Source organism: Watersipora subatra, chromosome 3, assembly GCF_963576615.1.
Source record: "Watersipora subatra chromosome 3, tzWatSuba1.1, whole genome shotgun sequence".
NCBI classification, from domain to species: Eukaryota; Metazoa; Bryozoa; class Gymnolaemata; order Cheilostomatida; family Watersiporidae; genus Watersipora; species Watersipora subatra.
In genome coordinates, this window is record NC_088710.1 from 43,068,378 (window position 1) to 43,193,395 (window position 125,018).

At 35.9% G+C, this 125,018-nt stretch overlaps 3 protein-coding genes across 3 annotated transcripts; all 3 read right to left on the bottom strand.

The window, feature by feature from the left end:
- Positions 1 to 3,470: 3,470 nt before the first annotated feature.
- Positions 3,471 to 57,379, bottom strand: LOC137391452 (uncharacterized). The gene is made up of 16 exons (XM_068077933.1): positions 57,232 to 57,379; positions 50,691 to 50,779; positions 50,471 to 50,605; positions 43,475 to 43,596; positions 40,604 to 40,789; positions 40,302 to 40,402; positions 36,970 to 37,019; positions 35,081 to 35,216; positions 33,955 to 34,081; positions 31,673 to 31,716; positions 26,901 to 26,980; positions 19,792 to 19,891; positions 19,264 to 19,345; positions 13,211 to 13,369; positions 11,005 to 11,315; positions 3,471 to 3,958 (listed from the first exon to the last, which is right to left on the bottom strand). The coding sequence occupies exons 1-15, from the start codon at positions 57,301 to 57,303 to the stop codon at positions 11,023 to 11,025; spliced, it is 1,776 nt and encodes a 591-aa protein (XP_067934034.1). The 5' UTR covers positions 57,304 to 57,379; the 3' UTR covers positions 3,471 to 3,958; positions 11,005 to 11,022.
- A 4,790-nt stretch (positions 57,380 to 62,169) lies between these two features.
- Positions 62,170 to 101,512, bottom strand: LOC137390614 (mucin-21-like). Its single transcript, XM_068076940.1, has 7 exons — positions 101,442 to 101,512; positions 99,239 to 99,298; positions 98,087 to 98,210; positions 97,162 to 97,315; positions 89,721 to 89,771; positions 66,098 to 66,921; positions 62,170 to 62,289 (listed from the first exon to the last, which is right to left on the bottom strand). The coding sequence occupies exons 1-7, from the start codon at positions 101,510 to 101,512 to the stop codon at positions 62,170 to 62,172; spliced, it is 1,404 nt and encodes a 467-aa protein (XP_067933041.1).
- Positions 101,513 to 109,149: 7,637 nt separating this feature from the next.
- LOC137391623 (uncharacterized) lies at positions 109,150 to 116,796 on the bottom strand. Its single transcript, XM_068078141.1, has 6 exons — positions 116,722 to 116,796; positions 115,666 to 115,734; positions 115,001 to 115,124; positions 113,846 to 113,933; positions 111,717 to 112,670; positions 109,150 to 109,501 (listed from the first exon to the last, which is right to left on the bottom strand). Exons 2-6 carry the CDS (start codon positions 115,701 to 115,703, stop codon positions 109,362 to 109,364), a joined length of 1,344 nt encoding a protein of 447 aa, XP_067934242.1. The 5' UTR covers positions 115,704 to 115,734; positions 116,722 to 116,796; the 3' UTR covers positions 109,150 to 109,361.
- Between the last annotated feature and the right edge of the window lie 8,222 nt (positions 116,797 to 125,018).

Sequence of the window (125,018 nt, forward strand, 5' to 3'; positions counted from 1 at the left end):
AGCTGTCCGGACTGAATGCATGCACAATCAGTTAAACATAAAAAAATTAGCTAGCCAGTGAGCTACTACTAAAGCCAGCAGCTAAAATTGCCTGAAACTGATGAAAATAATGCATTGCTATCATTGTTAAAGCCAGCACAAGTGAAGACAAACATCGCTGTCCCACACGACTAGAATATATATATATGTATATATATATATATATATATATATATATATATATATACTGTATACGCGAATATACAAAATACAAGAAATAAATTCGCAGCTTAGCGTCCGCCACAATATAACATTAACATAGCAAGTTACTACCATTTAATTTACTGACAAAAAGAATTATGACTGGCAACACTTTTTACCGATTAGATACAACCACAATTATTTTGCCCTCAACTATGAAAATATGAAGTGACTCACTAACATAAAACTTGCTTATACAATACAAAGACACAAGCGCGTGTCAAGGTTCTTAGCTGTTTGAACATGGTTCTAGGTAATAGCAGCAAAAGTGATTTCAATATTTTTTAATTTCTGACAGCCCATTTTTTGTTTATACTTGAAAACTTTTTATAGCGGATTATACATGCATCTTCATTTTTCAAAAAAATCACTATCGTATTTCACCTTTAGAATGATAGTAATTTAAGATGGACTCTTTTTTGGAACATGAAAGCAGAAAAATGTTTTCCGTACTAGGTAGAACATTTTCATGTTGTTGGAAGCATAACAAGAAAGGGAAGGGCAGTATATGCCAGAAAGATTTTGCCTACCACCACACCAGTTCATTATTAAAATATCATTCAACTAATTCCCATTTTACCGCTCAGAAATCATCACCAGCTGTCGTCGACAATAACTATTACTACTGTATGTAGATAGAGAGCATCTCTTCATTCCAATAATGTGAATAAACTGCGCTGCCTTAACTCTTTGCTTAATTATAGACTTTAATAGACTATTTTCATACTCATAATAATTATTACATTGTAACTTATGTACATTGTACATAACATGTAATCCTGTTAACAATAATTGTCTTAAATATACATGTAATTAATTTATATATAGCTGTATTATTTGTTTTCAAATATGCAGGTTTTTGCTAGATTAATTCTAAGATTAATCACAGACTAATTGGTTCAGGCCAGTTATTAATCGCGATATATTTCTATTATTGTTGTGCAGCTCTAATATTTATGTTTAAGATTTTTGAAAATAAAATCTGCAAACATAGAAACTAATTGGAGAAACCATATTGTTACAACATATTGTTTTGAATGTCACCAAAGACACACGTATGCTTGACTCCTTATGCTTAAAAGTGATTCATCAAGAAGCTTTCTGTGATGTTGACTTGCAACTATTTGTGACATTTCTGGAAGATCTGACCACTAAGTTTTAAAAAAGGTTCAAAGAATTTTATGCAATCCGTTCTGTCATGGACCTTGTGTTATATCCACTGTTCATGGATGTTCACGGTACTTTAAAAATACAACTTACAGTTGAGTAGTACACAACAGTACACAACTGGTACTTCAAACACAGATAGAGCTGTGTAATCTTAAAGGAGATAAGAATTCTATCACCAATTTAAATACATTTTGGTCATCACCCATAAGCTGGGAAAGGTACCCAATAACTTTAAGGTTAGCTACATGTAGAAGACTACTGATCTTGCTTTGCCTCCACTTACCTGTGTGAATCTTTGTTCGCAGTAATGAATTTTGTGAAAAAACAATCATAGAACACAATATACAAATACTCATTTTTATGAACTTATAGGAGCATCTGTCTGTAATTATTATGAAGTAGTATTATGAAGTCAAAGCCCACTTTTTATTTTTTCTCCCTGATACTAGACGTGTTTGTGACAGCATATCAAATTTTTAGTCAAATCATGTATTTAAACTAGAATTCTTTTGTCATGCAGCTCACAACCAAAGTGATAATGGAAAAAAAGAAAGAGTACCGCTGGTTGATGAAAAAGTTGTTAAAAAAGGTCAGAATTCTACAAAAGTAGAGTTTTTTAGTTAGATGTTGTAGTCTTCACCTACATCTACTAAAGAATTCTCTGAATCAGATGAGTTGTTGTTATTATTCTGAGTAGCGTGTTGTTGAACATGAGCATTTGATGTTGATGGTTGCTGTGATGATCTTCTATTTCTCTTCCTCCGTAATAATTGGGAGACAAGTGGACGGCCAGTGCGATGACGTGGTGTTCTGGGAGGTTGTATATCCATGGTAGTTGTCATGTGGTTTTGAAATGAAATTCCAAAGGTCAATTATGCAAAAAAAGGTTGTATAAAAATCAGATCTAATCTACTACTATCTCAAACCTATGCTTTACAACAAGAAAATAAATATTAATTCAAGCTGTAGGCCTATTCTCCTGTACGTAATTTTAATTACCAACAGCAATAATGAAATATGTTTATTATATCTCTGAAATGCAATATTAAAAGTAAAATGGCAAGCTGCCGTGTAATATACACAATTTGAAAGTTGTGTTAGAAAGTTGAAAGTTGGTTGTGATGAATGTAGAATGGTTTTGACAGCGATATGTAACAGAAAGCAAGCATTAGGACTAACGCGTCTGGAAGTTTTCTGCAAACTGGAGTAAAATAAAGAAATATTCTTGTCACAAAGAGGCATTGTAGTTCGGCCCTAGCTTGTAGATAAGATGTAAAGAAATCTGGCTAATGTTCTAGATAATTTAATAAAACCTTCGGTAATTGGACAAAAACAGGCTGATCAACTGCGTACCACATTTCGTACCTGTAAATCGGTCTACGCCTCAAACGGTCTACATTAATTAAAAAAACCTTCGGCAATTAGACAATGCAATCATTATATACTTTGATAATGTAAATTCTAAAGATTATTTTTATAATTAAATATTACAACAATTTTTTTGTAAAATCAAATAATTAATTTGAATAATAAAATCGACAAAAAAGAAGCGATAACTTTTCAGTAATTTACGTTAATTACAGAAACCCTAGGCAATTAGACAATGCTTTAGACTGGTGAAATGTGTACGTTTTTTTTCGTAAAATGCGCACGACTTAATAGTTCTATTATTTGTCGCACGGTCTTATTGGCGTTTTGTTGGTCGGTTTTAATTTTGATTAGAAAAATGTTGTCAAGTTTTTATCGCGCTTTTTGGCAAATTAATCTGTCTATTTATGTATAATCCGATCAGATGGATTAGTTTTAGGGTCTTGCGATAACCTTTCAAAGACTTGGTAACATATTTAAATAGGTGCATATGTGTTTTGTATCGTTATTATATTTAAACGACTCTACACAAAAGTGGTTAAATTTGTTGATGAGATTTTGGTACAAGGGTTTGCGACGGCCGTTAATGAATAATTTTCGTGACTTGTGTGCACATGTGCATTTATCATTGATCATTCATCATCGTGTTTGATCGTTGGATAAAGTTTATTTTAAATTGTATTTGACGCCATGCTCTAAAATGTACACAAATAAATGCATGTTTATGTGTAGGTAGAAAAAAATGCACTCCTTCAGCTCATTTTGGGTCTTCAAGTTGTTAGATTTGGTTGTTATGGTGTTAATCATTTGGTCATCCTTGCTTTATAGCATACTAAACCAACCTGCTTATAGCTTCCAAAATTTAGGTGTGACATATGCCAAGGATGTTGATGAATTTGCTAAAAAAATTGAAAAACCACAATTTAACCACACATTATACAACAACATTTCATTTTTGAATAAAGTTTTGACACCATAGAAATTTTGGTGTTAAGTCTACAAAGTGTTTACAGACATGCTAACAATTTGGGAATGTCAGAATGTATTAACATAGTGTACAAAAAGAAAATATTATATTAATCAAATTGTTGGCATAGTTATCAAATATAATGTTCATTTCATACTTAGTCATAGCATCACTTCCTTGGTGCTTGTCAACAGCACATGCCAATCACCATTCCTAAAAATAACCATAGAATTAGTACTAACTCATTTTGAATACATTGTTATAAACTGTTTAATGTATATAATAATTATGGAACCAATTGTTTATGATATAAATTAGGTAATGCCAAAATAAGCTAAATTTTATGAGCTAAATGACTTTCAGTCATATATTGTTTAAGTTTGGAGTCAGCAGAAACTGAACTAGACTGTAAAATGGACAATCAACGCACAGCTACTTCTAAAAATCTATCAGTAAATTCAAATACTGTAAAAAAAAGTAGGTAACTAAAATCCACTGTAAGAAAATCAATTAATTCAAACCAGTAGTTACTGTTGGAGACAGAATTAATAGAAGTAACAGAAGTAATAGAAGTAACAGAAGTAATAGAAGTAACAGAAGTAATAGAAGTAACAGAAGTAATAGAAGTAACAGAAGTAATAGAAGTAACAGAAGTAATAGAAGTAACAGAAGTAATAGAAGTAACAGAAGTAACAGAAGTAACAGAAGTAATAGAAGTAATAGAAGTAACAGAAGTAACAGAAGTAATAGAAGTGACAGAAGTAATAGAAGTAACAGAAGTAACAGAAGTAATAGAAGTGACAGAAGTAATAGAAGTAACAGAAGTAACAGAAGTAACAGAAGTAACAGAAGTAACAGAAGTAATAGAAGTGACAGAAGTAATAAAAGTAACAGAAGTAACAGAAGTAATAAAAGTAACAGAAGTAACAGAAGTAATAGAAGTAACAGAAGTAATAGAAGTAACAGAAGTAATAGAAGTGACAGAAGTAATAAAAGTAACAGAAGTAACAGAAGTAATAGAAGTAACAGAAGTAACAGAAGTAATAGAAGTAATAGAAGTAATAGAAGTAATAGAAGTAACAGAAGTAACAGAAGTAACAGAAGTAATAGAAGTGACAGAAGTAATAGAAGTAACAGAAGTAACAGAAGTAACAGAAGTAACAGAAGTAACAGAAGTAACAGAAGTAATAGAAGTGACAGAAGTAATAAAAGTAACAGAAGTAACAGAAGTAATAGAAGTGACAGAAGTATTAGAAGTAACAGAAGTATTAGAAGTAACAGAAGTAATAGAAGTAACAGAAGTAATAGAAGTAACAGAAGTAATAGAAGTAACAGAAGTAATAGAAGTAATAGAAGTAATAGAAGTAATAGAAGTAACAGAAGTAATAGAAGTAACAGAAGTAACAGAAGTAATAGAAGTAACAGAAGTATTAGAAGTAACAGAAGTAATAGAAGTAACAGAAGTAATAGAAGTAACAGAAGTAATAGAAGTAACAGAAGTATTAGAAGTAACAGAAGTAATAGAAGTAACAGAAGTAATAGAAGTAACAGAAGCAATAGAAGTAACAGAAGTAATAGAATTAATAGAAGTAACAGAAGTAATAGAAGTAACAGAAGTAACAGAAGTAATAGAAGTAACAGAAGCAATAGAAGTAACAGAAGTAATAGAAGTAACAGAAGTAATAGAAGTAATAGAAGTAATAGAAGTAATAGAAGTAACAGAAGTAACAGAAGTAATAAAAGTAACAGAAGTAACAGAAGTAATAGAAGTAACAGAAGTAATAGAAGTAACAGAAGTAATAGAAGTAACAGAAGTAATAGAAGTAACAGAAGTAATAGAAGTAACAGAAGTAATAGAAGTAACAGAAGTAATAGAAGTAACAGAAGTAACAGAAGTAACAGAAGTAATAGAAGTAATAGAAGTAACAGAAGTAACAGAAGTAATAGAAGTGACAGAAGTAACAGAAGTAACAGAAGTAATAGAAGTGACAGAAGTAATAGAAGTAACAGAAGTAACAGAAGTAACAGAAGTAACAGAAGTAATAGAAGTGACAGAAGTAATAAAAGTAACAGAAGTAACAGAAGTAATAAAAGTAACAGAAGTAACAGAAGTAATAGAAGTAACAGAAGTAATAGAAGTAACAGAAGTAATAGAAGTGACAGAAGTAATAAAAGTAACAGAAGTAACAGAAGTAATAGAAGTAACAGAAGTAACAGAAGTAATAGAAGTAATAGAAGTAATAGAAGTAATAGAAGTAACAGAAGTAACAGAAGTAATAGAAGTGACAGAAGTAATAGAAGTAACAGAAGTAACAGAAGTAACAGAAGTAACAGAAGTAACAGAAGTAATAGAAGTGACAGAAGTAATAAAAGTAACAGAAGTAACAGAAGTAATAGAAGTGACAGAAGTATTAGAAGTAACAGAAGTATTAGAAGTAACAGAAGTAATAGAAGTAACAGAAGTAATAGAAGTAACAGAAGTAATAGAAGTAACAGAAGTAATAGAAGTAATAGAAGTAATAGAAGTAATAGAAGTAACAGAAGTAATAGAAGTAACAGAAGTAACAGAAGTAATAGAAGTAACAGAAGTATTAGAAGTAACAGAAGTAATAGAAGTAACAGAAGTAATAGAAGTAACAGAAGTAATAGAAGTAACAGAAGTATTAGAAGTAACAGAAGTAATAGAAGTAACAGAAGTAATAGAAGTAACAGAAGCAATAGAAGTAACAGAAGTAATAGAATTAATAGAAGTAACAGAAGTAATAGAAGTAACAGAAGTAACAGAAGTAATAGAAGTAACAGAAGCAATAGAAGTAACAGAAGTAATAGAAGTAACAGAAGTAATAGAAGTAATAGAAGTAATAGAAGTAATAGAAGTAATAGAAGTAACAGAAGTAATAGAAGTATTCAGTCAAAGTATTAACTAGTTTAAGCTGATTACTGTAAAAAGCAGCCAATTAAAACAGTCGCTTCGAGGGCACCTATCAATTAACCACAACCAGGAGATAGTTTGTTAAAACCAGCTACTAAAATACTGCATACTACCAATTAAAGTTGGCTTATGCACAAAATGCAATAAATCAAACCTACTTACTCCCAAGAGAACTGTGGGTCGAACCCAAGTGCAATGATGAGCTATAGCAATAAACTAAATTAAACTACTAAAAAATAGCATTTGAATGTGAACAATTATGACATCACAAGCAATCAATAGAATCTGAACCAATGAATTTATGAAAACAGGAGATAAAGTTGGAGGGTATTGAATAATTTTCATTAACAAAATAAGCTTTCATGAATAGATTAAAGGATCATTACTGTATTGCAATGATTAAAAATGCTAGCAAAATTAGTTTGAAGTCACACTGATGAAACATGAGCAATTAACAAATAAAAAAAGAACAAATTTATTAGTTGTTTAAACATAGACATATATACTGTATAAGTCATGTATCATAGACATGTATAATGTATAAGTACTGTATCATACACATATATACTGTACAAGTACTGTATCATAGACATACATGTATATACTGTATAAGTACTGTGTCATAGACATGTATAATGTACAAGTACTGTATCATAGACATATACACTGTATAAGTACTGTATCATAGACATGTATAATGTATAAGTACTGTATCATAGACATGTATACTGTATAAGTACTGTATCATAGACATATATACTGTATAAGTACTGTATCATAGACATGTATAATGTATAAGTACTGTATCATACACATATATACTGTACAAGTACTGTATCATAGACATATATACTGTATAAGCACTGTATCAAAGAGATATATACTGTATAAGTACTGTATCATAGACATATATACTGTATAAGTTCTGTATCATAGACATGTATACTGTATAAGTGCTGTATCATAGACATATATACTGTATAAGTACTGTATCATAGACATGTATAATGTATAAGTACTGTATCATACACATATATACTGTACAAGTACTGTATCATACACATATATACTGTACAAGTACTGTATCATAGACATGTATAATGTATAAGTACTGTATCATACACATATATACTGTACAAGTACTGCATCATAGACATATATACTGTATAAGTACTGTATCATAGACATATATACTGTATAAGTACTGTATCATAGACATATATACTGTATAAGTACTGTATCATAGAGATGTATAATGTATAAGTACTGTATCATACACATATATACTGTACAAGTACTGTATCATAGACATATACACTGTATAAGTACTGTATCATAGACATGTATAATGTATAAGTACTGTATCATAGACATATATACCGTATAAGTACTGTATCATAGACATGTATAATGTATAAGTTCTGTATCATAGACATATATACTGTACAAGTACTGCATCATAGACATATATACTGTATAAGTACTGTATCATAGACATGTATAATGTATAAGTTCTGTATCATAGACATATATACTGTACAAGTACTGCATCATAGACATATATACTGTATAAGTACTGTATCATAGACATGTATACTGTATAAGTACTGTATCATAGACATATATACTGTATAAGTACTGTATCATAGACATGTATAATGTATAAGTACTGTATCATACACATATATACTGTACAAGTACTGTATAATAGACATATATACTGTATAAGCACTGTATCAAAGAGATATATACTGTATAAGTACTGTATCATAGACATATATACTGTATAAGTTCTGTATCATAGACATGTATACTGTATAAGTGCTGTATCATAGACATATATACTGTATAAGTACTGTATCATAGACATGTATAATGTATAAGTACTGTATCATACACATATATACTGTACAAGTACTGTATCATAGACATATATACTGTACAAGTACTGTATCATAGACATGTATAATGTATAAGTACTGTATCATACACATATATACTGTACAAGTACTGCATCATAGACATATATACTGTATAAGTACTGTATCATAGACATATATACTGTATAAGTACTGTATCATAGACATATATACTGTATAAGTACTGTATCATAGAGATGTATAATGTATAAGTACTGTATCATACACATATATACTGTACAAGTACTGTATCATAGACATATACACTGTATAAGTACTGTATCATAGACATGTATAATGTATAAGTACTGTATCATACACATATATACTGTACAAGTACTGTATCATAGACATATATACTGTATAAGTACTGTATCATAGACATATATACTGTATAAGTACTGTATCATAGACATATATACTGTATAAGTACTGTATCATAGACATGTATAATGTATAAGTTCTGTATCATAGACATATATACTGTACAAGTACTGTATCATAGACATATATACTGTATAAGTACTGTATCATACACAAATATACTGTATAAGTACTGTACCATAGACATATATACTGTATAAGTACTGTATCATAGACATATATACCGTATAAGTACTGTATCATAAGCATATATATTGTATATGTACTGCATCATAGACATATATACCATATAAGTGCTGTATCATAGACATATATACTGTATAAGTACTGCATCATAGACATATATACTGTATAAGTACTGTGTCATAGACATATATACTGTATAAGCACTGTATCATAGACATATATACTGTATAAGTACTGTATCATACACATATATACTGTATAAGTACTGTACCATAGACATATATACTGTATAAGTACTGTATCATAGACATATATACCGTATAAGTACTGTATCATAAGCATATATACTGTATATGTACTGCATCATAGACATATATACCATATAAGTGCTGTATCATAGACATATATACTGTATAAGTACTGCATCATAGACATATATACTGTATAAGTACTGTATCATAGACATATATACCGTATAAGTACTGTATCATAAGCATATATACTGTATATGTACTGCATCATAGACATATATACCATATAAGTGCTGTATCATAGACATATATACTGTATAAGTACTGCATCATAGACATATATACTGTATAAGTACTGTATCATAGACATATATACTGTATAAGTACTGTATCATAGACATGTATAATGTATAAGTTCTGTATCATAGACATATATACTGTATAAGTACTGTACCATAGACATATATACTGTATAAGTACTGTATCATAGACATATATACCGTATAAGTACTGTATCATAAGCATATATACTGTATATGTACTGCATCATAGACATATATACCATATAAGTGCTGTATCATAGACATATATACTGTATAAGTACTGCATCATAGACATATATACCGTATAAGTACTGTATCATAAGCATATATACTGTATATGTACTGCATCATAGACATATATACCATATAAGTACTGTATCATAGACATGTATAATGTATAAGTTCTGTATCATAGACATATATACTGTACAAGTACTGTATCATAGACATATATACTGTATAAGTACTGTATCATACACATATATACTGTATAAGTACTGTACCATAGACATATATACTGTATAAGTACTGTATCATAGACATATATACCGTATAAGTACTGTATCATAAGCATATATACTGTATATGTACTGCATCATAGACATATATACCATATAAGTGCTGTATCATAGACATATATACTGTATAAGTACTGCATCATAGACATATATACTGTATAAGTACTGTGTCATAGACATATATACTGTATAAGTACTGCATCATAGACATATATACTGTATAAGTACTGTGTCATAGACATATATACTGTATAAGCACTGTATCATAGACATATATACTGTATAAGTACTGTGTCATAGACATATATACTGTATAAGCACTGTATCATAGACATATATACTGTATAAGTACTGTGTCATAGACATATATACTGTATAAGCACTGTATCATAGACACTTATACCCTATGAGTACAAATTTTTGTGATGTAGCATGTTTCGTTTGACAAGTCAATATTACATTTCATCGATAAAAAAATTGAAACGGCAGCCGTAGAAGAAAAGTTAATTGCAACTTTGACCACTTCATACTCAAAGTAGAAATTTAACAATAATACAAATTACTTTCTATTGATAGTTGCGCAGAAAGCAGAAAATAGAAGGGTTGATAAAGGACTAATTATGCTATACAGCCACAGTTATTTAGCAGTAAAACATGCATTATGATTTTTAGTACACTATCTTGTTGAAGATTAATTCTAAGCTGTATGATTTATTTATTTTTGTATATGACATGCTATTACTCACGGCAGTCTTTAAATGTTTTTAGAAACCCCAGTCAAGGTCATCATAGCCATCCAAATAGCCATATTCATAATTGTCAGAATAGTCATCATAGTCGTCGAGTTCTCCGTATCCGTATCCATATCGGTATTCGTAATCGTATCCGTAGTTGTCACTATCAGAGTCATAAAGATCCTCGTACGTAGGGTCTCCAAAAATAAACCCAGTTGAGTATGATGGTTTTCTGTAGGTCTTTACCTTTTGCCACTTGGGGTTGTAAATGACAAACCGTCCATATTTCCATCTGATTTTTTCTCCCCTGTCCAAACCACATTCTGTAATACCAACAATCAAGATTATTTACTTAAAAATTAACAGAAAAGCATAGGAGGTAACAAATACACAAAATCATTTACTAGAATTGCTTGTTAACACTACTAGGATGCTGGCAGTCCCAAGCCCTATAATAAATTATCATGAGTAACAACTATTAGTCAACCATTGTTAGATGTGGGTAGGTGATCAAGTGGCAGTGGATGTGGGTAGATGGTCGAGATGTGGGTAGATGGTCGAGATGTGGGTAGGTGGTCGAGTGGGCAGTGGATGTGGGTAGGTGGTCGAGTGGGTAGTGGATTTGGGTAGGTGGTCGAGTGGGTAGTGGATGTGGGCTTAGTGGAGAAGCTGAATATTTTGTTTTGATTGCCATGCGGTGTAATATTTTTCATCACATTCTCAATGTGGCTTCAGGCAGACGAACATGCAAACAAACAAAAATCTTAACAGAGTAAAGACTGCTCTTATTATCCTGACAAAACATCCACCCTCTAAACTGTTGTCTCGTACTATTTCTAGCGTATTTATACATTAGTACAGAATTTATATTCTGCTCACTCAATACAATCTACATGTAACTCAGTTTTTGCAAGCAAGTTTTTACATGTAATTCCACTTTTGCAAGCTGAGCCTCTCTGGTATCATCTATTCAATCAATTTTATTTATAGTTGGATGAGCTTTAGGTGAAGAGATATGTTCAGTGTTACCCCACTCATTATTGAAACAAATAAGGAATGTAATAGAAGTTGCTCAGGGATGAGCTAGAAAAATATGTGAAAAGTGAAAAGAGCTTTTGTTGGGACCCAAAATGTGGGCTGGCTATAGAGTACTTTCCCAAACAAATATCAAAAAATGTTAATATCTGGCTTTGAAAAAACAGTTTTTAATTTGCAGATGCTGAAAGAGTTATAATTCACTAAAGACATTTTTCCATAAAAAAGGAAACAAAAGTTGTCGTCAATGAACTATAAGCTCCAACTAAGTATTTTGCCGCCAGTTTAAGAAAATAATTGCATTACGAATTCTAATAAGCAGATTAGACATTATCGATGTATTTCAGCATTATCAAGTTTTGCTCAAGTGTTTTGAACATGTTCCGGTTCACAATAATGTTTACTCAACTTCAAAGGCAATCAACTTAAGAAATAGCCTTCAACCGTAATCATTAGTTGCTAAAGAATTTGTACACTGGCACAGTGACCACATACACAGTGTAATACAAGTAATTTTATTTCATTTAAATTGTTTCTCATTTGTACAAGAAAATAATAGTGTAAGAATTTCCAAGCTTGTTGAATAATTTCTGTTTTGAATTACTGATAAACGGGGTGTTTTAACCAGAACTTTAGATTCTAATAAAATGTAGACATTCTTCTTTATAACATGACCTGAATAAGATTTTGTCATGTTTAAATAGTCAAATTTGATAATTTAACAGCAAGTGTGTACAATGAAACCATAAATAAAGTAACTCTAAATTATTATTATATCGTCAAATATATTTTGGGAATGTGTATATTCCAAAAAATTTTGGAGTTTGCACAATTCCAATGGAAGTTTTTGCACATTGAATCCTTTAGTTATTTTTGTATTGATTTAATATATTTTTAAAAGTTATCAGAATTTATGAAACTGTTTTTTTTCAAAATTGATAGATTTCTCCAAAATCTTGATAGTTTTCAGATTCTGCAAATTGATGAAGTCTAATAGATGAAATTAGCTTAGTTACAAGAGCCACCCGTTGTATTATTCTAAGTATATTCTAGGTATATTCTACATGTAGGTATATTCTAGGTATTTTCTAGGTATATTCTAGGTATTATTCTAGGTATATTCAGGTTGTAATTTGATCCTGTTTATGATATTTTATGTATAGACAGAAATGTGACTACTCACTTGCAATGACTAGCTCTAGTGTCGGTCTGCCTTCCGACTGACACGCTGCTAACAGTGACTCTATTTCAGATATCTTCTCTCCATTGTCCTCCAATATCTCGACTCCACTAACATCCAGGTACTTGAGTTCAGGCAACCCATCAATAAGCCTTATCATATCTGCATGTTTGGAATAAAACATGTACAAATCATTTATTTTCATTCCCTGAAATTTTAATGAAAATTTAAAACAACCTCTTCGTACGCCCCACTATGCTAGATATTTTACACAATTATAGATAATGTTATTTTTAACATGCCATATTTTCTAATTGTATTTGTTGACTAGTAATTAAATGAATTAGATAAATGTATGCACAAACCTTTGTAGGTAATACTAGTTTATGCCATTTAAAGGCTTAACGCCGCCATGGTTTTAGTATTAAATATTTTACCTTGATTTATATCTAAATCCATGACTAAAAATAATTATTAATAATTTGTGTCAAAAACAGGTTGTTTGTAGAAGCAAAAGATTGTCTGGCATAGTTAGTGCTGGAGTTGATGTACACGCTCATCATATCTTCTATAGGTGAGTCAATGTTCTCACTGTATTCACATACTGTTGGTGCATTTACTTAACCTGATATGACATCAGCTTTTATGAATAAACACCAGACCTACATGTAGTACTGAGCCGCAAGCCTTACAAATCATGATCAAATATTTCAAATAGAAGCATCTACATGTATAATGTAATATGTAATATTATATATATATTAATATATATTTTGTGAGAAAAATTAGTGCATTAAAATTTTAAAGGTAAACAAAATAGATTAATGTGACACTGTTGCTCGCTATGGAGAGTATAACCGGAAACACCATTTAAACCGGTTAAATCCTTTCAGATTAGATATTGAATGATGAATCTTATGTTTCCAGCTCTCAAATCGCGAGAATGAGTAAAAGAAAGGAAACCCTCAAACAGCTGAGTCGATTGAGCAGTTTTAATTACCCTTGGTAAGATTGATGTTGGGAAAATAAACATACAGGAAAATAGCAGAACATGAGCAAGAAGAGTTCACTCTTCCCACTGAGGTTACAAGTGATCCACTTCTTAGTACGAGGTGAGATACACGTGTACATACAAATATACATGTATACACATATACAAGTAAATAAGAGCAAAGAGAGAATTGGGACATTGAGGAATGATCTATCTATAGCTATTCTTATCCAGTAATATATTGTTCTTTAGCTCTATTAGCACTTACACATTATTGTTTCCATAGATACAGTAGAAAATGTAGATATGCATAAATTTATTGACTCTTGGTTCTATGATTCATAAATGGATGGTGGGACTACTGTTTTATGCTGCTAAAAAAAGGTATTGTTTTTTTCCAATAAAGTTCAATAGATTTTCATGCTCAAGAGATCAATAGCTATTGATGCTCAACAGTATTACAAACCATCTGCTTTGATGCTCTACAGTACAAATTAGCCTGTATTACAAGAGATTATAACAGTTTCTTATACATGTAATCTGCTTAAAAACATATTTGAGCATCAAACATAATTTTCACATTGATAGCTACTCATATCTGTTCATTTTTGATAAAAACCATAATAAAACTATTTTCAACATTTGTCTTGGGTGTTAAACATAGTTGTTTTAACAAATGGACTCGGCTGTGTAAGTATAAGGTTTACAAAAAAGCTGTTCTGACACGCAAATAGTTATTATTGCACTTGATAAAATTGTGAAAATGATTAGGAAGCTGAAAAATGAACTATAAGAATAATTGAGATAGTTTTATACAACATGATAAAAAAATCCCTTTGTTTTTCTATATAAACCAATATTGCAAATACCAATCAAAAAGCGTTGGGCAATTCTACTATCAATGTCCGTTTCAGTAAGGCTTATACAAAACCTGGTACAACCGTGAATCTGATCATTTCTTCAAAGGTGATGAAACACTTCTAAAATAATGTAAATAACTTCCAAGGTAGTTTCAAGGAAGCAAAACATTGCCAACAATTTCCTCAATGGCCACTTTGTAATTAAATGACGGAATACTATATTATTCAATATATGGTCTTTAAATACTCATTTAATTTCAATTTGCTTCAGAGATGTCTGTGCTATTTTATTACATTTTAGTTTTGAAGTATTAACTAATTGCTATGCAACAGTTAGTACAAATTATCATAAACTCAAATTCTTTACTGAAATAATAATAATAAAAGTGCAACAAGCTGTTACACTAACCAGACAACTCTAACCAGACAACGCTAACCAGACAACGCTAACCAGACAACTCTTACCAGACAACTCTAACCAGACAACTCTAACCAGACAACTCTAACCAGACAACTCTAACTAGACAACTCTAACCAGACAACTCTAACCAGACAACTCTAACCAGACAACTCTAACTAGACAACTCTAACCAGACAACTCCAACTAGACAACTCTAACCAGACAACTCTAACCAGACAACTCTAATCAGACAACTCTAACCAGACAACTCTAACCAAACAACTCTAACCAGACAACTCTAACCAGACAACTCTAACCAGACAACTCTAACTAGACAACTCTAACCAGACAACTCCAACTAGACAACTCTAACCAGACAACTCTAACCAGACAACTCTAACCAAACAACTCTTACCAGACAACTCCAACTAGACAACTCTAACCAGACAACTCCAACTAGACAACTCTAATCAGACAACTCTAACCAGACAACTCTAACCAAACAACTCTTACCAGACAACTCCAACTAGACAACTCTAACCAGACAACTCTAACCAGACAACTCTAACCAGAAAACTCTAACCAGACAACTCTAACGGAACAACTTTTACCAGACAACTCTAACCAGACAACTCTAACCAGACAACTCTAACCAAACAACTCTAACCAAACAACTCTTACCAGACAACTCTAACTAGACAACTCTAACCAGACAACTCTAACCAGACAACTCTAACCAGAAAACTCTAACCAGACAACTCTAACGGAACAACTTTTACCAGACAACTCTAACCAGACAACTCTAACCAGAAAACTCTAACCAGACAACTCTAACGGAACAACTTTTACCAGACAACTCTAACCAGAAAACTCTAACCAGACAACTCTAACAGAACAACTTTTACCAGACAACTCTAACCAGACAACTCTAACCAAACAACTCTTACCAGACAACTCCAACTAGACAACTCTAACCAGACAACTCTAACCAGACAACTCTAACCAGAAAACTCTAACCAGACAACTCTAACGGAACAACTTTTACCAGACAACTCTAACCAGACAACTCTAACCAGACAACTCTAACCAGAAAACTCTAACCAGACAACTCTAACGGAACAACTTTTACCAGACAACTCTAACCAGACAACTCTAACCAGAAAACTCTAACCAGACAACTCTAACGGAACAACTTTTACCAGACAACTCTAACCAGACAACTCTAACCAAACAACTCTTACCAGACAACTCCAACTAGACAACTCTAACCAGACAACTCTAACCAGACAACTCTAACCAGACAACTCTAACCAGACAACTCTAACCAAACAACTCTAATCAGACAACTCTAACCAGACAACTCTTACCAGACAACTCTAACCAGACAACTCTAACCAGACAACTCTAACCAAACAACTCTTACCAGACAACTCCAACTAGACAACTCTAACCAGACAACTCTAACCAGACAACTCTAACCAGACAACTCTAACCAGACAACTCTAACCAAACAACTCTTACCAGACAACTCCAACTAGACAACTCTAATTAGACAACTCTAACCAGACAACTCTAACCAGACAACTCTAACCAGACAACTCTAACCAAACAACTCTTACCAGACAACTCCAACTAGACAACTCTAACCAGACAACTCTAACCAGACAACTCTAACCAGAAAACTCTAACCAGACAACTCTAACGGAACAACTTTTACCAGACAACTCTAACCAGACAACTCTAACCAGACAACTCTAACCAAACAACTCTTACCAGACAACTCCAACTAGACAACTCTAACCAGACAACTCTAACCAGACAACTCTAACCAAACAACTCTCACCAGACAACTCTAACCAGACAACTCTAACCAGAAAACTCTAACCAGACAACTCTAACGGAACAACTCTAACCAGACAACTCTAACCAGACAACTCTAACCAGAAAACTCTAACCAGACAACTCTAACGGAACAACTTTTACCAGACAACTCTAACCAGACAACTCTAACCAGACAACTCTTACCAGACAACTCTAACCAGACAACTCTAACCAGACAACTCTAACCAGACAACTCTAACGGAACAACTCTTACCAGACAACTCTAACCAGACAACTCTAACCAGACAACTCTAACCAAACAACTCTTACCAGACACCTCCAACTAGACAACTCTAACCAGACAACTCTAACCAGACAACTCTAACCAAACAACTCTTACCAGACAACTCTAACCAGACAACTCTAACCAGAAAACTCTAACCAGACAACTCTAACGGAACAACTCTTACTAGACAACTCTAACCAGACAACTCTAACCAGACAACTCTAACCAGACAACTCTAACGGAACAACTCTTACCAGACAACTCTAACCAGACAACTCTAACCAGACAACTCTAACCAAACAACTCTTACCAGACAACTCCAACTAGACAACTCTAACCAGACAACTCTAACCAGACAACTCTAACCAAACAACTCTTACCAGACAACTCTAACCAGACAACTCTAACCAGAAAACTCTAACCAGACAACTCTAACGGAACAACTCTTACCAGACAACTCTAACCAGACAACTCTAACCAGACAACTCTAACCAGACAACTCTAACGGAACAACTCTTACCAGACAACTCTAACCAGACAACTCTAACCAGACAACTCTAACCAAACAACTCTTACCAGACAACTCTAACTAGACAACTCTAACCAGACAACTCTAACCAGACAACTCTAACCAAACAACTCTTACCAGACAACTCTAACCAGACAACTCTAACCAGAAAACTCTAACCAGACAACTCTAACGGAACAACTCTTACCAGACAACTCTAACCAGACAACTCTAACCAGACAACTCTAACCAGACAACTCTAACGGAACAACTCTTACCAGACAACTCTAACCAGACAACTCTAACCAGACAACTCTAACCAAACAACTCTTACCAGACAACTCTAACCAGACAACTCTAACCAGACAACTCTAACTAGACAACTCTAACCAGACAACTCTAACTAGACAACTCTAACTAGACAACTCTTACCAGACAACTCTACATTGGTTTTCGTTAGGTTTGCAGCTTACGAGTGTCAATAAGGTAGAGTTGAATTATTGATTTGAGGAATGATTTATTACAGTTGTATTGAATCAACACTGAATCTGTAAAATCTACAATTGAATGGCACATGTATGTCAGTTGCTACTACTGCAATGCAAAAAATGAAAATTTCATGAAAAATTACTGAAAACATTTGGACATCTTTAAAAAGCACTTACAGAGCTTATTAAAATAGTTCAATGCAACCAACTAACAGAATACACGTTAAACATGTTCTAATTATCTGATCAGAAAAAGATTTATTAGTTTTAATTGATGTGCTGCTTGTTAGTATTCAGAAGAAAGACTGGCATGTTTGCATAGAACATTAATACCCAAAATAGCATACCGTAAAACCTCAAATTGAGTGCCACCTCTATTTGAATTTTACTAAGAAAGAAAGGTTCAAAAATAGAGCGCCATGACGTTCAATTTGAGGTTTTACTGCAAGCGTTGAGACACAGCCATGGCTCTAATTTTTATTCCTTTTCCTACAGTGGCAGTCAAGGAGAGTTGGCATTAAAATACAGGTTTTACGGTATTTAGAAGCTGTCACTAGCTGAAATTCCCTAATAAGCTAATATACTATGCATCCAAAGTGTTTCAGAATGTCACTATTTTAATACCAAAGTTTGCTTTAATCATCTTTTTCTATACCGTTATCTTTTTAATGTTAATCTGATAAGATGCAGTCTTAAAGCTACCTTGTTGAGAAACTGGTTTTGTTCCTCTCATGCTCAGCTTCTCCAGCTTCTTCAGCTTTACAACTGCATCGATTACGTCTGGCTAAACATATTATATTGTAGGATAATGCAGTATCAGATACAACAAAATTTAATCAGCACTTTTTTTTCAAGACGTACATCATGTCCATACCTTGACCATTGAAACTACTATTAGACAGGCATGAAGAATTATTGTTGCTTTACTGAAAGAAGAGTTTATAGGAGACTGGAAGTTAAGCATGTGATTTGTAGGGTGTCACAAAGAAATAAATTCAATCTAGCCAACCACTTAGATTTTTAAACATTTAACACTCTAAACGCCCTCCTTGCATGTTCTATTTGAATTGTCAAGTATTTTAGGCTACTATGATCTACCAAAAATGCTTATGCAAACTTAAATTATTCATAGTTAATGGTTAAAAAACTCAATATAAATATTAAAAACTTATAACTAGCAATTGTTTATTGATTGACTACTAGAGGCAGCATAACAATTTAAAAACTCACCTGAAGTAAGTTGTCAATAGCTAGATGCCTGAGAGAAGGGAGTTTCTGCAGATCTTCTAAGCTCACATCAATGTCATCGATTGAAATCAGTTTAAATGTCCTAAAATATAATGAATCAAGCGTGCAAATTATTTCTGTAAACTAAGTGTTTACATTAGGCTAAGCTTTAACCAAATAACTAAAATGTGTTAATGGAAATAGAGTTGGCTTTGAAATAGTATATACAATATAGTATACATTATATAATAATATAATAGTATGATCATTGGATTTCCACACCCATTATATATGACATTCTAGCCTGACGATGCCAACACTGAGACAAATTACAATCATATGGCGAGGGTCCATACATGTGTTAATTAATATTACCCTTCGCATTGTTTTTTTAAATTTTTAAAAGCCTTTTTTTCACCTGTGCATCTTATTTTTTAAGTTGTAATTTCTAAATGTGCCATTTTAATTTCAAATGTGCCATCACACTCCTGTTTTAGGTTTCAGTGAATCGGTAAAAGCTAAATGCCTTTCACATGGGCCATGGTACTCTCTGTAGTAAGATAAGCCTTCATATTACTTCTCCATTCAGTCAGTCATAGTGTCACACAAAGAACGTCTGACAGCTCAATTTTATGTTTGTACCATTACCGAAAGGTACCAGTATAGTCGTATTCAGAGTTTTGATGGATAGCTTCTGGTGGAACAGTAACTTCTTTATACACAAACCTCTATGAAAGAATTGTTATTACTAATTCAACATATTCGGAATTTTATTTTATTTTCTCAGTTCGTATTAATTACATATTCATTACCGAATATTGTAATCGTAGCAAAAAAGACTCTGTTTAGCTATTGCTTGCTAATTATTTCATTTTTACATCAAAACCCTTTTAGAGTCGTTTTATTTTATCAATTTATTTGACCTGCACAAAATATTTTACTCATGATATCAAATTTAAAAATTATTTGACAAAGTTTGAAAACCTTTACAGTTGTTTTTATTTTCTCTTTTAATTTATTTCAATTACACAAAACAATTTCCTCATGAAATGTAGTTTGAAGGTTAGAATGACAAATGTTGTTATATGTCGAATGCAAATCAATATTCTGTCCAAAGACTTTTTTATTCCCCGGGCAACACTTAGTTGTACAGGTAGTATATATACATATATATATACCTATATATATATATCTACTATATAAACGACAATCGTTGTCTGTGTGTGTGAGTGATTGATTGATTGTCCGCCTTATAGAGTACCGTACTTTTCCAACTATTAGCCGCTACTAGGTATCTAGGGCGCGTTAACGGGATTCTCCGGTTAGTACACGCCTCTCCGGTTAGTACACGTGGTCTTTTCTTTTATCGTCGTACGAATTTCGGTCGTACGAAGCGAACTGAATTAATATGTGTAGTAACGGTAAATAAATTATAGAGCGGTCTTTCTTATTTTCATTCGGTCGAACGAAGCCAACCGAAATAATATGAGTACTAATTATCGTAATTTCGTATTATCGTAATTTCGTAATATGGACTATTAGCCGCTACTTTTTTCTGACGATTTGAGCCAAGCGGCTTATATAAAAGTGTGGCGATTCTGTTGTTTTTCTTTCACCGCTCGAGTGCATTAACCAAAATCCCCGGTTAGCACGCTTTTTAAACGGCAAATTTTCTGCCGTATTAAAAAACACCTTTCCTGAGTTCTGCGGCCTATACAAAGGTGTCTATACAGCTATACAAATGTACTATTCATTAAATAAAATAAATTAACGAGTAGTTATTTACATGCAATTAATATTTACTGCCAACGTGTACCGAGAAGGTCACGTAAACGTTTGTTTCTTGGAGCCACTGGAAAAACGCATTTCTCACCTACTAAATTTCTACATCAAAAAGGTAAGTGTTTCTTATACGATGTTGTATTGTCTATGAATTGCCACATCTCCACTACTTAATAATGTTGGATTTGCCGCTGTTCGTGATAGTGGGTCATGTTCATTTCCCTCAGCAGCCGAGTTACTAATTTTTTCCAGCTACGAGTAGGCCTACTGTAACTTACTATTACAGAACTTTCACGAGTACTTCGAGGGTTGCGATACGCTATTGTGAAAAGAAAGAGAGCAGCTGCTATCGACTTTCTGCCACCCTGCATTAGCGATGACCAGCTATACGTCGCCTGCTCATAAGTAGGCACACGCCAAAAACTGTTTCTTCATGCGCCCGACAGAAAAACCAAAAATGTTGTCTATCCGCATGTGTTGCGTTGAACTAAGGGAGAGAGAGGGAGAGAGGGAGAGAAAGGGAGAAAGAGAGAGGGAGAGCGAGGAGGAGAGGGGGGAGTGAGGGAGAGAGAAGGGGAGAGAGAGGGAGAGCGAGGAAGAGAGAGAGAAAGAGGGAGAGAGAGGGGGAGACGGAGAGAGAGGAAGGAGGGAGAGAGGGGAAAGAGGGAGAGAGGGAGAGAAGGAGAGAGAGGGGAGAGAGGGAGAGAGAGGGAGAGAAAGAGGGAGAAGAGAGAGGGAGAGAGGAAGAGAAGGGGAGAGAGAGGGAGAGCGAGGAGGAGAGGGGGGAGAGAGGGAGAGAGAGTGAGAGGGGGAAGAGGGAGGGAGAGAGAGGGAGAGAGAGGGGAGAGACGGAGAGAGGGGAAAGAGGGAGAGAGAGGGGAAAGAGGGAAAGAGAGGGGAAAGAGGGAGAGAGGGAGAGAAGGAGAGAGAGGGGAGAGAGGGAGAGAGAGGGGAGAGACGGAGAGAGGGGAGAGAGGGAGCAAGGGAGAGAGAGAGGGAGAGCGAGGAAGAGAGGGGGAGGGAGAGAGAGAGAGGGAGAGAAAAAGGGAGAGGGAGAGATGGAGAGAAGGAGATGTAACTGCATATTTGGAGTTGTTTTACCGTATGAAAGACAACTCTCAATAAATCTTATGCTGCCCGTGAATCTGCTCCTGTAGACGGGTAATGCAGCTAGTATATATATATATTTCTTAAAGTGTGTGTGTGTGTGTGCGTGTGCGTGCGTGCGCGTGTGTGTGTGTCCAGCTATAACTGATAAAATATTGAAATTAAATTTTCACATTCATATTGATTTAAACTCACAGGGATTGCAACCACCAGTTTGAAATCTATGCCTTCTGTCACTGAGCTATACAAGGCATGTTAATCAAAGTCATTATTATATACCATTTAGTGTATGCACACGCTAAAGGATGTATTATTTGAATCGCTATGAATTCTGTTAACTGCATGAAACACGATGCTTTTTTGTGTTTTTTTGAACTTTTATTGTCGATTTTTCAAAAGCTTCAATTGCTATATCTGCGGGCGAGGCCAACTCTTTTCACGTAGACAATTGTATTATCTCTCTAGAAAGAGCCTCTACTTCTTCTCTCTGTTTGGTCAAACAAAGACAAGATGATATCTCATTTTTACATCTGTACCAAAATTGTCGTATTTAAAGTTTTGATGGATAGCTTCTGGTGGAACAGTTACCTTTTTCCTTTTTCACACACTTCTATGCAAGAATTTATATTATTAATTCAACATATTCAGGATTTTTACTTTTTTCTCTCAGTTCAAATTAATTGTATCGTTAGCGAATCATATTGGTTGCAATTGTAGCAAAACAGACTTAGTTTAGCTATTACTTGCTAATTATTTCCCATTTTCAATTCTTTTATAGTAGTTTTTTTTAATTTATTTGACCTGCACAAAACATTTTTTTCATGATATGAAGTTTGAAAGTTAGAATGGAAAATGCTGTTATATATGATGGCTGATTGCGGCCATTTAGAAATTTTGTAATCTTGACCTGAGATGTTCATAATCTCGGGTCGAGAATTTACCGAGGAGGGGTTGGGCTTAATCCAGAAGTGCAAAGGTTTAGTTGGTGAGAAATTCAATCAGTGATATTTTTGTTTTCTTTAACAAAATAAAACATACATTTTCAAGGCAAATCTTTAATTAAGGATATGAGATGTTTGCTGTTGCTTTCTTTTTCACAATCAATGTCTCACGAGACGCAAACATAAATAATTACAGTGAAATGAAATAGAACATTCTTAAGCTCTCAGAATGCTAATGAAGTGGACAATTGTTTTAATGTGCATTTTATTTGTTCAGATCATAATTGTAACGAGTCAATATTTTATGTAATACCGCGTCACAAAAGTGCAATCATACTACAACGTATGTAGGATATTTATCATATATAAACTAATACAGAAAAATTAATGGTGTATTTTTGAGAAGACTTTTTTCCGTTTCATGAGCATGTTACCATTTCTTCTTAACACGAAAAAACTATGATCAACAACTATTGTATGTAAATACATTACGTTATTTTGATGAAAGATCTCAAATTTTTAAGTAAAGATTTGCCTCAAAAAAATGCATATGTATTATTTTGTTAAACAAAACAAAAAGATTACTTACTCAATTTCTCACCAACTAAACCTTTGCACTTCCGAATTAAACTCCACCCCTCCTCAGTAAAGACCCGAGATTATGAACATCTAGGGTCGAGATTACGAAATTTCTAAATGACCGCGATCAGCCACCATAGTTATACTAAAAATTCCCCTGTCATACAGCTTACGATCAAAGTGATTTTGGAAAAAAGAAAGGGTACTGATGGTTGAGAAATGTAATATTAGCAGTCAAATGGCACTGCAGTGCAATAGGATAACTGCAATGATAGCAGTAATGTACTGGGTGTTATTATGTACAACAAATAGCAATAATGAAAGAAAAAGATTATATGTTTATATCTCTCCCCTGCAATAGGAGAAATGCAATATTAGAAGTAAAATGGCAAGCTGCTGTGTAATATACACAGTTTGAAAGTTGGTTGTATTGAATGTAGAATGGTTTTGACAGTATCTGTAACAGAAAACAAGCATTAGCATTCACGTGTCTGAAAGTTTTTTGCAAGCTGGAGCAAAATAATGAGATGGACTATGTCACAAAAACCATGGTTAAGTCGAGTGTGTGAGATTTAGCATTATCTACACTAGCAGAAGGAGAAAATGCTCATTTATTTAAAAAAAATTTGATTCCAGCTTAATTACAGCAGATTTTATGGTCAATAAACTGAATGAGTGTTTACAATCAAAACGTTATACATGTAGCAACAAATAACAAAAAGTTTTGATACTTATCTAGGTTTTTGTATTTATATGCAAAACGTTATGCTGAATTTAAAAATCTAATCAGATTTTAATTGGTTTTCATAAGAATAGCTGTATATCTATAAGAAAATGTAGGCCTACAGTGTATTACTTAATTTTGCAATTTTTAAAAACGGCTTGGCTGTACCGTGATATTGCGCACAGCCGTAGTATCATCAACAAAATCTTTAAAAAAATAATAACAGTAACATATTGCACATCATCGGTCACTATATACTTTGATCTTATAAATTCGAATTTTTATTCTTATAATTAAATCTTACAATAATCTTATAAAATCGAATAATTATTCTTACAATTAAATATTGTAATAATCTTATAAGAATCATTAGAAAAAGATCATTATCATTTCCTTTACTTTCACTGCTTTGGACACCAGATGGAATACCAAAGTACTCATTATAAGTGTTCAAAATGTCAGAGTCCGGCTGAATCGGCGAAAAAGAAACAATTGCTTTTCAGTACATCCACATTAACTACAGAAACTTTCGGCAATTGGACAATCCCATAGACTGGTGAAACGTGCACGTTTTTCTTGTGGAATGCACACGGCTTTATGGTTCTACCTTCTGTCACACGGCTTCATGGGCATTTTGTTTGCCGGTCTTAATTTTAATTAAAAAAGGCCTGTCAACTTTTAATGGTGATTTTAGGCCGAATTAATCTTTCTATTTATGTATAATCCAATCAGATGGGTAAGTTTTAGGATATTTTCTACAATTTTCAAATACTTGGTAACATCTTTAAACAGGTTTATATGTGTTTTTTATCATTATTATACTTGAGCGACTCCAAAGAAAACTAGTTAAACTTTTGGATGAGATTTCGGTAGAAGGGTTTGGGTACGGTCGGATGATGAATAATTTTGTGAGTTGTGTGCACATATGCATTTCTCATGAAACTACCAAACAATCGCTTTGCTCGTGTTTAGTCGTGGGATGATAAATACAAATAAATGTTTTGTTCAAAACTTTTTTTACACATGTTACACAGAGCATTCATCTAGTATACATATATATACTAAATGAATTCCTGACGTTTTCTGGCTAGCATTCTTCTAGTAAAGTCCACTACTTAAAGTTAGTAACTTCGTTCACAGCTATGTACCACATTTTAAAAATGTCATAAATAAAGAGTTCAAAATGCGGAAATCGATTTTTCTTCATGGCAGGTTTGAAAATTGCCTTTTTGCACAAGTTTTAGTTCATTATAACAATCTTAGTTAAAACCATCGAACCTGGCGACCCTTGTCAATGTGTCAGCATCCTTGAGCTATTTGTGTAATGATCATAAGTTTTTAAACCTAATCAAATCTATCAAAATATGCTCATAATCTAATGATATTTGGTAAGACACTGGTAAAAAGGTCTGCAACACACAGCAAATACCATTAAATAAAAAAAATGTTTCACAGTTCTTCAGGCTAAAACTGTACAAGTTCGTATGATTATAAAAACTTGCAAATATCTTTACAGTAGCATCCTACCCATTGAGCACATGTTCATCATCATTTCATGACTCAAAATATTTTGGAAAATTGTAGTTAGTCTCATTTAATTCTTCATTTGCACCCATTCATCCATGACATACCAACAAACGAGCTGTATAAGGTTTTTCCGGGAAGTCGTTCAAATAAAATTTGTTATTATAACAAAGGAAGTGGGTAAAGATATTCGAAAAAGATTAAAAATGGAAATGAAATTTCTGGTCTAACGCCCTGTGCAAAAATTAATTTGATTGGTTCACACTGTTATTTAAACACAGCACTTGTAAACAGTGCCATACAAATGATGGTATTCTAGGTGTTAGGGTTTCCGTCACACCTTACGCAGTACCGGAATATCGGCCTTAGGTTTCAAAGGGTTAAAGAAGTTTTCACAATGAGAGGTTGTATTTTCCATCGCGAAAATTTTATTTTCCAATGACCATATTTCTCACTTTAGTGCTGAGCAGTTTTGCAGCAAACTCTCTCTGGTAGCCTCAGACTGCATCGTCCAACCAGTTATTGATAGCTCCACCTGTGAATATATTTAATATTTTCGGTTAGTGTCTAGTCACCATATACTGAAAAATTGAGCTAAATATTTGTTAAGTTATACAATGAATTGGATGTTATTTGAATACATTGCGAGAGACTTGTTTTGTGTGTTTTAAAAGTTGCCTAAATCTGAAACCATCAAAGTAGATTATGAGAATATGTGGCAAAAGTATTCCAAATTGAATCAAATTATAATCTAAATTTATTCTAGCACTAAATTGTAGTAAAGCATGAACTGACGAAATTTGCATTAAGTGGTCAATGCATCTAATCTATGGCTATATATCAATCACATTATAAAACATTTTTGATTGAACAGCAAACACTAAAAAAGATTTAATACTAGTACAATTATTTCACAAGCTATAAGCTATCATAGGGTTCAATTTAGAGCGTAGCTTGCACTTGACCAGCGAGAAAGCCTTCAATTGTAATCTAGTCTTCAACTGGTGAGGTTGTGTCCTATTAACTCATACCTTATAAAAGCTAAGTGCTTAGTTAAATTTTGTATTGAGTTTTGTGGATGAGTTATTTGTAGACCGCCTAAACCTGTATGGAAAAAAATCCTGGCACATCAAGATACCCTAGACTCTCCGAGCTAGGTGAGGACGTAAATGAGCCATGGCATTGCATGGGGCCATGATTATGCATTTACAGTATAACACATGGACACCCGTCCTTGTTGGCAAAACTATACAAAAAATAATTAGCCAGGTCGGGTACCGCTCTAATATAATGAAGAAGCTGTTATGAAACATATTGACAAAAACTGGTGTACCGACGATAAGGAAACAAATAGCCCAGAGGTGGCAGAATCTATAGCTCTATATGTAGGTAGCCAAATGACAAAACAAATCTCTAAAGATAAACTCAAACAAAAGGTAGATCACCTTAAAGCACCAGCAAACACAAAATATATAAGATAAGTTACCATAAACAGCTGCCTTGCTCACAAGTTTCCTAACTACGTGATTAGGAGAGATGTCAAACTACACTACATAGAAAAGATCATAGCAAAGATCTGCATTGCAAACGTCTGAACAGCCGAATTCATATTCAATCTATACAAGGAAGACGAGAATATGGAAGAGATTAAAGGGACATATGATTCAGTTTTCGATGCCATAACGATGAGTGGCCAAGCTTCCTTTCATCTTAATCTAGCCCGGGTGAGTTGAATACACCTTATTTTGGAGTTTGTTGAAAATGAGCAAAAATACTATCAATATCAAAGCTTTGGGTTAAAACTGGTCAACAGGTTTATATAATGATTATGAGTGTTTATTGTATAGAGACCGCAAGTGAAAAGAGATATAGCCGTTGTTTTCTAATCATTGTGTGGGGATGAACTAAATATCACTAATCAGTTATTTGGAGAAGAGAAAGAGTTCAAAACTGCTATGAAGCAGGCTGAACCTGGAGACAAGCTTGACTCAAAAGGATCAAAAAACTGGAGAGGTCAGTTTTAAAAGCCAATGCAGAATAATCAATAATGGGTATAACAGCATAATGACAATTACTCATGGCTTGTTTGGTAGTTTATAGGCTTTATTAGGGGTGGCCAAAGTTAGGTACAGCTTAAATAATGTTGTAGGCCAGTTTCACAGAGACAAGCAACCAAGGTTCCGCAGTTACAACAGCAACAACAAAGGATCACTTAGGGGATCATCCCGTTCCAGTTGTTACCCCAAGTTCAGCAAACAGAACAAAAAAAAACATAATGAAACAAAGCCATAATGTAAGGACAAAGTTTATACATGGAACTCACACAAATGTTTAAGGTTTACCATCAAAGAGGTAATTTTTGAGCATTAGGCATTACCAAATAGACTTTCATCAGCTCCAAAATTGATTACTAGAATAATGAAGGTGCTATTTAGTGACTTGAGGTCAAAAAGTTTCACATCTATTGGCTATCTTGATGATAGCCTTTTGGATTGAGAACGTACAAGCAACTCTTCAGTTGTTTTAATGTGCTGGGTTTTTCATTAACTGGGAAAAATCTGTTATTGTTCAAGTGCAAAAGAGAGCATTTTTGAGTTTGAGTTTCGGTTAGATATGGACATATTAAAATTACCAGCAAAAAAGTATGAGAAGTTGCTGACTGTTGTAGCTGAAGTTGAAAAGAAGGTTGTTGTTACCGGAGAGTTGGCTAAATTGATAGATGGTATTATATCTGTCATGCTTGCAATTACATATGGCAAGGCCCATTATCGCGGTTTAGAAGCCTGTAAAATATCTGCCCAAAAAAAAAATAAAGGCAATTGCAACAAGCCATGCTGGTTGAGAGATGGAGCAATCACCAACTTACAATATTGGTCATGTCCCATGCTTCACAGTGATCATGGAGTAAAAATATTTGATCCTTCAGTCTTGATATAGAGTGCTAGAGTGATGCAAGCTTGTCTGGGTTTGAATTTGTTTATGGATCTGATGTTTTTGGTGGTCAATGGAATCAGGAGGAAATTGCTAAATATGCAACAAATAACAATGTTTTGGAGATGGTAGCAATATGGAAAAGTCTATTAGCCCTTGAGCATTGTATAATGAACAGAAAAGTGTTAGTTTGTTGTGATAATTGAACTGCTGTCCATTACGTCAACAACATGGGTGGCCTATGTTCAGAACAATGCAACCAGGTGGACAAAGAGTTTTGGCATTGGCGTAAGGCCCGAGATGTCATTATGGTTGTGTCATTTATTGCTGGGAAAGTCAATGTTCATGCTGATTGCTTAAGTAGGCTTGAGAGTGAACAAAACAAAGAGTTATCACCTTTCGATGAGGCTTTCTTTAGAATAATAAAACAGTTTGGTCATGCTGATACTGAAATTTTTGCCAATGCTAAATGTGACAAGTTTGTGACCTGGAAAACTTTTAAGCAAGCAATGGCCATAGATTAATTTACTTTGGGTTGGTCAAAGTTTGGAGTACTTTATGCTTTTCTACCTTTTAGTATGATACTAAAGCCTCTACAAAAGGCCAAATAAACCAAAGACAAACTCATACTGGTATACCCGGATTGGAAAGCTCAACCTTGGTACCCAGCTTTGCAACATCTACTGATCATGGGACCATTCAAACTCCCTAAACCTGATGTTTGGAATGATTTGATGGATGAGTTTATTTCCAAGAAGTCTTCAAATAAAGAAGTGTGTTCTCTGGTATTCAAGTCTATAAGAAATTCAACCAGGAAACAGTATGGTTGCTACCTAATATCATATCAGGTTTTTACTAAAGTTCCAATTAGGGAGTGTACTTTGGAAATATTATTGGATTTTCTGAACTCACTTCATCAGAAACGGGTAGGTTATAATGCTATGACTTTAGGCAAGCCTGCTGTTTCCACAGTGAATAGTTTTTTTACAGGTTATGCTTTAGGTACACATCCTTTGATGACTCGTTTCATGAACGGCGTTTTCAATTAGAGGCTTTCTTTGCCTCGATATACTGACACTTGGGATCCTGATGTTGTCCTTAAGTCTCATGAGACTGGAACTCAGTTGTTAGATTTGAACGGGAAGTTACTGGTTTTGCTTCTGTTGTTATCAGGCCAAAGGCTAGCTATGATTGCAGAGGTTAAAATATCAGATATCAGATTTAAGTCTAATGGTATGACTATAACTATCAGCTCTTAGCGTAAAAAACTATACCTAAAGCACATCAGTTACCACTGGTTTTTTCTTGGTTTTATGAAAACCAAGAAAAACTGTATGTCTCATACAGTTTTGTGTCTATAGTGTCTCAACTTACTTATAAACCCTTCAGTTTGTATTGTTACTGCCATGAAATGTTATTTAAAAAAGACTGAGTCATTGAAACAAATAGACTGAAAATATTTTTATCCTTTCAATACCCCCTTACAGAAAAGCCAAAAAAGACACTATGGCTAATTGGGCACGCTTTGTACTAAAGAAGGCTGGCATGGATGCCAGTTATGGTGTACACAGTATAAGTAGTACATCTATGTCGCAATGTATAAGAAAAGAAATTCCTACTGATTCTGTGCTTAAAGCTGGTGGGTAGTCATCAGAATCAGTTTTTAGAAAACACTACTGTTCGCGTGTCAAGTCTTATGAAGGGATTGATGTTACCGTTTTGAGCAAGTGATACTATCATTGATGTTATATTTTGCACATATGTTGAAGCAAATATAATGGAATAATACATTATTGTATTCGCTTCATGACTGCAGTGTTGAAGTCTCAATTGATCCCTATGATAGCTTAAAGCTTGAGAAATAATTTGAAAATTTAATGAGATGCAGTCGAAATTAAAGTGTAACTATTTTGATTGCATAAGCTATCATAGGGATCAATTTTCCATCCTGTATCTACCCTGTGAACATTATTACTGAATTGGTTGTTTCTAGTTTAGTGTTCAGAGGACTTTATGTTCAAAAGTCATGAAGTTCTTTGAATACCAAACCATGCTGCATCCACAAAGCTCATACAATGTTGAATCTTGAAGGCTTTCTCGCTAGTCAAGTACAAGCTACGCTCTCAATTGATCCTATGATAGCTTATGCTATCGGAATACTCACAATTAAATTTCGATTGCATCTCATTTAATTTTTAAATTTTACTTAAAGCTTTAGACTATTGAAATTAAGTTGCATGAGAAGTTCATTAATAAAGATGATAGAATTTTAATTGGTAAAAATGGAACAACTCACAAGTTTGAAGAGTCCTGAGAAATTCAGTTCAGGGGTTTCATAACCTGCAATTGTATACCACACTTACATGTACAATTAGTCAATAACAAATATTTCCATTTTAATATTTTTACATACAGCTAATTTATCAATTCAACTAGCAATCATACTTTGAATTTAGACACTATCACATAGTGATTTCAGCTGATTACCAATAATACTTTCACATCCTAGACCAAAGTCAAAAAATGTGAAACATACATGTAGGTAACTGTTACAGCGGCTCCACAGAAATTATGCTAGTTAATAATAACCAGCCACACTTGGCATTCTCAGAATGTGCAAAGACAATCACTTTAGTGTTGCTGCAATTGAATGAGGTTTGTTTGCACAAATAACCTTTCTATTTGCTTACACATCAGCTGTTAGGAAAAAACTGCAGCTAGATTGTACTAGAAGTTGCTTTTCTGATTTGAGCTTTAAGACTTTCTGGCTATTACCTCAAAGCGTTTACAGTGCTCCACCGTTTCCTCGTATCTAAAGAAAAAATTGATCCGTCTCCACTTTAAATTCTTTCTAATACCTTACAAGGATTTTTACAATAAATTTCACTTTTTCTAATTATTTTCAATCAAATGTTTTGAAAAAAAGAGCTTTGATCAATCAAACGCATGCTAGAGTTTTAAATTTTCTGAATGAATGCAAAGCAAACAATATTTGCAGGCTTTAAACTTAACACCGTGCCACCCTAAAGTACAGTTGTATACAGTACAGTACACTTGCTGACTTGTGGTTAATTTGGTTGTACAGTTGCCGACTTGTGGTTGATTTGGTTTGACTGTGCCTCAAAACATGTATGGTTGAAAAATGACATGCGGTAAGTTCTTATGATGAACATGATACATATGATTTGTATATCAGATAAATTAGGAATATTAATGATAAATGATTAATGACTTATGATAAATGAAAGTCACTATCAGAATAACTACTTTGGTAGATCAATGGTTGATTGTCATGAGCAATTCCAGAAGACCTATATTTTTAGCAAGTGAAGCAACACTAGATTTTACAACAATATATAGTTTCTCCTAAAAAACCATTTATTTCTAAAATTACATTCTCTACTTTCTACACAGCGTAAAATCTAATAGTCCTATTGCATTTTTACTGTTTAATGCAGTAAACAGGTGCAGTCAATAGCATGTCACATTGCATAGAAATATGTTTGATCATTAAACTAAAACAAATTGTGGATTGAAAAGTTTATTTTAATGGTATTGCCAAGTTTGAAACTACAATATTAAAATTTAAATTTTTTGGTATAATATAGCTGTTGAAAGCATGAATTGGGATAATTTTGTCTGTGCTTGGGTCCGGGATTTTGACAAATATCTCTGAGCTTTTTCACAGAGTCATTTGACGTAACAAATGCATCTTTTTTTCTAGAGGATAATCATACAGCATTTGTGTGAAATGTCAGCATATTTGACAACCCTTTTTCTTTTACATTTAATAATTTGTATTTTTCTTACGCAATTTATTTATTTAATGCCATTTTTAAAAATCAGTCATAGTTAATCCACATTGCTAATGGTGATGATTTAGTCATTATTTTTACTTTGGTTGCTACATTTGGGAGGTCCACATGTATCTGTGACAAAACTTTTCGAATGTTTTAAAAAAAGTTAAAAAGTTGTAATTTATATAACATTTAAAATTTTTAAATTTTATCACTTTTTACAAGAACCTTTCCAAGTTAAAAAATGAGTAGAGATTTATTTTTAAAGTCAAATGCGTGTTTCAGTTTTGATAGACTTTCCGAAGATCAACTAGCAGAACAATTTGCGCAAGTAAACACTAGCTAGGTTGGCCAAAATGCGTTATTGTTGTTGAGAATAGTTTTTTGCATGTTTAATACATAGATATGTCAATAAAAAATGTACTCTGAAACATATCATACATGTATGTAAAACGGCTTAATTCATTTTGCACTAATTTTTAATCTTGCTTCTCCTTCTTAATAGTTGCTCTCAAAAACAGCGTTCTTACTTTCTTGTGTCAATTGTTGGAAACGCGTGGCGAAAAACATACTTCAAATTTCTGCCGATACAAATGACACCATAATATTTTTATATAGCTAACCTTTTTTTAACAGATTACGGCACCGCCTATGACCAAGTGAACATGTTTCATTTGCTGAATCAGCAAAAATTATTAAACTTAAAGCGTAAAATTCCAATCAAATTTATAACTTATTAAAAATATTTCTGACATTTAAACATACAGAGGTGATTACTTACTGTCTTCATTTATGATACTCAGCACTTTCAGTTCAGGACATTTCAGCCGAATCACTGTGACATTTGATGAGAAGGTCAAGCTCAATTCTTGAAGGTTGCCATTTTCTAACTGAATCTCTTTTTCAGTCTGTAAGGAATAAAAAGTTGCTATATATATTCTGCACAATGTGACAGTCAAATACTTTGAAAAAATTCCATTCTATTTATTACAAGCTGTATGGGCGGATTTTGGTATAGTGAGTGACAACACTTTGTGTACATTTGCTTGTGTTTCCATGTTCTACATTCTGTTTTTGCTCTCATGGTAATTACATGTATTTCAATTTACCTACAGCGACAATCAAATACAATTTGTTTGGAAACACGCTTTCAATTCTGTAATTGGCAGTAACAAACTTGGCATCCTTCGATCCAAAATTATTTTCTATGACACAATGTTTTTTTATTTGAATGCTTTACTTAGTTGCATTCTATGATTTGCATTATTCAATTTTTATAATACTATATGATAAAAGATTTGCATTATTCAATTTTTATAATACTATATGATAAAACTATTTGTAGAAAAGTGTTTTACAGCAGCCTTTCCAACTTTTCAAAATTTTACCTTGACTAAGGCTCATCAGCTCTGTTTTAACCATCAATTTATTATCAAAGTTTTATATCTGAACCATTAGAATGACCGAAAGGGCATTAATGTTTTCTATGAACTTTGCTAAGAATCAGTATTTTTTATAATGCATAAAGATCACACCTCCTTGTACATTACAAATTGAGCAGTTTTTCCACATGCTTAATTAGTTTGTAGAGTGTATAATATGTGTATGACAACAGTCATCTGGAGCATTTAATATTAAAAAGCAAATTGATTTATAATTTTCTTGGCAAGTTTATTATTTATTTTGTTGCAAAAATAAATAAATTATTTTCAAGATAAAATAATGTAATATTATTACTGATTTAACCTTGAATTTTTATGGATTGGTGCCTATGAACACTGCATCTCTAGTTTGTAATTTATTTAAATGTACCTGTTGACAATGCATAACAAACTACAAATTCATCATACAAATGGTTAGGAAACAAGTTCTTTCATTGCAACTATATTCTATTTATTGTAACTTACCACATCAAAAGAATAATAAATTAAAGCAACTTTCTCTAGAGTCGCAGCATTTTGCAACATCTTTTGACAGTTCCTTGGGTTACTATTGAGTGTAACTTGTTTGACTTGAGGAAAGCTTTCCATAAGCTTAGGCAACCTGACAGCATAAAACAACTTAGTTACATTATGTTTTGCGTTTCCTTATACTACCGAGTAGAATTAAGATTTTTCAGCAACAAGAAACTATTTTTCATTGATACTCAGAAACTGTCTATTTAAATATTTGAAACTGATTCAAACTCAAATTTAATTAAGGAAACATCTAGAAATTATGTACTCAAGGTGTATTTAATTAGACCAATTTATATTAAGATACAAAATTTGACTTTGATGCATGTAAAAACATATAAAAACTCCTAAGTAACATTAGTAAAATACCAAACGAGTTACACTCGAAAAACTTTGCAAGTATTTGCTTTTTGTTATTAAAATTAAAGATAGTGAATACTTATTGACCAGGTGACTATGAATCTGGGCTTAGTAATATCAAGTCTCATCAGAAAACATTTAATTTTTTTAGAACTGTATTACTAAACCAACAAAACTTTCAGTTTTAAAGTGATAGCTTTCTTTTAATAATAATGCATTTTTCTGAAAAAGGCGTAAAGTAATTTATTAAACTCTTCAAAATTTATTTTTTCATTTGATTTAATCGACTTAACTACCAAGCACAGAATAAAACTGGTGTTAAAATAGCTATGAAGTAGATCATCAGCTCATAATTGTATAGCAGTTATCAAAAGAAAGCTGGATGTAAGCGTAATTACATAAAAAAAACAATATATTTTACGATGTCAGTGATAACACAGACATCAAATATTGTGTTGCCCTTTAAAATGATTATATTTTTTGTGACTTTGGTATACTCTCAACTAACAATAAACTCTTCAGTGCATCATTTTTCTGCTTTTCAACAACCAAAATAGTTTTGTTCACGGCATTTATAAGTGTCAGGCTATCATAATGTTACGGGAGAGCGCTGTCACTTGGAGGCCTATTGCTACGACCCTAAATGGAGCGCTCTGTCGTTGCTGGCAAAATGGCAAGGGGTTGTGACAGTAATGCCCCACTACTGGTTTAACTAAAGCTCAAACCCGTATTCCCTGGCAAAAGGCAACCAGTAAAGCCCGTTTCAGAGGCCCGTCATAACCGGCCGGCCCAACCAGGCCCCGACTGAGGAGATCCAACCAGGGTTGGTTCCAGCCCGGAAGCGGTGGTGCCAAAACTGGGAGCCAAAAAAGAGGAGGTTCTCTCTGCCAGGCTGACAATAGGAGAGACTCCTGACGTAGCTCTCTAGAATTATTATCATAGCCTAACAAGTTTGGACCGCAATATCATGAAGGCGGGCTCGAAATGTTGGCATGCTCAGTCGGCTGCACCCAATTTCCTAGCCAGGGGCATGCCCTAGATCAGGGAAAAGACCCATTTTGCTTTGTTGAGCATACAACAAAGCAAAATGGGTGGAGCCTAAAATGAAAGTAAAAGTATGAAGGAAAAGGATTTGATCATTTTGGCAACGTTTTGGCAGCGTGGTACGTGCATCTTCTCTGCATACTTTAAATTTATTTATTGTCTGTCATGTATGTAAACATATATATTTATTTAGTAAAAACATGTAAATGTTTCACCGTAACTTAACACTCAGTGTTGTTGTTTGACTGCCTTGCCGCAAAAAATCTCTATTCATTAGATTTAACCAATCTAGATTAACAGTAAACATTAACGTTTGCCTAAATGCTTGCAGAGCACTAAAATCTATTGTCACATGTAGACATTCTAGCAAAAAGTTCAAATAATGACGACAATAAAAGTATGAAAAACTTGAAGTAAATGTTAAAATGGTTACATACCAATCGTTTTCAGGTCTCACAGACATGTAATCATCCTTGATGGTGACAGTCTGAAGATATAAAACCAACTTCAAGTCATTATTAATATTATAATAACAGTAAAGTGTTATGTTAAAATACAACAGTTTCATGTTGTGTATTGATAAAAGGTAATCTTTATCTAAAGTTTAAAATAATAGTGAGTGTGAATAATTAACGCTATTTGGACAATTGTCATCTGCTTTTCTTTCTTGATTTATACCAAAAACTTATGTCTACATTACAATGTGAAAGGTATGTCTACATTACAAAGGTGAAAGAATACTAACTCTATATAGGAAAATTATAAAAATAGTATTATATATATTATATTATATAAGTATTATTATATAATAATAATAAAATAATAATAATAATAAAAATAATATTATAAAAGATATTATAGATATGATTTGCAGCATTTTAAAATTTGATTAAAGAAAAACATTTTGAACTATTGAATGCCGTATTTGACTGTAAGACTGATTCTCATGTATTTTGCTAACTAATGCTTCGTCAATACTTGCAGTGACAGTATCTTAAAGACTTTTTGTGTTGGTCATCAGACAAGCAGAGCATTTGTTCTACAACCTTTCTAAGAGTCATTTTATATCAAAAGTCTTCAATTCATTTATAGAAACAATGACAAACAGTGCCACAACTTGCCAACAGCTTGATCACTACTTGCAAATCACGTCTTAAAAACAAAGCAGCCATTATTTAATGAGCAACACAAGTAATAACCATGATGCATCGCTCAACTACACCTTCTGTGGGGGTATATATAGCTTCATGCAATCATTCTACAGGTTAAAGATTGAGGGAAATGGTTAATCAAATGGAATGAATTGTAGGTTATGTTGAGAGCTACCACAGCAACCTGTTAAGGAATGATATCCACAAAATATAAAATCAGTTTGTATAATTATCTATGAATAAAACAACAGAGAGCAGCATGAAACTGTACATGAGATATTAAGAGTGAGTTATAGAAAAGTTATAGGACGATTTTTGGCATGGTTAATATTGATCATCACGTTTCCTGACTAACAAACCGGTTAGATAGCAAACATTCGATCTAACCAGTGATTGTTGTTTTTTCATTGCCATGACATCCAAGTTTGAGTTAGAACAGACAAGATGTTTTGGACTAAATAAATAGTTATAAAATTCATGGTGTAGGAACCAATATATAAGTTCAACAAGTCACTATAATTAATGTTGCTGCACTTTTAGCTATACAGTGCACCCTCGAGATAGGATGTTGATCCGTTCCAAGGTTGGCATCATATAGTGAAAAAATCGTATGTAGGGGTATAGAAACTATTGTAATTACACAATGCAAAAGAAAGTGGTAAAAATCGTCCAAAATTTTATAAAAAATGTTGTACATATTGATAATTAGTAACAAAATAGTATGTTAACTTTAGTAACTATAGTTACCTACAGTAGCTGCAATGTATTCAGTGCACCTAATGATTATGATCTGCAAACTGTCAAATGCAACATCATGTGTGTACGAAATGCAGTACACACAACAGTAAGCAACATACAACGGTACAACATAAGCTTTTAATTCACTTCAATTATGTTTAGCTTACTAAACACACATTCAAAGCTAGTTAAAGCTGAGTTTCAGTATGTATTTTAACTATTTCACTAAATTTTAACTTTTCATCGCTAAAATCTTTTCGCTTCCCAGCTTTTACTATAGCCTTTAGCGAGTCTGGTTAAAACCTTTTTAAACCTAACTCGACCACAAAAGCCGTGCGTTGTAATTCTTAAAGGTGGCCTCTCGTACACTTGACCATATAATGGCCATCAAAAAATGAAATGTTATTTACTATACAGCAGTGTACGCACATACCTTTGGAGTAACGGGACTTGAGCTGTTGATCTAGTTTACTATTTTTGGGTCGTGAAAATCAGAAATTGCCAGGAAGACACAGCTTTGCTGCTGGTACAGAGAGTGCTCAAAGAAAATAAGCTAAATTAGTGCAGATTATATTTTATTGATGATGACGCTTGCTCGTGCACTGTAAATGCTGGTGAGGTGCTTGTAAAAAGATTCAGAGAAGGTTTTACAGTAGTTTGTCTTGTATGAAATGTGCACAAAAATCAATGTGCCCATACATACAGAGGTTTGTACGTATTTATACCCTGAAGGGCATGGTTATACATGTAGCATATTCTATAAAGTAATATGGATGCGTCAACTATCTTGAGTAGCTAGTTATATATGAGTTACATACATACAATGATTTGTATTTACGTAGTAAAAAACAGGCCCATCTGCAAAGACATGATTAAACAAGAAAATAAAACATAAAATCAAAATGAAATAAATAAAACATAAATGTATTGAATATAGTACGAAAAAAATGCCACACAAAGGAGATAAATAATGATATGCATTGTACAGTAATGTTTTTATGTTCCAGTTCACAGTAAATTAACACTTAACACTTTCTACCGATGTAGGTTTTTATGTCTCTTCTACATCCTGTGTATTGCTTTCAACTCCTTCAGGTTATCAGTCGCAAGCTCCTCCTTGTGCTTGCTTTAACGAATTTATTATTTTTAATAATTGCAAGTGTTGATTGGTTGCGAACATTCCTTAGCAATATTAACAATACGAGCACCTTCTTCCTATTTATTTATGACCTCTAACTCTGTTGTCATAGAAATCATTTTTCCTTTGTCTTGTAGAAGAATTATAACGTTAAAAATGAATACTCGCTCTCGATTATGTGCTTTTCACAAAATTTCCCACGTGGAACGCTGGCCTGAGAGAAGTAGGTCATCGTGTCTCTTCTACACGTGAAATATTTCGAGGTGCGTTATGAGCACACCGAGCGCCAAATTTTAACTCGGGCAAAACTTTTCTCAAATTCGTTTAGGGAAATAAAAGTCGTATAGCGAGGTCAAGATCGCACGATGTTCAACTTTGCAAGGTGAAAAAATCGTATATCCGATGTAATCGCATCTCGAGGGTGCACTGTACCAGAATTTCCTTCATGTAAGATTACTGGTTAAAGTTGATAATGAACTAAGTATAGTCTAGTATTTAATTAAAGCTTATTGATAGCTGAAACTCTACACTAGAACTCAGTACATCTTAAGTATACTGAATCATCAATATCATTGTGGATACCTTTGATTGTACAAAACAATTAAAAGCAACTTGTCTTAAGCTAAGCTACTGAAACAAGCTTAATCTATTTAAGATTAATAAAAACAGGGTGAGTTTCTACATAAAGAGCAATAAACAGTAGACCTTTCCGTTTTTCTTTTAGCGTTTAAAAATAGCTAACCTTTAGCATTGGTAGTTTTAATGCAGATTTCGCAAGAACTTCCTGGCATAATATTAAATTTCTAGGAAATGTGAACTCTGTGACGCTGGGTGGAACAAAATCTGAAACATCATAACATCTTTAAAAGCAGGAAGCAGAGAATTATCTTGAGTATAAACGATAAAGATGAAAAACATAAGAAAACTAACAATTCAGTTTTGTAAACTTGTGTATTTATTCAAATGCAAGTAGATAAAAATCTATGCAACATACTGCACGATAAGTAATCAATATTGCATACATACAAATTTTAAAAAACTTACCTAGAAAATCAAGTAGTTTGATATTATCCCCCAGTGTCCCGATGTGCAAACTTTTTAAAGCACTTGTTGTTCTTTGTAGATACTCTATCTTTGTTGTAGGGCTTAAGTCTTGACGAAATGAGTCAAATGACAACTGAGTCAAGGTACTCCATGTTTGAAGACTAAGCTCCTCCCACCTTTGACATACTAAATATATAAAATGGTTACACTAATCTCGTAAATAAACTGTAAGCTATGGTAAGGATAACTCTAACGTTTGGCATTGGCGCAGAAGTCGCCACTGCTTATTGTCACTGTTTATAACATCTACTACAGTAGACGCTCCTGTAATGTGTACCTCCTATAACATAAATTCTAGGTAATGCAAAAAATTGATTTGAAGTTGTTGCTTTCTATTACATGAATTAAATATCAAACTTCCATGATATTCTAGTTCGTCATGATAGATGGATAATGTGTTGACGACACAGAGATTAGGCAGCTGCGCAACTGTTCATAAATAAAAAGGCAAATGATTGATGCAGGTGTTACAGAGTCGGTTTATCAACTTGAATGTCACGAGTTGGAGTATCATCAAAAATTCTCTTTTATCCTAACCTTGACTCCTGGGTATTAATACACAATGGACAAGTCGTACCATTTTTTTCTAGTCACAATATTTTGTTGTTTTCTATTTGTGTAGATGTATAAAATATTTGTTATGAATTTTACTTTGCAGAATAGACTGCTGCGGTTTAGAAAAAAATAAGCAAAGCAATGTAAAAGAACGTCGAAGTTGTGCGCTCCCCATCAATTTATTGTGAACATTACGCAATCATGGTCTATAAAACCGGTGAGATTGATCATAAAAAGTAGAAAAGTTGTCGATGCAAACCGATAATAATGCAGGTATGGTACATCCACCTAATTAAAAAAGTTAAGCCAAGTTTTTCCTTTTTGTATGACCAAAGAGTTGAGTTTAGAAAGATCTTGGAACGGATTAGGCAATTTACATGTATTTCACTGTCTGTATAACATAAAGTCCCTATAATAAAATGAAAATGTTTCAGGAACAGATGATTTAGGAGCATCTACTGTATTTATTACTTGCTACTCTAACAATTCTAAGAATCAATTCTGTAAATACAGTAGACCCTTGCCATAAGACTTGAATCTGTTTCAGGGTTGGTATTACAAGGCGACAATTTTGTATAGAGGGGTATAGAAACCCTTAACAATTATCTAATACAACCCCCTCCTGGTAAAAATCATCAAAAATGTATATATGTACTGTACATATTAAAAACTAATAACAAAATCATTTGTTAACCATAGTAACTATAATTACCTACAGTAACTTTTGTGTACATGGTGGTTATGATCTGCAATAAAATGTAACATTACACTGTAATATTTACAGTACATACTGTAGGGAGCTCAAACCTTCGAGGCAGGCATATATTGTAACTTAATCGTTGAATTTAGCTTAAACGAATATAGTTTACTAAACACACACCTAAAGCTAGGTTTTAAAATGTATTGTTAACTATAGTACAAAACTTAAATTTTTTCATAGCTAAAATTTATCACCTGTCTGTTTCTGGTTTCATTTTTACAAAAACTAATAATAAATCCTGCCGACCTGAGCGAGATTGAGCTTCGCAACTCTTGTATTTGCCGTTAGAGGGTTTATGGGTAATAGCATATCACCATCTTTGTAATTCCAACATAATCAGCACACTGACTGCCAAATTTGAATCTTTGAGAAAAATTTTTTACTGGTTTTGTATGGCGAAAAATATTTCGTATGGAAAGCGCAAAAAATCTATGTGTTCTACATAGAAGGACAAAATAATTGTATAACAAGGTCATATCTTAATAAGCTTGTTTATGATGTTAGTTTAGGAATTTACAACTTCTCTGTACAAGTGTAGAATGTATATTGTAAAGGGTGCTGACTAGTTGATACCAACTGGATTTTAAGAAAGAGGTAAATTGGGGCAGCTGCAGGGTATTCCTCTTCAAGGGAGTTACCAGCGCAGATGATACTTGGCTGCTACACAGACTAGTCTTAATATTATCAGGTTTCTACTCAGTATAGTATTATATATACAGGCAATCATAATAGAGGCAATCATCATAATAATGTAGTAGTGTGATGGAAATGTGACAATATCAACAATGACAAGTTATCAGTCAATACTTAATACTTAATCAATCCGTATTAATAAGTCAATATGTAATACTTAAACCGTATACCTATTCAGCCACAATATCCTTTTAGATAGATAATCCACCATTAAATAAGTTTATTATTGACTTAAGAAGAATCAGAAAGTTCCCGAATATCTCATAGAATATGAGATGTTGTATATTCATAATGTTTTACCATAGTAAATGTTATTTGTAAATAAACAAAACAAATTTTCAATTCAGTGGAGTGTACTAGTGTTTTCTTTCAATTAATTGCTTTAAGATTCTCTTAGCTTGTTGCTTGTATCATAATCTAAAAACGAGAATCCACGTTTTTTATTTTTTATCTCAAACTTATTGCTTTTAATAATTGCAAGATTATCTTATATTCAAATGTTTGGCTAATTTCAGACATCCTGTGGCGCTCTATAGTAAAAAAGATCAATCAGTTTAGTTATATTTTGCATGTATCTGTATTTAAAAGTGCAGTTGAATATTCCATTTGATTGGATATAGCACTGTCATCAATTTTGGTGGATACAACTGCCCAGTACATAAAAAAGCTAAATAGAGCTTTTGTGACCATTCTACTATTAGTGCTCGAGTCCAATGTATTTGCTGGTCTAAAAGGGGAAGGAATGTTCAGTTGGTAAAACCAGGACTCACTTGTGCAGCTACGAATTTCATTCTTATACCTACCTTTTTCACATGTTATTCGTTCTTCTAAGGTGAGGTAGTCAAAGATTTGGAGCATGCAAAACTGGTCTAACATATCTATCAAAGAAGGTCCTTGGCAGTGCTGCAACTCTTGTTCTGAAACTCTAAATAACAACATTGAAAGTTTCAAGTGGTTTCCTGTATTAGTTATAAATAATACAACAAAAACTATCTTCTACAAATGTGTTTGCTAAAAAGTGAGAAAAGAATGTGATGAAAGTACATCAAACCTGCAAAACCAAAATTGAGCAATTTTTTATAATAAATAATAAAGGCCTTCAAAAAAGCCTTCTCCCATAACTTAATATTCAAAAATAGACTAAATGATTCTTTGGGCCTAATTGTGATAGGTGATTAAACAGTTTGATAATAAAAACTATACATGGATTAATTGAGTTACCGCTATTGAAGCGTAGATTTGCCTATTGGCTCAAGGTTAAAAATGTGAGCATTTACCAAAACGCAATCATATTTGACTTAAATTTTACTGTACTCACTTCAAAGCGTGGTGTTAGTGTAAATATTTTATCACTACTACGTATATTGGCACTTACATCAGTCAAGCTACACTTGACTGATGCATGTGCCAAAGAGATATTAAAAATGAAATATTTTCAAAGGGAAAATCCAATAGCTGTAACAGGGTCTGTTACATTTATTGGATTTTTAGATTTGTACTTTTCTTCTCTGACCGACCGTGCCGGCTGACTTTTGCAGTGTCAGCAAACCAGAGTCGGCGAGCCAAAGTCGGCGAGCCAGAGTCGACGAGTTGGGGTCAGCGAGCCGCAGTCAACGAGCTGCAGTCAGCAAGCCGCAGTCAGCAAGCCGCAGTCAGCGAGTAGCAGACAGCGAGTTGGAGTCAAAGAGCTGGAGTCAGCAAACTGGAGTCAGCCAGCAGGAGTCAGCCAGCCGGAGTCAGCCAGTCAGAGTCAGCCAGTCAGAGTCAGCGAGCCAGAGTCAGCGAGCCAGAGTCAGCCAGCTAGAGTCAAGAGATGGTACACAACTTCATATGTAGGCTGGAACGGCAGTCTCAGGCACACAGAAATATACTCCATTACTCCGTGTTTCTGTAGTACACCATGTTTCCGCATCAGTCACATTTGTGTCTCCATTTGTGCTGCATAACCTGGTCTCTCTACTTGTGTATTCATGGGCAAGCACACATGAAGACCTGTATTTTTTATGAAGACATGGTTGGAAGATTTTGAGTTCGACTTCTAAGGGTTTTGGACCTCCAATTTTGAAAAGTGCATTTCCACCACCTTTTTTAGCTAGAGTCCTAGTTCCCTTTGTGCTGGCTTGCCCTTTCGCAGTTGGCTAGGTTTTGGCTGTATGGTAGCAGGAGCTTGTCTCAGTTCTTTGGGGCAGACATAATAGGGCTTCAGCCAATTCTCACCCTACATAGAAGACTGTTTGTACATCTACAATATATATGGGTAGTTAAGGCAAGCCTTCATTATCTGGGAGGGCTCCGTGAGTTTGACTCACAATGTCAAGTGTTTTACTTTTCAGCGTTTTTTGTTCACTGTCCAGACTCGGATCTTTAGGGCATAAAAGAGTGGTTTCTCCAATTCCTTTTGCTAGATCTGTATCTGCTTTTGGAGAAGTGTGCCATGAGCTTCCTCCAGTCTTTTCTGCATATTCACTGCATATTTTTGCATAGAGCAAAACTCTGTGGGAAGAGGCTGGTATTCCAGCAGGTCTAGTTGTCGCAGTTGGAATGTGGCAGTGTGCGAATTTACTCACGTCACAGTTGACGCGGTTCAGATATTAGCTGACTTTTGAACTCTGCTTCCTGGTTTGTATAGATCTGTTTTAGCAAGCCAACAAAACGAAACATTCGTTCATCTCAAAAGCTGCCCACCATGGGCGCAGTGACTTCTCGGAAAGCTTCGGCATTCTGTCACCGGCGACGTGGTTGGTCAGAGCCACAATCTATCTTTTGCCTTTCAATGTCATTGGCAAAAGGCCTTCTAAGCCCACCTCCATCTTCTACTAAAATTGGCTAACATACAGCGTCTGCCTTTCCCAGACTATCTTAATCTCACCACGTTCTGCATTTTTGAGCAAGTCTTTTATGGCCAGCATCATACCTGACCAGTCCAAATCAGGCAAAGAAGATCGCTCGTCTTGCTTGCCCAAAATGTGCCTAGGCGCATGTTTGCCACTTGACAGTCTTCCAGAAAGATGGTGGGCAAACAACACATGAGCTGAGGTAGCCATGGGAAAAAGTACTGACTTCTAACACGTTGCTTGCACCTGTGACAGTTACTTATGTATGGCACCTCGAGTTTTTACCCAAATCACATCAAAAAGTGTCAGGGTAGCCATGATTGGCCATGGGTCAACCCCTGGGCTGCCATTTTTAAAACAGCAGATTAACCCAATTGGCTGACTGTTTCGTATGTGGTCCTAGAGCCAATTGACACAACTTCAGAGCTTCCTTCAAGCGTGCATACTAAAGATTGTTACTTCCTCGCTAGCTTTTTCCTGATAGGTCTATTCCATCCATTCCATCAAGTAGGTCCATCCCTCAGCTCGATGAGATTGTATTGCCAGCATTCCCACAGGTCTGCCAGTTCAGGCCATCAACACTGTTGCGGCCTAGCCGAGCTTAGCACTCACGGGTGTAGCTAAACTGCCAGGTTTTTCAGCTAGCGAGCTATCTGGTTGGATGGCTCCTTCCTTTTAAACCGTCAATGAAGTGAAGCATAGTCAGTTCAGAGCAAACAGTGCCGGCCATGTAGGTAGGGTCAGAAACATTAAGTGACTTTGACCACCGGCAACTTCTAACCACATGACACAGTGGTTTCTCTCAACAGGTGCCCAAGCTTTGCTAAAGGAGGAAATTTACCTTTTCTTCCTGTCCTGCATTAGAAACATTATTGCCAGTACCCAACATTTGCTAGCATTCTGATCTAGTATCTTATCTAGGCTGGTTCGGGGTGTTTTAGTGGGCTGATCGACTGGATCTTCGGCCAAGCTCGGTATTAGCTGGCATTCTGTACAACACTTGCAATGTTGTATTACCAAGTTATTTAAGCTAAAAGTTTTACGTAGATGCTTAAAAGACTTTGAAAAAAATCTTGTAAATTCTACGCATTGAGAAAGTTGCAACATTTCTGTCTCTTTAGCTAAAATTCCAACAGTATACTTTCAATATCACTGTGTATCAACTCAGTCTTGTAGCCATACTGTAATGTGGTGGATGGCGTCCCCTTACATTCAGCCAAGCCAAGCCAAGCCCAAAGCCAAGCCAAGCCAAGCTAGAGCTGTGCCGAGTCAAGACCAAGCCGGGCCGGGCCGAGCCGTGTCAAGCCAAGTAGAACGGAGGCAGAGCTTACTAGCTATATAAGCTTGAACATTTGTGTGGAAGAGCAGAACTGTTCTGGGCCTGTTCATTACCTGTTACTTGAGCATTCTTGTACAACTTATGAACTAAGCAAAAAATATATGTATAAACTTATGCACCGAGTCTTGTACTAGTGGAGGAAAGTGAAGGCTGCACAAAATCTTTAGTTGAGACCGAGGTCCGTTTGAGACCGAGGTCCGACTCGACCCGTTTGGTCGAGATCGATCCTGGGCAACATTGCATACCCTGGAGGGCTGGCCTGCAACTCACACGGGACTTCCACCCCTAAAGTGGCGGGATTGAGCACGGTGTAGCAAACGCACGCCCTGGCTCACTCTAAAGTGGGAAGAACGATAAGCCGCCTCCAGCTGACTTGCTACTGGCTCTCGGACTGACGGCCACAGCCAAACAGCTCATCAAGAGTTTTGAGGTGTGCCAGGCTGCAAAGCATGGAAGGACAAAGGTTGTCAAAGGGAAAAGAAGGCTTCATGCCGGACCACCCTGGCAGAAAGTGGTCGTGGACCTAGTGGGGCCATTTCCGGTCACGCCTACAGGGAACAAGTGGGCGCTGGTCTTCACCGACTACTTCACCCAATGGCAGGATGCACTTGCACTACCTGATGCCATGGCCCCTTCTGCTACCTGGGAATACTCAAACAGATCCACACGGACCAGGGGGCGCAGTTTGAGAGCCAGCTGATGGCTGAACTGGGCCAACTCTGAAACGTGGGAAAACCCATACAACTCCTTATCACTGACGAGCCAACGGAATCGTTGAACGGAACAATCGGGGACTTGGAGACTCCTTGAGGGCACTATTCCTGGCCCAGGGACAGAATGAGTGAGACCTGCTGCTTTCCCTATCTAGCTGATGAAGGCATACCGAGGCACCCCCCCTCCTCCGCAACCAAAGAGTCATCCAACATGTTGATGTTGGGACGGGAGCTGAGGTTGCCGGACCAGCTGGAAAGCCACCTACCACCGACCGAGTTCTTTCTTGCCCACGAGCACGCCCTTAAGGTGCAGCGGAGGCTGCAGACGTTGCACGAGGCGCTACGACAAAGCCATATAAAGGTGAGACAGGAAGACCAGGAGGAGCCACCGCTGTATGCCCCAGGCGACTGGGTATGACTCACGAATAAACGCTGGAGACGGAGAGAAAATTCCAAGCTGCAGGTGAAGTTCGTCGGACCATACCAAATCCTGAAAGCCTGAGGGAACCACACATATCTGGTGGAACAACAGGGCCAGTCTTCCATTCAGAGCGAAGGAAGGCTGAAACCTTATGATGCTTGCCCAGAAAGGTTGGGGCAAGCCCTGGCCACCCTGGAGCCAAAGAGGGGTCCTAACATAAAAAGAGGTCGACCCAGCATGCTGGAGTGGAGGCAGGAGGAGGTCAGAATAGACCCTGTACTAATAATGCCACCTCCCAGCTGGTAAAAGTTGCTACTAGAAGCTGCCAAAAAACGAGGGCAGGAAATAACTCTGAAAGAAAATCTGGCCAAACTGGAGGAAGGAGAAAGCCAAAGACACTCTCCGACTTCCGAGGAAATAAATCCGGCCACACAGAAAAAGGTTCCAGGAGAACCTAAAAAAACCCGGTGGAGACCAAAGAGACCACAACACCAGATCCCATCAACCCTGCAATCTAATCAACTTCGGTCTGGCACAATCCGAGGCCAGACCGGACAACTAGGAAGCCGGAATGATACGGAGATGGTGTATGTTATTCTATTGAATTGCCAGTAAAACAGTCCGGAGGTCGCGCAGGAAAGTTGTAAAACGGTTCTCACGGACTCAACCAAAGTTTTCCTTTTAAAGCATTCATTTTCTCTGGATGACATCGGAGCGATGAAAAAGATGGATAGCGAAGGCAACAAATCACTACAGAACTTACTGACTTCGGTCACAATTAGCTTGAAAGGAGCTGGAGTACAAATGGAGAGGCCAACACCGGCAAATGAGGTGGTCTACAAGGGGACAACACAGAGCTGGATATTACATGACAACCGGACTCTGCCGTATTAGAAATTACCGAAGAAGCAGAGGCGTTGTTAGATGCAACCCTAACCGAGGAGAGAGTGGAGGATCTGCTCAGCGAGGCCATGCCAGAAGAAGTTGAAGAGGAGTGCCGAGTGGCTGCTGTGCGCACTAAGAGGAGACAAGTCAGCCTCTCCTCACCAAAGTTGTCCTCTTCTCCGCCGGCTGTTACTGTCAGAGAAAGCACGCCCGTAACAGAGCCAGAGGAAACCAGGCCATGGAAGAAGATGATAGTAAGGGCTATCAAATACCTATCTTCCCAGACTGTCTCACGAGCAGAAGAACAAGTGAAGGACAGGAGTTGCCGGATCTGGCAGTTTACAACCAGCACCCGGCAGATCCACTTTCATGTCCTACAACACTACGCTGTGTTTGTGTGCCCCTGTACTCTGGCAGCACGTGTCGAGAGACCAAATGCTATTACACCACACTACTCACCAACAGGGAGGAGTGGAGCCGGTGGTGTATCTGGTCAAACACGACTCCTGGGAGCAGTTCTGTCAGGAGAGCAGGCGGGGATCTCTGACGATGGCTGCCTGCACTCCCACTACTAGAGGAAGGAGGCGCCGTAGCCCGCAAAGAGGAGTCCAGCAGGCCAGGACTCAGCTGTGCCCCCCAGCCCTGGTCCGTCCAGCCTCGACCACAAGGAGCCGGTTGGCCTTGGATCCTGCCGGTTCACGCACGCTGGCCGAGACAGTGAGACAAACTGCAGCTAGCCAGACCCTCCTGCAGACGCAGCGCAGCTAGACCCGGTTATTGGCATTAGACGCCCAGGATTGGATGAGAGCTGCCGAAACAATGCAGACGGTCTTACGGCAAGGACACTTGGAGGGCCGGAAGCGCCAGCTACTGCTGGAGGAGGTGGAGCACCTCCGCTATGTAGCCCGCCAACATGAGGCCCTGGCCCAACTAGTGCTCCCTCAGGACATAAATTGGGGACCTTAGTCGCCAATGGAGGAGATTGTGTGGTGGATGGCGTCCCCTTACATTCAGCCAAGCCAAGCTCAAAGCAAAGCCAAGCCAGAGCCATGCCGAGTCAAAACCGAGCCGGGCCAAGCCGGGCCGAGCCGAGTCCAGCCAAGTAGAACGGAGGCAGAGCTTATTAGCTATATAAGCTCGAACATTTGTGTAGAAAAGCAGAGCTGTTCTGGGCTTGTTCATTGCCTGTCACTTGAGCATTCGTGTACAGCTTATGAACTAAGCAGAAAATATATGTATAAACTCATGCACCGACTCTTGTACTAGTAAAGGAAAGTGAAGGTTGCACAAAACCTTTACAATATGTTGGCGCAGAAACCTACCTTTTTTGTGAGAGTAGTAAAAAAGCAGTGCTTCTTTAAATTTCTGGCTATTAAAACTAGGTTGGAATGGTAATACTTGCGATGATTTATTCTCGTCTTACCTATGTTGCATGTGTCAGACAAAAGCATGAAACACTCTGAAAAATAACTTCATAAGTTCTGCGCTCATAGACATTTGTGGCTGCTTTTGCAGATTTGGCTAAAATGTTAACTACACGTATATAATCATACAGCGCATTAACTCAGTTTAGTAGCCCTACTGTAGGTGAGTGCCAACAACCTTACCCTTCTTTTATTCTTTTTAACCTCTTTGGAGAAACATACAATCTGCGGCCATGATAGTAAATCCCATCCTTTGATTTAGCAACTTGAAAGGCTCTTCGAGCCGATGCCGCAGATGAAAAGGTGACAAAAGCAAATCTACAACAAAGTAAACTTGAACATTAAGACAATGGCCTATATGATAATAATAATAATATTAATAATATGATTGGACTGTATTTACCTGCTGTTGGTTCTTGTTTGAATGTATTGAGTATTCGTTACAGCACCAAACTGTTCAAATAATGACTGAAGAGTTTCTTTCCAGGGAGCCTAAAAAAGCTGCAAACGTTATTTTCAAGTTTGCACATTTGAAATTAGCATTACAGTAGAACCTCAGCAAACAATCTATTTAATAGTGCAAAACTAGTATAATTCTAGTAACATGGTTCATGTTTTGTGGTTTAGTATGTAACTAAATATTTGTCATGCGTCATTGTTGATTACCAAAAAGAACAACTACGAAAAATGCAGCATCTTGCTTTTTGGTTTCATTCAAAGAAGTACTAGTTCATGTTTTACACCTTGAAGAAATCATGTTGGATTATAAAGGCACCTTTGTCTTGAATTAACCACAAAATTACCGAAATTGATCGAAATTGACTGTAAGACATAAAAGAGGCTTACATCAAGCTTATAACTAGTGTAGTAACACATCATTTACTTTGATTCGATAATTAAAGATAACTTCCATACATATTTAAATAATAATTATTGTTAAACATGCATAAATGTGTGTAGCTGTGTTCTTTTAAGCGTTGTCTTCAGGCAGTATCTTTGCAATAACTTTGAGGTTATACATGTTTAGAGACCATGTTAAAATGGCTATCCTTGTCATTCTTGTTAGGCAAGGATTTAGTTCAAGCGACATTTATAAAGAAACTATAGGCAAATGCTTGGCGTTGCCCTGGTAATAAAAGTCCTTGCACAGAAATTGTATTTTTATTAAACATAACAACATTTACCATTCTAACTTGTAAACTTCATATCATGAACATTGTTTTGTGCAGTGAAAACAAATTAGGAGAAAAAATACAACAACTGTAAAGGTTGTCAAACTTTGTCAAACAGCTGTAACTTTCAAACTCCATATCATGAGAAAATGTGTGCAGATCGAATAAATCAAGAAACAAAATAAAACAACTATAAAAGTGTCTAAATGTAAATGTGCAATAATTAGCAAGTAATACCTAAGTTAAGTCTGTTTTAATAGAATTACAATAAAAAATGATTTAGTAATAATACAATTAATTTGAACTGAGAAAACAAAATAAAATTTTGAATATGTTGAATTAATAACAATTCATGCAAAGAAGTATGTGTGTATAAAAAAGGTTTCTGTTCCAGCAGATGCTATCCATCAATGATTTGCATACGGCGATACTGCATTGTACCTCTCGATACTGGTAAAAATGTGAAGATGAGATATCGTACTGTCTTTGTCTGATGCTTTGTCTGACCGAATGAAGAGAGAATGTAGAGGTTATTACTAATTGAAATAACACTGTTCTTCGCGGGAAAAGTATTAGCCTTTACCAATTTAGAAATCAAACCTAACAAAAAACCAGAAATGGAAGTGTAAAGGCACATTTGAAATTGAAATGGCACATTTAAAAATTGTGAAATAAAACAATGGGTAATGGTAGCAAAGGTTTGTTGTTAAACAATTTCAGAAAATAATAAATGCATAAGGCACTATTAAGTAATAATCAAAAGAGCACATTTTGCGAGTGCATACGGTATACGGTATATGAGAGAAGTGAATTAAATATGATAAGATAAGTAAAATTGTAAGGGCTGTATAGCTCAGTGATTAAATGCAAGGTTTGAAAATAGTGGTTGCAATCTCCGTAAGTTCAAATTATTCAAATTATTAAAGTCCGTGAATAATTAGTTCTATTTTTACTCACAAGAGAACATGAGAGAACAAGAGAACTACGGCATCAAATTGAAAACTAGTCGCTAGCCTAGTTTTTAATATAAATACTAAACGTAATTGAGTTTCAAACATTTTTAAAATCATTACCTGAGCTCTGAGCTAACACCATTGCCAATGCATCACATTTATTTACAAAATTATTCGAGGTTGTCACAAGATATGCAGAATGGCGTCATCGCGAAAATAGCCGCTAGGCAGAAGTACTAAACGTAGCCGAGTTCCAAAACTTCTTGAAAATCATCGCCAGGCTTCGAGCTTTATTACCATTGCGTCAGACTTTACAAAATTATTCAAGGTTGTCACAAGTTATTCAGCATGGCTTAAGCATCGCAAAAAATCTCTCCTAGTCTTTTTACATTAAAATCAACTACATAAACTTCAAATACCGAAGTCGAGGACAATCATGATTCTGATCTGGACATTATGGTAAATATTTGATTTGCAGCGCAGACACGCTTTTCCATAATCAACTGCATTACTTAATTCTTCTGTTTAAAAACTGATCGCTTTCATTAAATACTTCAGCTATTGTTTTTGTACTTACTTAACACTCGTTAATATTTTTTCTTTTTTGTGTTTACTGCAGATTGAGAATGAAACAACCTACTCCGATTACGAAAACTAGAGACAAGTAGTAATATTCATCAAGGCAGGAATATTGGCAGAGAAGCAACCAGTCAACCTAGACCCCTTCATCGACAACAACTCCTTAATATCGTTGCAGCAAACATGATTAAATTATATATTTTATTTCATGTATAGATATACTATAATTTATTACAAACATGAGTGTACAAATACAATATTTCAAATACAAATAAAATTTTACAAACGATGAACGGAGTAAATATAAACAGTTTAGTCCATATGGCGGTTGTTTAGCAATAAAATTAAACTGATACTCTTGATAAGTGAATACTAGCGTGTAATGGTGCTCTCTGACTAGTTATTTTGGTAATAGCAGCACTATATCGCTGTCACTGTCTTGGGTAGATGTTAAAGGCGATTCTCTCACTACTACACGGCTGGTAAGGAAGTTATCATCAAAACTCTCCTTGTGGCTTACTATTGCAAAGTTCTGCCGGTTGGCCAAAGATTTGTACTCTTAAAGGCGTTTTTGTTCCTTTTTTAAAAACATATATTCTCCTCGTAAGTAGCTGCGGTCACTTCAACCTCAATTTCCAGACCTCTCTAAATGATTGATGATCTTCTAAGAATGACATCTACCACCCTTGCAATCATTGTTCTTCGGGGTATGATGAAAAATCTCTCTCTCACACTAAAACAAATAATGAAGCGGTAGGGATGGAAAAAATAAGTATTGCGTTTTACCGAAGAACCAAAGTAAAATTCAACTGATTTAGTAAATGTGAAAAACTCATTACTTACCACAAGTTGTTGGCTTATCAAAGGCCTCCAAAGCGATGAATATTCGTGAAAACCTCTGGACGCAGCAAAAATTGTTTACCATAGCTTAGCATGATCACCTTGCAGTTGTAAGATAAATATAACCCGGAACACGCGGTGTGCGCATGCGTAGGAATAACGCTATTACTAGCCGCAATAGAGTTAACTTTTCCTAGAGAGTGCATGGCAGTTTTCAGCCGCGAATAAATTCATCCGCGAATATGCATGAAAAGACAATTTTCGCGAAATATAACTCCGCGAATAAATTCATCCTGCAGTAGGGTAGTTATAACTGGACAGGCAGGCATCTGAACAAACAACAAAAAACTTTGATACATATTTCTCAAGGTTGGTCATATGTCTTCTGCAGGTGCGCCCAGCTATTAATAGCGCACACTGATTATTTTACTGATGTGACTACGCGTTACGATGCCCCTGCCAAGAAATATTTTTTGTAACGCTCGATTATTATATCTTGGGTGAAGGCCAATTATTTTCAAGCGGACAATTATATTGTCACTGTATCTATTATCTATCACCATATATATATATTAAAAGATATACGTTGCTGAACTCCGTTATCCAATATCTGGTATCCGTGTTATAATAAAAACAATTCGTGAAATTTTTGTTAAAACTTTGAAGTTTACTAAAATACATACTAAAACTTTCTTCAAGAGTGTGTTTAGTAAGCTAAATTAATTTAAGACAGATTCAGTGTTTAAGTTACAAGTCCGTCTCAAAGGTAAGAACTATCTACGTAGTACATTGTAATGTTATATTATCTTGCAGATCATAGCCACAAAATGCACTAAAGTCATTGTAAGTACATATAGTTACTAAGGTTAACATAGTATTCTAGTACTATTTTCAATGATGATGATTTTTACCAGAATGTAATTGCATTGGATAATGACTACGGGTTTCTATACCATTCTATGTTTGTCTATTATAGATTACAATAATTTTGCATGCCAATACTGGCATGCAAAATTTGACATACCAACTTTTGCATGCCAACACTGAAAGGAACTAAAATCATATAATTGTATACCAAATAATTTTTTATTTTAATCGTAGAAAAATAGACTATATTTGGTCATTAATTGCTAATGATTTCACATTTACATTTAAATACCTTTAAATTTTTATTTTCCCTTCCAATTTATTTTAACGGAACACTTCTTTTAAGTTATGAAAGTATCAACTTACAGTTGTTTCTAAACCTTTACAATTGTTTTATTTATTTTTAATTAAGCTGCACAAAACCTATTCCTAATGATACGAAGTTCAAAAGTTACAGTTGTTTAATAAACTTTGAAAACCTTTACAGTGGTTTTTATTTTCTCTCCTAATTTATTTCAACTACACAAAACCTTTCTCTCATGATATGTAGTTTGAAAGTTAAAATGTTTAGAACTTTTATTACTCGCGCAACGCTGGGTAGCACAGCTAGTTTATTAATATAGGTTGAAAGTTTTAAATGTTGACAGTTGTTTTAACTGAAACAAAGTTTTCAAATAGGCTAACAACTTGAAGTAAGGGCTCAGCTCTATTGAGAGGCAGCCACACCAGCCACTTTAGCAGCTGTGGACAATCTTGTCATGGCAGACATGAGGTTACTAGTAAAAAAAATTGCTGAATCATTGAGCATCTTTATTGAAATGATATATTTCACTGTTCATGAAGATCTTGGGTACTAAAAGGCGTGCTGCAGGTGGTTACCCAAAAATCTTAATGATGGTAACAACGCTAAGTTATTGGAAACATCTAGGAAGAATCTGGACCGGGTTAAAAAAGACGAAGATTCTTTTTTAAACAGACTTGTAATGACACCTAGTTGGTACACCATAAGCCAGAGTCAAAGCGGCAGTCATCGAGGTAGAAACACCCATTATCTCTTTTCACAAATAAGTAAAGAGCACCGATAATTGTCAAGAAAATAATGATTACAGTGTTTTAGGGTGTGAGAGGCCTCATTACCATAAAAGTTTTTGAGCAGGGAATCACAGTAAACAGGAAAACTTACTGGAACTACTACACAAAGTCAAGAAGAACATTAGGAACAGGAGTATAGATATGCAATTTTGTAACACCATTCTCTACAAAGACAATGCAAGCCCCCACACTGTCACTCAAACCATTGAGACAATCAAATGACGGTTGGTGGTCGTCAATTGACTGAAAGTTAGGAGTTTTTGGACCACAAACCTTACAGTCCGGATCCTGCACTTTCCGACTATCACCTCTTTGGTGTTATAAAGTTCTATATCAAACGCATTCATATAAAAACCTATGACAAGGTCAAAGCTACTGTCAGCAAATGGTTACAAAGGCAATCTACAAAGCTTGATGCTAGTACCAAAATGGCAAAAGTGTGTTGAATTGTCTGGCAATTGCGTTAAGTCAACTCTGATTTGACTTATAATAAAATTATCTTCACTTATCCAGTCATATATTATTCTGTTTCATTTAAGCAGTAGGTGGGACTGCCATGTTTTACTAAAACTGGAACTGTTTTAAAATATTACTGTGCAAGTAGATAGGCCTATACTTAAATATACCTGTACACATGGTAAAAAAGTACAGTACAAAGTAAATGGTAATGGTAAAGCACAAAAATAATGGTATAACAGCGAAACTCGACTAGGGCAACAATCAAAGAGGTAGTAAACGATAAATGTTTTTGATCCGATCAGTGTTAGGATAGAAAAACGAAATAAAGTGCTCAGCAACAAATTTTATAGATCAATGAAGGTAAAGATCAGTGAAGCTAATTATCAAAATCTTTCTACTGATTGAAAAGCGGTCTTGAACTAATCTTGGTAGAGATTCAACTTTTATTGCTGACATAAACCAGGTCAATGTCAGGAAACTTTCATATTAACATAAAACTTCATCCTCATATGTGTCTTAGCAATCAGAATGTCAGTGTTGCTAGATATACACAAAAGAAGGCCAGCAAAATGGGTAATTGTGTAAACATGTGATGGCTGAAGTCAAAAGTACGATGAATTACTATCATGCCACATTTCTTTTGATCCTGAAAAAGTGACAACAACAAGCTTAGCCTGTCTAAAAATCTTTTGAAGACAAGCTCGTATTAAGCTGAAGGAATGTGCCCATAAGACACAAGCAATGCATTACTTTCTGATTAAACACCAGCTTTCTAAAACACTTTCTGTTGCTGAGCAAATAACGTCAGCAAGAATTGATTAATGTGAACTGCACTCTTAGCAATACTAGTTAATATTCTGTTTTACAATAGCAGAGACTGCGTATGAACTATTTACTGATACAATGTTGCAATCATCATATCAACACAATCATATAGAGCAATTATTAGCTCAAATCAATTGCAATTGTAAGCTAAATTTACCTCTCTCGAGACATTTCCAACATAGACTGTCCTTGCCAGCTCATCATAGTCTTCTGTATATCGAGCTGCCATTGCTTCAGACAAGAAACAATCAAATCACTTCCATATGAAATAAATCAGCCACTAGCCAGCAGTGCTGAAGTAGACCTTTATTTCCTACACTCTTCTAACAATGTATTGTAGCTGCAAAGGTTCCAGCTTATCCTGCTAAGTAGCAGCGCGTTCTGACAAGCTAGTTAAGCCAATGCATTGCTAGTTTTATGCTTGAGAGACAGTGAGTCATGTGAACAAAAGCCAATCATTGACACAAGATAAGGATTCAATTGCTTCATCAGTAGTTACTATTGGTAGATTCATTTGAAGTATAAATTCCCCTACATGTAAATTCTATGACGCAAAATTGCTTGTAAACTGGAAATTCCGATTTTCATAATATGTAAGTTGATTGAGAGTATAAAGAAACTGCTGTTTGCAAAAGGCTTTTTCACGGAGGCGCCATGCTAGTGTTAGTGATTAGTACGTAAGCTATTAAACAAATATTCAAATATATAGTCCTACAAGCACAGATATTAACTGATTCTTAGAGAAAACTGAGAATCGAAACAGCCTCTTGGATAACTAATGAGGCTGAACTATAGATGTAAAATGACTCTTACCCATCCTCTGGTAGTTTACAGTATCGTGCTAGAAGCTAGCCAGAAGAGTCGTTGTGATAATTGACCGCTGGCCAGCTTACTGAGCTGTTCCAGACTGAATGCATGCACAATCAGTTAAACATGAAGAAATTAGCCAGCCAGTGAGCTACTACTAAAGCCAACAGCTAAAACTGACTCGGGGTCAAGGACAAAACCAGCTCAGCTGACAAGGCTATAGTCAGATTGGTTAACAAGATTAAAGGTGGCAGCAAGGATAAAGTCAGCTCTGTTAATAAGACTATAATTAGCTCGCCTGAAGCTGATGAAATTAATGCATCGCTATCATTGTTAAAGCCAGCACAAGTGAAGACCAACACTGCTGTCACACACAACCGGTTGATCGTGAAGAATGGGCCGAGCTTACCAGTCAGAAAAGAAGAAAAAGAGAGCGGATGAGCGGATCAGAGATCACCTGGCAGTCTTTTGCATGCAATATATATAATTTTTATATATAATGTATATTTCTCAAAGTTTGTTGTCTGTCGGTCATCTGCCCTTTGGTACGTCCAGCTATAGCTATTAAAATTGTGGAATTAAAATTACGCGTTCTGATGAATGTGAACCCACAGAAATTGTGACCACTGAGCTATGCAAGGCATATTAATTACAGACATTATTATATACCGTAAAGCGTATGCACATGCTAAATAACGCAATATTTAAAACTTTATGAAATCTATTAATTTTACGAAACACAATGTTTTTTCACTTTTTCGTGAACTCTATTTTCAGTTTTCGCAAGGTTCAATTGCTAAATCACGGTGAAAGTCAAAGATTTTCAGGCAGACAAATGTATTATCTCGAGTAGAATGGCCTCTACATTCTTCCACCCTTTGGTCAGACAAAGTACCAAACAAAACAAGTCCGATATCTCATTTTTATATTTGTACCAGTATCGAAAGGTACCAGTATCGTCCTATTTAAAGTTTTGATAGATAGCTTCTGCTGGAACAGTAGCCTTTTTTATGCACACACACGCACGCACGCACAGACACACTTCTATGCAAGAATTGTTATTATTAATTTACCATATTCAGAACTGTTGTTTTGATTTCTCAGTTTGTATTAATTGTATCATTAACGAATCATCGTTTATTGTAATCGTAGCGAAACAGACTTAATTTAGCTATTACTTGCTGATTATTTCACATTTACATTTAAACCCTTTTATAATTGGTTAACTTTTTAAAAAACTTATTTGACCTGCACAAAACATTTTCCTTGTGTTGCGAAGTTGAAAAGTTAGTTGTTTGACAAAGTTTGAAAACCTTAACAATTGTTTTCATTTTCTGTCTTAATTTATTTCAACTACACAAAAAACTTCTCTCATGATATGTAGTTTGAAGGTTAAAATGGCAAATGCTGCTATATGTTAAATACAAATCAATTTTCTGTCCCAAGACCTTTTTATTACCTTAGCAACGCCGAGTAGTACTGCTAGTATTTGTATATGGATATACCTATACTATCTGTACTAAGGCCATTTCATCTGTTTTGAAACGTAGCCCATTTTTCACTGCTATGTCCTAGTTCAGGACAAGGCAGTGAAAAAAAAAAATATATATATATAAAAACCTCATGCAGCACTACTTTATGAGTGAACCTCAAAAGTGGGGCTACATGGGAAGGTTGCGTCAACTGTGGATAAACATGCGCCCTGAATTGCCACTAACCGCTAAACAACTAGCTCACTAGAGTAACATATCAAGCGGCACGTCATATCGGAACTTGAGGTAGATGAAATTAGGGAACAGTTCACTCAAGTAACTTCGACCAACGAAGTGTGCATATTAACACACACTGTCACCCATACACAATCTTGAGTTGACTCACGGGTTGAAAAAAACATGCACTTTGACCTTGACCCAAGGATGAAAGAGCTTGCAAAAAATATCATCAACAAGATGCCAGCTGCTAATGATTATGGAAGCAAGGTATCACTACGGAGAGTTAACAAGGCCATACCTAAGAAGCTGTTAGAAGACATTAATTTGGCACTGAAGTCGATCTCAGCTGGATCAATCAGTGAGACAAATGCCCTAATCTACAGTACAGCAATCGTCATCTTGGATGCAATGGGTATTAAGCCACTGCCAATAAGGCTTCAAGCCATTCCATCCTGGCAGCTGAGGCTACAAAATAAGATCAAGGACTTGCGCAAGAAAGTTAGTAGGCTCAGTGAGAGATCTAACCACAGTTTGGGGCATCCAAAAAGGGAAGCCACCATAGAAGCTCTAGAATCTGTCAAACAGCAACTAGTAGCACTCTCGGCACGACTGAAGCAGTACACCAAAGAACGGGATAACAGAGAATGAACAAACTGTTCATCAATAAGCTATCTAGAGTGTATTCCCAGTTCAAAGGTGAACTGCGGAGGCCAATGTCAGGTCCTCCCCGATCCAGCACTTCAAAGTTCTGGAAGGACATCTGGGAGAAAGAGTCTACTCATAACAACACTGCAAATTGGCTGAAGAGGCTTAAAGAGAGCCAGCAACACACTGTGGCTCAGTAAGAACTCACCATCAGTAAAGTGGACATCAAGTGCAGAGTGCAGCACATGAAAAACTGGGCAGCACCTGGCCATGACATGATACAAGCCTTTTGGTTAAAGAAATTGACATCACTTTACACTAAAATGGCTAAGCAGATGGAATGCCTAATAGAAGAAGGCGACCAGCCGGAATGGCTGACCAAAAGACGAACTGTACGTCTGATAAAAGATCCAAAGCAGGGGCCGATTCCCAAAAACTATCGGCAAAGACCAATAACGTGCTTGCCAACCACCTAGAAACTGCTCTCAGGAATAGTTGCAGACAAACTGGAAGAGCACATGAGTCACTCTATGACCAGTGCTCAAAAAGGAAGTGGGCGCAACCCCCGAGGAGCTAAACATCAGTTACTGGTGGATCGGACGGTATGTCAAGACAGCAGAAAAAGGCATACCAGTCTTGCCATGGCTTGGATTGACTTCAAAAAGGCCTATGACTCAATTCCCCATAGTTGGATTCTTTAGTGCCTCTGTAAGTACAATGTTCACCCTGCTCTTGTGGCATTCATCAAGATGTCAATGACCAAATGGAAGACGGAACTGGAGGCTAATGGCAAAAAGCTGGCGAGTGTACAAATTAAGCGAGGCATCTATCAAGGTCACTCCTTATCACCGCTGCTCTTCTGCATATGCCGAAACCCTCTAAGCAATATGCTGGAAAACACTCAATACGGGTACCAGTTTGAGAGTGGCACCAAAATAAACCACCTTTTATACATGGATGACATCAAGCTGTACGCTAAGAAAAAAAGGGACATTGATTCGCTAATATACCTCACTCAGGTATACAGCAAGGACATCAGAATGACCTTCGGTATAGAGAAATATGAAAGGCTAATTCTTAAGAAAGACCCTTCTATACTCACAGATGGCCTAAGAATGCCAAATGGTACCATCAAAGATATAGAAGAAGGGTACAAGTACTTGGGGATAATGCAAAGCAACATCAACCATGAAACCGAGGTACGTCACAAAGCCATTACCGAATACAAAAAACGCCTTCGGCAGGTCTTACGGAGCCAGCTCAATGCCAAGAACCAAGTCATGGCAATAAATACCTACGCACTTCCAGTAATAAGATATCCAGCAGACATAATAAAGTGAACTGAGGAAGCCATCAAGGAAACAGAAATAGCAACTCGTAAACTGCTGACCATGCATGAAACACTCCACCCAAAATCTGATACTACTAGATTGTCTCTCGATAGAAAAGATGGCGGTAGGGGACTAAAAAGTGTACAACAGACAGTGAAAGAGGAAGAACAAAGCATCAAAGCCTATGCAGTCTCCATGGCCACTTAAGATACGTTGCTAGCTGAATTTCAATCGGCTGCTCTGACAATGGAGCTTCGCTCTGATGATGAGGAAATCGACTGGCACATGAAACCTCTTCATGGTGCTTACCACCGACAAATATCTAAGGTTGGCAATCTTCACCAGACATACATGTGGCTGAACAAAGGAAACCTAACAGCCAAGACAGAGTCGCTAATCATGGCAGCCCTGGAGCAAGTGTTCCCAACAAGGCAACTCCAAACAAAAATCTATCACACTAGAGACGATCAGAGATGCAGACTGTGCAAAGATGCCCCTGAGACCAAGCCCTCACATCATCAGTGGATGCAAGCAGCTAGCAGGAAACGCATACACTGAGCGGCATAATCAAATCGCAGTAGTTGTGTATAGATGTAGTGTCTATGTGATGAATATGGCCTTAATAAACCCCAACACTGGTGGGAAGCTCTTGGTAACGTCATTGAAAACGACCGCTCTAAGATCCTCTGGGACTTCTACATCCGGACTGACAAGCATGTCCTAGCAAACCAACCAGATATAGTGGTGGTGGACAAGGAGAACAAGAGGGCTACTATAATAGATATAGCAGTACCCAATGACTACAATATAGCCAGCAAAGAAAAAAAAATGTAGAGAAATATCTCCCTCTTGGAGAAGAGATTGAAAAATGCTGAGATGTAAGAACAACTGTAATTCCAGTAGTCATTGGGGCACTGGGCGCAATAACACCGGTGCATAAAATGTGGCATGCCCAAATACCGACAAAAATCAACTCAGGTGAGTTGCAGAAAAGTGCGCTATTGGGAACAGCTAAGATCTAGAGGCGAGTGCTCAAACTCCCAGGTCTCTGGTAGGAGACCCGAGTTAGAGCAGAAATTACCACCCATGCGAGTTAACCGGGGTGAGAAAACAATTTTTTATGTATATATTATATATATGTATATACTATATATATATTTATTATATATACATATATTTACCATAAATAGATAAATATATAGTAACTAAATGCAGGTGCAAAAGCATATAAAAAGATAACTCTACACTGAAAACCTTAAAGATAATTAGTGGAGTATGGAATAATAGAAAAAATATTTGGAAAGTAAATTTTCAGTAAAAAAAATCTGTTTCCTGTGATGCCCTCCTCAGGCAAGGTTTGACGAAAATAAAAAGCTGTACCAAAATGCTAGAAATGGGCTCGAGGTTTTAATCATGTGGTTTAGTGCTGAGTGTAACCGAGAAGATAACTCCTCCCATGTCTGTGATTTGTATATATATATTTATATAAATATTTATATACACACACATATATATATATATCAATATATATATATATATAAAAATTGTTTCCTCACCCCGGATACCCCGTATGGGTGGTAAATTCTGCTCTAACTCGGGTCTCCTACCAGAGACCTGGGAGTTTGAGCACTCGTCTCAAGATCTTAGCTGTTCCCAATAGCGCACTTTTCTGCAACTCACCTGAGTTGATTGTTGTTGGTATTTGGGCAAGCCACATTTTATGCGCCGGTGTTATTGCGCCCAGTGCCCCAATGACTACTGGGATTACGGTTGTTCTTACATTCCAGCATTTTTCAATTTCTTCTCCAAGAGGGAGATATTTTTCTACCTTTTGTTTTTCTTTGCTGGCTATATTGTAGTCATTGGGTACTGCTATATCTATTATAGTAGTACCCAATGACTACTATAATAGTAGTATCTATATATATATATATATATATATATATATATATATATATATATATATATATATATATATATTGATCTAAGTGCTTGTTGGTTTGTCGATCCGTCGTCCGTATTCCATTATTAGCAATAAAATTATAGGAATGAAAAGACCACCTCACACTGGAATTGAGCTCGGAAACTGGTTTTGACAGAAAAAGTTTTGCTATCCCCTACGCCACGAGTCAAACTTGCTATACAGTGTAATAATTATGTACATAGTTGTTGAATATGCCAACATTTAATGGCATATGGTGGCAATGGCAAAATATGCACGCTTCATGCTTCAGTATTCAAGCTTGAACTACTAATTTGGACTTTGACTACTGGACATAATATCATAAAATAGTGTTATCACTGTATTTAAAAGTATAAAAACAATACATCAACACTAAAGCAAATAAAACTGAAACTTTCTCTAAAATCAATCTTTCAAAAAGCCGTGACAACAGTCCACTGCACAAAGGCTCATTTTCTTTATAAATTGAATTAGCTATCTCATTATTTTTTTATTTTTGGATTTGTTTGAAAAATATATTTATTGTAAGTATACGCTTTTGTGTTTAGATGTAGTGAGCTTCTCACGTGTAGCATTATTATTATTATTATTATTATTATTATTATTAGTGTGTTTTTATTATTTCAAAGCTAGATTTGGATTCCAAACTTTTTCTTTTGCCACAATCTGTGGCCATACAATTAAAACATTAAACAAGTAAATCTTTTAAAAATTGACTTTTTGTAGAGAAATACAACAGAAATGTTTGCCACACCCAACGTAAAATACAATATTGCAGGCGTGCTGGCAAATTGCAGGAACCAACCTTATGATGGAAACACTGTTTTAGTGTGATCGCTCACTGCATCAGTTGCGCTTTGATGCTGGTTCAATACAAAATTTAGTGCAAATAACTGTAATAAAATTTGAAGCCTTGGAAATAAATCAGCCTTGCAATCATTATTGATTAAATGGTATTTAAGGAGCTAATAGGACTGTAGTTTTCTGATCATTTTTATAGCCCAACTTATATTGACATGCATAAGCAATAGATAAAGTAATTTGGAATGTATAATATCGCAATGAGCTTGGAGAATGTTTGTAGTTTTGTGTGTTAGTTAAGTAACACTTTTAACAGTCAAACAGTTAGTCAATGACTTCAATGTAAAAACCACTTTACCTGCGTACTGACATCTTAGCTTACATGTAGCTTTAATTATTTCATTATTGCAAGCTTGTTTGTGATAAGTGGTGTCATTCAGACATATTATATCCATGCAAGTTTGTGGCTCACAATAATACTGTTTTATTGTGTGTAGAAGATGTTTTGTGTTCATTCGTTATTATTGTAAAGCAACGAATTGAACGACTTCTACTGAAAAACGTTGGATCTAATGTCAGTTAAGCGCCTCTGTTGCAAATTAAGCGTGGTTCTCATATCAGTTGAGGGAACCACACCCCCCCCCAGTAATCTCGCGTTGCAAAACACTTGTGGCTCTAAACTCGGCGGCTTGTGTTTACATCAAATTGTGGTTTGATGATTTCATAGAACCGGTCACATGCTGGTTTAAAAGTGCTGACCATTTTAAAAAGGTTTTCCAGTAGCTCCTTGCTAATGTTGAACAGCACTGAACTCTCACATTTAAGGCCAGCATCTACTGGGTATACTGAGTGTGCCTGTGCTTGTGGAGTGCTACAGAATGTCCTTTGGTGGTTACATGAAGGTGTTAAAGCATAGACTGCATAATATGCTTGAGTTGAGACAAACACAAGTTGTAGAAAAGAGTGCAAGGCAGCTATGAAGGCATTGCTGACTAAGGACTGCACTCACCATAGAAGATGCCTCTCCTCAATTATAAAACTCCTAACCCAGTCTGCCAATACCGGCTGCACTTCTAGTTATTTAAGGAGAACATCGACGGCAGAACGGAAAATCGAACTGATGAAAAAAGATGACTCAACTGATGAAGACTCCTCAGATAACTAACTTTTGCAATTCTAAGGGGTTCAGGCACATGAAAGGTAATTGGTATTTGCTAAGCTGCCTGCAACCACACCGCATATATTCAATAAAAAAAAGTAGCATAAAAGCGGCAAGAAAGAAAAAATATTTTTAGAATAAATTTTTTCGCAGTAAGTCGGTTATGGCAACAATATGTTAAAGCTGCTGTTTTTATTTCGAAAATCATTTTTTTAGCCTAAGTGTAGGCTTTGAGTTTCTTACTCACATGTGTGTTACTGGCTCCCTTATATAGTCATTGTTGGCAACTATCATAGTAGCGTTACTAGCGGCGGTATTACGAGCGGCAGTGTTACTAGCGGCGGTGTTACTAGCGGTAGTGTTACTAGCGGCGATGTTACTAGCGGCGGTGTTACTAGCGGCGGTGTTACTAGCGGTAGTGTTACTAGCGGCGGTGTTACTAGCGGCAGTGTTACTAGCGGCGGTGTTACTAGCGGCAGTGTTACAAGCGGCGGTGTTACGAGCGGCGGTGTTACTAGCGGCGGTGTTACTAGCGGCGGTGTTACTAGCGGCGGTGTTACGAGCGGCGGTGTTATGAGCGGCGGTGTTACTAGTGGCGGTGTTACAGCGGTAGTGTTACTACCGGCGGTGTTACTAGCGGCGGTGTTACTAGCGGCGGTGTTACTAGCGGCGGTGTTACTAGCAGCGGTGTTACTAGCGGCGGTGTTACCAGCGGCGGTGTTACTAGCGGCGGTGTTACTAGCGGCGGTGTTATTAGCGGTGGTGATACTAGCGGTGGTGTTACTAGCGGCGGTGTTACTAGCGGCGGTGTTACGAGCGGCGGTGTTACGAGCGGCGGTGTTACTACCGGCGGTGTTATTATCGGCGGTGTTACTAGCAGTAGTGTTACTAGCGGTAGTGTTACTAGCGGCGGTGTTACTAGCGGCGGTGTTACTAGCGGCGGTGTTACGAGCAGCGGTGTTACGAGCGACGGTGTTACTAGCGGTAGTGTTACTAGCGGCGGTGTTACTAGCAGTAGTGTTACGAGCGGCGGTGTTACTAGCAGTAGTGTTACTAGCGGTAGTGTTACTAGCGGCGGTGTTACTAGCGGCGGTGTTACTAGCGGCGGTGTTACGAGTGGCGGTGTTACAAGCAGCGGCGTTACGAGCGGCGGTGTTACTAGCGGCGGTGTTACTAGCGGTAGTGTTACTACCAGCGGTGTTACTAGCGGCGGTGTTGCTAGCGGCGGTGTTACTAGCGGCGGTGTTACTAGCGGCGGTGTTACTAGCGGCGGTGTTACTAGCGGCGGTGTTACTAGCGGCGGTGTTACTAGCGGCGGTGTTACTAGCGGCGGTGTTACTAGCGGCGGTGTTACTAGCGGCGGGGTTACTAGCGGCAGTGTTACTAGCGGTGGTGTTACTAGCGGCGGTGTTACTAGCGGCAGGGTGTACTGGTGAAATAAATTTAGGCATATTTTGCGGCTGAATTTATCCATAATTTTTTATTTAAGCTGTTTCCTCTGTACTATTTGAGGTTCTTAAAAATGCCTATTAATATTGCGCATATTTTTCCTCAGACTGATGTGTTTACATTTTTGTATCTGTTATCAGGCTAAAAGTTTTTAATGTTTTGATTCTTGTTATGAAACAGCATAAATTAGTAAAGATGAGTACTGCTAGATTTATTGCTAGAATAATGAGGTTTTCTACCTGTTTACTATAGCTAAAGCAACACAGGATTGATTTCTCAGAATGGATAGTTTCAAAATGACGGGCAAGAGTATTATGAAGTTTTAAAAACTTTTATTATGAAGCTCACCAATATTAGACAAAGAAAGATTTTGGAGATCTTTTGAAAAATAGACAGATTTGTGCTTAAATCAACACGATGACGATGAGTTCTTTAAATGATCTACAAAGTGCACTCATTTTTCTGATGGTTTTCTAGTGTCATTTTACTACACAGTACCATAAATTTATTCTCATGACCAAACACAAGCGAAGCGATTGTTTGGGAGATTCATGATAAATGCATATGTGCACACAACTCATGAAAGTTATTCATCAACAATTATTCTCAAACCCATGTCTTGAAATCTCATCAACAAATTTGACCATTTTTCAATGGATTCGTTTAAGTATAATGACGATACAAAACACATATAAACCTGTTTAAATATGTTACCAAGTCTTTATTATTTGTAGAAAAATTCCTAAACCTTACCCATCTGATTAGATTATACACAAATAGACAGATTAATGTGGCCTAAAATCATTATTAAAACTTGACAAGCCTTATTTTTATCAAAATTAAGACCGGCAAACGAGACGCCGAGCGACAGAGAATAAAACCATTAAGTCGTGCGCATTTCACACAAAAAAAATGTGCACATTTTACCAGTCTATAGCATTGTCCAATTGCCGAAGGTTTCTGTAATTAATGTAGAAGTACTGAAAAGTAATAGTTTCTTTTTTGCCGATTTCAAAGTAACTGACATTTTGGACCCATAAGAGTAGTTTGGTATTCCAACTGATGTCCAAAGCAGTGAAAGTAAAAGAAATGACAATGATATTTTTTCTAACGATTCTTATGAGATTATTGCAATATTTAATCCCGCCACCAAACAAGAGTGAAACGATTGATTGGGAGAATTATGATAAATGCACATGTGCATACAACTCCCGAAAAATTATCTGTTAACGGCCGTCACCAAACCCTTGCAACGAAATCCTATCAACAAATTTAACTATTTTTTAGTAAAGTTGTTTAAGTATAATAATGATACAAAATGCATATAAACCTATTTAAATATGTTACCAAGCCTTTGAAAGGTTACCGCAAATTCCTAAAACTAACCCATCTAATCGGATTATACATAAATAGACAGATTTATTAGGACAAAAATCGTCACAAAACGCTTGAAAAGCTTCGGAAATTGAAACGCCGAGCGACAGATAATAGAACGATAAAGTCTTGCCACAAATCGCCACAAAACGCTTGAACAGCTTGGTTTATTAATAGTTTCAACCGACCTACGAAACGCCAATAAAGCCGTGCGACAGATAGTAGAACTGTTTACTGTGTACTGTATGAGGCGTAGACCGATTTACAGGTACGAAAATGTGGTACACAGTTTACCAGCCTACGTTTTTGTCCAATTACCGAAGGTTTTTCAAATTATCTAGAACATCAGCCAGATTTCTTTACATCTTATCTACAAGGTAGGGCGTTACTACAACGCCCTTTTATGACAAGAATATTTTTTTATTTCACTCCATTTTGCATAAAACTTCCAGACGCATAAATGCCAACGCTTGCTCTCTGTTTCATATCGCTATCAAAACCATTCTACATTCATCACAACACAACCAACTTTCAAACTGTATATTACACATCAGTTTGCCGTTTAACTTTTAATATTGCATTTCAGAGATATAATAAACATATTTCTTTATTGTTGGCATTGTTGTTGTTAGTTAAATTACGTACAGTAGGTTAGGTCTACAGTTTGAATTAATATTTATTTTATTATTGTAAAACATAAGTTTGAGATAGTTAAATATTTATTTTATTAATATTTATTTCTGTTACATAACGCTGTCAAAACCGTTCTACATTCAACACAACCAACTTTCAAACTGTATTTTACAATATATTTTATTTTTAATATTGCATTTCAGAGATATGATAAACATATTTCATTATTGCTGTTGTTAGTTTAATTACTTACAGTAGTTTAGGTCTGCAGCTTGAATTAATATTTATTTTAACCAACAACCAACTTTCAAATTGTATATTACACGGCAGCTTGCCATTTACTTTTAATATTGCATTTCAATATAATAAGAGATATAATAAACATATTTCATTATTGCTGTTGTTATTTAAATTACGTACAGTAGTTTAGGTCTACAGCTTGAATTAATATTTATTTTATTATTGTAAAACATAAGTTTGAGATAGTTAATTATTTATTTTATTAACATTTATTTCTGTTACATTTCTGTTATTTATGTTGCGCCTTTTTAGAGTCGTGCTCCCTCAAATTTATTTTATATCATCTCAAACAAGTCTCATTTACATTATACTCTGTCAATTCCTGCTGAGAACTACTTTTTCAACAACCAACAGTACCCTTTCTTTTTTCCATTATTACTTTGGTCGTGGGCTGTATGACAGTAGAATTTCTAGTTATAAGAATAACTATTTGATTTTATAAGATTTAATTATGACAATAATTATTTGATTTTAAAATATTTAATTATAAGAATACGCATTTGAGTTTACAAGATGGAAGTATATAGTGACCGATGTTGGACAATATGTTACTGTTATTATTTTTTCTAAATACCTTTGTTAAATAGATTTTCTAAAAATCTATATAAATATCACAACTTCTTGATATTGTTAGCTATGAGGTTTGGAATGTAAACATAATTGTGCATTGGTTTTCTATTATTACTGTATTACTATATTAATGATATTTGTTATTCTAATAATATCAGTGCATTTTACTTCTAATATTGCATTTCTTTTATTGCTGGGGAGAGATATTAACATATAATCTTTTCCTTTCATTATTGCTGTTTGTTGTACATAATAACACCCTCTACATTGCAGCTACCATTGCAGTTATCCCATTGCACTGCAGTGCCATTTGACAGCTAATATTGCATTTCTCAACCAGCAGTACTCTTTTTTTTCCAATATCACTTTGGTCATGGGCTGTATGACAGGGAATTTCTAGTTTTATGTTGGTCAGCAGCAAATCTAATAAGTATTTTTTAGTATTTTAAAACTTTGATAAATAATGTTTTTAGAAATAACTTCAAGGTAAGGTAATTCTGCAAAGTCGTGATGTTAAGCGAATACTTAAGAAAAAAATGTAAGATGTGAAGAGCTAACAAATGAGTAGCCAAAACTTTAATGGCTTTTGCAATAGAAGGTAGAAAGTATAATACGTTTTCTGCTACAGTGGCTTCAAGTGAAGATCTAGTTGCACTGTGAACTATTTAGTTAACACGAAGTGAAAGTGTAGTTTATGTTTGTTGAGCAAAGAATGTGTAGCTATTTTAGGAATGCAAGCAGTTATTATTTCATTCTTGATTGCTTATAGCGTTGCCTAGCTTGGAGGTATTCTGTTTAAACCTTACAGGGGAACTAGTATTATGCATTAACTTTTTAGCTGATATGAGGAAGATTTCACAGACATAAACATTCAGACTTGTTGCATACATTCAAGTTTCTTCTGAAGTGATGTTTATAATATGTAAACCTTTTACTGTGCTATATAACATATTATCAAAATATTTGCACTATATGATTAGTAAAATAATTCATATAAATACGGTATTTGTCATTCTTGCTTCTTTTAGGCATTTTTTAACTTTGTGTACTTGGTAGACTTAAAACGTATGAGTGGATAAATTATTGAAAGTATTCGCTGGTTTGACAGGATGTTTTGCTGTATGAGCTTTTGTTCAATAACATTTTCTTGCCCCAAAATCACTAGCTAATGGTACCGAGGCTACACAGCATCAGTGCTCTTGTTCTTTTCTGTCACATAGAATGGAATGCCATTTTTCATTAATAGAGTAACCTAACGGATCTTTACGTGACACTAAAAATCTAGCTACTAACTTGTGGTAGGTCTGCTAAACTCTCCAAAACAATTGATTACATTTATAAAAATCGATATTTTTTTATTGTTTTAAAAACATATTTTGGTACGTATTTAGGTTTTTTTCTGAGAGTTTACAAAACAAGCAACGTACTTGGGCTTTGCTTAGGTCTCATTTATAGGAGAAATAAAGTCCGTCTAGCTCAGTCAAGCAAAGTGAACAGATGCTCCATCGGTATACAAAAGCAAAATGCAGACATAAAGTTGGTGACTAAAGGAAAAAATATTGTAGTATTGCCAGACTTGTATACTTAGTGACAATTTGCTAAGGGTGCGATGTCAGTGCCACTAGTTAGCTGGCCTATGGTGTGCTTTCTGACCATAGCTACTGCTGGTAGCGCTGTTTGGTCAATCTCTGGGAAGGTGAAAACACGTTTATTGAGTGTATTGAGTTACTTTGTGATACACAACACTGTCAAGGTATTTTATAGGTAAATTAGACACGCTGATTCCGATTTTGTACTAAAAATAAAGATTAGTCCACTAATTTTCAAAGTCATAAAGGCTCTTTTGAATCGTTTCAATATCGGTCTCGCAAATAACACGATCGGCACAACAAGCCCCGCCCATAAATATGTGGCGTACGCTAGCTTTTTAGGAGGTTGGAGTTGTTGGAGGTGTTTAGTCCGATTTAGGATTATAGAGGCGGGTGTCTTAAAACCCATTATTATCTAAATCCAGCTTTCAAAATAATCTGAGTCTTTTATGAAAATGGATAAACTATTTAAAATTGCCCGTAGCTTGTTACAGGATGTTTAATAGGCTGAACGCCGAGAAAAATGAGCTCAAAAAAGTGTGTTAACAATGTTAGCTTATGATAAAATCACGCTTTTTTGAGCTCTATTTTTGGCGTTCAGCCTTTTAAACATCCTGTAACAAGCTACGAGCAATTTTAAATAGCGTATCTACCTTTTATAAAATACTGAGATTATTTTGAAGGATGAATTTAGAAGATAATGGGTTTTAAGACACTCATCTCTATCATTCTAAATCAGACTAAACATTTTAATTTCCATACTTAAAAAGTTAGGCTACGTCACATATTTATGGGCGGAGCTTGTTGTGCAGTTTGTGTTGTTTTTGAGACCAATATTGAAACGCTTTAAAAACAAACTTCATGATTTTGAAAGTTAATGAACCAATCTTTATTTAGAGTACAAAATCAGAATCAGCGTGTTTGATTTACCTAGAACATACGATAAAAGCCTTGATAAAAGAGTTATGGTTTAAGCATGCACCTGTGAGTTTGGCGGACCATTAGAAAAAAATCTGGTTGAGAAATTTAGAATCTGAATAAATCTTAAGATTGCCCAAGTGGTTATTAAGTCGTTAGAGGTAGATGAACTGTTGCAGTTCAATAAACTGGTCAAAGTTGCGTCTGTCTCAGAAATGAAGGAGAAAATGAACGCAATGTCTTCATATTATCTGATAGTACAAGTGGCTGCTGTTAGAAAAGGGCACCTGCTAAAAAAAGATGAATTTTGAATTTATAACAAGAAATTTAGAATTAGTTCTGCCTCAAACAAGTTATCCTACAGGTACATGAGTTACAAGCTTCTAAGTAATGATAAGCATAATCTAGCACTAAACCACACTTATATAATCTTTCACAAAAAAGGACATTGTGCCAGGGTACAAGGTTTTGTAAAGAAGCACCTACAGTGGCGGAAGGGAATGATGACAACTTCTTCAATGTTGATGATGATCTTTATGTCCTCTTGGCCCAAATGTGAGGAGTAAAATGGCAAAGTGTGAACTTAACATAATGGGTGAGCTAGTTCCATTTATTGTTGATACAGGAGCTTGCAGCAACATAACGAGTGTTGATCACTGCAACAAGCTTAAAAAGAAAATATACCTGTAACCTGTTACTGATGGTGACAATTTGTTTGGCTACAGCTGCAAACTTAGGCTAAATATTCTGGGTTCAATTAATGCTGCAGTAAGTTAATGTTGTTTTCTAGGTGTATAATAATATAGCTAAGTGTTTACTGAGCCATGAAACAGCTGTTAGGCTGTTGTTTGTGTCAAAGAGTAATAGCGTTGCGTTTAATGTTTTGTCTAATATTATCAATAGTTTTCTTGAAGTTTTCTAAGGGCTGGGCAAACGCAAACGTTGAAGAGTGAAATTTCACATTGATTCCTGTGTGGAGCCAGTGGCTCAACTTCTGCAGAGGAAATCGTTAGAACTCAGGGATAAGCTACAACGCAAACTAGAGTTTAATGTTTGGCTGATGACGGCTGATGACGGCTGATGACGGCTGATGACGGCTGATGACGGCTGATGACGGCTGATGACGGCTGATGACGGCTGATGACGGCTGATGACGGCTGATGACGGCTGATGACGGCTGATGACGGCTGATGACGGCTGATGACGGCTGATGACGGCTGATGACGGCTGATGACGGCTGATGACGGCTGATGACGGCTGATGACGGCTGATGACGGCTGATGACGGCTGATGACGGCTGATGACGGCTGATGACGGCTGATGACGGCTGATGACGGCTGATGACGGCTGATGACGGCTGATGACGGCTGATGACGGCTGATGACGGCTGATGACGGCTGATGACGGCTGATGACGGCTGATGACGGCTGATGACGGCTGATGACGGCTGATGACGGCTGATGACGGCTGATGACGGCTGATGACGGCTGATGACGGCTGATGACGGCTGATGACGGCTGATGACGGCTGATGACGGCTGATGACGGCTGATGACGGCTGATGACGGCTGATGACGGCTGATGACGGCTGATGACGGCTGATGACGGCTGATGACGGCTGATGACGGCTGATGACGGCTGATGACGGCTGATGACGGCTGATGACGGCTGATGACGGCTGATGACGGCTGATGACGGCTGATGACGGCTGATGACGGCTGATGACGGCTGATGACGGCTGATGACGGCTGATGACGGCTGATGACGGCTGATGACGGCTGATGACGGCTGATGACGGCTGATGACGGCTGATGACGGCTGATGACGGCTGATGACGGCTGATGACGGCTGATGACGGCTGATGACGGCTGATGACGGCTGATGACGGCTGATGACGGCTGATGACGGCTGATGACGGCTGATGACGGCTGATGACGGCTGATGACGGCTGATGACGGCTGATGACGGCTGATGACGGCTGATGACGGCTGATGACGGCTGATGACGGCTGATGACGGCTGATGACGGCTGATGACGGCTGATGACGGCTGATGACGGCTGATGACGGCTGATGACGGCTGATGACGGCTGATGACGGCTGATGACGGCTGATGACGGCTGATGACGGCTGATGACGGCTGATGACGGCTGATGACGGCTGATGACGGCTGATGACGGCTGATGACGGCTGATGACGGCTGATGACGGCTGATGACGGCTGATGACGGCTGATGACGGCTGATGACGGCTGATGACGGCTGATGACGGCTGATGACGGCTGATGACGGCTGATGACGGCTGATGACGGCTGATGACGGCTGATGACGGCTGATGACGGCTGATGACGGCTGATGACGGCTGATGACGGCTGATGACGGCTGATGACGGCTGATGACGGCTGATGACGGCTGATGACGGCTGATGACGGCTGATGACGGCTGATGACGGCTGATGACGGCTGATGACGGCTGATGACGGCTGATGACGGCTGATGACGGCTGATGACGGCTGATGACGGCTGATGACGGCTGATGACGGCTGATGACGGCTGATGACGGCTGATGACGGCTGATGACGGCTGATGACGGCTGATGACGGCTGATGACGGCTGATGACGGCTGATGACGGCTGATGACGGCTGATGACGGCTGATGACGGCTGATGACGGCTGATGACGGCTGATGACGGCTGATGACGGCTGATGACGGCTGATGACGGCTGATGACGGCTGATGACGGCTGATGACGGCTGATGACGGCTGATGACGGCTGATGACGGCTGATGACGGCTGATGACGGCTGATGACGGCTGATGACGGCTGATGACGGCTGATGACGGCTGATGACGGCTGATGACGGCTGATGACGGCTGATGACGGCTGATGACGGCTGATGACGGCTGATGACGGCTGATGACGGCTGATGACGGCTGATGACGGCTGATGACGGCTGATGACGGCTGATGACGGCTGATGACGGCTGATGACGGCTGATGACGGCTGATGACGGCTGATGACGGCTGATGACGGCTGATGACGGCTGATGACGGCTGATGACGGCTGATGACGGCTGATGACGGCTGATGACGGCTGATGACGGCTGATGACGGCTGATGACGGCTGATGACGGCTGATGACGGCTGATGACGGCTGATGACGGCTGATGACGGCTGATGACGGCTGATGACGGCTGATGACGGCTGATGACGGCTGATGACGGCTGATGACGGCTGATGACGGCTGATGACGGCTGATGACGGCTGATGACGGCTGATGACGGCTGATGACGGCTGATGACGGCTGATGACGGCTGATGACGGCTGATGACGGCTGATGACGGCTGATGACGGCTGATGACGGCTGATGACGGCTGATGACGGCTGATGACGGCTGATGACGGCTGATGACGGCTGATGACGGCTGATGACGGCTGATGACGGCTGATGACGGCTGATGACGGCTGATGACGGCTGATGACGGCTGATGACGGCTGATGACGGCTGATGACGGCTGATGACGGCTGATGACGGCTGATGACGGCTGATGACGGCTGATGACGGCTGATGACGGCTGATGACGGCTGATGACGGCTGATGACGGCTGATGACGGCTGATGACGGCTGATGACGGCTGATGACGGCTGATGACGGCTGATGACGGCTGATGACGGCTGATGACGGCTGATGACGGCTGATGACGGCTGATGACGGCTGATGACGGCTGATGACGGCTGATGACGGCTGATGACGGCTGATGACGGCTGATGACGGCTGATGACGGCTGATGACGGCTGATGACGGCTGATGACGGCTGATGACGGCTGATGACGGCTGATGACGGCTGATGACGGCTGATGACGGCTGATGACGGCTGATGACGGCTGATGACGGCTGATGACGGCTGATGACGGCTGATGACGGCTGATGACGGCTGATGACGGCTGATGACGGCTGATGACGGCTGATGACGGCTGATGACGGCTGATGACGGCTGATGACGGCTGATGACGGCTGATGACGGCTGATGACGGCTGATGACGGCTGATGACGGCTGATGACGGCTGATGACGGCTGATGACGGCTGATGACGGCTGATGACGGCTGATGACGGCTGATGACGGCTGATGACGGCTGATGACGGCTGATGACGGCTGATGACGGCTGATGACGGCTGATGACGGCTGATGACGGCTGATGACGGCTGATGACGGCTGATGACGGCTGATGACGGCTGATGACGGCTGATGACGGCTGATGACGGCTGATGACGGCTGATGACGGCTGATGACGGCTGATGACGGCTGATGACGGCTGATGACGGCTGATGACGGCTGATGACGGCTGATGACGGCTGATGACGGCTGATGACGGCTGATGACGGCTGATGACGGCTGATGACGGCTGATGACGGCTGATGACGGCTGATGACGGCTGATGACGGCTGATGACGGCTGATGACGGCTGATGACGGCTGATGACGGCTGATGACGGCTGATGACGGCTGATGACGGCTGATGACGGCTGATGACGGCTGATGACGGCTGATGACGGCTGATGACGGCTGATGACGGCTGATGACGGCTGATGACGGCTGATGACGGCTGATGACGGCTGATGACGGCTGATGACGGCTGATGACGGCTGATGACGGCTGATGACGGCTGATGACGGCTGATGACGGCTGATGACGGCTGATGACGGCTGATGACGGCTGATGACGGCTGATGACGGCTGATGACGGCTGATGACGGCTGATGACGGCTGATGACGGCTGATGACGGCTGATGACGGCTGATGACGGCTGATGACGGCTGATGACGGCTGATGACGGCTGATGACGGCTGATGACGGCTGATGACGGCTGATGACGGCTGATGACGGCTGATGACGGCTGATGACGGCTGATGACGGCTGATGACGGCTGATGACGGCTGATGACGGCTGATGACGGCTGATGACGGCTGATGACGGCTGATGACGGCTGATGACGGCTGATGACGGCTGATGACGGCTGATGACGGCTGATGACGGCTGATGACGGCTGATGACGGCTGATGACGGCTGATGACGGCTGATGACGGCTGATGACGGCTGATGACGGCTGATGACGGCTGATGACGGCTGATGACGGCTGATGACGGCTGATGACGGCTGATGACGGCTGATGACGGCTGATGACGGCTGATGACGGCTGATGACGGCTGATGACGGCTGATGACGGCTGATGACGGCTGATGACGGCTGATGACGGCTGATGACGGCTGATGACGGCTGATGACGGCTGATGACGGCTGATGACGGCTGATGACGGCTGATGACGGCTGATGACGGCTGATGACGGCTGATGACGGCTGATGACGGCTGATGACGGCTGATGACGGCTGATGACGGCTGATGACGGCTGATGACGGCTGATGACGGCTGATGACGGCTGATGACGGCTGATGACGGCTGATGACGGCTGATGACGGCTGATGACGGCTGATGACGGCTGATGACGGCTGATGACGGCTGATGACGGCTGATGACGGCTGATGACGGCTGATGACGGCTGATGACGGCTGATGACGGCTGATGACGGCTGATGACGGCTGATGACGGCTGATGACGGCTGATGACGGCTGATGACGGCTGATGACGGCTGATGACGGCTGATGACGGCTGATGACGGCTGATGACGGCTGATGACGGCTGATGACGGCTGATGACGGCTGATGACGGCTGATGACGGCTGATGACGGCTGATGACGGCTGATGACGGCTGATGACGGCTGATGACGGCTGATGACGGCTGATGACGGCTGATGACGGCTGATGACGGCTGATGACGGCTGATGACGGCTGATGACGGCTGATGACGGCTGATGACGGCTGATGACGGCTGATGACGGCTGATGACGGCTGATGACGGCTGATGACGGCTGATGACGGCTGATGACGGCTGATGACGGCTGATGACGGCTGATGACGGCTGATGACGGCTGATGACGGCTGATGACGGCTGATGACGGCTGATGACGGCTGATGACGGCTGATGACGGCTGATGACGGCTGATGACGGCTGATGACGGCTGATGACGGCTGATGACGGCTGATGACGGCTGATGACGGCTGATGACGGCTGATGACGGCTGATGACGGCTGATGACGGCTGATGACGGCTGATGACGGCTGATGACGGCTGATGACGGCTGATGACGGCTGATGACGGCTGATGACGGCTGATGACGGCTGATGACGGCTGATGACGGCTGATGACGGCTGATGACGGCTGATGACGGCTGATGACGGCTGATGACGGCTGATGACGGCTGATGACGGCTGATGACGGCTGATGACGGCTGATGACGGCTGATGACGGCTGATGACGGCTGATGACGGCTGATGACGGCTGATGACGGCTGATGACGGCTGATGACGGCTGATGACGGCTGATGACGGCTGATGACGGCTGATGACGGCTGATGACGGCTGATGACGGCTGATGACGGCTGATGACGGCTGATGACGGCTGATGACGGCTGATGACGGCTGATGACGGCTGATGACGGCTGATGACGGCTGATGACGGCTGATGACGGCTGATGACGGCTGATGACGGCTGATGACGGCTGATGACGGCTGATGACGGCTGATGACGGCTGATGACGGCTGATGACGGCTGATGACGGCTGATGACGGCTGATGACGGCTGATGACGGCTGATGACGGCTGATGACGGCTGATGACGGCTGATGACGGCTGATGACGGCTGATGACGGCTGATGACGGCTGATGACGGCTGATGACGGCTGATGACGGCTGATGACGGCTGATGACGGCTGATGACGGCTGATGACGGCTGATGACGGCTGATGACGGCTGATGACGGCTGATGACGGCTGATGACGGCTGATGACGGCTGATGACGGCTGATGACGGCTGATGACGGCTGATGACGGCTGATGACGGCTGATGACGGCTGATGACGGCTGATGACGGCTGATGACGGCTGATGACGGCTGATGACGGCTGATGACGGCTGATGACGGCTGATGACGGCTGATGACGGCTGATGACGGCTGATGACGGCTGATGACGGCTGATGACGGCTGATGACGGCTGATGACGGCTGATGACGGCTGATGACGGCTGATGACGGCTGATGACGGCTGATGACGGCTGATGACGGCTGATGACGGCTGATGACGGCTGATGACGGCTGATGACGGCTGATGACGGCTGATGACGGCTGATGACGGCTGATGACGGCTGATGACGGCTGATGACGGCTGATGACGGCTGATGACGGCTGATGACGGCTGATGACGGCTGATGACGGCTGATGACGGCTGATGACGGCTGATGACGGCTGATGACGGCTGATGACGGCTGATGACGGCTGATGACGGCTGATGACGGCTGATGACGGCTGATGACGGCTGATGACGGCTGATGACGGCTGATGACGGCTGATGACGGCTGATGACGGCTGATGACGGCTGATGACGGCTGATGACGGCTGATGACGGCTGATGACGGCTGATGACGGCTGATGACGGCTGATGACGGCTGATGACGGCTGATGACGGCTGATGACGGCTGATGACGGCTGATGACGGCTGATGACGGCTGATGACGGCTGATGACGGCTGATGACGGCTGATGACGGCTGATGACGGCTGATGACGGCTGATGACGGCTGATGACGGCTGATGACGGCTGATGACGGCTGATGACGGCTGATGATGGCTGATGATGTCATAGAACACTCTGTAGATGTGTCATTGCTTTGGAGCAGTCACTCTTGGACACTGGTATGTGGTACTAGGTATGTGCCATGCGAACAAGGTAATTTTCCGCGAGCTCCATTATATCCTTATTACAAAGGAGATGCTAGCCAATTTGGAAGGTGGGAATATTTTCTCAAAGTTTAACACGAACCAGGGGTTTCATCACGTAGAGTTAGATTAAGAAATGTGTAATATTGTTCTATGCTCTCCACCTTGTTTGTCCTGTACAGATACGCATTTGAGCTTGACTATGGCTAAAAACGTCAACCCTTAAGCTTTCAGTATGTCTTTCAGCCCGCTTTTGCTGGTTTGGAAAGTGTTTAAAATGTTGCCAATGATACATGCATTATTTTCAAAGCTTACCGCCCTAATCAGCAAGATATGCGGCTTAATGCCTTCTTCGAGAGATGCCATAAACTAGGTATAATGCTGAATCTTAAGAAGTGTAACTTCCAATGCAAATTCATAACGTGTCTGAGATGCATTGTCTCAGACAAAGGTGTGTCAGCTGACAAAGAAAAGGGGAAAGCTGTAGTTAACTTCAAAGCACCAAATATTGCCACAGAGTACAGAATTTTATGGGCCTGGTAACTTTTCTGGGTAGGTTCGCTCCAGACTGGGCAACTATTTCTGCACCTGTCATGAGGCTTATGCACAAAAATATAGTATCCAGATAGAGAAATGAACAGCGGAAAACCTCAAGAAATCAAAAAACTGTTGCAAAACAGTAACGCATTGGCCCACTATGATCCCAAGTGTGAGACTAAACTTGTTGCAGATGCCAATTGACTTGGTTTAAGCACATTACTTAAATAGACTAAAAATGGGTTTGATCGCATTGTTGCTTATGGGCATAGGTCATTATATAATATTGAAAAGTGATATAGTCAGAGATAGAGGCACTTTTGTTGATTCAAGGCTAAGAACACTTCAGGATGTACCTTATAAACACACCAAGTTTCAGTTGACAACAGACCACAAGCCACTCCAATTCATATTCAACCAAAAATTAAACCTTTGCCAAAGATAGAACACCAGCCTGTGCATTTGCAGTCATTCAGGTTTTGCATAGTGTACCAAAGTGACACAAGGAATATTACCGATCTAGTTTTACAAATGGTAAACAAAATAGACAATTCGCCGCTAATACCAACAGTCGTAAGTAACCAGTATGTCAGTAGTGTTGCTTTATAAATCACTTCTCATAGTTTTTAATTGGAAAGATTTGGTGAAAAATTTAAACAACACCATAAGATTCAGAGTGACATTGAAGCACTTTGCACTACTAATTTGGGAGTTGTTCTACCTCTTTCAACTCTACAGTCAGTGAGCTCGGGGAAAAAATAGAGTGCTGTCTTGAGGCAATGGTTGTGGTAGAGTTATATGTGGTAGAGTTAGCACCTGAAGGACATCAAGGGATTGTGGTAGAGTTATATGTGGTAGAGTTAGCACCTGAAGGACATCAAGGGGTTGTCAAAACAAAACAGCAACTCAGAAGTAAAGTACGGTTACCAGGTGTTGATAAACAGGCTGAGAACTAGTACAGCTGTCTTTGTTAGATTTCACGACTGTTTCACAACCTGATCCATTGCAATCAGTATCTATGACAAAGTTTCAAGACATATCAATGTCTTATCTCAGTACATATATCCCAGGACCTCTGTCGTTGATTATTATAGCTATTATGTTGAGTGAGCATTTCTTGGATTCCCAAAAACTGAAAAAGTAATTGAATTCCTAAACACAGTGTTTTGCAGGTTTAGTTTTTTGTGACATGTTAAGAACGGGCAACAGGCCACAAGTTATTTCACACGAGTTGCAAAAGTAGCTCACGGGGTGCAGCATAAGATGGGTCTCTACAACCACTATGGCAGCAAGAACATAGAGGAAGTAGAGAGGGTAGAACAAGCTTAAAAGTACTGAAAATAACACATAAGAATAGTGAGAACATTGGTGTGTAATGTACCTTCACGTTATCTAACAAACATGGTTGGGGCTCTGAGAAAATTATTGATGGCCTACAGATCAACCGCACACAGGGCAACAAATTTGGCACTTTTCAAGTGCCAGTTCAAGTATGGTTAAAGAACCAGATCAAACAGTTTTTGAGAAAGCTGCCAAAAAATGATACACTATATAAACCACATACAAAAAAATATTTAAACAAAAGGGTTTCTGGCAGAGAAGTAAACATGGGAGACAACATTAGTTTAGCAATGAATGACAAATAGCAAAACTGGAATTTTAGTTTTAACAAAGAGACGGTTGTGACAAACTACTCACTGAAATAATAGTGATGATGAGGAGAGAAAGCGCTCCTCTAAAACTTCAGATTTGTGAAAGTAATTCCTTAGTTGGCTAAAGCCTAAATTTATTAGCACAGTTAAAATTTATAAATTTTATAAATTTATGATAAATATTTATAAATTTATTTATATAATATATGTGTAAATAAATAATATATAATATATATTATTATATATGTATTATTTATAAATTTATCAATATTTTCTTACATCTATAGAACAGTTACTCGTTGCTAAAGTTAATCCTACAATGTCAATATTCCGTCTTTCACGTCAAATTGGCGTGGTGGCCAATTTGGGTTCAGAGGTCATGTCATCAATTTCCTTCAGAACTGAAATAATTTTGTTATAAATTTACCTCGCCAACTACAACAAATTGATATCATTGTCCTTTGTCGACGCATTGACCAACCTGCCTTGCCAGCCAATCTCTTTACAGTTCTTCTATAGCAGTACCCCTTTTACCATTATCACTTTGGTCGTGGGCTGTATGACAGGGGAATTTTTAGTGTTGCTCTTTGAAGTTTATTTTGTAATTGTTTGACAGTGAGTCTTATTACTGATTTCCCTACCACTAAAGTTAAGGCTAAAATCTCAAAAAATTACAAGGTAAATCATGTTTACCAATTCTTTTTTTGTCTTACAACTATGTAGATATGTTAACTTCAATAAGATGTTCAGTAGAATGGAATAAAAACCTACTTGAGCTAAAAAGCCAGCAAGTAGATTTTGTAAATGCTTGTAAGTTATGCCTAAAAAGGCATTGTGAAAACAGCACACAAAGTTGTTGATGTCTGTTAAACATTTTTAGGTTCTGACCATCAAATAGCTAAATGCTAATAACCAAAAACTTGTTTGATATAAACAAGTTTTTCTTTTAAATTTTTCGCATTTTCGGCATTCCAGCTATGAGGAGTTACAGCAACCTAACTTGAAGCTCAAACTCATAGCGTTCCATGTAAATGGCACTCTGGAAGTTAGATATGTAAAACTATCAAAGTTGCTTGGTTTGTAAATTTTATTAAGTCAAGATCCTTGCTGTACTGAACTTTTTTGCCAATTCTGCTTTATAATTTACAAATCTTATAATAGAGATAAGATTTAAAAATAGATTTAAATTTAGACAGGGCTAGAATATTAAGCTGAATTGAGCGTAACTACAATAGGAGTATATTGTATAGAAATAGGCATCATTTTATTTTCTCACCTACTGCTTCATTAGATGTTTTTATGAAACTTTCTAACATCCTTCTTTGAAATAAATTGTTTGCTTTTGATTTGATATTTTAGTTTACATGTAGCATCCTATATTTCTTATCCATGAAAAGAGGAAAACAAACCTTGTTCAAGCACATGAATTTCGGAACATAGAAAAGCAAGCAAATGTGCTATATGATGCATTAAAACTCAAAGATTCCCAATGTAACATCAACAATTTGTGATGCAAAAAATATTATTATCAATACGAATGGCAAAGCACACAACACAAATGATTTTACTGAGTAGTAGGACAATGGTGAGTTCAGAAATATGATTCATTGAAGAGTTCCTAGCCTATAATTGTGGCTGGTGTCTTTCCTAGCCTATAATTGTGGCTGGTGTCTTTCCTAGCCTATAATTGTGGCTGGTGTCTTTCCTAGCCTATAATTGTGGCTGGTGTCGCTGTGGTCTTCTTTCCTAATGTTTTCTTTTGCTAAAATGATCAAATTTAAATCTCTGTATTTTTCAATAATAAATTAAGCTGGAACAGCGATTGAAGTATAAATTTACTTTTTTTCCTTAATACATTATATGCCATATTTGATATGAAGTAACTAGCTGGGAGTGGTGGTGCACTCTTGTAATCCAACTACTTGGAAGCTAGGTTTAGTGGTTTCCACTCCAAACCAAAAAGGTAAACTATTGTCAAAGCTACCTGGTAATGCACTGTAATATTTTTCGGTAAAGGTTATTGTTATAGAATTATACTTGGAGACTAACTTTGGGTTTTATGCTACCAAACAATGTAATGTTTAGAGTTTCCAAAAAGAAAAAAATGCTGTTAGACCAACTGAAGAAGCTTTTTCAATAATTCCCAACAACAAGACATAATTGTTTTATTAAAACATTTTAAAGCATTGTGTCATCATAGTAGAAAATCAATAAAATTGTTAGTCTCTTTGAAGTTTTTAGATTTTAGACGTTTTTCTGAATTACCTTTTCATGTTTTGTGACTCTCCAGTACCAAACTAAGTTGAGCAAGGTTAGAAGAATTAGTCCTACCAAAATTCCTCCAATAACTACCTGTCTTGAATCAAGTGTACTCCATGCTTTGTCCGACACACGTGGAACTGCAATGTTTGTAAAATAATCCGAAAAGCAGCAGAGGCAGATACTTGTTTCAACTTGTGACTGGTAGCTCAACAACCCTACTAACCTTTGTTTCCTTGTTTGTATAAAATTTGTTGTTCATTTAAGAGCGTATTTGTTAAGCATTATTATTTTTAATTAAATTAAATTAAATTAAATTTTTAATTTATTATCATTATTTGTTATTTTGTTAAGCTTATTTGTTAAGCTTAACACAACACGCCCTGTTAAAAATACTCTAAAAGCTTTAGTTAATAATGTTCTGTACACACTGTATTTGAATTTTTCCCGTGACTTGCTTTTTAGAAAGTTACCAATCGATCACTGTTGTACGTAAAATGCTAACTGTTGTTTTTGTAGGCACAAAGCAGCGTTATGCAATAAAGTATTAAACTGATTGGATTTCTTAGACAGCCAATGAATCTATTCTATGCCTGTCATTTGTTTACTGCTGCAAATACACTTAGTCGGTGTTTTTTGCAAACATGTACACTTATGCAAAAAACCTTTTTGAAATAATCTAATAATTTGTGCATGCCACACTTTACACGTTAGCTCTTTAATTTTGTCTACTTTTCAATTAATTCGTAATAATATCATTTTACTAATTTTTAAAAGGTCACCAACCTTATCTTATAATACTTTTAATATTTTTTGCATAAATTACCAATTAATCTAGACCAAAATTTTTTTCACCATAAAATTGACCAAAGTTGGTCAATCAAGGTTAACTTGCAGTGTGAGAACCATTTAGAAAACTAACACTCCCTCCAAGTACTTTGGTTATATTTATTAAAATTAGCTAATAAGCAATACCATTATAAAAACTGTCAAATAAGCTCATAACTAAACACTGAAGTAAATACGAGAAAGAAAAAATGTAGAAAAACTCGTAGAAAAAAGGATTAGCTAAAAACTAACTAAACCAATTAAAGCTCGAGTCACAGAAACTGCTCAGTCTCTGGTCAGCTGCAAAATAATTTGCAGCAGATACAACATCATTAAAGCAAATAGTGTAAAACGAGGCAGTTTAAAATGTTTGCTAAATGGACCAATTTTTCTTTGCAAGGCAAATTGAGTTATATTTCCTTAATATTTTGTGCTATTTGGCTGGCAAAAACTAACACCTTGCAATATTCCAGCTAGTTGAGAATTAAACTAAAGTGGATGATGAATATAGATTCTTTACTTTTTGCCCCGTAGTTTTTATTAAAAAAGTGGTAATTTCTGTCGCGCTGCTTTCCATCCGGTTTCATCGACAAAATGTATAAATCAACTTTTGTGCAGCTCAAAATTCTATCAATGCCTAATTTTCAGTCTCTCAGTATGACATGAATGGAAACGACTTACTTCTATCTATATTGCTAATGAACAACTTTGAAGGTAACATGCAATATTTAACATCTAATAAAAGAATTAACTCATATTACTTTTTGAATATTAATGAAAGATAAGAATTGCAATGTAAATCGGAACAAGTTTGATTTCATTCAATTATATCAGCTATGAACTCTTCTTATAACTATAATGTACTGACAATTTGTCAATTATGCATGAATATGTGAGAAAAGCTGACAACCATTTTACTTCCACCAAGTTTTCAGAGGATCCTAAAATTTTAATTTTAGAGAAATTCAAACCTCTATATTTTTACTGTTAGATTTTTAACCAAACATATTTCTAAGCAAAAATACTGAAAGAATTCCGAGTGCAAACACTAAATACCTGATGCAGTAGTTGACAATGTTTTACTTGGCCATCGGTGTGTGTGTAAGCCTACAAATACAGAGAGTTTATTTATATGACAGCACAAACTTGATTTAACATTTTAGTTTATAATCTTTGAGGTAACAAAGTCTGCATACTACAAATTACTTCAGAACCATCATTGCAAGCTCCCTAAAATTTATTGGTATCCAGTTTATAGTCATTGTTTGGCTAGATATTTTCAATGAGCCATTTTTCAACATACTACAATACAATAGCACAATATTTTCAAATACGTTTCCAGATAGTGCGCACGAAGTTGTGAACTTTGGTTGTACTTTTTAGGTCAACAGCTAGTTTGTAAAATCCATATTATGTTTTTGCATTTCAGAAGTGATTTACTAAACACAGAAATTAATTGATGCCCTAAGCTTGGATTGAGTCCAACTACAAAGGATATTACGATATTGTGTTTTAGTTGGTTTAACAGCCTCTCATACATCAGCCCATAAATGATAAATCATACCCTGGTTTCCTACTCCTCTAACTTGGGTTATAAAGACTAACAGTAATGATCTGAAGAACATAAATGATAAACCATACCTTGGTTTCTGACTCCTCTAACTTGGGTTATAAAGACTAACAGTAATGATCTGAAGCACATAAATGATAAATCATACCCTGGTTTCTGACTCCTCCATGTTGGGTTATAAAGACTAACAGTAATGATCTGAAGAACATAAATGATAAATCATACCCTGGTTTCTGACTCCTCCAAGTTTGGTTATAAAGACTAACAGTAATGATCTGAAGAACATAAATGATAAACCATACCCTGGTTTCTGACTCCTCTAAGTTGGGTTATAAAGACTAACAGTAATGATCTGAAGGACATAAATAATAAATCAAACCATGGTTTCTGAATCCTCTAACTTGGGTTATAAAGACTAACAGTAATGATCTGAAGAACATAAATGATAAATCATACCCTGGTTTCTGATTCCTCCAAGTTGGGTTATAAAGACTAACAGTAATGATCTGAAGAACATAAAGCTGTAGTCTATTTCTATTATCATACTGAGTAGTTTTAATGTTACTGGCAAATAATGCTTTTAAGTTAACATATTAAAACAGATAAGAGGTATGCATGCATATATTTTTTTCAACTTATGAAAATATAATTAAGATATTAACAACATTGTTTTAGTTTTTTTTTAATTTCCGAGTTATGATATACTTAACATTTTTAGCAGATCACAGCTTTAGCTTCATATTGCATACAAAATAAATGATGAAGCAAACTGCAGTGGCACCTACTGGCCCAGGGTCGTTTCATTTAAGGCGAACCATCCAGATATCTGAGAAGACTGAGCTGCTCAAAATAGGGACAAACCAAAACACAACAAACCATTATATAAGGGGATCCAAAACGCAACAAATCATTACGTAAGGAAACCCAAAACACAACAAGCCATTATATGAGAGGACCCAAAACACAACAAGCCATCATATAAGGGAAACCAAAACCCAACAAACCATTATATAAAGAGACCCAAAACACAACAAACCATTATATAAGGGAAACCAAAATACAACAAACCATTATATAAGGGGACCCAAAAAACAACAAGCCATTATATAAGGGGACCCAAAAACACAACAAGCCATTATATAAGGGAAACCAAACACAGCAAGCCATTATATAAGGAAACCCAAAACCAATCAAGCCATTATATAAAGGGACCCAAAATACAACAAACCATTATATAAGGAGATCCAAAATGCAACAAACCAATATATAAGGGCCCTAATTGAGAGAAAAAAAGACAAAGCACTTCTGTGCCTGTCTTTACGTTTACACTGCCATCTTTCATTACATATGCAAATATACATACATGTATCAGTCTTGTACGCAAGCTTTTTATTGATGGAAATTTGGTTTGGTGCATTGGAAGGGTTATTTCACCTTTTTTTACAATATCTTAATGAAATTTTCTTTGTAATTCCCATGTGAAAATGCTAAGAATTAGACTAAGTACTCATCTGAAAATGCTAAGAATTAGACTAAGTACCCATCTGAAAATGCTAAGAATTAGGCTAAGTACCCATGTAAAAATGCTAAAAATTAGACTAAGTACCCATCTGAAAATGCTAAGAATTAGACTAAGTACCCAGCTGAAAATGCTAAGAATTAGACTAAGTACTCATGTGAAAATGCTAAAAGTTAGACTAAGTACCCATTTGAAAATGCTAAGAATTAGACTAAGTACCCATCTGAAAATGCTAAGAATTAGACTAAGTACCCATCTAAAAATGCTAAGAATTAGACTAAGTACCCAGCTGAAAATGCTAAGAATTAGACTAAGTACTCATGTGAAAATGCTAAGAGTTAGACTAAGTACCCATCTGAAAATGCTAAGAATTAGACTAAGTACCCATCTGAAAATGCTAAGAATTAGACTAAGTACTCATGTGAAAATGCTAAGAATTAGACTAAGTACCCATCTAAAAATGCTAAGAATTAGACTAAGTACTCACACACTTTTGTACTAGACTTGCATTTAAAATGTTTGCTAAATGAACTAATGTTTCTTTGTCAAGAAAATTGAGTTATATTTCCTTAATATTTTGTGCTATTTGGCTGGCAAAAACTAACGCCTTGCAATATTCCAGCCAGTTGAGAATTAAACTAAAGTGGATGATGAATATAGATTCTTTACTTTTTGCCCCGTAGTTTTTATTAAAAAAGTGGTAATTTCTGTAGCGCTGCTTTCTATCCAGTTTCATCGACAAAATGTATAAATCAACTTTTGTGCAGCTCAAAATTCTATCAATGCCTAATTTTCAGTCTCTTAGTATGACATGAATGGAAAAGACTTACTTCTATCTATATTGCTAATGAACTACTTCGAAGGTAACATGCAATATTTAATAGCTAATAAGAGCATAAACTCATATTACTATTTGAACATAAATGAAATATAAAAATGGCAATGTAAGGCGGAGCAAGTTAGATTTCGTTCAAATACATCAGTTATGAAAATTTCCCATAACTGTAATGTCCTGACAATTTGTCAAATGTACATGGGTATGCGAGAAAAGTTGGTAACTATTTTACTTCTACCAAGATTTCAGATGATCACCAAAATTTTAATTTACCTAATTTGTAGAAACTCATATCTTTCAATTTTTACAGTTAGATTTGCAATCAAACAGTTTCTTAAGTAAAAATACTAAAATAATTCCTAGTGAAAACACCAAATACCTGATTCAGTAACTTCCAACTCATCAGTTGCCTCTTGATTTGACTGGGGATCTACAAATACACAGAGTTCATTCATATGACTCCACAAAACTGATCTAAGATTTTAGTTTATACTCTTTGGGGTAACATAGTCTGCATACTACAAATGCTTCAGAACCATCATTGCAAACTCCCTAAGATTTATTGGTTTACGGTCTTTTTGCTAGAAAATATCGAACAAGCTATGTTCTCACATACTACAATATTTTCAAGTATGTTGGCAGATACTGTTCCTCAAGTTATCAAACTGTTTTCTACTTCATAAGTCAAAAATTAGTTGGTGACTGAATACGGTTTCTAAGAATCTTATCTTAGCACAAATAGCTGTAGCAAAAATTTGAAGCTCGATAAGCCAAATATTTTATTTAAATTTTTTGTCATGTCACTTTCTTTTATTCACATAGCCTGTCGTTAACATGACTCTGTAGCAATCTATGAAAAGTTTATATTATGTTTTTGCATTCCCAACACGATTGGTATCCAGTTTATAGTCATTGTTTGGCTAGATATTTTCAATGAACCATTTTTCAACATACTACAATACAATAGCACAATATTTTCAAATACGTTTCCAGATACAGCGCACGAAGTTGTGAACTTTGGTTATACTTTTTAGGTCAACAGCTAGTTTGTAAAATCCATATTATGTTTTTGCATTTCAGAAGTGATTTACTAAACACAGAAATTAATTGATGCCCTACCTAAACTTGGATTGAGTCCAACTACAAAGGATATTACGATATTGTGTTTTAGTTGGTTTAACAGCCTCTCATACATCAGCCCATAAAGGATAAATCATACCCTGGTTTCTGACTCCTCTAAGTTGGGTTATAAAGACTAACAGTAATGATCTGAAGCACATAAATGATAAATCATACCCTGGTTTCTGATTCCTCCAAGTTGGGTTATAAAGACTAACAGTAATGATCTGAAGCACATAAATGATAAATCATACCCTGGTTTCTGATTCCTCCAAGTTGGGTTATAAAGACTAACAGTAATGATCTGAAGAACATAAATGATAAATCATACCCTGGTTTCTGACTCCTCCAAGTTGGGTCATAAAGACTAACAGTAATGATCTGAAGAACATAAATGATAAATCATACCCTGATTTCTGACTCCTCCAAGTTGGGTTATAAAGACTAACAGTAATGATCTGAAGAACATAAATGATAAATCATACCCTGGTTTCTGACTCCTCCAAGTTGGGTCATAAAGACTAACAGTAATGATCTGAAGAACATAAATGATAAATCATACCCTGATTTCTGACTCCTCCAAGTTGGGTCATAAAGACTAACAGTAATGATCTGAAGAACATAAATGATAAATCATACCCTGATTTCTGACTCCTCCAAGTTGGGTTATAAAGACTAACAGTAATGATCTGAAGAACATAAAGCTGTAGTCTATTTCTAGTATCATACTGAGTAGTTTTAAGATGTGCAGCTAATGAGCTTTCGCATCATACATTCTAGTGTTTGTGAAATATTTCAAGCATTTGATAGCATGACAGTTGTGTACTACTTTGATAACCTTTGAATATTTCCTACAATCTCAATGTATGCCTCTGTAGTACTTAGCCTAATCTATATTGCTTTATCAAGTTTATTGAAGAAATAGGCAAAAAGCTGTGGTGGTTGGAAGTTTTACATTGCTTAGAAGCTCTCAATGCTCTTGTCAGGTTGATTGTAAAAGTCACCAAGTTTTAGACAGTCAACTATTCAAGTCCAACAGGTGAAAGAGTGAGTTTTGCAAAAGCACAAATAACCATAAAGGTCTTTTAGTTTTTACCTGTTGTAAGGTAAATATTAACTTCAGATTAGTAAAGGTGAACCTGGCAACAGCACTAACAACTGTTACTTGAAACATCCTATGAGGATGTCATACAGACAAACTAGCAAAGATTATAACTTTGTTGATATCGCATGTTTTTCTTTTAAAATGTATCATTGTAATATTAATGGAGAGTGACTATTTTTGTTTGCCCAATTTATAAATGGATCAATTTTTAAGTTTCTTTGCTGAAAATAACAATCTTTCTGCCAAATCAAGCTTTACAAAAATCTAAAATATTAAAACAGATAAAAGGTATGCATTCGTATCTCATTTACACTTATAAAAATACAATTACGACATTAATAATATTGTTTTAGTTTTAACAAAATTTCTGAGTTATAATACATTTCAAAATATTTTTAGAAATATTTTGAAATATTTTGAGAAAAATATTTCCAAAATATTTTCAAAATATTTTTAGAAATATTTGGAAATCACAGCATTAGCTTCATATTGCATAACAAGTAAAATATGAAACAAACTGCAGTGACGCTTACTGGCCCAGTGTCCAACTCTCAGTTCTGGTTGGAACATCTAGACTTCCGGGAACAAAACCTGCGCTGCTCAAAATAGAGAGAAGCCAAAACAGAGCAAGCCCTTATATAAAGGGACCCAAAAAACAACAAGCCATTATATAAGGGGACCCAAAACACAACAAACCATTATATAAGGGGACCCAAAACACAACAAACCATTATATAAGGGGACCCAAAAAAACAACAAGCCATTATATAAGGGGACCCAAAACACAACAACCCATTATATGAGGGGACCCAAAACACAACAACCCATTTTATAAGGGGACCCAAAACACAACAAACCATTATATAAGGGGACCCAAAACACAACAACCTATTATATAAGGGGACCCAAAACACAACAAACCATTATATAAGGGAAACCAAAACACAACAAACCATTATATAAGGGGAGCCAAATGAGAAAAAAGACAAGGCACTTTTGTGCCTCGTTCACGCTTACACCGCTATCTTTCATTATGTATGCAAACTAGCAGGATGCTTGTTGTTGCACAGGTATTAAAAGTCAGCTGGTAAACAGTAGCAAGTAATTTAGTTACCTGCCACTTGCCATTAGCCTGGCAAGTTGACAAAGAGTAATTTGAGTAAGCTAGTGTTGCGAAACTTACTAATAAAAGCTGTGAGAGCAGGCTTTAGTGCCATTGTGCCCTAACGTAATGATATGCATGTTTAACCCACATAGCGACATATATCGCCCACAAAATCCATCAATCTCACATAGCTCAATTGGTAAAACATTTGTCTGGCAAACAGGAAGTTTTGAGATCAAATCCAGCATGCAAAGGATATTTCATTCCTAAATTTTCCCACCACCAAATATGAGCAAAGCGATTGTTTGGGAGATTTATGATAAATGCATATGTGCACACAACTCACAAAAATTATTCATCAGTGGCCGTCGCAAACCCTTGTACCGAAATCTCATCAACAAATTTTACCATTTTTCAGTGGAGTCGCTTAAGTATAATAACGATACAAAACACATATAAACTTTTTTAAATATTTTACCAAGTTTTTATTACATGTATTTGTAGTAAAAGTCTTAAACCTTACCCATCTGATCAGATTATACATAAATAGACAGATTAATTCTGCCTAAAATCGCTATTAAAACTTGTCAAGCCTTATTTTTACCAAAATTAAGACCAGCAAACAAAACGCCAAGTGACAGAAAATAGAACCATTAAGTCATGCGCATTTCAAAAAAAAAACGTGCACATTTCACCAGTCTATAGCATTGTCCAAGTGCCGAAGGTTTCTGTAATTAACGTAGAAGTACTGAAAAGTAATAGTTTCTTCTTTGCCGATTTCAAAGTAACTGACATTTTGGACACTTTCGAGTGCTTTGGTATTCCAACTGATGTCCAAAGCAGTGGAAGTAAAAGAAATGACAATGATATTTTTTCTAGCGATTCTTATGAGATTATTACAATTTTAAATTATAAGAATAATTATTCAATTTTATAAGATTTAATTATAAGAATAATTAATCGATTTTATAAGATTTAATTATAAGAATAATTAATCGATTTTATAAGATTTAGTTATAATGATAAGCATTTGAATTTACAAAAACAAAGTATATAGTGACCGATGTTGGGCAATATGTTACTGTTATTATTTTTTCTAAATAGTTTTGTTAAATAGATTTTCTAAAAATCTATATAAATATCAAAACTTCTTGATATTGTTAGCTATGACGTTTTGAAATGGAAAAACATTGTGCATTGGTTTTCTATTATTACTGTATTACGATATTAATAATATTGGTTATTCTAACAATATCAGTGCATTTTACTTCTAATATTGCATTTTTCCTATTGCGGGGGAGAGATAAAAACATATTTTCTTTTCCTTTCAGTATTTCTGTTTGTTGTACATAATAACACCCACACCCAGTACATTACAGCAATCATTGCAGTTATCCTATTGCACTGCAGCGCCATTTCACTGCTAACATTGCATTTCTCAACCAGCAGTACCCTCTCTTTTTTTCTAATATCACTTTGGTCGTGGGCTGTATGACAGTAGAATTTCTAGTGATAGCTACAGCTAGACAATCTGAAATACACACTCACAGACAAACTTAGAGATTTATACCGGTATATAGTAAAAGCAAATGTGGTAATGGTAAGAGCCATGATGATAATACTGCTATTTTCTAGTGAAAGGAATCAGAATTAAGAAGCTAGAATTATTGTCAGAGACATCAGCACTGGTAGCAGAAGTGGTGGCAGTCAGGAATGCAGCTGCAACGGCAGCATTTACTGATAACTATGTTTTCATGACATGGATGATGATTTTTTATGTATCTTTACTTGTTTGCTAAAAAACTTTGAAAAAACTTAATGAGAAACCGGTTTTGAAACATTTACTGAGAAGTCGGTAATTGACAGGAAGAAAACTTTGAGAAAATAATTTGGGTGAAGCACTTCATTCAGGCTAAGGAAGATTCCTGAACCATCTGTCATCTTCCACATTACCTCAAATGCAAAAATAGAGATCCGAAACCAAGATGCAGATACAAGATGTTTAGGCAAAGACCTCATAGAACTGAACAGAGAAGCATGAGGTTGCCAATAGTATTGGTCTAGAAGAAAGAGATAGCTGTGTTTCTTTGGCAGCTACCGCTGACTTAACTAGGTCACAGAATAGGATGCTTATTCTGTTCTCTAGAACTATGAACGCCTAGATGCGTTGTCTGTATAGTTTTTTATTTGTTGTACTCAGGGCAGGGCTAATCTTATGTAAGCATGATGAGCAAGGGGCCCCTCCATCTACCTTGGTTGTACTCAGGGCAGGGCTAATCTTATGTAAGCATGATGAGCAAGGGGCCCCTCCATCTACCTTGGTTGTACTCAGGGCAGGGCTAATCTTATGTAAGCATGATGAGCAAGGGGCACCTCCATCTACCTTGGTTGCAATAATAATTGTTTTAAAAAGTTATCTAATCAGCTTTGGCAATTTTACAAACTTAAATTGTTGTGGCTTTAATACTAACTAAATAAAGCTAATACTGTGCAAAAGTGAAAAATGATAGCAATGTAAGCAATGGTGAGTCAATCTATTACTCATGACACAAAGTGAACTCTCAATCAGCTAATTTTTCAGTTTTTAAACTACTGAGCTACCTGATATTTATGTGCAGCTAAAGTATAGATTAAAATCCCTTCACACTAACTACTGTTACTTTGCCTTCACATAACCTTCACCCTAACTAATGTTACTTTGCCTTCATATTCCCTTCATCCTAACTACTGTTACTATGCCTTCCATCCTAACTGCTGTTACTTTGCCTTCATATACCCTTCACCCTAACTACTGTTACTTTACCTTCATATACCCTTCACCCTAACTACAGTTACTTTGCCTTCATATACCCTTCACCCTAACTACTGTTACTATACCCTTCACCCTAACTACTGTTACTATGCCCTTCACCCTAACTACTGTTACTATACCCTTCACCCTAACTACTGTTACTATGCCTTTATATACCCTTCAAAGTATATATGAACTAAACCACATTACTGCTTTAAGCAGAGTGTTTTTTTAAACAATTTTGTGTCGAGTTGAATTTACAAGGTTGGTTTCCCTGCACCATTATTTAAAATATTGAAAAATCAGTAAAATAAATCTCCATACTTGATTACCTTCAAATTAAATTCACTCATTGCATTAATGGAAGAAAATCACTAAATCATAATCATATGTCTAACCTTTCTTGAATATAACAAAGAACTTGTTTGGTTTTAGTGTTCAAGACTAATTTTGGTGTCTACATAGGCCTAACCAAAGCAGAAACTTGACCGTTCTCTATTCGTACTATCACTCTTATGTATATATAAAACCTTTTAGAGTTTGAACATACAATAAACTAGCTATTGTACTCACACTAGGTTTAAGGTTACATATACTGCAGGTTGAACCACAGAGAACGAAAGGAAATGCAGATTTTGAACATTACATAGCATGGTATGGTTGCTATGAACTCGGTGAAGAACTCAATGGATACAGTAACAAACTGCATGGCTATGCTATACTGATAAATTGTCATAGCTGCTCAATTGTCCATGTTTCCAAGATGCTAAGATTTACAACACAAGTAAGTCGATGTAACAATTATTATATTATTTTGCATGTACCAAAATTGAATATATATTCACTGAAAATACTTGTAACTCAGAAACTTAGCTGCTACTGGCTGAAGTAGTAACATTTTACCCAAACATTAAATCCACTATGAACATCTGCCAGTTTTTCAGTAGTCCCTAAGTTCTTTCTAATGGTCGAAATTAAGGAGGCCGAGGTGTTAGGTAGAACAATAAGTTGAGAAATTTAACCCATGATGGGAACCAACGTCAAAATTGCTCGAAGTTACAGATCTGGCTGGGAAGGATTCTGATGTCATTCCGTTTAATGTTCCATTGCTTGGAGTACCTATAGAAAATTCAGTTCAATAAGTTGTCAATGGTACAAATGTTTCATCAATTAAATCATATGGTCTATCAACACAATTAAGGTTACATGAGATTTTGGCTTTGTTAAAGATACATATAGATCAGCAATGTATGTTGTATATTATTTACAGTTATTGTTTTTATGCTATGTAAAACATGAATGTTAAGCAGTAATTGTACTACTCACTGATAAAATGTTGTTATTAGTATGTGGAAACGTAAGAAAGTATCAAAATCAGTTTTGGTAAATCTTCACAAATGAAGCAGTTTTAGATCACAGCTATAAGCATAGTTACTTTGTCATTTATGGCCAAGAGAAAAAATATTTTAAACGACAAATTATCAAATGCGCTACACCATATTTATAAATGTCCAAAACTGTTTAGTTCCAAATTTCTTATAAGTTTTCAGTCGTACTGAAAGATTTTTTCAACTAATAGAATACTTACTGCTTTTTCTTGAAAATAATTTGACGATATCCTTTGCTAGTCAAAGTACTAGATGCCACCAGGTTCTGCTCTTTTTGTTGAAATAAAAACTATAGTTTTTACTTTTGCTTACCATGAATATCTTTCGTGGTTAACAGTGTCTCAATGTCTAACTGGTCCCTTCGGATAATCTGGACAAGAGAATGCAACTCATCAATCTGCTCTTCTAGATCCAAATGCATATTAGTAATGAGTGTGGTCACAATTGAATCTGCGCTTTCCTCACCCTGCTGAACATGCGTGTAGAGATGAGATGATATTAAAAGTGTACTAATAATAACTGCGCCACAAATGCTTCAAATTGTTTGATAGCTTGTCTGCTTTTCAAGTTTTATAGTGTCTACTAGTCAAAGTAATTTTATAATCTTACTAGTTCTTCAGAAGCAATCAACTAATTACTCCAACCAAACATGAAGCCTTAGCTTACAAAGATGCTAGATTGAAGAATATGCTATGAAAACAACTAGTCCGACTAGAGTGTTTTTCAAAACTACGCATGCTTCACAAAAAATTGCCTAGAGGAAATTGTTCATACAAAGACAAGATTTGTACATAAAAATAAATAAAACCCGTAAACTGCAGTGTGTGTCAGCCCGATTTTTAGTTTTCAAATTCCTACACATAGATGGAGTTGTGATCATCCCTCAAAAAACGCAATTAGCCCAATTATGTTTTTAAATTATTTAGGAACAAACTACTTTATAGACTTTGGATTATCTGCATATCGACAGGCTATTGAAAATATGTTCTGGACTTACATGTTGATGGACTACAAGTAAAACAATCTCAACTTTAGCAAAGCTTGATTACTACCAACTGCACTCTAACAACATACTTCCCAATATTTCCCAAATTTTGTATTTGTTCCTAAATACTATTGAGTAAAATAAATAAGCTCATGTATCAAAAGAAAAACTGATTGGTCAATAAAACACATTGTAAAAATACTGTAAAAATGCCGGAATAACTAACTTTCAAAATCATTTACATGTAAATACCTTGTACATATCATTGTGAATATCTTTTTCCCCAGAAAGCGCAGAGGCAGTTTCTTTGTGCTGATCAGAAATTTTTTCATCTTCTTGAATCAGTGCCTCACACTCGGATGGTTTTGTTGACAAACTAACAAAACCAACATGTATATACTTAAGTTATATGAGAGTTTAAGTCAGAGTTTTATGTGAAGGTAACTTTAAAAATAACCTGACAACTGTAAAGGTGCACCAACAATTTATGTTATGGGTATCGTGTCTCCGCTGCTAATTCACTGATTTGAATTAGTCTAAACAAAAAATATTTGTATATAAGATCACTCACAAGAAATTGCATTATTATGACCCTCTGAATATATAGACTGTGGCCCTACAACCACTAATTATTGCGTAAATTTTGCTAAGATTTCAACCATACTGTTGTTCTAATGTGTTCAAAATTTTATCACAACCAACAATCACAGCAAATCTGACGCATAATCTAATTTCACATGAAAATCTATGTCACTCCCTAAACATAAATGCTTTGATTTTCTCTGACTACCGAATAAAAATACGCGATATGCTAGTTAGAAAAATAGTTAGTCATAGTAGTTCCTTAAGACACAGATTGGTTGTAAAAATGGGTACAAACTTTGATTAAACACTGCAAAATAAATTGACAGTAAATTACTGGATAAAAAGTTGATCATGTAAAGTTTATTAAAATACTTATCCCGTTTTATTTCTACACTGTTCACCTTACTATGCTGATCGGCTTTCATGGAAAAATCATTTCACTTCCTAAATATAAATGAAGTTAATTTTTCAAATACTGTATTACCTGATGAAGGTAACCAACGTAGTGCAGGCAAAGTGATTTACTAACCGCGCAGACCGACCATAGTGCTTGCTTACGACTCAGATCGATTGTCAAAAATAGATACAAAATATCAGCACAACTTTGCTTCTAGGTTTTGGTTTTTATAGCTAACAATATGTTGTCATAATCTTGCTCAATTTACACATTATTTGGTTAATGTTCATGACTGACAATATATAAACCTTAGTAAAACATGAAAGAGCGTCATTCAGATATTATCAGCAATAAATCATGGCATTAGAATGCTAATATCAGTGGAATGACCTTCCAACTGTAGGAAATATAGCTAAGCCTACCTGGTGGCACCCACTGGTTTAGAACTTGCTTTGCCCATTGTTGTATTTTCTGCACTCTTCCTACAACAAACTAAAGCCCTTGTTCATATAAACCAACCTAAACAATTTAGTACTATCTTATTCGTAAAAATATTTTTTTAAAAGTCCTTTCATTTATAGACCAAAATATAAAGCATTATAAAATATTCAAGCAGTAAATAGCTATCAAACTCACTCTAAACCATCCACACATTTTTAAAAACTGCCTTATAAATAATTAGCAATTGATTTTCAATGAAGCCACAAGTAACAAAATTTACTCACCAGTCGTGTGTTAAAAGTTTGATCCAGGGATTCAAGCAATGCTTCCGTTATAGTAGCACACTTCATGTAAAGGCTTCTTTTTGTAGTAGAATTTAAGCTTTTTGCAAATCTTTCACAGCTGAAGGATAATTTAATGTTAAAAAGAAAAGCTAGCATATTATCAGAACAGAAATTTTACAGCCCAACACAGTACCTAGAGTAGGGTAGAAAGTATTGTTTGATTTATGTTATATGCAGCTATTTGTATGAGTAGATTGCTTTTAAATACATTTATCTTAAAATAATTTTTTAATATTGCTGTAAGTCATGAAAATAAGTATATTGCAAAGCATGTCATACCACATTTCATAGTGTTGAATTTTATAAATTTAACTTTGGGCACTCAATGTAAACTTTTTATGGTTTGAGTAAAATTACATTATTAGAGCAGCAAAGAAAAAAACTTTGAAATGTCAAAACTTCTGAAATACTTCAAATAAAAATTGTAAATTGTCAAATTCTTCAATATCTGGCATAGTTTTGTTTTATTGGCCTCTATAGTCAGTTCCTAAAGATAGAAACCAGTTATAACTATGCCAAACTAATTGTGAAATGTCACAGATGCCTCGGCGAATGCATACATAACAATTGTTCGCTGATCGTTGAAGACCTATGCAAGTTATGCAAACACACAAAATTTTACGGAGGCATTTTTCATACCAATTAAATTTGCCTGAATTGTGATAATTTTATTTTTTATGTGCGGTCGAGGCAAAAACTTGTTCAACCTATTAGGTATTTCAAAGGTTGAAAGTTTAATCCAAGTTTAAATGTAGACTTTCTGTTTTACTCTTATTTGTGTCGCTGTTAGTAATTTGCCTCAAGGAAAACCTATAAAAACTATGGCAGTTGCCACAATTTAATTTGAGCGACAACCGGTTTTTATAGCAAGTAGATTTTTATAGCAGTTAAAAAAAATTTGTGGAGTAGCCATCTTTTTTACATCAGAAAACCTAATAATTTTTACAACAAATAAAATTATAAAGAATTTTGCATAACCATCTCAAGGTAGTTTATTTTCACAAAGTTTTGTTATAGATAGCAAGCTTGACCATGACTACCTGGCATGTAATAGGTAGAAAAAGTGGAAACGGGCAGCAAGAAGTACAGAAATGAAGCAACAAAGGCATATTGCTGCTCTCTTACGTGTCTATAAATAGAAACAAATAAAAGGTGCATCTATATGTCTGACCATTGGTAAAAATTTTATGTAACCCAATGCTTTCTAAAAATTTGAAAACTTATTTAAAAAGTTTACGAATTCACAATGTTCGAATGTTTAAATTTTAGCTTTACAAAAATCTACCAAATTCTTAAGTTTTATGATGACGGACGTGCCACAGTTCTTATCTTTAGTCATATTCAAGTCCTGTTAAGGAAACTCACAATTTATAAAAATGCTATAATTAAATCTTTTTTTCCGTGTAATCAATTTTATTATTTATTTTTATTCTTAGTTTTTTATGTTTTGTTTATAATGTTTGTTATAAATGCTAAAAGCAGTAATTGTTTTTAATATGAATATTTTCATATAATGTGTCATTTTATATCATTAAAAAAGACATTCCTGAAATAGCACTTTGCTTCATCTTTTTTCCTTCTTTCGAAATTTATCTTTCCTTAGCATTTTTTCCGCCACTTTTATACAGCAATATTTTTCTTTTTGCTTTTTATCTGCTTTTCTTCTTTTTTTCAAATTTAGCACGCATTGTGGTCACCATCCATTGTGGTCACCATCCATTGTGGTCATCATCCATTGTGGTCACCATCCATTGTGGTTACCCTCCATTGTGGTCCCATCCATTGTGGTCACCATCCATTGTGGTCACCACCCATTGTGGTCACCATCCATTGTGGTCACCATCCATTGTGGTCACCATCCATGTTGGTCACCATCCATTGTGGTCTCCATACATTGTGGTCTCCATCCATCGTGGTCACCATTCATTGTGGATAAACCTATATAGACGCATTAGCCAGTATAACTTGCCTCCGTTTATATTTTGGATTACGTGTGTGTTAGAATTTCCATTTCCATAATTAATTTCCATGTTATTTCCATTTCCATAATTCATTTCCATTTCCAAAACTTTTTCCATAATTCATTTCCATATTATTTCCATAACATCACCATATTTCTAAAATAAAATTTCCATATCCATTTCCATAAAATTATGGAAATATTTGTTTATGGAAATGAATATGGAAAAGTAAACATTTCCATAATATGTTTAGCGATCCCTGTTGTTCTTTGTTGTTCTTTAAACTAAGTTCTTAGTTTAAAGCTATGGCAGTTCGATTTGTGGAGAATTCTGAGAAGTTGGCCAGGACAGTTTATGTGGGAAATATCTCTAGAGAAATATTTTTATGCTAATTCCTGTACATTTGTTGTGCAAACAATTGCTTTACGTGTTTCTGTTAATAAGAGGATTCCAACATTGTCCTAGTAAAGAATTTACTTGCAGTCTTCACTATAGTAAAATAAGACAGTAAAGTATAATATAGTACAAAGTATAAAGTAGGATAGTGATCAGTGTTTAGTGATCAACTAGCAACAGAAGAAAGTTTCGAAAATCTGCGTATAGTTCAAAGTTTCACACATTACTTGTATCTTATGGGCACATTTTTTCAGCCTTCTGTTTGTGTTCAAAATATTTTTAGATAGGTTAAGCTCAATTTTGCATTACTTTTTTGCAGCTTGATAATAAAACAGGACTTATTTCTCACTGGTTTTGGCTTCAGCTATCTTACTCTTCACACTGTTCTTCATTTGTACATGCATATATCTAGCAACGCACTGGCAGTCTGATTGTCAAGACATAAAGGAGTGTGTTTACTTCATTGAAATAAGCCCTATTTAGCGTCAAGCTAAGTGATGTCAGCGACACAAATAACATAGCTATCAAGCGTATTGAGACCCCTTTTGTAATATTGAATAGAATTGGATTAATTGCTCTCATTGGCCGACAGAAGATGTCAATGAGAGATTTCTATCATTTTGCAACTGATTGAATTATGAACATGTATCATTTACTGCTTTTTATTGCTGCCCCATTTCACCTTTGACCTTTGCTGTTCAGTTTTTGCTAATATCTTACTGACTCAGTCTCGCATCTACCATCTAAAATATTTTTATACTGTCTATATACAATCCTGTACACATACATGTAGACTTGCGTACTTAGACATGTAGACCTGCGTACTTAGACATGTAGACCTGCGTACTTAGACATGTAGACCTGCGTACTTAGACATGTAGACCTGCGTACTTAGACATGTAGACCTGCGTACTTAGACATGTAGACCTGCGTACTTAGACAGTAGTTTGAAAAGCAGCTCAAGTATTATAAAGTAGTGAAGCTATGAAACAGACACAAAAATATAGTTTATCTTTTGTGAAAATTTATATTTTTGGTTGACTCTACGCCGGAACTCTTTTGCAGTATTTGCTAAAATTCGTGTTTGATTTTGCCTAAATGAATTTACATGAATGAGGCTATTAGCCAGAAAAACATCTTTGTATTTATTATTAAACAGGATAAAAAGTCACTGCCATGCATGTCTGACCTATATAGCATGTCTGACCTATATAGGCATGATACCGCTCACTAAATATTTGTTCCCAAAGGCTAATGTAGTTGAAGCTTTGTTTTAACTAAACCATATTACAGCCCAACAACTTTTTTTCTAGTTAAATATGGAAATAGTTGCCAATACTGCTTGAAGGAGATGGAATATTTTATGCTCCAGAAGACTTCTTACTGTACTAGGGATGAGCTTGGTGTAAAACTTTTATGTTAGTCAATTCTTTGATCAATTTGTGTCGAAGGCACAACTCCAATGTAACATAATTTTTCAAAAGTGTGAAGCGTAGACTAGTAACTTTTTGCAATAAAATAAAAGTATTGTATACCTGATTGCTGATTGCATTGCTAATCAATGAAAAAGCAAGACAGAATATTTGTGTTGTTAACAGACAAAAACTTCAAAATGCAAGTAGAATATCAATAGTTTTGCTTTATCAAATATAACATTTGTTGAGATTGCACTGTATCAGGAACTCAAACCATGTAAAATTAAAAATAACATTTGAACTTTTTAGGCAACCTGGAAAAAAACTCTCCAGCCATTCTTCAGACAGTTTGGCGCAGTAACTAGGGTAGAATACATTCAAACAAGAACGAACAACAGGTAAGTTCAGTTTGATTAAATATTTATCATCTATGACTGCCGCTGTATAAATGTTTCAGTTTGTCTTATTGCAGATTTGCTTTTGTTACCTTCTCATCAGCGGCATTGGCTCAAAGAATATTTGAATTTGCTATATCGAAGCATAGGATTTATTACTGTGACCGCAGATTGTATGTTTCTCCAAAGAAGCCAAATAGAATGAAAAAAGGGTAGGTTTATGCACCATCATACAGTATGGCTATTAGACTGAGTTGATACGCAGTGGGATCATATAGTTAGCATTTTAGCCAAATTAGCAAAAGCAGCCACAAATTTCTATGAGCGCAGAACTTGTGAAGTTATTTTTCAGAGTGTTTCATGCTTCTGTTTAACACATGCAGCATAAGTAAGTCGAGAATAAATCATCGCAAGTATTACCTTTCCAACCTAGTTTTAAATGCCAGAAATTTAAAAATCTTGGCTTTTTTTACAACTCTCACAACAATGCTTGTTATTGGCAATGGGTAGAATGCTTGTTATTGGCAATGGGTAGAATGCTTGTTATTGGCAATGGGTAGAATGCTTGTTATTGGCAATGGGTAGAATGCTTGTTATTGGCAATGGGTAGAATGCTTGTTATTGGCAATGGGTAGAATGCTTGTTATTGGCAATGGGTAGAATGCTTGTTATTGGCAATGGGTAGACTGCTTGTTATTGGCACTGGGTAGAATGCTTGTTATTGGCAATGGGTAGAATGCTTGTTATTGGCAATGGGTAGACTGCTTGTTATTGGCACTGGGTAGAATGCTTGTTATTGGCAATGGGTAGAATGCTAGTTATTGGCAATGGGTAGAATGCTTGTTATTGGCAATGGGTAGACTGCTTGTTATTGGCACTGGGTAGAATGCTTGTTATTGGCAATGGGTAGAATGCTTGTTATTGGCAATGGGTAGACTGCTTGTTATTGGCACTGGGTAGAATGCTTGTTATTGGCAATGGGTAGAATGCTTGTTATTGGCAATGGGTAGAATGCTTGTTATTGGCAATGGGTAGAATGTTTGTTATTGGCAATGGGTAAATGCGTTTTTGCATTCTCATTTCTTCCAAAGCTGAACTCAAAACAAAACTCTTTAAGTATTATGACATGGAAATTTACTACAAATAATTTTCGGCGGTAATAGTTTATGGTAAAAAACCTAATAGATTGGAACCATGAAGGTTGTAGAAATTGGGTTCATGCAGAATTCTCTTCAGTATCCACTTTTTGGATACTTGTCATAAACTCATTTTTGTTTGATCTGAGCACTTTAATTGTGATCAGGTTTTGTCGGTTCAATCTTGAAACATCTTGGCAGTCAGATCATCACAAGCAGTAAAAACAATTGCAAATGATTGAAAAAATAATCTTGAGTATGTTCATTTTAATTCTCTACATAATGTCGGTCAATAAGTTCAAGGCTCATTATTAGTTCCATAGCAACATTCAGTCTTATAGCAACATTCAGTCTTATAGCAACATTCAGTCTCATAGCAACATTCAGTCTCATAGCAACACTCAGTCTTATAGCAACATTCAGTCTTATAGCAACATTCAATCTCCTAGCAACATTCAGTTAAAATTTTAATCTATAGTTCAAGCTGCCTCAGCTAGTGGACTTGTCAGTTTGGAAATACTGCATTCTCAAAGTTTCCCATCTGGTTAATTAGTCAAAGAGTAGCAGTTAGATTTTTGACACTAAAATTTCACTTCTAAGTGAATTAAGGAATATTAAAGTCAAATATGATTGCGCTTTGAGAATTCTCACATTTTAAATATTCAGTCAATACATTTATTTATGCATTTCAGTAGTGGTAACTTGGGTATCACCATGTTTAATCACAATTTGTGGCGGAGAATCGTCTTGTCTTTCAGTGCTAAAGATTCGGGTAGAATAATATAGCATGTACTAGTCAATACCTACCTTGCAATATATACCAATTAGTAAAAGACTCACTTGTGATTAATATATTTCTTGATTTAGTTTGCAAAAATTCAACATTTGTCAAAATGTCAAAATGAAAAAGTCTAATTAATTACCGCATATCACAACTATTGAATCATTTCAAACTTGCTTCTTATTCATATGTTAATCATTCCATTGTTCATTATTTTTAAGCAAGAACATGGTTTGCCAGTATGTAACTTCAGGGTGACATATCTTGTCTAAGTACTCTGATAAGTAGGAATTATATCAATGTACTTGACTCTTAGACTACTTTGAGTGCAATACATTCACTACCTTCAGGTTTCGGCACCTATATGAACTGTGTAGTGGAGAGCTAGTCAGCCAACTTGGATAAATGATGCAGCCAGAGGACGAGCCTGTCCCACAGTATGGATCAACACAAGATCGACTCGGCACCTGGTTAAAGGGTGGAGTCAAAGAAGTGTAGGAATAGAGAACGATTACAGACAAGAAGCAGAAGGCCCTTGTGCTTTCTCTATGTATATTTGATTGTGATCAGTATTTAAGCAAATTCATACTCATTAACTTAACTAAGAGTTATTCTGTAAATTATTGTGGTGCAGTGAAAGACTCAGTCTATTTTTATACAACAGAATCTTTGAGATAAATTATTAATGTTGCCATGATTTCTGTTATTTAATTATTTGTTGCAAAAATCTGTGTTTTTTTGTTGTCATTTACAGCAATGGAGTTTGATCTGTTGTATTGCGGTGGACGCCGGGCCATGACATTGTAATTCATGTAGATATTTTTATATGTTATATCTTGCATGATGTGTTGTCCTTATTATTATACTGTTGTCGTACTCGTTATGCTATCACTTATCGTCACTTAAATTTTTGTCATACCAACCACTAGCAATCCTATTTATTCACCTTGTTAGCTGGCATTTTTACCGTTAGCCGTTAGCCGAAATGGGTAATATCTATATATATATTTTTCCAAAGTATGTTCGTGTGTCGTCGTATATCTGTTGGTTTTCTGGCTATAGCTATTATTAGAACAGCAGAGTTGGACAACAATGCAGACGCAAAGTCATGGAATACCATCATTAGAAGCCTAGCCTTTTTAACTAGCTTAGTGGAATTTTCTATTGGCATTATGTCAGGCTAATAGCTGGAAAGGTACAGTTGTTTGACAAAGTTTTAAAACCTTTACAGATGTTTTTATCTTTCTCCTAATTTATTTCAGCTACACAAAACACTTCTCTCGTGATATGTAGTTTGAAAGTAAGAATGGGAAATGTTGTTATATGTTAAATAAAAATCAAATTTCTGTCCAAAAACTTTTTTATTACCCGGGCTATGCCGGGTGGTACAGTTAGTTATTATATATTTAGGAGCTCGTTCACTTAGTTGAGCAGAGCAGATAAACGCTCGCTCCTCAGCTAGTGGGACTTCCTTCTATAATAAAAACTGGAACGAAATCACACAAATTTTCTTCCTTTATGAAATAGTCAAGATCGTGCCAAGTAAAAGCTGGCAAATTCCTTTACAGTATCACTGACAGTATCTAGTTTTAGTTGATTGTGATTTGGCAGCAACCAGTTTTAATTGATTGTATTTCTTACAGTAGTTGATTTTAATGAATAATCTTTTATGCAGTGTTTGATTTTAATTAGTGGATGCACTCAGGACAGTAATTTTGGCTAGTTGCTTTTTACAGTATTTGGTTTTGTTTACTCACTTCTTTCACAATTCAATTTGGCTACTTGATTTCCTTACATTAGTTAATTTACTAAGTAGATCTTTATTATTTATTTGGTATTATACTTGTTTCTTACAGTTACATTCATAGTTACTGTTTGGTATTATACTTGTTTCTTACAGTTACATTCATAGTTACTGTTTGGTATTATACTTGTTTCTTACAGTTACATTCATAGTTACTGTTTGGTATTATACTTGTTTCTTACAGTTACATTCATAGTTACTGTTTGGTATTATACTTGTTTCTTACAGTTACATTCACAGTTACTGTTTGGTATTATACTTGTTTCTTACAGTTACATTCATAGTTACTGTTTGGTATTATACTTGTTTCTTACAGTTACATTCACAGTTACTGTTTGGTATTATACTTGTTTCTTACAGTTACATTCATAGTTACTGTTTGGTATTATACTTGTTTCTTACAGTTACATTCATAGTTACTGTTTGGTATTATACTTGTTTCTTACAGTTACATTCACGGTTACTGTTTGGTATTATACTTGTTTCTTACAGTTACATTCATAGTTACTATTTAATCAATAAATTAATGCTAGTCATCTAGTATTACCTAAATGATGTCATATGAATCCTATGTAAATATCTCATACTGTAGAAAAAGTTTATTAGTTTAGCATTCCCAGAGTTCATGCTGAGTCAAATTGGCCTATTCTGAGTTGACCAATGATAGTGGTCGGCGTTGAGTCATAAGTTAATGTTGTGCTTAACTCACAGCTTTACGCTTCTTGATCTGCTGCAGAAGGCAGCCAGAATTACTACTCTTAGTTATTAAGTTGTAAACTACCATGGGATTATTTACTAGAGATTACAGGTTAGTTGATTTCACTTGATGTTCAGTACTTTTACTCGCTATCATACTGTAACTTTTTATATTTTGTTGCATTCAGAATTATTGTGCTTAGCAAGTTGGTATAAAAATAGTACTGAAATGCTATTTTAGGTTTCACGGTACTCAATAAAGGTTGTGACCTGCATAATAACCAGTGAAATCACCTCCTATATAATCTTATGCGTTAAATAAAGTTAAGATTTTTCATCAAATTTTTACACATACATTGTGTATCATAGTTATTTGGTTTTGACAAGTACCCAGACAGCACACAATTTACAAAGCAGTATGAAGGTAGAGTTGTCAATCTTGTCCCCTATCTTGTTGGCAATCTTGTGGCTTCTCATTGATAAATTTTGGTCGCGCTCTGTGATTAGCTGAATGTTTAAAATTGATCCATTCTTTCATGTGAGCACTTATGTTAGCATTTATTTGTTTTTCGATTTGTCAGCTCTCTAAAATGGAACAATTTTCCTTTAACCTGATTGGTTTATTTCCAAAGCCAAAACTACTTCTGTTTGAAAACTCCTTTGATTTCTGAATGGTTGTTTCGAAAGCTTAATATTATCCTAATGTTATCTGCTTATATGTGAACACCTGTGTGAGCAGTTACTCTTGCTTTCTAATAGGTCAACATTTTAAAACAAAACTACTGTTGCTCTAATCTGAACCAAAACTACTTCCATGTAAGATCTATTTTGATTCTGGAAGTACTGTTTTGTGTACTAATACGGATTCCTTTTGAGTGATATTTTGCTTACATTTACTTCTTGTGACTACTTTTTGTTGCAAGGACAACTTTTCATGATTCTCATACTCTAATGCAAACCAAAAGCATGTTTAATTTTTTTTATTTTAGTAATCAGTTTGCACTATATTGATCAAAATTATGATACAACTATATGTGCTTGGGTACAGAAATACCTGTATTTCTGTACCCAAAAAAATTAAATACGAACGATTAAGCTGGCAAGCAGACAGCAAATTTGTTAGATAAATATTTGTTTCCTTTTGATAAATAAGACCAACTCGATTAGTATTTAGTCCTAGCATTGGCAGAGTTTGTATACAAAGGCTCCTCGTGGTCGGCACTCCATAGTCACCCAACCATGTCTAACCCTTAGTCTTCTCACAAATCTGGTGTCAGCGTCCAAGCTAGGGAGAACACATCGATGCAGCAGGGTCCCTACAAGAACAATGTTGGCATTGTGGGCCTTGTTACGTTGAGACTTACTGAAGCCAAACTGCACTTACCAAGTCTCCATAAATTTGAATACATCAAAATTGGCAGCACAATAATTGAGGCCCTAGAATAAAATAAACTTATTATATGAAGCATTATCTTTTTTCAAATCAGGGTTAGCAAGTGCTTTATATGTTCTTAGTCATTTGAAAAACAGCCTCATAGCATTTTTTGGTGCTACCAGTTGAACAAAAGGACAGTTCAACTTTCAAGATATATTAGAAAAATTTATAAATTGGACTCCATGCCTCATCACTCACGCACTAATAGTAGCAGCTGAAACTAGCTCATGTCATTACTATTGAAATAAAATTGATTGATTACTTATTAGATTGATTGATTGATTATTAATTGATTGATCACTTATTGATCACCTATCTATCACTTGAGAAATTGTTAGCCTACCCAATAGTTTGTTTTTGTACATCTTGGTACTCTTGCTGGAGTTATTTTAATGTGAGTAATTTAATTATTACATTCAGAAAGAAATTGCTCCTTGTTCTGGCGAAGTAAGGCAAAAACCATTCAGCCTCATTTTATGACAGAAATGATGGAATTAATGTAATCATGTTATATCTTCAGTGCTTGATAACGAATATTGTTAGGTGTAAAGCATTATGTCATCACTTTGTGTTGTGCATTCTGCCATCACATAGCGCTATGCAGTTTGCTGATGGATTTACATTGTATTATGCTTGATTGTCTTTTTTGCTGTGCACATTTGTATTTAAACTCAGAAGATTGCTTGCGATGCCATACATGCTTCATAATGCCGCAACACTTCACAGTAAGGTAACGATATAAGATGGATAACCAGATATATCTAGTTATCTTGCTTGATTAGGCTCGACTTTCTCAGGAAAGATTGTCTCAGAGGTTGGATGTTCCCAAACTCTTGTCAACACTACTATTAAACAATGGCTGGAAACTGATAGACTGAAAGAGAAATCTGGGAAAGAAAAAATCTGAGCCGTTACAGAACACCAGGATCGAACTCTAATACAGCTGGCATTCAAAAACTGAAGATTGACAAGTACCGAACCTTGCAGATAGTAAACAAAGTCAGCTGATGTTAATGTGGCTGTTTCAACAATAAGAACCAGGTTGTTGGAGAATGAGCTGAGAGGATGTATAAAGTGAGAAGGAAACTGTCAATGCGAATCAGATGAAGGTACCAATGAACTGGCCAAAAGCGCATGTCATGGGTAAATTAAATAGAATTGCTATTCTTTTAGATCGACCCTAATTAAAAATAACTCCCAGCTATTTTATCAAATTATCCAATTATTCTACTCAATTGAAATTTTAAAAAACTTTATTTAAATTTCAACTACTCCAACTGAAATTCTCTTGAGCGCAAGCGTAAAGATCTAAATTTCAAGCTAATCTCGAAATATTCTACAAAGATGAAATATTTACATTTGCAAGTTCTGGCAACTTTGAAATAGTATAAAAGTTTATGTACCAACATTATACAAAGCTCTATTCATGTTCGTGGTTCAAAACCTGATGTTCTTTGTTATATCCGATATCCATGATAGCTCAGGAGACGGTTTTCTAGAATTCTTATCCAAAACATAATGCCCTTAATTAATTACAAATGATAAGATTCCTTCGCAGTCCAGTGGAAAAGTGGTGGAAAAGTGATGGACAACTTTGATTATGAAAACTTGAACTTAGCTTTGTACTTTCATAGACAATTTGATAGCCTGATCTATTCTGTGATCTGTTACATATATAAAGACTTTTAATAATTGTGAACTGAAATGAACTAAAAGTACAATGGAGATGCTTATATAACGGTTCTAATCACACCTTTATAGAAATTAAATATAAATAACAATGTCAACTTCATTAAAAACATGGCTTCAAAATTTTGTTAAAAATTTATTTTGCATGAAGTTGTATACTAAACTAATAAAATCAGTTTTGAATTTTAAATAACTGAGTTTAGAATCGATGCGATCATGTTTAAACAACGAGATTTGACTGAAGCAATTAATGGATTTAATATCACTAAAGTTTGTTGACACAAGTGCCAGCATTTAATAAAAAGTTTCAATAGAGCATTATGAACTGAAATCTCAAAATCAATGTTTATCATGTTGTCACAACAACCAGATGTTTTACTGAATCAAAGTTTTCATAATATACTCACAATTTTCTGTCATGATGTGAAGCCGAGCTTGTGTGGCAACTTTTCCGAAGTCACCCTCCACGCTCACTCCATAAATCCAGCCTCGTTCATCAGTTGCAAGACAATGAAACTTCATATTAGAGTCCGCACACCGAATGGTTGCCTCCACATCTTTTGGTGAATATACGTAATTGGCTACTTTCCCACTACCATGAGAGTATAAAACGATAGAGTTATCTCTCAAACACATCACTCTTCCAGAAGTCAGCGTTGTTGGCAGTCTAACACTTGCCATGTGCATTCCGTTAAAATTGTAAAACTCACATGTTATTTTTCCTTTTTCATTGCACATAGTCATGAGCTGTTTGTTATTCATCACAGTCAGCGATTCTGCACATACACTCATTTTTTTCTTTGTCATTCTGAACAAAATTTCTTGATTCTTCAGTTCCATATCATATCGAACACATTCTAATCTATCATGAAATATACGCAGCGTAAAAATGAAGTCAAATCCTTCAGCAACAGCTGTTACGCCTAATCCATCTGCTGAAAAACTATATTTTTGCGTCATCGGAGATCCATAGTTTACGCAAAGAAGGTTTTGTTCTGTATCCTTTAAAAGGTATAGAATGCCGATGTTAATAATTGTCACAAGGGATATGCCAGGTCCACATTTATGGTTCAAGGTTAGGGAAAGCGCTCCCTGGGAATATCCTGCCGAGTATGCATAATTAGCATTCTGTAGAACAGAAGTTGGCATTGTGTATCCTTGCACAGATATAGGATTTATTACCTGTCGTCCTGTGAAATTCCAAGCAGGAACTGAATAACTATTCCATGCTGGAACAGGTAAAGGGCTTTTATTAATCATCCAGCTGTTATTAGCAAATGTCGGCCAGCTCATGTTTTGAGGTGCATACGTACTTGTAGACGCAGAAAGAAAGCCTGAATCAACCTTTTTCAATGGTTCTGCTACAATATAAAAAGTTTCGCTAGTCAGACAATGCTACAAAGTATGCTAATATCAACTGATGAGTTTTTGCTTAATTTATAAAATGTTACAGATTTGCATCTAAAGGGCACCTCTGAGAATCAGCTAACGCTAGCTCTGGCTACTTAGCTAACTATATATCAAGTAAGAACATTTTGTAGAATAAAATACAGTAACAACATCTACTTCTTATTCTGTTCAAAACTTTGTTTTAAACTGGTTTTAAACAGGTTCAAGATTGAGTCAGCAAAGTTATCTGTCATTTGACCTGTTATCATCTTGTTGAAAAACTAACACTGCGTTAAATTTTGCTCTACACTTTGAGTATAGCCATGCATAGGTGTTTGTAATGTGGTCAGACATTTTTATCAGGCAGTACTTTAAATGTGAAACATGAATCTAGCCAAATCTGCATCAGCTATGACCGCTCAACTGTATCTAGTTTTTCAGTCTACTCTGGGGTGGCAGGTTTTCTTTTTAAAATGTTAAAAGTAGAGTACTGACTTTCCCCCCATACTCTATCTCATTCAAACAATAGAACATCTATCAGTATATAAAATAGAAAAGGAATAGTATGTTTTACTAACATTGAATAGAGTCATAATTAATAGGAAGCTTTAAATTCTGCAAAAATGGCTAAATTTACTCATAGAGAGACAGTCAAATATTTGACTTTAGCAACACATTATTAATTATTCTTTGCAGCGTCAAAACAAATGGTGGTTATGGGAAAAAATGCACAGTCCTAACAGAATGCATCAATTTACTCGATTTTCTACCCTGGAAAGAATCTATCATAAACTAACTTAAAATATCGACAGACTACCAACTTTTATCTACATGTATAGCCCTATAGTTGAAAATGCTCCTCATAATTTCTATGCAGGTTTAACCGGCAACCTGGAAAAGTTGTGTATCAATGCATGCGCAAGGAAGACTGAGTGAAACTCATACAAATAGATATCCTTAAGCTTGATTGGTAGATCAAGGCCAAAAATGTTTATCAAAAGCAGAAAGGGCTTTTGTTAGTTATCGTAAACCAACCCAATATTGATTCAATTAATTTTAAAAGCCTTCTAAGATTAGTATATCATTCTACAAAAAGTATTCAATATTTCCTTCAATAACAGCAATAACAGTGATAGCTTCAACTTACCAAGGTTGTGCATTGGCTTTTCGTCTGACAGTCCTTTACCTTGTGTCATGCTGGTCTTGGAAGAGCTTTTATCAACCTTCTTTGGAAGCTGCCAGAACAAGTTTTGTTACAAATCTTTATTAGAACATAACAAATTACCAACAGACAGAACAAAACAATTTTACATAAAACAATTCACATTCAAAATTGGGCAACAAACTATTTTGAGAAATACTCTATATAATGTTAAAGCAAGTCAGCATGATTTATTCTGTCAATTGCATTTGAGTTTCAAGAGTTTTAAAAAATGTATTTGCTGTCATCTTCATCACCAGGAATCACCCGATTGCTTTGTGTTTTATATCAGAACCAAGAGGACATCAGTTTATGTAATACACATTTGTTAGTTTTTATTAAAAAAGATAAGTTGTTTAAAAAATTTGGTTAACAAGATCTCTAATCAGCTCATGACACAACTGATTGATATAACCAGTTACTCATAACAATATTATATTATGGCATATCGACAACAGACTAGTTACTGACTTGGCAAAACTCTACCATATTTGCAGTTTTCGTTGTCCGCGCAACCAGCAGTCTCCTTGAGTCCCAATGCTATTTTTTATGTTTTATCATTCATATAGAGTGAGTTCTTAGCATCATATTTCTCTTATCTCAGTTTATTCAGAGCTAAGATTGAATTAGCTCCATTAAGATTATGCATTCATTCTATAAAATTCAAGTTATCATCCAATAATGCCACTTCAAAAACTTCTTGTTAATCCTTTTTCTGTAGCTGTTTTATTCACGCCTAATTAAAGTTAGTATCTTTAACAGCTCATAGGCTATGTAGTTTTTAACATCATTCAATGTGGCTTGAACTATCTTGTTTTACAAGCTTGAACAAACATGATATCTCATAATATGTATATTTAACATAAAAAGTTGATAAATTTACCAAAATTTGTATGTAGTTTTGAAAAATGCCTAAATGACCTACTAGTATATCTGTTAGTGCAAGCTTGGTGCTATTTACCGGTATATTTATTAACCTTATTACTATAATTATTATTACTATAATTATTATTAGTATTATTACTATTCTGATTTTTGTTATTGTTGTTATTACTCTCAAATAGTTTCAAGTTTTGTAAGTTGTCTTCTGTTCAACCTCACCTTTGTATACACATGCTCAGTAACTTTAACATGTTCATATCTGTCTTCATCTGAATTACCATCTTGGTCTGAAGCAGAGTTTTCTATTATAGTTACATAGTCTTCTTCTCCTTCTTGCTCTGATCTGTTGAATAGCATGAGAACTCGTTTGTGTACGCAAACTTAATCTACCTTCTTCAAGTATGTGAGCTAAAAATTGAAAATCATTGCAAATATTGTTTGAAAAAAAAAAACTTTCACAATGTCTTTATTATTGTTGTCATAAATGTGTCTCATTTCCAGACGAGGCAATTTGTTAGTTTAGGTCTTGATTTTCAGTTTGTTTCTGTACAGTTTTTAATATGTAGGTATTTTTATAATTGATCCTCAAATTTAAAACTATTTTTAAACGTTGCAATTCCTATCTGGTTTTTAAAAAATAAACAACACAACACAAATCAATGCAAAGCCTAGCTATCACATTTATCATAATGCTTCTGTGCTAATTTGTAATATAAACAACTGCTGCCAAGAAAGTTAATTTATTCTTTGTAAACAATTTCCTTCTGCATTTTCAACAGGCCTAAATGTTCGGCACTTGAAAGTTTCTTCACAAACTGCAAGTTTTATTTAATTTTTCCTATGACCATATCAATGGCTGACAAGCTAATAATGATATGCCTGACCTCTTGTCTGTTCCAGCTTTTAGCAAGTCTTTGTCCATTGTTCTCAACTTTAACCTTCAGTAGGGTTTGCTGAAGAACACCATCAGAAAGGTAAATAGAAAATACAACTTATTTGGGTCACTCTCAGCTAATAAATTTGCCCTGATGAGAAGATAAACATTGATCAAGCAAATATTTGGTGAAATTTGAGTTTTTTTGAAAGGTTTCTAGGATATACGTATACCCACTAGAAGGGAGAGAGAAAAAGATCTCAGTAAATCTTTATAGTTATCAATTGTTTGCACCAACAAAGATAAGACTGTTGCAACAGAAATATTTTGTTGTATTGTCTGCCAGTCGTTGAGTAGAGTACATGAGTAGAGTACATGAGTAGAGTACATGAGTAGAGTACATGAGTAGAGTACATCAGTAGGTACATGAGTAGAGTACATGAGTAGAGTACATGAGTAGAGTATATGAGTAGAGTACATGAGTAGAGTACATGAGTAGAGTACATCAGTAGGTACATCAGTAGGTACATGAGTAGAGTACATGAGTAGAGTACATGAGTAGAGTATATGAGTAGAGTACATGAGTAGGTACATGAGTAGAGTACATGAGTAGGTACTAGGTAGTCCTTCTGTTTTTACGAAGGCTTTAGAAAACTTTACAAGCAAGTTACTTTACTTTGCAAAAATTAGACACGCTTATATGTTCAATGTACACATATTCCATTTGCTTGTTTGCCCTCTTTTAAATATGATTTTGCTGTCAAAAACTCCTTTTTAAAAATATATTTTGCATAGCACTTCTATGCTTGGTGGATTTTCTTTCAAAATTAAATTAGTTAGGACAAATGATCTAGACAATTTTAAATTATGTATAATGAATTTATGTTGTAGGAATTTAGATAGCAGATAACATTAATCATTGTTGATTAAATTTGTCAAGCGATTTGCTAATTCACAATTTGAGGGGTTTAATAATACAAAGAACAGACTAGACTAAACAAAACCCTCTTCTAAAACAAACAATCTTAGGTTTAATGATACAGGTTTAAGCTAATTTATGACTTACCACAGTTAAATATTTCCTGTTATGAAGCAGTTAAACACCTGAAATCAACTGATTGTTCATGTTGTTTGTTCTAGCATTATTCCAGAATAGCTAAATATAGCGCCAAATAGCTGAAAAATAGCATATTAGGTTTGGATTTTTTAATATCACGAAGTTTTAAATATATGGCTCTAGGTACCAGCTGTCATAATAAAAGAAAAAGAATTTAATAAAACTATATCATAATGTATAAAAATAAAGAATTCCACAACAGTGAAATTGACACTGGTAGAAATGAATCCCTTTGAGCTTGTTTATAATTAACAAGTGCTTCCTGTTGAGTAAGAATGATGTGATCGTTTATGAAAGCTACGCTCTAAAATTTCATGATTGCTTGGGAACTTCTCGGAGTACTAGCAGAGTACAAACTAAAGGAAAGACTGAACTAAATATGTATACATGCACATACACTTGCAGAGACATAACAGTGCAAACATAACTAAGTAATCCTACACCAATACATGTCTTGAGTGAGTGTAAAGCATAAGAAAAAAAGGCTGCAATGCGGCGTTTACACATATAGGTCCTAACTACTCAGTGATACCAGCAGCCTAGAAGAGTCTAACCTCATGAGTAGTCATGACAATGGAAACCCCCAAATACAACTTCTGCTGCTACTACTACTAGTACCACTACCACTACTACTACTACCACTGCTACTGACACTACTACTACTACTACTACTACTACTACTACTACTACTACTACTACTACTACTACTACTACTACTACTACTACTACTACTACTGCTACTACTACCACTACCACTACCACTACTACCACCGCTACTGTTACTACTACTACTACTACTACTATACTACTACTACTACTACTACTACTACTACTACTACTACTACTACTACTACTACTACTACTGCTACTGCTACTGCTACTGCTACTGCTACTGCTACTGCTACTACTACCACTACCCTGCTACTGTTACTACTACTACTACTAATACAACTATTACTACTACTACTTCTTTTTCTACTACTACTACTGCTAGTACTGCTAGTACTGCTACTACTATTATTACAGCATTATTAACAGTCCATAAAACTGATAGGTTAAACTTTCTAGATCTACAAGAGCATAAACCTATTACCGTCCCTTTCTGTAGTCACGATAACCAGGCCTACGGATTGCCGTAAATGATGTGGTGGTGTGTGTTTTATCGAACATTTATCCTATTCCCATAGTGGCCTATGTGATTGCAAATCTATAGATTGTATGCATTGTAACCTATAAATTGTATGCATTGCATTCTAGATAACATCACACCTTTCAGAAATTCTCATTGGACAGCAGAATTTCAAGACAAGAGTTGTCTGAACATAAAAAGACTTTCTTAGTTTTTTTAGCATGATTTTTTTCCATTTTTGTTGCTATAAAAGTGACATTGGCTTGGACTTGTGTATGAGTTCAAATGGTACTGAGTTTGGAATAGTTAGCTGGTGCATTTTAAACCTTTTTGAATCACAGGTACACATGCCTACACACATGCCTACACACATGCCTACACACATGCCTACACACATGCCTACACACATGCCTACACACATGCCTACACACATGCCTACACATGCACACATGCACACATGCACACAGTATAAATACTATGAAGCATAGCCTAATGAGAAGAAACACCACAAGTTGCTGATCACAAAGAACAAACTAGCCTGCTCTTTAAAAGATTTGTATAAATGTATAGCCATACTTTACGTTGAACACTTTTTATTTGCAGTATTTTAGTAATTATCCTTTAAACAATTATTGATGATAATAGTATATATGATAATAGCACATATGATAATAGTGTGTATGATAATAGTATATATAGGTTGCAACATATTAATCTAATTCTTCTACATTATGATTGGGGAAGTTTTAGAAGGATTGTGTACACCGATCACAGAAAATATATGTCAATTAAGCCGTGTAGAACTAAACTTTTGTCGTAATAGCTGATATAAATACGAAAGATAGAGACACACTGTTTCACTAAAATTAATACATTATTTTGGGCAAGTCTGGGCACATCTTTTTTCAGAACGTTTTTACCGCGATAACTTTTTGTTGGTTTATTCTTCAAATATCTCAACAATGAGGTCACCTTAAGCAACATATCAACTGATAGTAAATAGCAATACTGTTTGTTAAAATCAACTAAAATTTGATGCAATCAATTCTTTAACTATAATATATAACTTTAATATATAGTTAATAGGTCTATGACATTGATGATGCTAAGTTCATTATACTAGTGTCTTTCTCATACTTTGCAGTAGCTTAATGTTTTTTAATATTTTGATCATTTTTACTGTTTTATTTGCACTAGCTTAGTTTTTAGCTTGGGGACACATTATTAGTGCCAAAATAAAGCATATAAGTGTATATGCAAAATAATGCAAACATTGAATAACACAGCAAATGATCAAAGTAGATGATGTAGTATCAAAAACCACATCAAATGAATTAGAACTAAACGAATGATCTGCTACATAATATTCACTTCTACAATAATTGTTCATTGTATTTCAAGGTTTTCATTGCATGTCGGATAAGAAATATTTTAATATTTCATGTTGCACCTTTAAATAATCGTAAATTGTGAAAGTGTGTGCTGATAAAGAACCTGATTGGCAGACTAAACTTTTCCATGGTGTCTCCCACTGACAAGTATATGAGGTTGTTGACCTCTACCAGACATGTAATCAGCTGAACAAAGGTGGTCTAACAACCGATACCAAGTAGCTAACCATGGCACTGCACGAGCAACTGCTCCCAACTAAGTAATTCTAAACACTGATCTATCACGATTGACCATAGATGCAGACGGTGCAAAGACTAATCAGAAACCACCCAAGACACCATCAGTAGATGCAAGCAGCTAGCCGGACATGCATACACACACTTCGCGGTATAACCATGTCGCATGTGTAGTGTAAAGAAGTCTAAGTGATGAGTATGGCCTCAATAAAACATAACACTGGTGAAAATCTCCAAAGAAGGTCAATAAAAATTATTGTGCTAAGCTCCTCTGGGATTTCTAAATTTAGAGTAAAAGCAAGTCTTGGCAAACCAGCCAGGTATTGTAAGGGTGGACAGAGAAAACAAGAGGGCTGGTGTAATTGATATAGCTGTACCCAATAACTACAACATACTGTAGCCAGCAAAAAAAGAAAACTAGAAGAATGTCTCCCAATCAGAGAGAATATTAAAAAGTGTTTGCATGTAAGCAACTCAGTTATTAGAGCATTGGGTGCAATAACAGCGGCACATCAAATGTGGCCAACTACCGACAACAGTTGATACGAGTGAGTTGTCAAAAAGTGAGTTACTGAGAATGGCTGAGACCTAGAGGCGAGTGCTCAAACTTTCAAGTCTCTGGTAGAAAACACGACCATACATGTAAGTAGATATTACCAACCACTTGGGTAAACCAAGGTGAAGAAACAATTTTATATACAAGTATATATAAACATAAGGAGCACTTAGCCATTAATCAATCACTACAAATTTGTTTTAGGCAAATATAGATCTGCTCATCCAGTGATAACTTGTAACTGTAATTTATAACAATAAACTTGTGTTTTAATGATATAAATAAATATATATATATATACTCATGCTACAGACAGTACTGTTTCGGCTATTGAAGCCTCATCAGTGCAGCTCAGAGCTTAGGCAAGGGACACAAATCCCATTACCAATGAGAGTTGACTTCCTGCCACGAAACAACTAAGTTGCCTCGCAGACTTTAAGAAAGTCAATGTGCTGGCACCAGAGTGCTCAAATATATATATATATATATATATATATATATATATATATATATATATAGAAACTATATTAAGAACTGAAAACTTTTAAAACATTTTACAACTTAAAGTTTCATGGTTGCTACCATTCATCAGGTAAAATTAAAATGATTTGAAGCTCATATGACTGAAAAAAGCGAGTAGTTACAATAAGACCAGTAAACGCTGTAATTTGTGTATTTGGGAGAAATACTTCATTTTATACAAACCTGAGCTTGCAAGCTTAAACTCAAGAAACGAGCTTGTGTCAAAGTGCAGACATTCAAATAAGCACTTAATTTGCAATGCTGTGACATGAACCAATTAAATTGTTGTATTACCATATATGTAGCTGGCCTTTATCGTTAAGCTACTCGATGTGTTTTTACGTACAGTCATATGAGCTTCAAATCATTTTAATTTTACCTGATGAATGGTAGCAACCATGAAACTTTAAGTTGTAAAATGTTTTAAAAGTTTTCAGTTCTTAATATAGTTTCTATAAATGCTCTATTTTAATATTGAGCACTCTCTTCTAGTGAACTGCAACCTTCTTCTTCATCAGTATATATATATATATATATACCTAGTTGTTTCATGGCAGGAAATCAACTCTCATTGGTAATGGGATTTGGGTCCCTTGCCTAAGCTCTGAGCTGCACTGATGAGGCTTCAATAGCCGAAACAGTACTGTCTGTAGCATGAGTATATGCTCCCTTACTTCGGTTTGGTTGAGCACTCTGTGAGAGGTGTGGCACTATTAGCCTTTGTGCAAAGCTCATCACTTTCGTGATTTGAGCACTCTGGTGCCAGCACATTGATTTTCTTAAAGTCTGTGAGGCAACCTAGTTGTTTCATGGCAGGAAATCAACTCTCATTGGTAATGGGATTTGTGTCCCTTGCCTAAGCTCTGAGCTGCACTGATGAGGCTTCAATAGCCGAGACAGTACTGTCTGTAGCATGAGTATATATATATATATATATATATATATATATATATATATATATATATATATATATATATATATATATATATATATATAACTATATATTTAGTTAAATATATTAGTTACATTCATGTAATTATATAACTAAAATATAACTAAATATAACTTGGTTACACTTAGCACTAAATTACATGATTAACACAGCGAGCCCATTTCTGATATTTTGGCACATTAGGTAAAGCTTTTCATTTTAGTAAAATCGTGTCTGATGAGTGCTTCGCACGAAACAAATTTGTAGCGCAAATACTAAAAGTTTACTTTTTTCGCAATAATTTTTCAAATATATATATTTATATATATATATATCTATATATATATATCTGCTCAAATTACATGTATATCTGCTGAAAATTTCAAGTGAATTCGCATAGGTTTGACCATAGAGTTATCTCCCTCTAGAGTGATAACTGTGCCTTCAACAATACGAGCGTTTCCGGTGCCAACAAGGAGCGTTTAAGCCATGCCCCTTTTTTGTGCTAGTCATTCGTAGTGGTTGACAGAACAATAACATCAGCCATGAGAATGATCATGAATTTCCACAGTTAAGATAGTAATTATTGCTCATATTAAAGAAATGATGATTATAGTTTATTACTTTACGATAGGCTTATTATTTCAAGCAATTCAATACCTACTTGCCTTGCAAAGTCACTGTATAGATAGTGTTAAGTAAGTGAGTTAATGCAATCAGTTACTCCAATGATATACAGCCTCCACACATGGGGGGCTGTATATCATTGGTTACTCATAGATAAGATAGATAGTCATACTGGGGTTGTATTACATTGGTGTGATGGAAAGCTAATCGACTGCCATCAACTGAAAGTATTGACGTATGGTGATAGAGTGATTCATTGACACCACAGTTCACAAACAACCCTTGCATGTAATATTAGATTTCAATACATATCAATCAAATACATAGACTAGCTTGAAGCAAAGATGTCCACTAGTTAGTGGACATTCTTATTTGATGTAAGCAAGCAAAAAGTTTGAAAGTTAGCGTGCCAAATGTTGTCATATGATAGATAAAAATAAATTATACTTAATTATACTAAATTATAATTATTTAAAAATAAAATAGACTTTTTTATTACTTTATTTATTAAATAATTTATTATTGTAATCATAGCTAAACTGATTATTTTAGCCATTACTTGCTAAATATTTCACATTTACATTTAAACACATTTGCAGTTTCATTATTCTTCCTAATTTATTTCAACAAAAAACTTCTTTCATGATATGAAATTTAAAAGTTGTAAATGTTCGAAAAAGCTTGAAAACCTTTACAGTTGTTTTTATTTTTTCTCTTCCCTTTATTTATTTCAATTGCACAAAACACTTCTCATGATATATAGTTTGAAAGTGAAAGTGGCAAATGTTGTTATATGTTAAATAAAAATAAATTACACTTAATTATACTAAATTATAATTATATAAAAGTAAAATAAACTTTTTTATTACCTTATTTATTAAATAATTTTTAGTTGTAATCATAGCTAAACAGGTTATATCTAACCATTACTTGCTAATTATTTTAAATTTAAACACATTTACAGTTTTATTTTTTTTCCTAAATTATTTCCACAAAACACTTCTTTCATGGTATGAAATTTAAATGTTGTAGTTGTTTGAAAAAGCTTGAAAACCTTTACAGTTGTTTTTTTCCTCTTAATTCATTTGAGCTGCTTAAAAATATTTTCTCATGATATGAAGTTTAAAAGTTAGAATGGTAAATGTTATATAAAAATAAATTTTTTGTTCAAAGACTTTTTTATTACTCGGGCAACTCGGGTAGTACAGCTCATAGTTGATGGCAGTCGATTAGCTTCCCATCACATCAATGTAATACAACCCCAGTATGACTATTTATCTTATCTATGAGTAACTGATTGCATTAACTAACTTACTTAACACTCTCTATTCAGTGCCTTTGCAAGTCATGTAGGTATCAGGGATTACGTGTATGTCACAATTTCCATTTCCATAATTCATTTTTATATTATTTCCATTTCCATAACATTTCCCTATTTCATTTCCATATTATTTCCATTTCCATAATTCATTTCCATATTACTTCCATTTCCATAATTTATTTCCACATTAATTCCATTTCCATAACATTTCTATAATTCATTTCCACATTATTTCTATTTCCATAACATTTCCGTAATTCATTTCTATATTATTTCCATTTCCATAACATTTCCTTAATTCATTTCCATAAAATTTCCATATTAACTCCATTTCCATAACATTTCCATATTTTATTTCCATATTATTTCCATTTCTATAAAATTTTCATAATTCATTTCCATTGCCATAACATTTCCATATTAATTCCATTTCCATAACATTTCCATAATTCATTTCCATATTATTTCCATTTCCATAACATTTCCATAATTCATTTCCATATTATTTCCATTTCCGTAACATTTCCCTACTTCATTTCCATATTATTTCCATTTCCATAGCATTTTCATAATTTATTTCCATATCATTTTCATTTCCATACCATTTCCATATTTCTAAAATAAAATTTCCATATCCATTTCCCTAAAATTATGGAAATATTTATGTTTATGGAAATGGATATGGAAAAGTAAACATTTCCATAATATGTTTAGCGATCCCTGGCAGGTATTGAATTGCTTTAAATAATAAGCATATATTAGAGTAATAAACTATAATCATCATTTCTTTAATATGAGCATTAATTACTATCTTAACTGGAAATTCATGATCCTTGTTTAACCCTTCTCATGGCTGATGGTATTGATCTAGTCAATCACTACGACTGACTAGCACAAAAAGGGGCATGGCCTAAACGTTCCTTGTTGGCACCGGAAACGCTCATGTAGTTATCACTCTAGGGGAAGATAACTCTATGGGTTTGACTCATTTGGAAGTGTGATAGATTACAGCTTTAGCCAGGCATTCTGGTCAAAGCTGTTTTGTGACAGCTTTGACCAGAATGTCTGGCTGATAGAGCTGGTGTTAAGTACACATAAAATAAACAAACGTTATTATAGCGAACTCTCTTAGCTGTGCTAGCATTTTTATATTGCTGAGTTTCATCGGCATAATTATTTGAAATGATCATTGCTAGTAAGTTCTTCATATTTAGCACACGTAATGTTGCTTCTTCCAAGTTTGGGCTATCGACTTGTTTATCAGATTATAAAAACACAAATAATAATTTGATACCAGCTCTTAATTTGTAAGTATTTTGTGGGACATATTCAACGGTTGCTAGATTACTCTCTACAATGGCTTTGTCTCTCAGTTTGGTAGCCTTTCTTCACAAAACCGACTAGAAGGAGTGAAGAATGCAAGTTAAGAATTTATGGTTTGTTGTCGTCATTTTACATCCTTATCATTCAATAAGTATTGCTCATAAATTTCCCTTTTTTACCAAATATAAAGCCAGTTTTTTTTATTTTTG

What these genes read in the sequence shown, in the direction of transcription:
- LOC137391452 (XM_068077933.1), bottom strand. Translation starts at nt 57,303, where the DNA reads ATGGCAGCTCGATATACAGAAGACTATGATGAGCTGGCAAGGACAGTC. An exon ending in TTAAAAAGAATAAAAGAAGG is followed by an intron (nt 43,597 to 50,470) that starts GTAAGGTTGTTG and finishes GTTGTTATTTAG; the next exon opens with AGTTTCAGAACAAGAGTTGC. An exon ending in CAAACTACTTGATTTTCTAG is followed by an intron (nt 40,403 to 40,603) that starts GTAAGTTTTTTA and finishes ATGATGTTTCAG; the next exon opens with ATTTTGTTCCACCCAGCGTC.
- LOC137391623 (XM_068078141.1), bottom strand. Translation starts at nt 115,703, where the DNA reads ATGGACAAAGACTTGCTAAAAGCTGGAACAGACAAGAG. An exon ending in CTGAGCATGTGTATACAAAG is followed by an intron (nt 113,934 to 115,000) that starts GTGAGGTTGAAC and finishes TTGTTCTGGCAG; the next exon opens with CTTCCAAAGAAGGTTGATAA. An exon ending in TCACATCATGACAGAAAATT is followed by an intron (nt 109,502 to 111,716) that starts GTGAGTATATTA and finishes TTGTTCTTGTAG; the next exon opens with GGACCCTGCTGCATCGATGT.
- LOC137390614 (XM_068076940.1), bottom strand. Translation starts at nt 101,512, where the DNA reads ATGGATGGAGACCACAATGTATGGAGACCACAATGGATGGTGACCAAC. An exon ending in GATGGTGACCACAATGGATG is followed by an intron (nt 99,299 to 101,441) that starts GTGACCACAATG and finishes AGTTTGTTGTAG; the next exon opens with GAAGAGTGCAGAAAATACAA. An exon ending in CCGGTAGTAACACTACCGCT is followed by an intron (nt 62,290 to 66,097) that starts GTAACACCGCCA and finishes TTGGTTTGCTAG; the next exon opens with GACATGCTTGTCAGTCCGGA.